General features: G+C 49.1%; 1 protein-coding gene and 1 long non-coding RNA gene across 2 annotated transcripts; one reads left to right on the top strand and one right to left on the bottom strand.

Moving 5' to 3' along the window:
• Positions 1-53,497: 53,497 nt before the first annotated feature.
• Positions 53,498-54,611, bottom strand: LOC122463908. Its single transcript, XR_006287647.1, has 2 exons — positions 53,690-54,611; positions 53,498-53,634 (listed from the first exon to the last, which is right to left on the bottom strand). It is a non-coding gene; the product is annotated as an uncharacterized LOC122463908 (long non-coding RNA).
• An 8,309-nt stretch (positions 54,612-62,920) lies between these two features.
• On the top strand, positions 62,921-142,325 carry GPATCH8 (G-patch domain containing 8). Its single transcript, XM_037887153.2, is given in 9 exon segments — positions 62,921-63,119; positions 92,515-92,589; positions 103,987-104,059; positions 117,833-117,900; positions 118,374-118,460; positions 126,015-126,158; positions 136,422-136,552; positions 137,054-137,707; positions 137,709-142,325. Coding segments are annotated over 9 exon segments (4,620 nt in total). The 5' UTR covers positions 62,921-62,948; the 3' UTR covers positions 140,926-142,325.
• The last annotated feature ends 1,358 nt before the right edge of the window (positions 142,326-143,683 follow it).

Raw genomic sequence — 143,683 nt, 5'->3', positions numbered from 1 at the left:
ATGGCCGAAGGGAAGCAGGGGCTGACTCAGCAGCCAGGCCGCGCTGAGCCCCTGCTATCTGTGGCAAAACCCAGCTCCCTGCAGTGACAGGAGCTCCCGTGGCCCAGGGCATTTCCCAAGCCGTGGGGCTTCTCCTCTGGCAACATATGAGGCAGGACCTGGGGCTTGCTTCTCATGACACTTGATTGGCGTCTGCAGAGAGCTTCGCCTTGCGAACCTTCAGTGAAGGGTTCACTCCCCTGCCAGGGAAATAGGATCTTGGGGGCTCAATTTGGGCAAGGCAAACCGAAAAGGTCCAACCCAGCTCACCCAGGGCCCCAGAGAGAAGGGACATGTGGAGGACAGCCGTATCACAGGCAGGTCAGCGAGGAGTTTGAGGGTGATGGGGGGTGACCCTTTCACTAGGATGCCGCAAACCTCCCCTGCTCCAGCAGGGACCAGGAGACCCGGGAAGGGTCCGCCTTGTGCTGGTAGCTCTCCTCCGAAAAGTCTAAACTCCTCCCCGGCCCCTTCACCCCCCAGTACGATCACTGAGGGGAGAATTTTCCAAACAGCTCCGTTCCCATTTCACTACGTAAATAGGAGGCCAGATTTCACCAAAGATCTCAGCCCGGCCAGGTGCAGGCTGGCAGCTGAGCTTTGTTTGCAAAAGCAGCCTTTATATCAGTTCCTGAATGGGCCTGAGCCCTGGGGAACCCGGCCCTGATGGCGGGCGCTGAGCCCTGGGGAACCCGGCCCCGATCGCGGGCGCTGAGCCCTGGGGAACCCGGCCCCGATGGCGGGCGCTGAGCCCTGGGGAACCCGGCCCCGATCGCGGGCGCTGAGCCCTGGGGAACCCGGCCCTGATCGCGGGCGCTGAGCCCTGGGGAACCTGGCCCTGATCGCGGGCGCTGAGCCCTGGGGAACCCGGCCCCGATGGCGGGCGCTGAGCCCTGGGGAACCCGGCCCCGATGGCGGGCGCTGAGCCCTGGGGAACCCGGCTCCAATCGCGGGCGCTGAGCCCTGTGGAAGCCGGCCACGATCGCGGGCGCTGAGCCCCGGGGAAGCCGGCCCCGATGGTGGGCGCTGAGCCCTGGGGAACCCGGCCCCGATCGCGGGCGCTGAGCCCTGGGGAACCCGGCCCCGATGGCGGGCGCTGAGCCCCGGGGAACCCGGCTCCGATCGCGGGCGCTGAGCCCTGGGGAACCCGGCCACGATCGCGGACGCTGAGCCCTGGGGAACCCGGCTCCGATGGCGGGCGCTGAGCCCTGGGGAACCCGGCCCCGATCGCGGGCGCTGAGCCCTGGGGAACCCGGCCCAGATCGCGGGTGCTGAGCCCTGGGGAACCCGGCCCCGATCGCGGGTGCTGAGCCCTGGGGAACCCGGCCGCGATCGCGGGAGCTGAGCCCTGGGGAACCCGGCCCTGATCGCGGGCGCTGAGCCCTGGGGAACCCAGCCCTGATCGCGGGCGCTGAGCCCTGGGGAATCTGGCCCCGATCATGGGCGCTGAGCCCTGGGGAACCAGGCCCCGATCGCGGGCGCTGAGCCCTGGGGAACCCGGCCCCGATGGCAGGCGCTGAGCCCTGGGGAACCCGGCCCCGATCGCGGGCGCTGAGCCCTGGGGAACCCGGCCCCGATCGCGGGCGCTGAGCCCTGGGGAACCCGGCCCCGATCGCGGGCGATGAGCCCTGGGGAACCCGGCCCCGATGGCGGGCGCTGAGCCCTGGGGAACCCGGCCCCGATGGCGGGCGCTGAGCCCTGGGGAACCCGGCCCCGATCGCGGGCGCTGAGCCCTGGGGAACCTGGCCCCGATCGCGGGCGCTGAGCCCTGGGGAACCCGGCCCCGATCGCGGGCGCTGAGCCCTGGGGAACCCGGCCCTGATCGCGGGCACTGAGCCCTGGGGAACCTGGCTCCGATCGCGGGCGCTGAGCCCTGGGGAACCCGGCCACGATCGCGGGCGCTGAGCCCTGGGGAACCCGGCCCCGAACGCGGGCGCTGAGCCCTGGGGAACCCGGCCCCGATCGCGGGCAATGAGCCCTGGGGAACCCGGCCCCGGTGGCTGGCGCTGAGCCCTGGGGAAGCCGGCCCCAATGGTGGGCGCTGAGCCCTGGGGAAGCCGGCCCCGATCGCGGGCGCTGAGCCCTGGGGAACCCGGCCCTGATCGCGGGCGCTGAGCCCTGGGGAACCCGGCCCCAATGGTGGGCGCTGAGCCCTGGGGAACCCGGCCACGATGGCGGGCGCTGAGCCCTGGGGAACCCGGCTCCGATCGCGGGCGCTGAGCCCTGGGGAACCCGGCCACGATCGCGGGCGCTGAGCCCTGGGGAACCCGGCCCCGATGGCGGGCGCTGAGCCCTGGGGAACCCGGCCCCGATCGTGGGCGCTGAGCCCTGGGGAACCCGGCCCCGATGGCGGGCGCTGAGCCCTGGGGAACCCGGCCCCGATCGCGGGCGCTGAGCCCTGGGGAACCCGGCCCCGATGGCGGGCGCTGAGCCCTGGGGAACCCGGCCCCGATCGCGGGCGCTGAGCCCTGGGGAACCCGGCCACGATCGCGGGCGCTGAGCCCTGGGGAACCCGGCCCCGATGGCGGGCGCTGAGCCCTGGGGAACCCGGCCCCGATGGCGGGCGCTGAGCCCTGGGGAACCCGGCCCCGATCGCGGGCGCTGAGCCCTGGGGAACCCGGCCCCGATGGCGGGCGCTGAGCCCTGGGGAACCCGGCCCCGATGGCGGGCGCTAAGCCCTGGGGAACCCGGCTCCAATCGCGGGCGCTGAGCCCTGGGGAACCCGGCCACGATCGCGGACGCTGAGCCCTGGGGAACCCGGCTCCGATGGCGGGCGCTGAGCCCTGGGGAACCCGGCTCCGATGGCGGGCGCTGAGCCCTGGGGAACCCGGCCCCGATGGCGGGCGCTGAGCCCTGGGGAACCCGGCCCCGATCGCGGGCGCTGAGCCCTGGGGAACCCGGCCCCGATCGCGGGCGCTGAGCCCTGGGGAACCCGGCCCCGATCGCGGGCGCTGAGCCCTGGGGAACCCGGCCCCGATGGTGGGCGCTGAGCCCTGGGGAACCTGGCTCTGATCGCGGGCACTGAGCCCTGGGGAAGCCGGCCCCGATCGCGGGCGCTGAGCCCTGGGGAACCCGGCCCCGGTGGCGGGCGCTGAGCCCTGGGGAACCCGGCCCTGATCGCGGGCGCTGAGCCCTGGGGAACCCGGCCACGATCGCGGACGCTGAGCCCTGGGGAACCCGGCTCCGATGGCGGGCGCTGAGCCCTGGGGAACCCGGCTCCGATGGCGGGCGCTGAGCCCTGGGGAACCCGGCCCCGATCGCGGGCGCTGAGCCCTGGGGAACCCGGCCCCGATCGCGGGCGCTGAGCCCTGGGGAACCCGGCCCCGATGGCGGGCGCTGAGCCCTGGGGAACCCGGCCCCGATCGCGGGCGCTGAGCCCTGGGGAACCCGGCCCCGATGGTGGGCGCTGAGCCCTGGGGAACCTGGCTCTGATCGCGGGCACTGAGCCCTGGGGAAGCCGGCCCCGATCGCGGGCGCTGAGCCCTGGGGAACCCGGCCCCGGTGGCGGGCGCTGAGCCCTGGGGAACCCGGCCCTGATCGCGGGCGCTGAGCCCTGGGGAACCCGGCCCTGATCGCGGGCGCTGAGCCCTGGGGAACCCGGCCCCGATGGCGGGTGCTGAGCCCTGGGGAAGCCGGCCCCGATGGTGGGCGCTGAGCCCTGGGGAACCTGGCCCCGATCGCAGGCGCTGAGCCCTGGGGAAGCCGGCCCCGATCGCGGGCGCTGAGCCGTGGGGAACCCGGCCACGATCGCGGGCGCTGAGCCCTGGGGAACCCGGCCCCGATGGCGGGCGCTGAGCCCTGGGGAACCCGGCCCCGATCGCGGGCGCTGAGCCCTGGGGAACCCGGCCCCGATCGCGGGCGCTGAGCCCTGGGGAACCCGGCCCCGATCGCGGGCGCTGAGCCCTGGGGAACCCGGCCCCCATGGTGGGCGCTGAGCCCTGGGGAACCCGGCCACGATTGCGGGCGCTGAGCCCTGGGGAACCAGGCCCCGATCGCGGGCGCTGAGCCCTGGGGAACCCGGCCACGATCGCGGGCGCTGAGCCCTGGGGAACCCGGCCCCGATGGCGGGCGCTGAGCCCTGGGGAACCCGGCCCCGATCGCGGGCGCTGAGCCCTGGGGAACCCGGCCCCGATCGCGGGCGATGAGCCCTGGGGAACCCGGCCCCGGTGGCGGGCGCTGAGCCCTGGGGAAGCCGGCCCCAATGGTGGGCGCTGAGCCCTGGGGAAGCCGGCCCCGATCGCGGGCGCTGAGCCCTGGGGAACCCGGCCCTGATCGCGGGCGCTGAGCCCTGGGGAACCCGGCCCCAATGGTGGGCGCTGAGCCCTGGGGAACCCGGCCACGATCGCGGGCGCTGAGCCCTGGGGAACCCGGCCCCGATGGCGGGCGCTGAGCCCTGGGGAACCCGGCCCCGATCGCGGGCGCTGAGCCCTGGGGAACCCGGCCCCGATCGCGGGCGCTGAGCCCTGGGGAACCCGGCCCCGATCGCGGGCGCTGAGCCCTGGGGAACCCGGCCCCGATCGCGGGCGCTGAGCCCTGGGGAACCCGGCCCAGATCGCGGGTGCTGAGCCCTGGGGAACCCGGCCCCGATCGCGGGTGCTGAGCCCTGGGGAACCCGGCCGCGATCGCGGGAGCTGAGCCCTGGGGAACCCGGCCCTGATCGCGGGCGCTGAGCCCTGGGGAACCCAGCCCTGATCGCGGGCGCTGAGCCCTGGGGAATCTGGCCCCGATCATGGGCGCTGAGCCCTGGGGAACCAGGCCCCGATCGCGGGCGCTGAGCCCTGGGGAACCCGGCCCCGATGGCAGGCGCTGAGCCCTGGGGAACCCGGCCCCGATCGCGGGCGCTGAGCCCTGGGGAACCCGGCCCCGATCGCGGGCGCTGAGCCCTGGGGAACCCGGCCCCGATCGCGGGCGCTGAGCCCTGGGGAACCCGGCCCCGATGGTGGGCGCTGAGCCCTGGGGAACCTGGCTCTGATTGCGGGCACTGAGCCCTGGGGAAGCCGGCCCCGATCGCGGGCGCTGAGCCCTGGGGAACCCGGCCCCGGTGGCGGGCGCTGAGCCCTGGGGAACCCGGCCCTGATCGCGGGCGCTGAGCCCTGGGGAACCCGGCCCCGATGGCGGGCGCTGAGCCCTGGGGAAGCCGGCCCCGATGGTGGGCGCTGAGCCCTGGGGAACCTGGCCCCGATCGCAGGCGCTGAGCCCTGGGGAAGCCGGCCCCGATCGCGGGCGCTGAGCCGTGGGGAACCCGGCCACGATCGCGGGCGCTGAGCCCTGGGGAACCGGGCCCCGATGGCGGGCGCTGAGCCCTGGGGAACCCGGCCCCGATCGCGGGCGCTGAGCCCTGGGGAACCCGGCCCCGATCGCGGGCGCTGAGCCCTGGGGAACCCGGCCCCGATCGCGGGCGCTGAGCCCTGGGGAACCCGGCCCCGATGGCGGGCGCTGAGCCCTGGGGAACCCGGCCCCGATCGCGGGCGATGAGCCCTGGGGAACCCGGCTCCGATCGCGGGCGCTGAGCCCTGGGGAACCCGGCCCCGATGGCGGGCGCTGAGCCCTGGGGAACCCGGCCCTGATCGCGGGCGCTGAGCCCTGGGGAACCCGGCCCCGATGGTGGGCGCTGAGCCCTGGGGAACCCGGCCACGATCGCGGGCGCTGAGCCCTGGGGAACCCGGCCCCGATGGCGGGCGCTGATCCCTGGGGAACCCGGCTCCGATCGCGGGCGCTGAGCCCTGGGGAACCCGGCCACGATCGCGGGCGCTGAGCCCTGGGGAACCCGGCCCCGATGGTGGGCGCTGAGCCCTGGGGAACCCGGCCACGATCGCGGGCGCTGAGCCCTGGGGAACCCGGCCCCGATGGCGGGCGCTGATCCCTGGGGAACCCGGCTCCGATCGCGGGCGCTGAGCCCTGGGGAACCCGGCCCCGATCGCGGGCGCTGAGCCCTGGGGAACCCGGCCCCGATCGTGGGCGCTGAGCCCTGGGGAACCCGGCCCCGATGGCGGGCGCTGAGCCCTGGGGAACCCGGCCCCGATCGCGGGCGCTGAGCCCTGGGGAACCCGGCCCCGATCGCGGGCGCTGAGCCCTGGGGAACCCGGCCCCGATGGCGGGCGCTGAGCCCTTGGGAACCCGGCCCTGATCGCGGGCGCTGAGCCCTGGGGAACCCGGACCTGATCGCGGGCGCTGAGCCCTGGGGAACCCGGCCCCGATGGCGGGCGCTGAGCCCTGGGGAACCCGGCTCCGATCGCGGGCGCTGAGCCCTGGGGAACCCGGCCACGATCGCGGGCGCTGAGCCCTGGGGAACCCGGCCCTGATCGCGGGCGCTGAGCCCTGGGGAACCCGGCCCCGATGGCGGGCGCTGAGCCCTGGGGAACCCGGCTCCGATGGCGGGCGCTGAGCCCTGGGGAACCCGGCCACGATCGCGGGCACTGAGCCCTGGGGAACCCGGCCCCGATCGCGGGTGTTGAGCCCAGGGGAACCTGGCCCTGATCGTGGGCGCTGAGCCCTAGGGAACCCAGCTGCAATTGCGGGCGCTGAGCCCTGAGGAACCTGGCCCCGATCGCGGGTGCTGAGCCCTGAGGAACCTGGTCCCAATTGCGGGCGCTGAGCCCTTGGGAATCCAGCCCCGATCGCGGGCGCTGAGCCCAGGGAATTTGGTCTCGATCGCGGGCGCTGAGCCCAGGGAATTTGGCCCAGATCACAGGCAGCGAGCCCAGGAAATTTGGTCTCGATCGCGGGCGCTGAGCCATGGGGAATTTGGCCCTGTGTATTGAATGGAGGGAGGCTCTAGACTGCCCCACCCGTCCATGCTAAGTGCAGACAGGAGTCCAGTTTGGAAGTTCAGCTCTGGATCTAACCCCCCTCCCTGAGCCTTGGGAGCATTTGGAGCTGGGGTTCTGCTTGTCCGCCCACATCTCCTCGTAACTGCAGCGCCATGGCTGAGTCAGCGGCGAGATTCATCTCCATGCAATTGGTTAATGAAAGTCACCGTCTCACCCCCTGCCCCAGTTGCCATCCTGGCTCAGCAGAACAGCTGAGGGGCCTCACATGACCCAGTGGGGGCTGCTGGACAGAAAGCAACTGACAATCCGGCCCTGTGCTGTGGGCAGGCAGCTGCGCTTGTCCGGCTGGGCCCTGGAATTCTCTCCCCCGCGGCCAGCCCTGGAGAGAGCCGGGGAACGGACATGTCTTTTTTGGGAGGGGGGTTCAGGCTGGGATGCCGGGAAATGGGGTGGGGGGGCCTGGAGAGCCTAATTAAAGGAGTTAGTCAGCTCTGCATCCTCCCTGCTGAGATCAGATTTGCTCAGCTGAGCCTTAAAGAGCCAAAACCTTTAATAACCCAACTGCGGGCATGTGACTCTGCTTTGTACCCTGGGCTAATGCTACTAAAACCAATCAAACCGGAGCAGCCCTGGGTGCATGAACGTGGGGCAGGCACTGGTGGGGCGGAACAGCCCTGGGGCAGGTGAACCTGGGGCTGGCGGGCTGGCATGGGGCAGGCGCTGGTGGGGCGGAACAGCCCTGGGGCAGGTGAACCTGGGGCTGGCGTGGGGCAGGCGCTGGTGGGGAGCTGAGGAGATTCAATTTCAGGGCAAGACCAAACTCTCATAGGGAATTCTTGGGCGAGTCGCAGTTGAAGGCCGGGGCCCAGGGAGCAGGCTGGCCCTCTCCTCCCAGCTTGGGGGCTTCGTCTAAAGAGCAACAAAGGAACCACAGCAGGGAGGAGATGGCTTAATAGGCCCCACTCAGAGAGGGGGAAGAGGGGCCACGGCCCAGGAAATACATCCAGGAACCCCTGGGCAGAGTCGGGAACAGCTGGCCAGGAATCCCTTCCCAGGCATTCCCTCGGACAGGCCCTGCCTGCTTTGGAAAGGATCCCACCCTGCGGAGGGAATGGGCCAGAAAGCAATTCCCCCTCCCACTCCCAAGGGTGGGGAATCCTGAACACGACTATAAAGACACCCTCAGAGCGTGGGGAGGCTGGCTGCGGGGCGGGGCAGGAGCGAAGCTGGTGCTGTCCAGGCAGCCAGGGTGACTGGTCCGCTGCTGTCAGAGAGCTGCCAGCCAGCTAACCTTGGCCTCGTCCCTCCAGCAGCGCCAGGAAGGTCAGTGTAAAGGGTGATTAATGCTCTCGCCAATGTCACGCTCTTCTGCCGTCAGCCTCCAAGCGCCTTACAGAGGTGGGGGAAGTACCATCACAGGGAAACTGAGACACAAAGAAGCTGGCAAGGATTTGCCCAAGGCCACAGGGAGAGTATGTGGCAGAGCCAGGAATGGAACCCAGGAGGTCTGACTTATCCCTGAATAGCAGAGCTGGGCAGTGGGCGAGAAAACTGGCGGGGCTCCGTTGGAAACCTGCCTGGCTTCTTGCCAGCCTCACCACATGGTACACCCCAGGGCTGTGGCTCCAGGACTTTTGGGCTCCCTGCCATGGAACTGGGTGCCTGGAAGCCCTGGCTCTGACTGGGGCTTGGCTCCTGGCTGAGCAGCAGGGAGCCCTGGGAACCCCAGCTCCCGAGCTCAGAGGCTCCCCACCAGCCGCTGTGAGTGATGGGGAGCTGGGAGCGAGGGCTGAGCTGGGAAAACCAGACTCAATTTTGTTTCAAAAATTTCAAAACAAAACATTTTGTTTGTGTCTAAATGAATTTTTCGGGACTTGCCTTCCATGGGACATTTTGACCCAAACCAGACTTCACTTTGTTCAGAATTGTGGGATTTTCTGGGAGCAGGAATTCCAGCTTTGGGTCGGCGCGCCCTCCCTGCCCGGAGCTGGTTCCCAGACCTCTTCTCCAAGCACTAGGCCATGCTGGCTTCTTGCTGGAGTCTACCTTGGGTAACTCCACTGACCCTAGCTGAGTAGCAAGGGGGTGTGTGTAGCGGGGTGGGGACGCCTGGGGGCAGAACCGAGTCAGCTAGGCCTTTCTCTGCTGCCCCTTGACCCGGCTGGGAGGCGTGGGAGGGTCCGTGGCTTCTCCCGCAGGCCAGGAGCCTGTACAGCCCTCTGCACAGACCTGGCCATGCTCTCCCTCTCTCCGGCTGATTCCCGGCGTGGGGGCCTCCTGCTCCTTCCGATGTGGCTGCTGGAGAGAGATGGGCCTTTTCCCCATGAGGCGGGAGCTCAGAGCCCTCTGCAAGGCCGCTGGCACCCTGGCCCATTGGTCTGCCGGGGCGGGATGGGGCTGTGAGTCAGGGTAACACTGAGCCAGCGGGGGAACTGGGGGGGGGGGGGCAGGCTGGGAGAGAGCACGCTGCTGCGTCCTGGCCCCCGTGAGCTTGACCCGTCAGCCCGAGGGGAGTCGGTCCTGGGATGGGCATGGAGTCCTGGCCCAGGACCTGCTCCCCCACAGCCCCACTTAGGCCTCACCTCTGCAGAGGGTCCAGGGAGAGGCCTGGGATGACTGTGGGGGGCGGAGGGAATAGGGGGATGCCTGGGATAATTGGGGAGCGGGGAGGCATGTGAAGCAGGGGCTGGAAGGGCAAGTCCTTCCCTGGCTCGGCTCTCCAGGCTGCGCTGGGCGTGCGGGAGGCCGGCACTGGTAGCTCCACACTGCAGCCAGGCTTTACTGCCTCTGTGGGGCTGGTGTGGGCGGAGGAGGGGCAGCACTGGGGGTGAGGGGGGCCGCCTGACCCGGAGTGGGGGAGCAGAGCTGCAGTAACGTTTTCAGTAACTGTGGCCGCTCCTTTCTCCCAGCCTCTCCGTGAAAGCAAAGTGGGGCCGGGCCAGGGAGGGGGACCCTGAGCAGCCAGGTAGGCCACCCCGGGCCCTGGGGGGTGCCTGATTTGCGAGGAGTGGGGAAAGGGAAGCTGGGGCTTGCAGGGATCCAGAGCGGAGGCAATCTGGGAGGGAATGGAAATGAAGTGACACCATGCGTGGCAGCGATGTCGTCATTCCAGCAAGTGGCGGCAGGTTTGCTGCGTGTGGATCCAGCACGCTGGAGCTGCAGGACAAGAAACGGACCAGAGCCGCGAGGGGCCGAGCCTGACTTATTGGCCTGTCCCCTTCCCATCTTTCCTGTCCCATATGGCAGAAAATTCCCCCACCCCACTCCAAGCTTGCAAGTGAAATTCCTGGGTGCTCGGTTTTATAAAGCACACAGAGAGACACAAATACCCCAGGGCAGATTAGAGGGAATGATTTATTGGCTGGAAAGGGCTCTGGGCACAATGTAATGCAACAGCTACTTTCCAGAAAACAACTGGACTTGTACCCCTGGACAATGCCCACCTGCCAGCTGAATGCCCGCATCATGCCCATTTTACAGACAGGGTAGCTAAACCACAGGGAGAGGGAGTGACAGCCAAGGTCACGCAGTGAGTTTGTGAGAGAGTTGGGAAGAGAACCCAGGAGACCTGGCTCTCCATCCCCTGCTCTCGCCACACTAGCCCCGCACAGATTTTTCATTAGTTCACTGCTGCTGCAGAGTCCCAGGGGAGTACAACTGCATCGCCCAATTGTGCACATCTAGGCCCTGCATAAACAGCTGCTTCTCTTTCTGCCCGGTGGCCTCCTCAGGCCACATCATGGTGTGTGGCTGTGTCAGGCCCTGGAGCGGTTGTGCCATGCTCCCCTGGACACAGTCTCACCGCAGGACACTACGACAAGCCAGACTGTGTAGACTGGCACCAGGGGACTGTTTAGGAACCCCAGCCAAATGCAGCTCAGAGGGGTCATAGCCTGGGAAGCAGTGGTATCTAGTGGCTTCAGCAGGAGGGACTGGGAGTCAGGACTCCTGGGTTCTATTTTTGGCTCTGCCACTGACTCCCTGTGTGACCTTGGGCAAGTCACAGCCCAACCTGTGCCTCAGTTTCCCCATCTGTAAAATGAACCTACCCAGCTCTATAATGTGCTTTGAGGCCTTCCCATTAACAGCTCTATCCATAAGTATTATCGACAGAGCCAGTGGCAACCCAGTGCCTATAGTTAAAGTGGCCCAACACTTCCTAGAGCAGGGGTGGGCAAACTTTTTGGCCTGACGGCCACATTGGGTAATAGAAATTGGATGGCGGGCCATGAATGCTCACAGAATTGGGGTTGGGGTGTGGGAGGCGGTGAGGGCTCTGGTTGGGGGTGCGGGCTCTGGGGTGGGGCTGGGGATGAGGAATTTGGGGTGTAGGAGGCTGCTCTGGGCTGGGACCGAGAGGTTCGGAGGGCGGAAGGGGGATCAGGGCTGGGGCAGGGGTGCAGGAAGGGGTGCAGGTTCCGGCTGGGGGTGCAGGCTCTGGGGTGGGGGGGGAATGAGAGGTTTGGGGTGCAGGAGGGTGCTGCATGCTGGGATTGAGGGGTTTGGAGAGTGGGAGGGGGAGCAGGGCTGGGGCAGGGGGTTGGGGCATGGGGAGAGGCTCAGAGGTGCAGGCTCCGAGTGGCGCTTACCTCAAGCAGCTCCCGGAAGCAGTGGCATGTCCCTTCTCCAGCTCTTACGCGTGGAGTGGCCCCCGACCCTCAGAGTGGGGCCATGCAGCTGCTTCTGGGAGCTGCGTGGTGTGGCCCCCGACCTGCTGCCCCAGCTGGAGCGCCGAAGCAGGGTCGAGCCGAGTGGTGTGGCCCCCAACCCGGCACCCTGGCTGGAGTACTAGAGCAGGGCAAGCCCCAGACCCCGCTCCACAGCGGGAGCTCACGGGCCAGCTTAAAAATGGAGCCAGCCTGCAGGCCATAGTTTACCCACCCCTGTCCTAGAGCCTATTTTTGGTTGCTTATAATTATGTTTAGGTTCAGCATTTCAGGCTGACATTTCCATGATGGCTGTTTGCTTTGGGAGGGAACTGGTAAAGGCCTGGGATGATGGGGGGGAGGAGAGGGGGGTTGGCTTTGGGGCATCTAGTAAAGTGTTCTTAAAACATTCCCAATTATCGGTCACATTTTTCTGTTTAAATCCTTCCTCCCAGTTGATTTGGATTAAAATCGTTTTCAGTTTTGTGAAATTGTCCATTTTAAAGCACCCAAGTCTATCTATCTATCTATCTATCTATCTATCCCCATACACCCCCTCCCATCTATCTATCTATCTATCTATCTATCCCCAGACCCCCCCCCCGTCTATCTCTCTCTCTCTCTCTCTCTCTATCTATCTATCTATCCCCATACACCCCCTCCCATCTATCTATCTATCTACATACATCCCTCCCATCTATCTATCTATCAATCATGCAAACAGAATAAAGTCCATCTATCTATATCTATATCAATCACTGGTCTGGACTTTATTCTGTTTGCACATTATAAAGGTGAGCAAGTCATGATCACTTGTACCTAAACTACCATTCATGTTTAGTCTGTGATAAATTGTACGTCACCTGTCCAGATGAGCGCTAATATGGAATTCCCCCATGTTGGCTGCAACACTTTCTGAGTTAGGAAATTGTCATCTATAATGTTTAGAAATGCCAAGCATGTTTTAGTGCTGGCAGCATGAGACCTCCGGCATGCGTCACTCAGATTGACGTCCCCCAGGATCACGCAGCTTTTGTTTCCTACGCATTGTAGATAGGTGCGCAAGGAGCTGGTCATTCTGTTCCCTGGTGTGATTTGGTGGGCTGAAGCAGACACTGCGGTCAGCTCGCCCCTTGACACAGGGCTGTTTACACCCCATAGCCCACGCACCACACCAAAATGCAGGGTGGACCAGTAGTTAGCACATATTGTAAGGACCCGTTCACGGTGGAGTGGCCCGTTAACACCACTGCAGGCATAGGACAAACAGCGGGTTAGTGGGTTACAGATTGTTGTAATAAGCCATAAAGCCGCTGTCTCCATTCAGTCCATGACTTTTGGTGATGAGCAGAGTTTTGAATTGAAGCTCCCAGGCTCATCTTTTGAAAATATTGTGCAGGTTTCCTTTGAGGATGAGGGCTGATAAGTCAGACACAGCGTGATCGCTTTGTGAAAAGTGTTCACCCACTGGTGACAGGGTGTTTGATCTTTAATCACTTTCCTGTGTGAGTTCATTCCAGAGCGTCGTGCTTGTCTGGTTTCACCCACATAGTTGTCATTGGGGCATTTAGCGCACTGGATGAGGTACAGCACATGTTGTGATAGATAGGTGTAGGATCCATGGATCTCGAAAGGTGGGAAGCGGCTGTTGATCACTGTAGCTGTGGAAATATGGCCACAGGTTTTCATCTGTTGTTCTGGCCAGGTCTGGAGCTGCTTTGAGTTGGTGCGTCCTGGTCTGTGGGAAGCTTGCTTCTGGTGATGAGCTTGGAGAGGTTGGGGAGTTGTTTGAAGGCCAGAAGTGGGGTTCAGGAAAGTTTTCTTTCAGGATAGGGTTCCCATTGAGTATTGTTTGATTATTATCAAGCAATACTCAATGGGAACCCTATCCTGAAAAAATATATAGAATATATATAGAATCATAGAATATCAGGGTTGGAAGGGACCTCAGGAGGTCATCTAGTCCAACCCCCTGCTCAAAGCGGGACCAATCCCCAACTAAATCATCCCAGCCAGGGCTTTGTCAAGCCTGACCTTAAAAACTTCTAAGGAAGGAGATTCCACCACCTCCCTAGGTAACGCATTCCAGTGCTTCACCACCCTCCTAGTGAAAAAGTTTTTCCTAATATCCAACTTAAACCTCCCCCACTGCAACTTGACACCATTGCTCCTTGTTCTGTCATCTGCTACCACTGAGAACAGTCTAGATCCATCCTCTTTGGAACCCCCTTTCAGGTAGTTGAAAGCAGCTATCAAATCCCCCCTCCTTCTTCTTTTCCGCAGACTAAACCATCCCACTACCCTCAGCCTCTCCTCATAAGTCATGTGTTCCAGACCCCTAATCATTTTTGTTGCCCTCCACTGGACTCTTTCCAATTTTTCCACATCCTCCTTGTAGTGTGGGGCCCAAAACTGGACACAGGACTCCAGATGAGGCCTCACCAATGTCGAATAGAGGGGAATGATCACGTCCCTCAATCTGCTGGCAATGCCCCTACTTATACAGCCCAAAATGCCATTGGCCTTCTTGGCAACAAGGGCACACTGCTGACTCATATCCAGCTTCTCGTCCACTGTCACCCCTAGGTCCTTTTCTGCAGAACTGCTGCCGAGCCATTCGGTCTCTAGTCCGTAGCGGTGCATTGGATTCTTCTGTCCTAAGTGCAGGATGCTGCACTTGTCCTTGTTGAACCTCATCAGATTTCTTTTGGCCCAATCCTCTAATTTGTCTAGGTCCCTCTGTATCCTATCCCTACCCTCCAGCGTATCTACCACTCCTCCCAGTTTAGTGTCATCTGCAAACTTGCTGAGGGTGCAATCCACCCCATCCTCCAGATCATTAATGAAGATATTGAACAAAACCGGCCCCAGGACCGACCCTTGGGGCACTCCACTTGATACCGGCTGCCAACTAGACATGGAGCCATTGATCACTACCCGTTGAGCCCGACTATCTAGGTAGCTTTCTATCCACCTTATAGTCCATTCATCCAGCCCATACTTCTTTAACTTGCTGTCAAGAATACTGTGGAAGACCGTGTCAAAAGCTTTGCTGAAGTCAAGGAACAACATGTCCACTGCTTTCCCTTCATCCACAGAGCCAGTTATCTTGTCATAGAAGGCAATTAGGTTAGTCAGGCATGACTTGCCCTTGGTGAATCCATGCTGACTGTTCCTGATCACTTTCCTCTCATCTAAGTGCTTCTGAATTGATTCCTTGAGGACCTGCTCCATGGTTTTTCCAGGGACTGAGGTGAGCTGACTGGCCTGTAGTTCCTAGGATCCTCCTCCTTCCCTTTTTTAAACGTGGGCACTACATTAGCCTTTTTCCAGTCGTCCGGGACCTCCCCCGATCGCCATGAGTTTTCAAAGATATGAGTGTGTGGTGGCAGGTGACAATTCGGGGTGTATGGTCGGGGCGGGGGGGGGGTTCCAAAAAAGACCCCCAATAAAGAAGTTGGTCCAATAAAAGACTTTCCCTCCCCCACCTTGTCTCTCAAAAATCCTGGGACCGACCCAGCTCCAACGGTACTGCATAGAACCACAGATGTTAACATTCCATTCATGGAATCGTCCCGCCAGGTTTCAGTGATACCAGCTACATTGAAGTTATGCTCATAAATGAGCAATTCCAGTTCCTCTTGTTTGTTATGCAGGCTCCTAGCATTGGTGTATGGGGAACTCAAGAATTTCTTCTCCTCGTGTCCTTTGGTTCCTCCACTAATTTTGTTCTCAACATCTCGATTTTGTGCTGAGTGCTCATATCTTCCCTCTTTTGCTATTAGTCTGATCCCCTCCTGACTACTCCAGCCAGCCTGTCCCCAGGAGACTAGTCCCCCGTCCACTGAGGTGGAGTCCATCCAAACTACACAGGTCGCTCTCCTCACAGAAGGTGGAACAATGTTCCACAAAAAAACCTTCACCACTTACCTAACCAGTGGCTCACTTCCAGAATCTTCTGCCTTTTGTCTTCCTTACCTCATGGGACAGAGAGGATCTCAGTGAAGGTCAGCTGGACAATCATCTTCTTCAGCCTGCTTTTGAGTTCTCTGAAGTCTTCTATTCTCTACGAGAAATCCCGCCACACAGCCTCATTAGTGCCAATATGAACCCTCGTCCAACCCAGCCTGTTAACTTCAGAAGCCTGTCCAATTTTAGAGTGAGGGCTTGCGTCTTGGCTCTGTTGCTCACGTGTCCCTTACAGAATGTCCTTTCGATTCTTCTGAGAATTGAATCCCCAACCAGGACGTCTGTCTTCCTTGCATGGCTGGAGAACTCTTTGTGGGCAAGACTGATTTTCGTAAAGGTTGGGCCAAGATGCCACCCACAGGTGCGTCCCATACATCTCTCCAGTCGCTGGGACCTGCTGGATCTGGAGAGAGATCTTCAATCGTTTCCACCCTGAGCACTGGTGAGACCATTACTGGAAATTGTCCCATTTGGGCATCTGTCTTTTAAAAAGGACATAATGAACTGGAAAGTGTTCAGAGAATTGCAACACAAATCATCTGAGGTCTGGACAAGTGAGAGACTAAAGAAGCTCAATCTGCTGCGTTTTTCCAAGTGATCACGCTTGCTAGACACCTACACAGGGAGATTTCTGACAGCCAAGGACTCTTCAGTCCAGCAGACAAAGGAGAACAAGGTCCAGTAGCTGGAAGCTGACGCTAGACAAGTTCAGCCTGGAAATAAGGCATCGAAACAACCGACCCAGGGATGTGGAGGTTCCCTGTCACCTGGCGATGACGTCTGTCTCAAAGGTACCTTCTGGCCAAGCTAGTGCATGAGTCAGATGCTGGAAGCACTCGGTGAGGCTCTCTGGCTTGTGCTAGACAGGAGATCAGACGGGCTGATTATGACGGTCCCGTCTGGCCTGGGTCGCTAGGAACGACTCTATCATTGATATTCCAGTAGCTTGGAGAGGCCCCAGCTGAGACCAGGACCCCATTGTGTACCCCATTGTGTACCCCATTGTGTACATATAGAGTGAGGCCTTTTCTGCACACAAAAATGGCACTGCTTGCACTATACCAGTCCGGTGAAAGCAGTACAATGCCCCCAGGGGAGGCCGTTAGATCCCTACCAAGGGGCCTTATTCGGGTACACGTGTCCCTGTAAGGAAGGAGAATAAGTTATTCTGGTCAAAGGCACCTTTATCCTGGTACAGCTGCAGCACGCGAGGTATGTACCCGGTAACTTGCTCAGGAAGAGAGACGATGTCCCCTGCCCCACCTCATTGTCCCAGTGGAGTCTGTGCATGGGCCAGGCCCAGGAGACTGGCCCTGCCCGGAGGCGCTCACGGCCTGACCAGACCACATCTGGCAGGTTCCTATGCCCCATGCGCCCTGGGAGCTCAGCTCGGGCATGGAGCCACAGACAGGAGAAGGGTACCCCTGACCAAGGGTACCCAGAGAGTCTGAGGCAGTGCTGGGAATTGAGCCCAGGGCCCACAGCCCTTTGTTTTACCCAAGGTCAAAGTGCTCAGAGGGACGGGTTGTGTGTAGACGAGGCTTTGGGGCAGGGACGGTCATTGTGTTCGATGGAAGGACAGGCCGGTGCTTCGCCTGGTAACCTGGGATTTGTCAGAGCTGGGCAGTCGCTGACCTAGGACCAGGCCTTTGGCTCCCTGGGTTCAGTTGCCAGTCTGTCCAGTGGGTATAAGCATCCTGCCCCGCCACGCGGGGGGGATTATAGACTGTGAGGGGCTCAGACACTACGATGACGGGGCCCAGGCCAGGACTGGGGCTTCTGGGCCTGACAAGAAGCACCCTGCCCTGAGCAGGGCTGCGCCAGGTGGTGCTTGGGAGCACTAAAGCTCCTGCCATCGCTACCCCCTTGGGGCTCAGCCTGTGCTACTGGGGGAGCGGGGGGAGCCAAGCATCCAGCTATTTACACGGCACCCAGCAGCCCCAGCTGAGGTCAGGACCCCACTGCACCGGGCACTGCACCCGCACATTGGGAGAGCCAGGCCCGGCAAGGTCAGGCAGAGGCCCAGGGCAGGAAGGGACTTGCCCAGGGTCACCTGACAGGTCAGTGGCAGAGCTGGGCCTAGAGCTCAGGTTTCCAGCCTCCCAGGCCAGGTCCATTAGACCAGGTCACCTCCCAGGCAAGGCTGGTCTCTGAGCTGCTGGTGGGTGATTTCAGAGGGGCCCTTTGGCGTCTGGGGCTGGATCCAGGAGGAGAGCAGCGTTTGCACATTCACATCAGCTGCAGCTGGTCTCCTCCAAGCCCCGGAGGCACCCTCCCCCCAGCCCCTCCCTCGGAGCGGGCCTGCTGGCTCTGGAATTACAAGCATCTGAACTGCAAACAGACCTCATCGGGATTAACGCCCAGAGCCTGCGCCTCCCCTCCCCTGGCTCCCTGCCCCTGGGCTCACTTAACATCCCCACACAAGAGGGGCCACTTCCTGGGGACAGACCTGTGCCAGGGGAGAGGGAAAGGGGAGCAGGGGGATTTGGGGACTGGATTGGGGGAAGGGAGCAACAGATCCAAGTTCCAGTGGCAGTTGTGAAGCGATTGGGTGTGGGGGGGAGAGAACAGAGCAGAGCAGGGGCTGGCATCCCATGACGCCAGCACCAGCCTGCACTGAAGGGGGGGATGCCCCTAGGACTGGGGGTCTGACAATGTCACTGGGGGGAGGGCTCAAATAACAGCCCGTTGTCCTTCTTAGCCACGGGCTCCAAGAGCTTTACAGATAACAACGGACCTGGCCTCACTACCCCAAAAGGACCCTCCGGGTCACCCCTGGGCTACAGAGAGGCAGAGGGACGGCCCAAGACCACCACTAGTGCTGAGACAAGAACCCAGGAGTTCTGGGCCGCCCGGTTCCTTGCTCTAACCCCCCCATCCAGAACGAGGAGTCCCCTCTCTGTCTGCTAGAACCATGAGACACCCCCCTGCCCTGAGCCAGGAATAGAACCCAGGAGTCCTGACTTCCAGCCTCCTGCTTTAATCATTAGACCCCACTCCCCTCGCAGAGCTGGGGAGAGAACCCAGGAGTCCAGACTCCCTGCGCCTTACTCTCACCACTGGCCCGGGAGATAATAACACTAATACAAGTGTTAATGGCTTGGAAGCCCAGCGCTTTACATTGGGACTGTATCTAAGGGTGGGGGCATGATGGGTCTCAGTCCAATGGCCAGGCCATGAAAACTCACCGCTGCTACTGGGACAATGGGCCCCTCCCCAGGGAGGCCTAAGACAGAACAGTTCACAGAGCCCAGCCCACCACAGACACCCACCAGCCAGCCAGGATGGGCCCTGGCACCTACCACCAAAGTTTCTCCTTGGGCGAGAGCTCTTAGCAGCCGCTTTCCCATGGTCCAGCGCCCTGTCTGGCCCCCTGCAGGGTGCACTCATCCCTGGGTAGTAGATGGACCCAGGTCTGTGCATGTGGGCCCCTCAGCCTGGCCCTTGTAACCCACAGCCGTGTTTGCAGGTATGCTCCTCACACGCCTTCTGGGGGCCTGCTCCAGTTCAGAAAGGGGACCTAGGCCCCGTGGAGGCAGCTCTGCGGAGAGCTCTGCTCCATGTGCTGCTGCGGGCACAAAAGCAAACGAGATGCATCAGGCATGGGCCGGAGACTAACCCAGAGGGTGTCAGAATGCCATTGCCGTAAGCAACGGCACAGCCCCGTCGGGGCCCTGTGCGGCCTGGGTCACCCCATCTCCAAGAGGAGACTGAGAATCAGCCACGGCCTGGGAAAACTCTCCTCTGCAGAGAGATGGGAACAACTGGGATTGTTACCTTAGAAATGAATACGACGGGATGTGATAAAATTCTATAAATAATGACCAATCTAGAGGAGGGAGATTGGGAGCCTCCGTTCCCCCTTCTCACAGCACAAGAACAAAGGGACATTCAGTGACATTAAAAGATGAGGCATTCGAAGCCAACAAAAGGAAATATTTGTTCACACATAGTGTGATTAGCCTGTGGAACTCGCTGCCACAGGAAGTGACTGAGGCCAAGAACATAGCAAGATTCGAAAAGGGACTGGGGATTTCTATGAATACGAGAATATCCGTGTTGGAAGAGATATTAGACCTCCTGCTTCATGGCTTGAACCGATCTCTTAAAACCAGGTTTACACCTATTGTGTGGCGCTCATTACCCCACAAATGCCCAGTGTGGATTCTTGCACCTTCCTCTGAAGTATCTAGTTCTGGCCTCTGTCAGAGGCAGGATCCTGGACTGGGAGGACCTCAGGTCTGATCTAGTTTGGCCATTCTTGTGTTCCTGTGTGGACATTAGAAGTAGAGGCCTATGGGGGACTATTTTTTTAATCATGCCCCCCCGCCCCTCCGCCGCAATACTAGGCTAACAACAAAGCCTCCAAACAGGTCAGTTAATTATTCAATATATAAACAGAATTCAGACCCAATTTTTACCACTAAAAGAATAAAACAAATCTTGCTTAAGCCATTTAAAAATATGCTTTAACTCCGGTTACAATAGACAGCAAATCTCTTGCAATCCCTGGCTTAAATGTACGTATTTAAACCTTTATCTAAAAAAAAAAGACAAACTCGCTTTACTTTGCTGAAATGCTACTGGGGACAAATGGATGCGAGATTTCGTGTTTTCCCGCCAATTCCCGCAGGCTGGGTTTTCTTCCCACCCAATCCCACCCCCAACCAATGACATTTCACTCACTTGCGCCGTTGTGGCAGCGGGTCCTGCAGGATCCAGTCCTGCTGCAGGGCTCTAAGTAGAAGTCCCTCAGGAAGAGCAGGAGTGTCCTTGGCCAAAAGTTCCCCTCCGCCCACTGTCCCACGGAGAGCTGTGTCGAACTCCCGGAGGTGGCTCCATTTCCTAGTAGTCAGTTTCTTAGGGCCATGCGCAGGGCCAGCTGGGGTCAGGGCCCCTTTGGGCTGGGGTCTGCACACCCCAGAATGAGCGCGCTGTCTGTGCAGACAGGGCAGGCAGGGGTGGGGGAAGGGGTAGGACTGCGCTTTGTTCGGAGCAGCGTCGGGGCGCGGTGTGTGGGGCATGCTGGGATCCTGGAGGTTTGCCCCCAATGCAGTCCCCTCCTGGAGTCCCTCCACCCCGAGCTGCCCCTTCAAAGGGCTGTGGCTCCATCAGCAGCCTCCACCCCCTGGGGGCTGTGTACGCGGTGCCCCGGGCAGCTGGAACAGATGGGTGTCTACCTTCCACTCGCTCCCCTTTGGGCCGGCGGATCTGAGAAGCAAGTCTGTGAACTGTGTGTGTCTCAGGCTGGTAAAACCATCCCCAGCCCAGCTCAGGGGGCTGAATCTGAATCGCCTGGCTGGAGGAACTCAACCCTGCCCCTCGTCTCCTCCCATTTCCCCTCCAGCAGGTTCTTTAACAAGACCCCTTGTGTCACAGCAACACTCCCGGGCTTGTATCTCCCCTGGGGTGGTGGAGAAGCCGTGTCACCCAGAGTCACGCTATCAGAGACCCAGGTGCTGAAGAAGGAAAACAGGCCAGCTCCTGCCTCCTGACCCAGGGATCAAAGGAAGAACAAGACAACCCCTTATCAGCCAAGGGAGATGCCCTGAACTTTCCTCCCTGCCGTGCCCCATCTGCTATGTTGTTTTGTGTCTCCACCAGCCACATCTCCTTCTCTCGCAGCTCCAGGGTGCTGTTGAAACCCTGCAGGCTTGGGCTCGCTTTGATCTCAGGGCTGTCTTCTTCCTGCAGCTGGAGCCTTGGGACTGGCTCCCCTCTGATGGTGCCCTGTCAGCAAGCCCCTAATTAATGTGGGAAGTGGGGAAGAGGTTTGGGTGAAATAGGAAGTGGGCAGAATCAGTGCCCACCCCCCCACCATCCTTCAAATCAGTGCTGAGCTCCCCAAAGTCTTAGTTAACACCCTCCCAGCATGGGTCCCCCAGGAGAATGGCTGTCTTCTAGGCAGGGCCTAATGTGCAGCTTGGCAGGGGGCTGCCCCAGAGCATCAGAGAACCCTTGGAAATGTGGGGTGCTGCTCTGAGCCAGGTTTCAGTGGGGCTCCAGGTTGTTAGATAATTGCCTCATTTTCAGCTTCTTTCAATGAAAATCTGGGCGGGGGGGGGGGGGTGAAGGGGGCACTTTGCTGACAGGGAGAGGGGTGAAAAGAAGAAAGCAGGCAAAGGGGCATAGGACTGGGGTGCAGAGGGAGGTGTTCCCAGGTTTCTGAGCTCACCTGTTCTGTCCATGTTCGCATATCACAGGCCTTTGTATATGCCCCGGACCTTCCATCCAGCAGCCTGAGAGCACATTACAGACATTAACACCCTGGTAGTGGGCAAGCATCATCCCTAGTTCATAGCTGGGGAAACTGAGGCACAGAGCGGGGCAGTGACTAGAATGCAGGACTCCCAGTTTGCAGGCAGTAGATCAAAAGCAGACTTTGACTCCCTCAGGGAACTGATGGGCAGGATCCCCTGGGAGAATAACATGAGGGGGAAAGGAGTCCAGGAGAGCTGGCTGTATTTTAAAGAATCCTTATTGAGGTTATAGGAACAAACCATCCCAATGTGTCGAAAGAATAGTAAATATGGCAGGCGACCAGCTTGGCTTAACAGTGAAATCCTTGCTGATCTTAAACACGAAAAAGAAGCTTACAAGAAGTGGAAGACTGGACAAATGAACAGGGAAGAGTATAAAAATATTGCTCGGGCATGCACTAGTGAAATCAGGAAGGCCAAATCACACCTGGAGTTGCAGCTAGCAAGAGATGTTAAGAGAAACAAGAAGGGTTTCTTCAGGTATGTTAGCAACAAGAAGAAAGTCAAGGAAAGTGTGGGCCCCTGACTGAATGAGGGAGGCAACCTAGTGACAGAGGATGTGGAAAAAGCTAATGTACTCAATGCTTTTTTTGCCTCTGTCTTCACGAACAAGGTCAGCTCCCAGACTGCTGCACTGGGCAGCACAGCATGGGGAGGAGGTGACCAGCCCTCTGTGGAGAAAGAAGTGGTTCGGGACTATTTAGAAAAGCTGGATGACCACAAGTCCATGGGGCCGGATGCGCTGCATCCGAGAGTGCTAAAGGAGTTGGCGGATGTGATTGCAGAGCCATTGGCCATTATCTTTGAAAACTAATGGCGATCGGGGGAGGTCCCGGACGACTGGAAAAAGGCTAAGGTAGTGCCCATCTTTAAAAAAGGGAAGAAGGAGGATCCTGGGAACTACAGGCCAGTCAGCCTCACCTCAGTCCCTGGAAAAATCATGGAGCAGGTCTTCAAGGAATCAATTCAGAAGCACTTAGAGGAGAGGAAAGTGATCAGGAACAGTCAGCATGGATTCACCAAGGGCAAGTCATGCCTGACTAGTCTAATTGCCTTCTATGACGAGATAACTGGCTCTGTTTCCCACAGTATTCTTGACAGCAAGTTAAAGAAGTATGGGCTGGATGAATGGACTATAAGGTGGATAGAAAGCTGGCTAGATCGTTGGGCTCAATGGGTAGTGATCAATGGCTCCATGTCTAGTTGGCAGCCAGTATCAAGTGGAGTGCCCCAAGGGTCGGTCCTGGGGCTGGTTTTGTTTAATATCTTCATTAATGATCTGGAGGATGGGGTGGATTGCACCCTCAGCAAGTTTGCAGATGACACAAAACTGGGAGGAGAGGTAGATATGCTGGAGGGTAGGGATAGGATACAGAGGGACCTAGACAAATTAGAGGATTGGGCCAAAAGAAATCTGATGAGGTTCAACAAGGACAAGTGCAGAGTCCTGCACTTAGGACAGAAGAATCCCATGCACAGCTACAGACTAGGGACCGAATGGCTCGGTGGCAGTTCTGCAGAAAAGGACCTAGAGGTTACAGTGGATGAGAAGCTGGATATGAGTCAACAGTGTGCCCTTGTTGCCAAGAAGGCCAATGGCATTTTGGGCTGTATAAGTAGGGGCATTGCCTGCAGATCGAGGGACGTGATCATTCCCCTCTATTCGACATTGGTGAGGCCTCATCTGGAGTACTGTGTCCAGTTTGGGGCCCTACACTACAAGAAGGATGTGGAAAAATTGGAAAACGTCCAGCGGAGGGCAACAAAAATGATTAGGGGTCTGGAGCATGTGACTTACGAGGAGAGGCTGAGGAAACTGGGATTATTTAGTCTGCGGAAGAGAAGAATGAGGGGGGATTTGATAGCTGCTTTCAACTACCTGAAAGGGGGTTCCAAAGAGGATGGATCTAGACTGTTCTCAGTGATAGCAGATGACAGAACAAGGAGTAATGGTTTCAAGTTGCAGTGGGGGAGGTTTACGTTGGATATTAGGAAAAACTTTTTCACTAGGAGGTTGGTGAAACATTGGAATGCGTTACCTAGGGAGGTGGTAGAATCTCCTTCCTTAGAAGTTTTTAAGGTCAGGCTTGACAGAGCCCTGGCTGGGATGATTTAGTTGGGGATTGGTCCCGCTTTGAGCAGGGGGTTGGACTAGATGACCTCCTGAGATCCCTTCCAACCCTGATATTCTATGATTCTATGATTAGTTTCAACTGTCCATGTTGGGGTGCCAGCTGCACTCTCACCTGCAGCAGAGACGCCCCCTCCTCAACTCTCTGGTGTGTGACAGCAGAGACCTCTATTTGCACCGGGATGCCCCAAGTCAGGGTGGGCAACACCTTTGTGATCAAAGGGCCCTGAGTTACCAGGGTCTGGACCAGACTCAGAGATTTGAACAGAGCTTTGATTCTGGCAGCCCCAGCACCTGGGGGTGGGTTAATAAGAATATCACCCACTTTGAGGGCTGGCCACAGTGCTGACAGCATGTCGGTGAGCAAAGCGAAGAGATGGTGACCCCTGCTGTTCCTGTGGGGCCTTTCATCCTGAAGGATCCCGCGCAGTCCGCAGCCGCGACAGAGGAGACTCACTGACATGAAGCTGCTTCTGGGGTGGGAGGCAGCGGCTGTCGAACCGCACACAGCAACGTCCGGTTAGGACAGGAAATGCAAAGGAATTCAAAGAATGTTATGTTTGCACAGCATCACCTGCCACCGCACCCATGGGCTGGAAGAACTGACACCCCCCACTGGGGCCAGGAGACCGGGCTTCACGTCCCCATTCTTGCTGACCTCTGCTCTGCCTGGAGAGGGGCTCACACCAAATCCAAACATCCCCACAGACTACATGCCAAAGGCCAACTTTGCAGCCAACATTGCAGGGTGGAGGCATGGAGGGGACACCTGGAGCTTGCACCTTGGACCTCCCTAAGCCCAGGGTGCGGAGGCTGGTTTGGGCCCAGCTTCAACTGGGTGCAGGTTTGGATCCCGAGTTCCAGTTCTGGCCCAGATTCTCTCCTGACCCCCCTGTAGGCCGGCCCCTGCTGGGGCTGGAGTTTGTTGTTCACCAGAGCTGCTGGCTGGGCTGTGGGGGAACCAGCAGATCCCAAGTCGCCTTGGCATGGTGCATCGAGGTCCCAGCCTCCGTGGCAGAATGTCCCGGAGCACAGCGCCAGGAGCTGGCCAGAAACACCCGGATGGGCACCTCAGATGCCGCCCTGCCCACTGCTCCCCAGGGCAGCCTGGAGGGCGGGTGCCTCCCATGCTGCGCCACCCTGGGGCAGGGGCCCTTTGCCAGGGCCATACAGGGAATGGACTGTGGGGCTGGGCCAGGGAGGGAAGTGCATGGGGAGCTGGTTGGTTCCCTGCATTTCTGATGCAGGCTCCTAGGAGGAGGGCACCACCCCTCGCCTTTGTCTCACACTTAAGAGCCTTTAATTAAAACCCATTACAAAAGCCCTGGCGGCTCTGTGTGGAGTGTGGAGGAGAATGGGGCTCATTGCTATGGAAATGAAGAGACATGCCGGGCCTGCTATGGATGCCAGCTCCCCATCCCCCATCCCCCGTGGCGACCCAGAGCCGCAGGGAACAGCTTCTGAGCCCCCTCCCCCACTGCTGCCCCCAAGGGACATGGGTACCACCCTCAGGCTAGCCCTGAACGCAGCGGGAGGGATGGTGTCTGGTGTGGGGAGTGCAGGAAATTGTTGTGTGTGGAGCATGTGTGAGAGAGAGTATGAAAGGTTCCAGTGTGTACGAGTGGGGCATGTGTGACACATGTGTTGGGGGTGTGTGTGTGTGTGCAGGCCCTCTTGTGTGTGTGTGTGTGTAATGGGGGGTGTGATGCGTGTGAGTGAATGAGACGTTTGAATGTGTGTGTGTGAGCATGTGTGTGAGTGGATGTGATGTTTGAATGGGCATGTGTGTGTGCATGTGAGCGTGTGTGTGTGTGCGTGTGCAGGCCCCCAGAAAAGGACCCCCCCCCGCCCCCCGTTGGGAGGCTCCTCACCAGGAATCGTTGTTTGCTGAAGCCTGGTTTCCACTTGACGGTTTTGCCAGCATCGCCTGTGAGTGGCAGAGTGTGAAAATTCCCCCAGCCGATACGGCTGTGACAGCTAAAGCCGCGGAGCAGACGCAGCTTCTGCCAGCACAGAGTCTCCTGTGGGGGGTGCAAGCTGCGTCCACACTGGGCGGGTTTGCCGGCAGAGCTCTGCGGCGCACACAGCCTGGGAGCCGGCTTGGTGCAGTCCCACTGGTGGGCGATGGTGCCCCGGTTGTTGCACAGTGGGATTGCCTGGAAAAGCCCCTGAGGGGCGCTCTCGCACGAGGCCATTACTGCCCTATGCTGTGTAAGGCTGGGCACCCCCAGCCCGTGTCCCAGACCTCGGGGTGCTGGCGGTTCAGAGCCCTCCGAGGTAGAAGGGAAGGCACCCGGGGAGAGGGATGGCACAGACACAACTGGAAAACCAACAGTCACTGGGGAGCAGCTTCTCTTTCTCCTGTCAGAGCCTCTGTGTCCCGCATGGGGGAGCTCAGCGAGCAGAGCAGTAGGACACCGTCGGGCGAGGAGCTCTTGGCTCAGCGTGGCCGGGAGCGCCTCCCTCCCGAAGCGGCCACGGCAGTGAGACGATAAATCCAAGTAGCCTCTGGTGAAGGGGCCCCCAGCTCCGCATTGCTGTTTTGCTTAGCTCCATCGGGGGGGGGGGGTGCTGTCTGAGGCCTGCCATGGAAGCTGTGGGGCGCATGGGGGGTAGGTCTTTGAACCAAGGGGTCCTGGCTGCCTAGCCAAGATGTAACAATGTTCTAAACATCTCCAAGCCCATGGTGCGGTACCGGATCCCCTGGCATCTCTGCCCATGTGCTCCAAAGAACCTAGTGGCTTCCTACGGGCTTGGTCTTTCCCAGGCCGAAGCAGAGTGGCCTCGCTCCATCTGGGGTATAGAGACGCGTGGGTGGGAAAGGGCCTGGCAAAGGACCCCGGGCAGGGACGCCGTCGGAGAGAGGTGGAGAGCAGGGAGCAGCGCCAGCAGGACCCTGGGGACCTGGTCCTTGCGGAGCAGGCACGAGGCCAGCCAGGCACTGAGCTCATGCACCCTCCCGGCAGAGGCAGCCGCTGTCAGCAAGATCAGCGTGAGCGACGAACGCTGGAGAGAGGCGAGTGCTTGGTGCCGGGCAGGGCCCCAGCCTTGCTGGGACACCGGGTAGGCCCCAGGAAGGTGAGGGCTCCCCATGGAGCAGGGGTGGCCAACCGGAGCCTGGGAAGGAGCCAGAATTTACCAATGGACATTGCCAAAGAGCCCCAGTGATACGTCAGCAGCTTCCCATCTGCTCCATCCCCCTCTCCAAGGGCCTCCCGATCAGCTGTTTCGTGGCGTGCAGCAGGCTCTGGGGGGGAGGAGGAGCGAGGTGGGGTGGGGGCATGGCCTGGGGCAGAGCAGGGGTGGAGCAGCGAGCACCCCCGGCACCTTGGAGAGTTGGCGCCTGTAGCTCCAGCCCCGGAGTCGGTGCCTAGACAAGGAGCCGCACAGTAACCTCGGAAGAGCCGCACGTGGCTCCGGAGCCCCAGGCTGGCCACCCTGCCATGGAGGAACCGCGTTCCCGGGCCCTTACGGCGCCTGACAGGGAGGGTGAGAGACGCTGGGTTTGCCCTCCAGGTGCCCGCGAGGAGCAGCTAGCGCGGCCGGGTGGCGCTTTAGGGAGGCGAAGGCTCCGAGCGGAGACCGTGCTCGAGGCCTGCAGGGCCCCAGCTGCACCGGGGAAGGTAATGCAGCAGCGTCCTTCGCCTCAGGGTCTCCTTCAACGGCCCCCTTCCCCCCCGCACCCCACTCACTCAGTGAAGACCCAGAGTTCAGAGGTGCATTCCTGTGAGTTCACCTCTCCCCTGGGGGTTGCGGGGGCAGGGAGGCCCCTTGCTCGCCCACAGTCAGCTGCTCGCCCCCCCGGTCAGCCGCTCGCCCCGCCGGTAACTCGCTCACCCCGCCGGTAACTCGCTCGCCCCGCCGGTAACTCGCTCACCACGTCATCAGCCGCTCACCCTGCCGGTAACTCGCTCGCCCCGCCGGTAACTCGCTCGCCCCGCCAGTAACTCGCTCGCCCCGCCGGTCAGCCACTCGCCACGTCATCAGCCGCTCACCCTGCCGGTAACTCGCTCGCCCCGCCGGTAACTCGCTCGCCCCGCTGGTAACTCGCTCGCCCCACCGGTAACTCGCTCGCCCCGCCGGTAACTCGCTCGCCCCGCCGGTAACTCGCTCACCACGTCATCAGCCGCTCGCCCCGCCGGTAACTCGCTCGCCCCGCTGGTAACTCGCTCGCCCCGCCGGTCAGCCACTCGCCACGTCATCAGCCGCTCGCCCCGCTGGTAACTCGCTCACCACGTCATCAGCCGCTCGCCCCGCTGGTAACTCGCTCGCCCCGCCGGTAACTCGCTCGCCCCGCCAGTAACTCGCTCACCACGTCATCAGCCGCTCCGCCACCCGCTCACTCACCATCTGCAGCTCACTCCATCGCAACCTCTGCAATGTCTCGAGGTCTCTCCGCTCCACTAGGCTTCGGCACCCCTGCCTCCTGATAACACACAGACTTGCAGTCCGACACCCGCAGCTCCGTCACCTAGGCAAGGGTCCATGCAAAAGTCAGCTCCTGACGCCTTGCCCCCCAGCCCATCAGCAGATGTCAGGGCAGCGCTCATTCAGCCCCTGCGCCCAGTGGCCGAGCGTGTCCTGCCCATGACGACGCATCGAATCGAAGTGCATTTCAAAATGTCCGGGTGCCCCGTGCGTTGCATGGGAGGAGACCATCGGGATGAGTTTGTATTAAGCTGAAATCGAAACGAATAGTAAACAGAAGGTTCCTCAGAGACACTCATCTTTTACAGCCATAGAAAGGCCCCATTCTGATCCTCCAGACTGACCCCCCACATCACACAGGCCAGAGACCCTCCCCCAGGGATTCCTGCATCTGGCCCAATCTTCCGGTGAGCTAGGGCCTTTCGGGGCGAGAGAGGGAACCAAGCCAGCCTGGAGTTAAGGACCCCAAGTGACGGAGAGTCCAGCAGGTCCCTCGATAAATTGTTCCGATGGTGAATTACCCTCCACACACTGGTTCCAAGCGCTGCTCCGGGGGTGGCTTGTGTAGCTTCTCTGGCCAACCTGGAGCTGGGTCTGTCAGTCTCCATAGAGAGCCCTTGGTGGGACGATGGGGGTGGCTGTGCTGGGGCTGAGAGGAGGATGAAGACGTCCATAATCGGCGGAGCGGAGCCAGTCCTTCCAGCACTTCATTGGGCTGGGACGGACACCGAGTGGTCACGGTGATGCTGGGCTTTGCTGGACGGCATGGAGCCCACGCTGGGCACCCAGTCCCGGGGATGGTGCATGGTTCCGGGACTCGGAGCTGCAAAGTGCCCTTACTTCTTGCAGTCCCAGCGTAGTGCAGCTGCTCCTGACTCAGAACTGTTACAAAGAAAACAGAACACAGCGATTCCTCTAGGTCCTACACGTAAACAAAGCTCTGCATTACCCGCCGCTCACTGTGCCCCAAGGCTTGTCCACAGCACTGTGAAGTGTCGCTGTGATTCTACAGCCCTCTCCACTGCTCTCCATGCCAGGCAGGGGCTGGGTCTACGGGACAGAGGGCAGGTGTGGCTCCCAGCTTCTCACACCCCTTTGCCCTCTGTGAGATCCAGATCGCCCCCAGTTCAGGGCTGCTCCATGGCAGGGGCTCGCAGGGTCTGTTCAGGTCCAGCCCATCTCTTCCCGTCTCACCTCTCACTTATATTAGCAGTAACCCCTGCCATGCCGGCTCCCAGCCAGGGCTGCCTCTTCAAGGCTTTCTCCCCGCATGCCCCTCCACTACAGGGGCCTTGTCCCCCTGCCTGGCCTGCCTCGCCACAGCACAGGGTGGGGCGGGGGTTCAGTGGAACCCCTCCCTGGGGGATGGTACCCCCAGCCGAAGCTCGGTGCCCTGGGCAGCTGGCTGTGCAGAAGCCCCAACCCCTGGGGGGCAGCTCAGAGCCTGGCATGGGCATCGTCACCAGCTTGGCTGGATTCTCTCCAGCCTGTCCAGAAAGCAGGTCCTGAGGGGAACAAACCAGCTTCCTCTGGCTGCCGGTTGTTTGTCCTTCCGTGCTGGGGTGAGTCTCCAGCCAGAAGGGGCTGGCGTCCGTGCTGCCCTCCCCAGGGGCCCAGGGTTTGTGTGAGAGGGAAGCTGGCTTAAGCACACCTTGACCTTCCTGGCAGGGGAGGGATCCCTCCAGCTTGTCTGACACGTCTCCTGCCAGGGCCGGCATTGAAAGCGCCGAGAGCTCGGCGTGCTGAGGAAGGGAATTGAAAGGGCGGCTTAGCGCCTCCCGCTGCGAGAGATGGATTAGGGGCCTCTGGGGAGGGATGGTGGGGCCAGCGAGAGAGGCAGCCGCAGCAGCCTGAGCAGGGCTGGCTCTCTGGGGTGCGGGGGGCCCAGCTGGGCACGGCCAGAGACTGCCGACCCCTCGGGCCCAGAACAGGCAGCCAGCAACGTGCTCTCCGGAGGGGAGCCAAATAACGATAGCAGGGGCAGCACCGGAGACGCGGGGTGGGCGGGTTCCTTGCCACTGAGCCAGGATCCAAATGCTGCATTTGGGGAAACCCGACCACAGCAGGCTTGTGCCGGCACTCGCAAGCAGAAGCACCCCAGGGACCCGAGCGGGGTCTGCAGCGGGCCCAGCCGAGGGCGAGGGAACAGCCGGGAGGAGGAGAGGCCCCGCGCTGTTTAAAGAGATTGCAAAAATCACTCCAGGCCTTTCCCCCTTTGCGTTTGCTGGCCCCCGGTCCCCAGCTGTCGCTGTCCCGAGGCCCTGTTAGTTCCAGTCCTGCCCAGAACCAGCCCTGACAAGACGGGGAGGTTTGGGGTGAGGCGGAGCTGCCACCTCTTGGGGCGCCAGGCAGCGTGGGGGTGGTTTGGGGGGCGTTCTCATGATGAGAACTGGGAAAATTCCCGCTGAGCTGCCAGTGTTTACTTGGGAAGGAACATCTCCAGGCGTCCCCTCCGCGCAGAGACCATTCCCTGGGGGCTGGGGACGAGGCTGAAGGAGAGTGGGGGGCTGGGAGGGTTCCCCCCGCTCCAGAAGGCTGCTGGCTCTGAGCCGCCCGGGGAGAGAGGGCAGAGCTGGTGCTGCCTGGAAGATGGGCTTCCAAGGTAAGCTCAGCTGGTAGAGTGGGGGGAATGGGGCTGGCGAACATGCCCTGCCCTCCAGATGCCCCGGGGATCTTTCACCCGCCCCTCGTTCGAGTTCACAAGAGAAGCTCTCTCTCTGGGGAGCTTCTATGGCTCCCGCACCCTGGATCCAGGCACCTCCCCGTGCCTAACACCCCCGCCCCAGAAGGCGGGCAGTGCTGCTAGCCTAGGGCCCGAGACACTAAGGCCTGGTCAGCTCTGGAAAGGGCCGAGACCCCCGCAGAGCCTTCCAGGGCAGACGCAGCTAGAGCAGTGAGTGCTTTCGCCGCAGAGCTTTCACCCAGTGCCATGGTGTCCACACTGGGGCTTGGGCTGGGGGGCTGGGGCGGGGGGGGGGGGGCGGGAGAGGTTCACACTCCTAACCAACAGCAACGCCAGCAAAGCCTTTCTGCGTGGAGCAGGCCCCAGCAATTTGCCCATCCGGCAGGCAGCAAATTGAACCCAGGGCTGCCACAGGCCAGCCTGGCACCCCAGCCACCGCCACCCTCCTGCACATCCCCCTGGAGCACGCCAAGCCTCATCCGGGGGCTCTCGGAATCTCTCAGCAGCCACACACAAGCAGCAAGAATGAGAAGAGCTGCCAGGGAATGAGGCCCGGCGCTGGGCAGGGCTGTGCTCCCCAGAGCAGTGAGCAGGGGCCCAGGGAGCACCGGGGGCCGTCATGCAGAGCTCTGAGCACTGCCGTCTGCCCTGCATCCGTGCGGGCGCACGGGGCTGTGCATAGGCTGCACCCTCTGCCCCGCTCCTGGCACTGCATAGAGCCCCTGGGCCCGGCGGGAGGTGGAGGGGACGGTCCCGTTCTGCCCACCAGGGTGACGCCAACAGCTCTTCACGCAGGGGCCCGCCTGGGGCCAACAGCCCAGATATCAGTGACCAAAGGGGCCCTGCCTGACAAGTGGCTGGCCGCAGGACTGGACTGGGCTTCCAGACCTCGCTCTGCTGAGCACAGACACCCTGCGACCTGGGGCAAGTCTGCTCCAGCTGGACCATCGGGTGGGGGAACCGGACGGCCCCAGGGAGCAGCAAGGTGCGATCAAGCCCTACGTTACCAGGGCCCCACCATTACCGAGTCAGGGCTGCTCGGCACGAGTGGGTGGGCGGGCAGGAGCTGTATCCACCTTGCTGACCAACTCGGCCAGAATAAATGGACCATGAGACAGCCTCCCGCCCCTGGTGCAAGGGGCTACAGCACCTCTGCCCTGGAGCCTGCCAGTGTTACAGCCACAAAGAGGGGCAGGGTGTGGGCGCCGGAGGGAGGCAGAATATCAGGTCAGCTCTGCCATGCCAGGCCTGGTCTACGTGACACAGCTGGTGCCGTCAGTGCCGGGGCTGCAGGAGCCTGGCGGCCTGACGCTACAGTCCTGGGCTGGGGTAGGGAGGTAGGTCAGGAGGGAGGCAGATGGGTGGGGAGAGAGGTGGGTCAGGAGGTAGATGAGCGGGTGGGTAAGTAGGTCAGGAGGTAGCTGGGTGGGGAGGTCGGTCGGGGGGCCCGGAGACGGGGTGGTCAGGAGGGCGCTGGGTGGGGAGGTCGGTCGGGGCGCCCGGAGACGGGGTGGTCAGGAGGGCGCTGGGTGGGGAGGTCGGTCGGGGGGCCCGGAGACGGGGTGGTCAGGAGGGCGCTGGGTGGGGAGGTCGGTCGGGGGGCCCGGAGACGGGGTGGTCAGGAGGGCGCTGGGTGGGGAGGTCGGTCGGGGCGCCCGGAGACGGGGTGGTCAGGAGGGCGCTGGGTGGGGAGGTCGGTCGGGGGGCCCGGAGACGGGGTGGTCAGGAGGGCGCTGGGTGGGGAGGTCGGTCGGGGGGCCCGGAGACGGGGTGGTCAGGAGGGCGCTGGGTGGGGAGGTCGGTCGGGGGGCCCGGAGACGGGGTGGTCAGGAGGGCGCTGGGTGGGGAGGTCGGTCGGGGGGCCCGGAGACGGGGTGATTCAGGAGGGCGCTGGGTGGGGAGGTCGGTCGGGGGGCCCGGAGACGGGGTGGTCAGGAGGGCGCTGGGTGGGGAGGTCGGTCGGGGGGCCCGGAGACGGGGTGGTCAGGAGGGCGCTGGGTGGGGAGGTCGGTCGGGGGGTTGGGAGATGGGAGGGAGCTGGTACCATGACATGCTCATTTGTCCTGCTAGATGAAAAGCTTTGATGGCACCACAGAGCCCGTCGGTGCCATCCCTGTGCCCCAGGAGGTCTCTGCAGGGTCAGGCAGGGGACCGGGGCCCGCTAACTTGACTGTGCTCGTCAGTGCGTGTACCCTGTCTCCCTGAGACCACGGGCGTGCAGAGAGCAAGGGAGTGGCATCTCGTGGTTAGGGCAGGGGACTGGGAGTCAGGACGCCTGGGTTCTATTCCCAGCTTGGGGAGGGGCTGGGGCTGGGAGTCAGACTCCGGGGTTCTAGTCCCAACTCTGGCACTGTCTGGGGTTCAGTGACATTGGGGTAAGTTAGTTAGCCTCTGTGCCTCAGTTTCTCCATCTGCACACAAGGTTTGTGGGGTAACACACTGACCCCTGCCCGGGGGTCGGCTCAAGGTGCTTGCCTGCCTGTGAAGTGTTGTGAACTCTCCGGGTAGGCAGCTGCAACTGCCATTAAGGGCCCCTCCCCGCCCTCCTCCAGCTGGACCATCGGCTCTGGGAACAGCTGTTGCCGATCTGGGACATTGAGGGACCCTGCCAGCAGTTGGTGTGGCCCAGTCCCTGCCCGCGAGGGTCAGAGCAGTGCTATGTGGGGCTGGGCGAGGGCATCCTGTTGACACTGCTGGAGCATCCCCCAACAGAGACAAGTCAGCCCAAGCCCTGGGGAGCAGGAGGGAGCGAGGGCACGGAGCACGGCATGGCGCCGGGAGACTTGAGCGCAGCTGGAGATGGACGGGGGTGGGGGCCAGGGGCAGGGGAGTAAGGCCACAGGCCAAATTCTGCGCTTGGCGACCCAGGCACGCAGAGGGGCTGGTCCCCTTGTTTCATCCCCACCCCCAGCATGGCGGGGTCAGTCCGGGTCCCCCTCCTCCACCAGGAGCATTGTCCCCCTCCTCCCCCCCGGGACGTCACTGAGGCCAGTCCCACCTCCTGCTGCCAGCTCAGGATCAGGCCCATCCCCCTCCCCAACTCAGCCCGGGTTCTTGGTCCTGGCATTTTCCTGCAGGAGGGGATGGGGTGGGTCGGGTTACAGGGCTGGGGGGAGGAAGGGGTCTCACACACACACACACACACACAGAGTCAGGAAAGCTCATGGATTGGACCTGCCCCCGCCCCTAGTGTGAGGCAGTGTCAGAGCTGGAGTCCTGAAAAGTGTCAAGGACTGTGGGGAGGGGGCTGGGGTGTGGGGAGGGGGCATGGGAGGCAAGGGAAGGGGGCATGGGGGGGAGGGGCAGTGGGCTATGGGGAGGAGGCATGGAGGGGAGGGGGAGGAGGCATGGAGGGGAGAGGCAGTGGGCTATGGGGAGGGGGCATGGGAGGCAAGGGGAGGAGGCATGGGGGAGGGGCAGTGGGCTATGGGGAGGGGGCATGGGAGGCAAGGGGAGAGGGCATGGGGGGAGGGGCAGTGGGCTACGGGGAGGGGGCATGGAGGGGAGGCGGTATGGGAGAGAGGGTGCGGGGGCACAGGGGCAGTGGGCTATGGGGAGGAGGCATGAGGGGGAGGCGTATGGGAGAGGGGGGTGCGGGGGCACAGAGGCAGGGGGCTATGGGGAGGAGGCATGGGGGAGAGGGAGGGGGCATGGGGGGAGGGGCAGTGGGCTATGGGGAGGAGGCATGAGGGGGAGGTGTATGGGAGAGGGGGGTGCGGGGGCACAGGGACAGGGGGCTATGAGGAGTGGGCATGGAGGGGCGCTACGGGACTGTAGGCAGGAGCATGGGGAGGGAGTAGCAAGATGGGGCCAAGGAGGAGTGGGGAGAGCACCTGGGAAGGGGAGGGGGAAGCATAGGGGAGGCCTTTAATTTGCAGCTTAGCTCAGCCCCCCCAGTCCCCACTTGTTGGCAGGAACGGCTCATGGCTCCCGGGCCCCCCCCTAGGCCCGCCCCACACAAAGGCACTTTCCATGTGAAGAGGGGCCTAGCAAGGCCTGACACCGGCCTCGCTCAAAGGCCCCTCAGCCCTGACAGCTGGGATCTGACTGCCCCCTTCGCTGGACAAAGGGGCCTCATTGACTTGCATTTAGCGATTCTTTGCATATCCCTAGAGCTTTGCCCCGCAAGCAGGGGCCTGTGCGGCCCTTCCCAATGGGCAGCTCGGCATTACCACCCCCAGGCCCCCCAGCAGGGGAGCAGCAGAGCCTGGGGCAGGGAGAGTACCCAGCACCGATGGGGGGAATGGCCCTTTCTTCGGAGTGACACCCCCACAGGCGGGGCACCTGGATTGCAGCTCTAGTGAGAGAGGCCTGCTCCAGCTAGGGCTAGACAGATGGGTGTGCACAGGGATAGATAGCTAGATAGGGGGGTGAGTGGGTGGGTGTGCACGGGGATAGATAGCTAGATAGGGGGGTGAGTGGGTGGGTGTGCATGGGGATAGATAGCTAGATAGGGGGGTGAGTGGGTGGGTGTGCACGGGGATAGATAGCTAGATAGTGGGGTGAGTGGGTGGGTGTGCACGGGGATAGATAGTGGGGTGAGTGGGTTGATGTGACGGGGATACATAGTCAGGGGGTGAGTGGGTGGGTGTGCACGGGGATACATAGCCAGATGGGGGGTTGGGGGCTTGGTGTGCACAGGGATAGGTCGATACCTCCAACCCCTTTGCTGCTCAGTCCTATCTCCCATAGACAGTGATACACCAAGTGCCCACAGGCCCACAGGGCAAACACGCCCAAGGGTGTGGACGGTCCCAGCGTGGTGAAGGGTGGTTTTGCTGTGCTGTGCAAAGGGGGGCAATAGTTGGGTACCCGTGTATCCCCCATACCCACCATGGGCAGCCTAGCCCAGAGGGAGCACTGGGGTTTGGAGCTGCCCTGAGCTCTGTCTCTAGTTATTTCCACCATGCTCCTCTCTGGGGTACCTGAGCCCCAGCTCCTGGGGTGGGGGCTGCCCCTTGCCCCCCGCTCTGACAAGCGAAGCGGGCTCACGCAGGGTCAGCCCTGCTGGGCAGCCGCAGTGCTACAGGGGGTGGTGCTGGGACTCGCGGGGGGCGGGCAGTGCTGACCTGGGGGTGCTGTACCATGCCATGCCCCTGGGGGTTGGCTTTGGGCTATGGCCTTCGGTGCCGGGCAGGGGTGGGGTGTCAGCACCATTGTCTGGACCAAGTTCCCGCTTGGCCTCCCCCAGTCCCAGCTGGCCAGGCCCCGAGCCCCTCTCTGCACAGGGTGCTGGGCAGAGGCTGCAGGCAGAGCCCCGCGCTGGGCATGGGGTGGGAGCCTCGGTGGAAAGCAGAGGCTCGCACAGCAAATCACCCTGCAGCTCTTCCTTTGCTTCAGCTGGGTAATTCGCAAACCTGAACTTGCTGGGGGAGGGGAGGGGATCTCCTGGGCCTGGGGGCCGGGAGGTGGAAGGCCAGTGAGTTGCAGGAGCTCTCTGCCATCAGGGTATGACGGGTAGCGACAGGCGTCTGCCCTGGGGGAGACAAAGGGGTGTTCCCAGCAAGGCGCCCTGGCTCCGGGGCAGGGCAGCTCAGCCCGCGGGACGACCTGTCGCTGCTCGGTGCTGGGCCCGTCACCCCCTCTCCAGCTGGGGAGACTGAGGCCCTGGGAGGGGGAGGCAGTCGCCTGGGTTCCCTTCTCAGCACTGCGGTAAGTCGCTGTGCGACCCTGATCAAGTCCCTTCGCTGTGCCTCAGAGCCTCCCACTGAGTCTCGCTCCAGGGTGGCTGCCCAGGGCCTGGAGATCCCTGCTGGAAAGGCCTGGACCGGCCCCATGTACGGAACCACAGGGACCCGAGTGTGCCGCGTCTGCACCTCTCTCCCCGGCCGAGGCAGCCGGCCTTCAACTGCTCAGCCACAGTCTGCTTTGGAAACTGCATCTCCCGGTCAGAGTGACTCTCCTTTGCTCCCAGCCTCCTGCTCCGAGGCAGCTGGTCCCCCTTCGTCACTGCTTGGCTGAGCCACCCTGATTTCCTTCTTGGAGCCTTTGCTCCCTGTGAGCCCGGCCAGCCCTTTGATCCAGGCTGTCCTGGCCTGATTCGAATCTCACGTGTACTGCTCTAACTGCCCTGATGCCAAAGCTGCCCCAACTGACTCACGGGGGCACTGACCCCGGGGCTCCCTGCTCATGAGCTGGGCCCAGAAAACCATCAAATCAGCTTGAAAATCTGCGAATGGATCATCCAAATAACACAACTTGGGGGTGCATTTGTTTTCCTCCTGGCCTTTGAGCCTTTCCGGTCCTGTTTCCAGCTCTTCTCAGAACCACAGGGGTTGAAGTTAAATGAAAGCCAAGATTGTCATAGAACAGAATCAGAATCATAGAACTGGAAGGGACCTCGAGAGGTCGTCTAGTCCAGTCCCCTGCACTCAAGGCAGGACTAAGGATTATCTAGAACATCCCTGACAGGTGTCTGTCCAACCCGCTCTTAAAAATCCCCAATGATGGAGATTCCACCACCTCCCTGGGCAATTTATTCCAGCGCATAACCACCCTGACAGTTAGGACGTTTTTCCTAATGTCCAACCTAAACTGCCCTGGCTGCAATTTAAGCCCATTGCTGCTTGTCCCAGCCTCAGAGGTTAAGAAGAACAATTTATCTCCCTCCTCCTTATAACAACCTTTTATGTACTTGAAAACCGTTCTCATGTCCCCTCTCAGTCTTCTCTTCTCCAGACTAAACAAACCCAGTTTTTTCAATCTTCCCTCATAGGTCATGTTTTCTAGACCTTGAATCAGTTTTGCTGCTCTTCTCTGGACTTTCTCCAATGTGTCCACATCTTTCCTGAAATGTGGCGCCCAGAACTGGACACAATACTCCAGTTGAGGCCTAATCAGCGTGGAGTAGAGCGGAAGAATTACTTCCCGTGTCTTGCTTACAACGCTCCTGCTAATACATCCCAGAATGATGTTCGCTTTTTCTGCAGCAGTGTTACACTGTTGACTCTTATTTAGCTTGTGATCAACTATGACCCAGATCCCTTTCCGCAGTACTCCCTCCTAGGCAGGCAGTTCTCATTTTGTGCAACTGATTGTTCCATCCTAAGTGGAGTACTTTGCATTTGTCCTTATTGAATTTCATCCTATTGACTTCAGACCATTTCTCCAGTTTGTCCAGATCATTCTGAATTTTAATCCTGTCCTCCAAAGCACTTGCAACCCCGCCCAGCTTGGTATCGTCCGCAAACTTTATAAATGTTCTCTCTATGGCATTATCTAAATCATTGATGAAGATATTGAACAGAATCAATCCCTGCGGGACCTCACTCGTTATCCCCTTCCAGCATGACTGTGAACCACCAATAAACATTCTCTGGGAACGATTTTCCAACCAGTTTTGCACCCATTTTATAGTGGCTCCATGTAGGTTGCATTTCCCTAGTTTGTTTATGAGCCGGTCATGCGAGACTGTATCAAAAGCCTTACTAAAGTCAAGATACCACGTCTACCACTTCGCCCCATCTACAAGGCTTGTTACCCTGTCAAATAAAGCATTCAGGTTGGTTTGACACGATTTGTTCTTGACAAATCCATGCTGACTGTTATTTATCACCTTATTAGCTTCTAGGTGTTTGCAAATTGATTGCTTGATTATTTGCTCCATTATCTTTCCCACACAATCCCCTGACTCCAGGAGCTGGGACTTTCACGCCAGCTCAGGTGAGACTCGGGATAAAATCAGGAGTGTTGGTGATGCTGTGGCGTGTACAACAGCAGCTGGGCGGAGCAGCAACCAGCTCCAGCCCCTGTCTGGCTCATGGCCAAGAGAGGGGAGAGCTCCCCTGGCTGGATCACCATGCCCAGCAGCTGGCTGGCTTAGATCCTTCATGGCCACGGTTCTTGTCTCATAAGCACAGCCGTAGTGAGTCAGACCAATGGTCCATCTAGCCCAATGGCCCGTCTGCTGACAGTGCTAGGGCCAGAGGCTTCAGGGAGAGTGAACAGAACAGGGCAGTTATTGAGCGCTCCAGGCCCTGTCGTCCAGTCCCAGCTTCTGGCAGCCAGAGGTTTAGGGTCCCCCACAGCATGGGGTGTGTCCAGAGCTACTGAAGGAGCCACCTAGCACATGGGGTGCTAAGCAGGGCTTGTGCAACCCTACCAACAGCACTGTCAATGCCTCTCAATCCCGACCCGCAGCCCCACTGCAGTCCTCGTCCAAGCCACCTGCTCTGCCATCCTTCGTCCGTCCAGACCCACAGCCCCACTGCTATCCCCATCCGGGCTGCTCGCTCTGCCAGCGCTCCTCAGTCCTGACCCGCAGCCCCCAGCTGGGGCCTCTTCCAAGGAGGGGTTTTGAAGCACGTCACCATGTTGGCCAGTCTGAAGCTGTGGGGCCAGATTAATTCTCAGCTGCATCTTGGCTGCAGCGCCGACCCACCATGAGCTGACCAGGGCCTCGGCTGATCCCTGGCACTTCTCGGTGGCACTTCTCGGTGGCAGAGTCCTGGAACTCGGCAGGGGGTGGGGGGAAGCTGCACGCTGCTCCCTCCTGCTTCTGGGCAGCACCAGCTGGATCCAGCAGCCCTGCAGCCCCTCGCCACGTGGGCACAAAGGTGCCATGCCTGGGCGGTGCCCAGCCTGCCTGGGGCCCGTCCAGCGTGGCCCAGCACTGCGAGGGCGAGTGGCCTGGTCTGGGCCGATCCACCGGTCTCTGAGCCGGGACTGCCCAGGGGAGCGGGCAGGGCACCGTCCAGGCATGCCCAGGATCACCCGCTGGCCACCGACCCCCAGGTAGGCTGTGAAGTCGGCAGGTGGGAGGGCCCAAGATGCACCAAGAGCCCCCTCTGGTGGTGAATGCGTCTCAGTGCTGGGAAAACAGAGCTGCTTCGGGTGGGGGGCAGCTGGTGCTGGGCGCCAGTGTAACGCAAGTGCTGCCCGGCAGGATTCCCGGTTCTGAGCATGCTCAGTAGCATCTGCCCTCGCCCTGCTTCGGGGTTACAATCTGCTCCCAGCTGCTCACAGGGCCGAGAGGGGCACATGGGAGGGGAGGGAGGGGCAGCGTCTCTGCAGGGAGCAGTCTGACTGCCCAGGAGGGGTAAGGGCTGGAGGCAGGGGAAGGATGGGGCTGAGGGGCAGGAGGTGAGGTTCTGAATGGGATCTTGCGCTGCCAGACGGTGGCAGAGGGGAAACCAGACCGGGGTGGGGGATAACGGTTACCACAGGTGGGGGAGCTACCAGCAGCGGCTGCAAAATAAATTTGTGGGGGACAGGACAGGACGGTGCAGCTGAGCACCCACTTACCAGGGGCACGGCCCATCCCAGTGCCTGGGCAAGGCAGCGCCTCCCTGCCTGGTGGGACCGTAGCTGCTAAAGGAGACTCGAGGCAGTGAAATATTTGACATCTGCCCCCGCCAACAACTGTCCTGGTCAGCGGTTCGCAGAATCGCTCATCAGGAGAGATGTCTGGAAACCTCACAGTGTCGTCTGATGGCCTGAGCCAGGCCCCTTTTCGCCAAGGCGCTGGAAGTGGAATTTCACTCCTTTAAATGGCTTACTTTTGAAAACGTTATTTGTATTACTCTGAGCCCGTCAGCCTTTCCCTGGGCTAGCAGCGTGCAGGGGACTGGGCGAGGTGACCTCTCAAAGTCCCTTCCAGTCCTACGAGTCGATGACTGTGCAGATGGAGGCTAGAGTGCTAGCTAGCTGATAGTTTTAATAGCAAGAGTCAGTTAAAATACGAATGGTTGCTCGTAGCTTCAACCCTCCCCTTTTAGTCTCCCAGGACACCACTTCCTGGCTGTCCTGCAACATTAGGTTTTAATTCTAAATTTTTGTTCTTTTTTCATTTATTTTTATGCACAAGTTTATTCTTTGGGCTCATGTGACCCCGAAGGCTGACCAGTTTCCTGGGTTGATGTCAAAAGGTCATCAGTTTCCTTTAATCCACCAATGGGGATTGCCTTTGTCAACTATTATTTTGCCGGCCCCCTTGTTCTTTTTCACATGTAACCATCTGTGAGTAGAACTTGATTCCCAAATGGTCACAACAGGACAGGTTTGTAAAGGCTGAAAGTACCTAGAGGCTTTTGAAAATCCCACTAGTCGCCTAAATTCCTTTAAATGTCTGGCCCTAAAGGCACTAGATTATCTTGTATTAAATCTGTCTCAAAGATACATTTCTACTGTAATTGTTACTAAATATTGCCTTAGATACACAACCCCAAGATAGGTTTCAGAGTAACAGCCGTGTTAGTCTGTATTCGCAAAAAGAACAGGAGGACTTGGGGCACCTTAGAGACTAACCAATTTATTTGAGCATAAGCTTTCGTGAGCTACAGCTCACTTCATAGATTCACTGCCACAAGGATTCAAAATTCTAGAGTTACGCACCCGAGAGTCCTAGAATCGAAAGGAAGGAAGGTTGGGTTCTTTTAATTTGCCTGTTTGTTTCTGAGCCGTTAGGGGGTGCTAGCATCACCCCTTTGCTGTTCCCTCTGCCAAGGACTCGCCTACCTGAAACAGCCCTAGCAGGTTCCTATAGGAATCCACACTGATTCGGACTTCCAGTAACACGGGATTCCCCCACCCGTCCCCCCGCTGCCCCGTAGCTGAAACCTTCTTAAAATCCTTATTTCTGTCAGCAATCCCCCATCGCGCAAGCACCGATGCGCGCACTTTACTCCTCTAGTACTTGATTTGTTGCGAACAAAAATGTTGATTTTTTCCCCACTGAACTGTTTATACTTCTAATTGCTCATTTTAATTTCATGGCCTTTTACGTAGGCTACATAGCTGGTTCTGAGACATTCTTCATCCTGACAAATTTACTCTTCTGTGCTGAAAAAATCAAGGATTTTTTAAATGAATGCTCCCGTTCCTCCCCTGCACTGTTTGGGCAGGGGGCAGGGGGCTGACCCCCCCGGTCTGCCTTTAATGGACAGCGCCTCATCTCCCCTCGGGTTTTGCAGTGGGATAGCTAATAGGTGCGGGAGCCGCTCAGCTCAGACTGGGCAGACCAAGCCGGGGAGCAGCCGGGTGCTGCAGCCAACTGCACAGAAGCCGCTGGGGCTCCAAGTGCTGGGATGGGGCCACGCAGTCATGCTGCCCCATGCTGCTCAGCCGCAGGGGCTGAGGACAGAGAGTGGCTGTCAATAAGGGAGCGAGCTGAGGAGATGCCAAGGGGGACCCCAAGATGGACCCATAGAGCAGATGGAGGAACAGAAGCTGGGGTAAGAAGTGGCCCAGGGAACAGGCATAAGGGTGCCCACCCCAGGCCATGAACTGGAACCACTATTTTGAAGGGTCCTGGGTTGGAACCCAGTGCAGCAGGGTGGGCCCAGGTTCCCCGACCCCCAGTTGCTGGCTCTCGCCATTGGGTGACACTGCCACAGGCTCTAGTCACTAGGCAAGGTGGCCATGGACTCTCGCTGTGTGGCAACATAGTCCAGAATGTCACCACTAGGCGGTACTGCTGGCCTTGCAAAGAAATGCACATTGGAAAACATAATCCCAACTATACGAATACAATTATGGGGTCTAAATTAGCTGTTACCACTCAAGAAAGAGACCTTGGAGTCCTTGTGGATAGTTCTCTGAAAACATCCACTCACTGTGCAGCGGCAGTCAAAAAAGCAAACAGAATGTTGGGAATCATTAAGAAAGGGATAGATAATAAGACAGAAAATATCATAATGCTTCTATATAAATCCATGGTACCCCCCATCTTAAGTAGTGAGTGCAAAAAAGATATATTGGAATTGAAAAAGGTTCAGAAAAGGGCAACAAAAAGTATTAGGGGTATGGAACGGCTGCTGTATGAGGAGAGATTAATAAGACTGGGACTTTTCAGCTTAGAAAAGAGACGTCTGATGAGGGTATGATAGAGGTTTATAAAATCATGACAGTGTGGAGAAAGTAGATAAGGAAGTGTTATTTACTCCTCCTCATTACACAAAAACGAGGGGTCATCAAATGAAATGAATAGGCAGCAGGTTTAAGACAAACAGAAGGAAGTATTTCTTCACACAACACAGAGTCAACCTGTGGAACTCCTTGACAGAGGATGTTGTGAAGGCCAAGACTATAACAGGGTTCAAAAAAGAACTAGATAAGTTCATGGAGGATAGGTCCATCAATGGCTACTAGCCAGGATGGGTAGGGATGGTGTCCCTAGCCTCTGTTTGCCAGAAGCTGGGAATGGGCAACAGGGGATGGATCACTTGATGATTTCCTGTTCTGTTCATTCCCTCTGGGGCACCTGGCGTTGGCCACTGTTGGAAGACAGGACACTGGGCTAGACGGACCTTTGGTCTGACCCAGTGTGGCTGTTCTTATGTTCTTGGACACAAACTCTCCTCCTCACAGCACCTTCCCTTTTGAAGGGTTTGTTTACAAGGTGTGACCCTGACAGCGTGAAGCTAATGCACGTAAGTTGCAGCACCTTAAATCCCTGTGTGGATGCTTTCGTTAGAATTAAAGTGGCCTTTGTTTTGACAACAGCCACCAGGGCAACCATAGTGCAGATCCCTTCCCCCAAACACTGTGGGGCATGCGTCTGCAGGGTCCTGGGTGTCCCCTATGGAGAGCAGCCTTTGCAGTATTTCACAGATGTCAATTTGGGCCTGACAAAATTTCAATACATGGGTTAAGGTTAAACTTTAAGGGGACCTTGTGTCTTCTCTCTGCCCTGTGCTGGTCAGGAGAATGGAGGCCTGAGAGTGGCATGGGAGATCCTGTGGAGCACGCAGCGGGTGATCGTAGCGCTGCACTCCTGTCCCATAAAAATTAACAACTGATCCATGTTTTGGCTTTAACGGTAAAGATGCCTCTTTGATCTCAGTCTCCACCTGCTCACTCACCATTTGGGATAGAAGCCTTATTTTTTCTTGTGGGCTCTCAGGCAAATGTAACGTACAAACCCAGCATCTGCTGAGTTTGCACCTTCCTTACCTTAGGGTGGTAATACTAACGAGTCTATGATAGCGATAGCCGCAACGGTGGGAGGACACAGTCAGAGGTGCAACAAAAATATTTGCAGCTCACTTAGCATGTTGGGAAATGGGGTCTCAGCAGAGTGCTGGCTGGTCAGCTGGCCAAGAAACAGCCAGAAATAGAGAGGGGCAGGTACTAGACATGCTCGCTGCTTGTTTCTGAAGCTGTACAGGGAGTTTTCATTGTAGCTGAGCCAATCAGAGCTCAAGGGGGGGTGGTATAAATATACCTGCTGAAGACAGGCCTGTGACTCCGAGGCTGATCAGTGCAGGAGCATGCACGTGTCTCTGTGAGGGCTGGGTTTGCTGACAACACTGACAGGAGGACGCTGACAGGAGGACGGAGATCTGAAGAAGCCGGCCATGTATGCTACATAGTGTGGACACATTATAGACTCACAAAAGTGTTGGGCTGGAAGGAACCTCAAGAGGTCACCAAGTCCAGCCCCTTGTGCTGAGCCAGGATCAAGTAAACCTCGACCCTCCCTGGCAAGTGTGTGTCCAACCTGTTCTTACACACCGCCAGTGATAGCGACGATATAACCGTCAGCGTCCCTCTAACTTTCCCCACCCAGGTGCAGAATGAATTCCGTTATGTGCACCAATATGGAGGGGATGTGAGACACATCACAAAATTCATGTGGTGGGAGTGGGGCCGAGGGGTTTGGAGTGTGGGAGGGGGTTCAGGACTGGGGCAGAGGGTTGGAGTGCAGGTGTGAGGGCTCCAGCTGGGGTTGTGGGCTCTGGGGTGGGGCCGGGGATGAGGGGTTTGGGATTCAGGCTGCCCCAGGGCTGTGCCAGGGAGCGAGGACTCCCCCCAGCTCCCCTGGCCATGGCAGGTCAGGGGCCAGGCTAGGTTCAGGCTGAGGGAGGGCTGTGGCAAGTCCACCAGGGCTGGGTTCCATGAGCGCCTGCGCCCCGCGTGGCCGCGCAGTTTACAGGGAATTTAGTTCAGGGTAGTTAATCTCTGGATCAGGAACAGTCAGCATGGATTCACCAAGGGCAAGTCATGCCTGACTAACCTGATTGCCTTCTATGACGAGATAACTGGCTCTGTGGATGAGGGAAAAGACGTGGACGTGATACATCTTGACTTTAGCAAAGCTTTTGACACGGTCTCCCACAGTATTTTTGCCAGCAAGTTAAAGAAGTATGGGCTGGATGAATGGACTATAAGGTGGATAGAAAGCTGGCTAGATTGTCGGGCTCAACGGGTAGTGATCAATGGCTCCATGTCTAGTTGGCAGCTGGTATCAAGCGGAGTGCCCCAAGGGTCAGTCCTGGGGCCGGTTTTGTTCAATATCTTCATTAATGATCTGGATGATGGGATTAATTGCACCCTCAGCAAGTTTGCAGATGACACTAAACTGGGAGGAGAGGTAGATACGCTGGAGGGTAGGAATAGGATACAAAGGGACCAAGACAAATTAGAGGATTGGGCCAAAAGAAATCTGATGTGGTTCAACAAGGACAAGTGCAGAGTCCTGCACTTAGGACGGAAGAATCCAATGCACTGCTACAGACTAGGGACCGAATGGCTAGGGAGCAGTTCTGCAGAAAAGGACCTAGGGGTGACAGTGGACGAGAAGCTGGATATGAGTCAGCAGTGTGCCCTTGTTGCCAAGAAGGCTAATGGCATTTTGGGCTGTATAAGGAGGAGCATTGCCAGCAGATTGAGGGACGTGATCGTTCCCCTCTATTCGGCATTGGTGAGGCCTCATTTGGAGTATTGTGTCCAGTTTTGGGCCCCACACTACAAGAAGGATGTGGAAAAATTGGAAAGCGTCCAGCGGAGGGCAACATAAATGATTAGGGGACTGGAACACATGACTTATGAGGAGAGGCTGAGGGAACTGGAATTATTTAGTCTGCAGAAGAGAAGAATATGGGGGGATTTGAAAGCTGCTTTCAACTACCTGAAAGGGGGTTCCAAAGAGGATGGCTCTAGACTGTTCTTAGTGGTAGCAGATGACAGAACAAGGAGTAATGGTCTCAAGTTGCAGTGGAGGAAGTTTAGGTAGCATATTAGGAAAAACTTTTTCACTAGGAGGGTGGTGAAACACTGGAATGCATTACCTAGGGAGGTGGTGGAATCTCCTTCCTTAGAACAGTGGTCTCCAAACTTTTTGGCTTGCGCACCCCCAGGGTGAAGACCAGAAGACCTGCCGCAGATGTGCCACTGACAGAAGAATACCAGAAGAGCAGCCGCAGGCGTGCTGCCAATGGAAGAAGACTGGAACACCTGCCACAGATGTGCTGTCGACGGAAGAAGAACGGAATATTTACTGCAGGTGGGCCACAGGAGAGGAACACCAGCCGTGGACGTGCAGAGCTGCCACTGAAGAAAAAAAACAGCGGAGTGCCGGCCGATGGCGCTCCTGGTGCTGCGCACCCCTGGGATCATCTTGTGCACCCCCTGGGGTGCGCACACTCCAGTTTGGAGACCACTGCCTTAGAGGTTTTTAAGGTCAGGCTTGACAAAGCCCTGGCTGGTATAATTTACTGGGAGATTGGTCCTGCTTTGAGCAGGGGGTTAGACTAGATGACCTTCTGAGGTCCCTTCCAACCCTGATATTCTATGATTCTATGAAAGCAACAGGCAATTTTCTGCACCAATCACAATCACCTCCTAGCATTACAAGCACTGCACTCCCGAGCAGAGCAACAAATATTCATAGAATCATAGAATCCATATTAGTGGATTTCAGCTTCAAATTGCTGCCTCAAGGCATCCTTATACACCCCTCTAATAGCCCTGGTCTCTGGCTGTTCAAATTCAGCCTCCAGGCGCTGAGCCTCAGCGGTCCAGCCCTGAGTGAAGCTTTCACCCTTCCCTTCACAAATATTATGGAGTGTTATTATATATAGTAATATATAATATTATGGAATATTATAGTACATGGCTATAAGCATAGCAATATTGTCATCGGCCAGGTCCAGCCTCCCATATAGGCAGCGCCAGGAGGCCTTTAAACGGCCAAAAGCACACTCCACAGTCATTCTGCACTTGCTCAGCCTGTTGTTGAACTGCTCCTTGCTGCTGTCAAGGTTTCCCGTGTATGGCTTCATAAGCCACGGCATTAAGGGGTAGGCAGGGTCTCCCAGGATCACAATGGGCATTTTGACTTCCCCTACTGTGATCTTGTGGTCCGGGAAGAAAGTCCCTGCTTGCAGCTTCCTGAACAGGCCAGTGTTCCGAAAGATGCGTGCGTCATGCACCATTCTGGACCAGCCTGCGTTAATGTCAATGAAACGCCCACGCTGATCCACAGGCGCCGGGAGAACTTTAGAGAAATACCCCTTGCGATTAATCTACTCGGTGGCTAGGTGGTCTGGTGCCAGGATTGGAATATGTGTGCCATCTATCACCCCTCCACAGTTAGGGAAGCCCATTTGTGCAAAGCCATCCACGATGTCACGCACGTTGCCCAGAGTCACAGTCTTTCAGAGCAGGATGCGATTAATGGCCCGGCACACTTCCGTCAACACGAGTCCAACGGGGGACTTCCCCACTCCGAACTGGTTAGCAACCGATCAGTAATGGTCTGGAGCAGCCAGCTTCCACAGTGCAATCACCACGCACTTCTCCAATGACAGGGCAGCTCTCATTCTCATGTCCTTGCGCCGCTAGGCTGGGCGAGCTCACCACACAGTCCCATGAAAGTGGCTTTCCTCATCTAAAAGTTCTGCAGCCACCGCTCATCATCCCAGACGTGCCTGACGATGTGATCCCACCGCTCAGGGCTCGTTTCCCGAGCTCAAAAGCCCAAGAGCGCGCTGTGCACAAACCGCTGAACGATGGCGCCGAATGCGGACGGAAGCACAGGGATTGCTGGGGTGTGAAGCAATGCATCATGGGGCATTGGGACAGGACCCAGGATGTCCTGCGACCCCCTCCGCCTTCCCACAACTCTTAGCGGCATAAGACGAAAAGGTGCTCTGTGGGACAGCTGCCCAGAGTGCACCACTCCGAATAGCGCCGCAAGTGTGAACACACTATTGCGCAGGGAGCTGCCAGTGTGAACACACCACAGCGGTTTCCTTTCAGCGCTCTCTGAGCAGCGCTGTCATTCTGCCAGGGGTGACAGTGGACAAGAAGCTGGATATGAGTCAGCAGTGTGCCCTTGTTGCCAAGAAGGCCAATGGCATTTTGGGGTGTATAAGTAGGGGCATTGCCAGCAGATCGAGGGACGTGATCGTTCCCCTCTATTCGACATTGGTGAGGCCTCATCTTGAGTACTGTGTCCAGTTTTGGGCCCCACACTACAAGAAGGATGTGGATAAATTGGAGAGAGTCCAGCGAAGGGCAACAAAAATGATTAGGGGACTGGAACACATGACTTATGAGGAGAGGCTGAGGGAACTGGGATTGTTTAGTCTGCAGAAGAGAAGAATGAGGGGGGATTTGATAGCTGCTTTCAACTACCTGAGAGGTGGTTCCAAAGAGGATGGTTCTAGACTAAATTCTCAGTGGTAGAAGATGACAGGACAAGGAGTAATGGTCTCTGTCACGGAGTGTGGGGGAGTCCAGGCCCTGCACCCCTCTTCCTGGGATTCACTGAGACTCTCAGCCAGCCAGTAAAACAGAAGGTTTATTGGACAACAGGAACACAGTCCAAAACAGAGCTTGTGGGTACACCCAGGACCCCTCAGTCAAGTCCTTCTGGGGGAGCAGGGAGCTTAGACCCCAGCCCTGGGGTTCCCTGTGTTCCTCCACCCAGCCCCAAACTGAAACTAAACCCACCCAGCAGGTTCCCTGCTGCAGCCTCCGTCCACATTCCTGGGCAGAGGTGTTACCTCCTCCTCCCCCTCCTGGCTCAGGTTACAGGCTCTCAGGTCTCCCGTCCCCAGGGCACATTCCCAGGTCAACACTCCCCCCTCCCTGCTGCGTCACATCGTCACATCATCAAGTTGCAGTGGGGGAGGTTTAGGTTGGATATTAGGAAAAACTTTTTCACTAGGAGGGTGGTGAAACATTGGAATGCGTTACCTAGGGAGGTGGTAGAATCTCCTTCCTTAGAAGTTTTTAAGGTCAGGCTTGACAAAGCTCTGGCTGGGATGATTTAATTGGGGATTGGTCCTGCTTTGAGCAGGGGGTTGGACTAGATGACCTCCTGAGGTCCCTTCCAACCCTGATATTCTATGATTCTATGATTCTATTATGAATCTCAAAAATCAGCAACCAGAAAAGATGTGAGGATCCTGAGTGACGCAGTGTGCCCTTTGGAAACTGGTATTTTGTGTGAGGTCTGGAATGATACACATCAGCCATTCAGCAGGTGCAGTCTAAGGTTGCAAAGTGCTCAGATTGACCTTTCCACTGCTGTTAACCTAATGAGGAGTCTTGAAACTGTTCTTCAACAAATGCGGGATAGTTTTGATGAGTATGATATTCAGGGGCTGCAAGGACTGTTAACCATGAGCATAAGTCAGCCTAACGCCGCAAAAGACAGAAGACGTGATGATGTAACTGCCCACTAACTGAGTGACAAAGAGGCCTTCAGAGTTAATACCTTCATCACAATCATCGACAAACTGAAGAGTTCATTAGAACATCGAATTGAGGCTTATGAAAATATTGACAAAACCTTTAGTGTACTGATACATTCTTTGCTTAACATTCATAGAATATCAGGGTTGGAAGGGACCTCAGGAGGTCCTCTAGTCCAACCCCCTGCTCAAAGCAGGGCCAATCCCCAATTTTTGCCCCAAATCCCTAAATGGCCCCCCTCAAGGATTGAACTCACAACCTTGGGTTTAGCAGGCCAATGCTCAAACCACTGAGCTATCCCTCCCTCTGATTTCAAGTTCTGAAGTCAGTGAAGGTATCTGTCATAAATATAAAGGGAAGGGTAAACACCTTTAAAATCCCTCCTGGCCAGAGGAAAAACCCTTTCACCTGTAAAGGGTTAAGAAGCTAAGATAACCTCGCTGGCACCTGACCAAAATGACCAATGAGGAGACAAGATACTTTCAAAAGTTGGAGGGGTGGGGGAAACAAAGGCTCTCTCTGTCTACGTGTGTGATGCATTTGCCGGGAACAGAAAGGAATGGAGTCTTAGAACTTAGTAAGTAATCTAGCTAGATATGCGTTAGATTCTGTTTGTTTAAATGGCTGAGAAAATAAGCTGTGCTGAATGGAATGGATATTCCTGTTTTTGTGTCTTTTTGTAACTTAAGGTTTTGCCTAGAGTGATTCTCTATGTTTTGAATCTAATTATCCTGTAAGGCATTTACCATCCTGCTTTTACAGAGGTGATTCTTTTACTTTTTCTTCTATTAAAATTCTTCATAGAATATTGGGGTTGGAAGGGACCTCAGCAGGTCATCCAGTCCAACCCCCTGCTCAAAGCAGGACCAATCCCCAATTTTTGCCCTGATCCCTAAATGGCCCCCTCAAGGATTGAACTCACAACCCTGGGTTTAGCAGGCCAATGCTCAAGCCACTGAGCTATCCCTGCCCCCCGAGAACCTGATTGCTTTTTTCATTGTTCTTAAGATCCAAGGGTTTGAGTCTGTGTTCACCTATGTAAATTGGTGAGGATTCTTATCAAGCCTTCCCCAGGAAAGGGGGTGTAGGGTTTGGGGAGGATTTGGGGGGGAAAGACGTTTCCAAGCGGGGCTCTTTTCCGGTTATATATCTGTTAGATGCTTGGTGCTGGCAGCAATAAAGTCCAAGAGAAAAAGGAAAATAGTTTGTACCTTGGGGAAGTTTTAACCTAAGCTGGTAAAAATAAGCTTAGGAGGTTTTCATGCAGATCCCCACATCTGTACCCTAGAGTTCAGAGTGGGGAAGGAACCTTGACAGTATCAAACGTCTGTGTCAGAAGTACCCAGACGATCTCCCAGTAGATTTTACTAAAGAATTTCTTCAATTTCTTGAGTTCACATCACGCTCAGATATACAGAGAAAAGACGACGAAAGCAATTCTATTTGGATGTACCGAGTTATCACTGAACCCAATGTGATCGAATGCTTCCCAAATGTTGAAACTGCCTTGCAGCTGCATTCGTCACTAATGATCATGATCTGTAGTGGAGAATGTTCCTTCTCTCTTCTAACAAGAGTCAAAAATGCCCTCAATCCACCATGACTCAAGAGCATCTCAGTGCTTTATCCCTCTTGAGCACTAAGAATGAAATCATTTGGTCTTCGAATTGCGATGACATCATTCATGACTTTGCCACAGCTAAAGCTAGGGAAAAAAATGTTTGAAGACTTGAGTGTAGTGAGAGAATAAATTTGTTAATTTTACATAAATAATATGTAAATATGTATGTAGAGAAATGTTTGATGATTTCACAATTTTTTTGCAATGTGTAATTCATACTTAGGACCTTCCCTCCCATTAGCCTTAGGCCCCTCATAACCTTAATCCAGCCCTGGGTGCAGATGCGAGGTGGAACCACCTGAATGATGCTGATCTCCGTTGCCATTGCTGGGGCTCACACATGAGCGGTGGGTGAGTCACATGCAGCGTGAGGTGGCTGCTCTTGACACTGGGGCCTGTTGATTCTCCCCAGGCAGCAGAGTCCCATACGGGCCTTGGAGGAATAACCCCCTGGCCCTGCCAAGAACCAGACTGATTTCTAGCCACCCCCAGTTCAAGCAGGGAACTCCCAACACAGCCCTGGTGAGGGGATGCAGAGAAGCAGGTGGGCTGGCACCCGATGCACTGAGCAGCGGCAAGGACCAGTGGCTCTTGCTCTGGATGAAGACTCAGAAGAACCAAGTTCCCTTCCACATTTTGCCCCTGACTCAGGACATGACCCTGGGCAAGTCCCTTCCCCCCTCCGAGCCTTGGGGCCCCCATCTGTAAAAGGGGATAATGATATTTACTCCCCTTTGTCAAGTGCTTAGAGATCCCCCCAGGCAGAGGACCAGCTCCCCAAGCTGTGTGTCTACCCTCAGACACAGGGCAACACAGGGATCCTGGGGGATGGGATCCTTTTCCCACGTGGCTGGGGAGGGAGAAGAGAGCAGTGCCTAGTGAGACCCAAGGAGCTGGGGGTCAGTTTCTGATCTGGGTCAGGGACTGGCTCCTCTTCTCACTGTTAGCAGAGGCCTGTCCTTTCTCTAGCACCTTACAGCCACGGGTCTTGTAGCACTTTACACGCATTTCTGGACCCGCACAGTCCAGTGTGGGCTAGGAGATCTCCCTCCCCAGACCAAGGGGCTGAAAGGTCACAGGCTAGATTTTCACAAGTCGTCCAAGGTTTCATTCGGAGCCAGCAAGGGCTGGGCTTCCTGAGGCTCTGAGCACCCCCGCGCCGGGCGCCTGTCCACATCAAAGTGGGGCTCAGCACTTCTGAAAATCAAGCGGTGCCCCCACAATGGATATGCCCCAAATCAGGGCTACTTGTGGCCCAAGTGACTCGCTCGGGTCACAGTATGACTCTGTGTCAGAGGTGTCAACGAAACCCAGTAACCTTGCAGGGGCGGCAGGTTTGCATAACTTTTGGTGGTGCGCAAAATTGGAGCAAGTCCTGCCCCCCCTCAACCTGCCTAAGGCTCTGGAAGAAGTTTGGGTGCGGGAGAGGGTTTGGGGTGCCGGGTGCAGGCTGTGGGTTGGGGTGCAGGCTCTGGGAGAGAGTGTGGGTGCGGGAGGGGTGTGGGCTCTGGGAGGGAGTTTGGGTGCTCAGTGCGGGAGGGGGTTTGGGTTCTGGGTGCAGGCTCTGGGAGGGGGTTTGGGTGCCGGGTGCAGGCTCTGGGTTGGGACAGATGGTTAGGGTGCAGGGCATGGGGCTGGGCTGGGGATGAGGAGTTTGGGGTGCAGCAGGCAGGCTCCCCTGGGGACTCCCCGAAGCCCTCTCCCTGCTGGCAGCAGCAGTGAGCTCTGGGGGAGAGGGGGACCCCTCCCCCGCACGACAGTCACCCAAGCCCCCCCCAGCCTGCTGCTTAGGAGGTCCAGCCAGTCTAAGCAGCCTGCCCTCAGTGCCACTCCCTTGTAGTCGGCTGCAGCAGCAGCTGACAAGCAAACACAGTACGGAGCTGCAGAGGGAAGCCACCCGCTACCCAGGGCAGGCAGGGCTGCTTGGGGGAGGTGCGTGGGGGCAGCAGGCGGGGCTGGGGGAGAGACCAGACCCCGAACATTGGTGGAGCCGGGCCCCTCGGGCCCTGAATTTGCTGGAGCCTGGGCACCAAAGGCCCATATAACTCGCTGCCCCTGACCTTGACTCCCCACTCTTGTTTTAACAATGCTCCCTCTCAAGGGACAGCAGCTGGCTTAATTTCAGGTCAGGGAGTTTGATAGATATTGGGGCACAATCCAGACAAGTGGGGGCTGTGTCACCCTTGACCTGCACCTTGGACACCTTACCATACCCTGCTGAAGTAGCTCTCACCTGGGCTTCTCACAAACAGCCTCCAGCATGCAAGCCACAGCCTGAGAGTCTGTGTGTAACTGCAGCCTGCCAGCCACTCTCGGGTTACACTCCGGTTCTCGCCAGCCTGGGTTATACTGCAGGGCGACCCTGACACACTCCCACCCCAGATCTTCCTCCAGAAAGGTATGTCCGGTCCTGCCCAGCCCTCTCCTGGACAATCCAAATATATGAAGTCCGTTATTCCTTTATGCCAATAATATGCCAGCTTACTATTTTTAGAGTTACCCAGACACTTCACTGAAGCACAATGGCTTACATAAACAGTAAAGCAAGTTTATTAACTACAAAGAGAGATTTTAAGTGAGTACAAGTAATGAGGCATAAAAGTCAGAAATGGTTAAAAGAAAAATAAAGATAAAACACTTCCTAGTATCTACTTAAGAAACTATCTTAGTTGCAAAGCCCTCTTTCTCATTACATGCTCCCACAGATTACTGACCAAACTTTCAGGTCAGGACCCTTCCCCCAGAATCCAACGGCTGTTTCCTTTTATCTTCTCAAGTGCGGAGAATGTGATGGGCAGGGAGAGAGAGAAGGCTGACTCGGGGTGTTTGCCCCTCCTTTTTATAGTTTCAGTACCGCTCTTGAAAAATATTTCCACCTGGATACCAGGAGACAGAGTCTGTGTGGTAAGATGTTCCCTGCTGGTTTTTCCCATCCGTTTGAGCTTCCTTTATTTCCCTTCCTGCTCGATAACTCCGCTTAGTACTTAAATGCAAACTAAGGCACATTGTTTTCTTTGTTTAGGACAGACCTGACTTCTGCCTGGGCAGGGCTGTGGGCTTGGCATATGGGTTAATAACACCATACAGGGGAACCTCATAACTTCCCATACAACGTTGCCACACATTTTATCAGGACAATGCTGACCAACAAATTAGGAGTTTCAAATGATCCCTGACAAGGCACACCTTGTACAAAGATTGTCACAGTCATGTGCAGGGTGTGGACACGGGTGTATTCCGTCAGCATTAAAGCTGCTTTCCAAGTGCCAAAGCTTCTCAGGTTTGCTGTCTACACTGATGAAAACCTGTCTGTCCACAGAGCACAAAACCGCAGGCAGCCCCTTGCTGGGCAATCACAGCCGAAGTGGAGTCAGCGAACGCTCTGCTGTGACTTGGTCACTTTCCCCATGGCCTCCAGCCCACACTGGGCATGGCGAGGGCTCGGACACCTCGCTGGATGTTGCTTGGGGCTGGAGCATCTCAGTTAAGAAGAACTTGGAAAATTATGAGTCCCTTTGTTTTGGAGGGGGGAAAATGTGGCATCCCAAAATCACCTTCTCCTTGAGGCTGCGGCTGTTTCAATGCATCCCCAGCAGCAAGCTGCTGCTGGGGGTGCCCTGAAGCAGCAGCAGCAGGATCCGCCCCCCCCATTCCCATCCTCCCCCCTCCCCCCCAGCCTGCTCCCTTCACTCCCAGGGCTCTCGGACTGGATGGGACTCCACCTGAGCTGCCTGGCCTGAGCAACACATCGCAGCTCCTCTTTCCACCCCCGAAGATGCCCTGACTCATGCTCTGCAAAGCAGGCAGGGGAAGCCCTGGCACTCCAGCAGCAGGGAAGGATAAGCAGCCCTATGTAGTGTGTGGGTGAGCTCAGCCTGCAGCCAGTCGCCCTGCTTCTTCCTCCCTCCCTCCCTGTGCACGCAGACATGGTAAGTGCTGCAGCCAGAGGGAGCCGCTGTCTCCTCACTGCTGGGCATCCAGCAGTGTTGGGTCTACAATGGTGCCAGTGGCTCCATGGAGCCAGGCCCATGCTCAGACGCGGCTCCGGCCTGCTCCACTTGCACTGGGTCCCAAGACCCCGCCAGCTCATTGGCTCCCCCCACCCATCACTTGCTCCTCAGGCCGAGGGCTCCTCTCCACCCCCTGGCCCCACACCCTGCTCTTCTCTGCCCCCTGGCAGGTCTACAGTGCACCTCTGGCTCCAGCTATGGTGCCCCGCCTGTCTCGTCAGAGCTGAGCTGCCTTGGACTGGTGCAGAAGCCTGGCCAGTCTCAGCCAGGTGAGGGGCAATGACAATGTTGGGGGCTTGGCTGGGCCCCTCCAGGCAAGTGGGTCCTGAGGGAGCCTGGCCAGGGCTGGCCGTGGCCTGGCTTGTCATGCCACTCCCGAGAGGCTGGAGTGATTCCCCGCCCCAGGACCAGCTCTGGCTGCGCTGCCGGCTCACCCCAGCAGACACAGTCACCTCCCAGCCGGGCTGGTGAGTGTAGGCAGGAGGTGGGGAGCAGGTCTCTGGGGGGTGCTGGGCTGTGAGGTGGCAGGGAAGATGTGTGTGTGTTGGGGCACTAGGGAATGGAGCTTCTGAGTCGGGGGGGACCTAACCACATCAGTCACACCATCAGGGACTCGTTCACTTGCACATCTACCAATGTGATATATGCCATCATGTGCCAGCAATGTCCCTCTGCCATGTACATTGGCCAAACCGGACAGTCTCTATGCAAAAGAATAAATGAACACAAATCTGACATCAGGAATTATAACATTCAAAAACCAGAAGGAGAACACTTCAGTCTCCCTGGATACTCAATAACAGAGCTAAAAGTGGCAATTCTTCAACAAAAAAACTTCAAAAACAGACTCCAACAGAACTGGAATTAATTTAAAAACTGAACACCATAAAATTAGGCCTGAATAAAGACTGGGAGTGGTTGGGTCGTTACAAAACTTAAACCTAATTTCCCCCATATTAATTTCCCCCTACTGTTAGTCACACCTTCTTGTCAACTGTTTGAAATGGGCCACTCTCATTACCACTACAAAGGTTATTCTTCTTCTCTTGGTATCCTACTGTTAATTGAATTGTCTCATTAGACCAGGGGTCGGCAACCGGTGGCACGCGAGCCGATTTTTACTGCCCCCGCTCAGCCCTCTGATGGCCTGGTGAACGGAACCCCAGACCGACGGCGGGCTGAGCCACTCAACCCACCTCCGGTCTGGGGTTCTGTCTGCTGGTGTAGTGTATTAAATGTCTCCGCATAGGGATGTGCTACTTGCGGATCACCAGGACTGGCAGCTGTAAGCAGTACCCCGTAAGTAGCACATTCCTACGGGAAGAAATTTAATACACTACACGGGGGTAGGAAAGGCTGTGCCTCCCCAAACAGCCGGCCCATTTCCTGCCCCCTGACTGCCCCCCAATAACCCCTGACCCATCCAACCCCCTCCCCCGGCTCCTTGTCTCCTCACCACCCCGTCCCGGGATCCTCCACCCCTAACCACCCCCCAGGACCCCACCCCTGCATCCAAGCCCCCTGCTCCCTGTCCCCTGACTGCCCCAACCCTTATCCACACCCCCGACCCCAACAGGCTACCTGAGACACCCACACCTATCCAACCCCCCCTGTTCCCCGTCTCCTTACCATGCTGCTCAGAGCATCAGGACTGGCACCCGTAAGTAGTACACCATGAGTAGCACATTCCTATGGGGAGCAATTTAATACACTACATCCAGCCCCGCTTAGCCTGCTGACGGTCTGGAGTTCTCAAAATATGTTCTCACACCCCTTATCAAAAATTACACTACAATTAGCTTAAAAACTTGAAAACTTTGTATATTACAGTAATCATTAAAAAATGTATAATGTTAATACAGAGGTTTGATGAAACAAAGTAGTTGTACTTATCTGCCTGTGCTTAATTTGTGTTTTTCGTGATTTACCTTCTAAAAAATCTCACATGTCTCGCACCCCCAGAAAGGGCATCTTGCACCTCCAGGGGGTGTGTGCACTCCAGGTTAAGAATCACTGCGCTAAACTGATAAGATCTGCATTTTAATTTAATTTTAAATGAAGCTTCTTAAACATTTTAAAAACCTTGTTTACTTTACATACAACAATAGTTTAGTTACATACTATAGAATTCTAGAGAGAGACCTTCTAAAAATGTTAAAATGTATGACTGGCATGTGAAACCTTAAATTAGAGTGAATAAATGAAGACTCGGCACACCACTTCTGAAAGGTTGCCAACCCCTGCGTTAGACTGACGTCACACTTGGTAAGGCAACTCCCATCTTTTCATGTATTTATACCTGCTCCTGTATTTTCCACTCCATGCATCTGATGAAGTGAGTTCTAGCCCACGAAAGCATATGCCCAAATAAATTTGTTAGTCTCTAAGGTGCCACAAGGACTCCTTTTCGTTTTTTCTGATACAGACTAACATGGCTACCACTCTGAAATCTGTTACATGTAGGGCATCCGCTCCCTACCCCTCCCACAACTCCTCGGGCCGTGCTGGTAGACTGTTGTTCTGCAACCCACCCGGAAATACAGAGGCCTGTTAAGAGAAGGCTGGTAACCACAGGTTGGGATTTAGCTGGCTGCTGCTCAGACAGGCTGCTATCACTGTAGTGGCTGCCCCAGGCAGAGCTGTGGTCCTGAGTCTGATACAGTCCAGTCTTTCCTCCCAGCTGGCTGCTCTACCAGCACCCAAAGACAGGGCTGAACTGTCCCCCTCTCCCCCACCAGAGCCTGCACAGTTTCAGTGTGGAGTCTGAAGAACCCGTACTGGGGAGGGGAAGAGTACTTTTCCCAAGGAGAATCACACTCACGGACAGAGGCAGGAAATGTTTGAGGGAGCTCCTTGTTAAAACTTCAGCAGCATGTCTGTCTTCTAGGCTTTGGGGCACTGAAGAAACAAAGACTAAATCAAAGAACATTAGTTAGGTTGCCACCTGTGCACCGAAGGCAGCAGTCCTGTGGGAAACCACAGTGACCATATAGTGAAAGCCTGTTCTGTAATGCAGATTCGTTATGTGCTGTGGGCCATAAATTTCAATGGGTGCTGGACAAGTGGCACAAGGAACTGGCCCTGTGGATTTCTTACAAAGGTAGCAGGTACTGACTCCGTAATAGCCTGTGCATGCCCTTCGTCAGCAAAGCCAGAGGGGGTGACCTGCAAGTGGGATTGAGGAAGCAGGATTTCTGTCAAGTCCCTCACCCAGTTTCTCTCTTTTGGGAGAAAGAGATGGAATCTGAGTGTCCTGCTGCAGACACAATGGGGAGCTTGCAGACACCTGGTAACTAACAGCCTGGTTAGTGAAATGGAGAAACAGAGATTTGATATCCAGAAGACTGTTCCATTTCCGTTGTACAGTGTTGGAGCTACACACAGTGCCCCGCACAACAGGCCCCAATCTCACCTAGCCCCTAGGCTCTGCTGTAGGAAACATAATAAATAAAATAAAAACTCAGAGATTCCTGGATTCCATTCACAGTATGGGAAGGGAGTGCCGCAAATAACACCGATTATCTTGTAAGATTCTATGACAATCTTGCTAAGCTGCCATGGAAGGCTCTGAGCCTGGATACAAACGCTTCCTACCCGCCCTGACCACGGTGGAAACGACATTAGAACAGACGGAAGATCAGAGACTGTTGTTTGCTCATTAGCAACGGGGGGCTGTCCCGGCCCGGCCGGGGAACACCGGGCACGGCGGCCCTTACGCGACCCAGGGGCGCGGCCGCGGAGCGGTCACGGCACCCAGCGGCCCGGCCCGCCTGAAGGGAGCGGGCCGGCGTCTCGCCCCGCGTCGCGGGGAAGGGCCCCCTCGGCTTCTAGCGACAAGGCGGCTGGTGGCCAAGGCCTGGGGTTAGGGCCGCGGAGACTGCGCACCCCCCCCGGGACCCCGCTGCGCGCGCACCCCCATCCCCCCCGGGACCCCGCTGCGCGCGCACCCCCATCCCCCCCGGGACCCCGCTGCGCGCGCACCCCCATCCCCCCCGGGACCCCGCTGCGCGCACCCCCCCCCCCCCGGGACCCCGCTGGCTAGGAGCCTGCCTTCAGCCGGACCCCCGGGCCCTTGGCTCTCAGCGGGAAGGGGCCTGAGGCCTGGGCTCCCCCCTACCACAGGGGGGCAGGGCTAGGCGCTGGACGCCTGGGTTCCTTTCTCCCACCCAATCCCCAGACAAACATGACCTTTGACCTCCCCCAGGAAAGCCGGCCAGCACAGGGGGGGGTCCAGAGGAGTCTGCGCAGGCGCACTCCCCAGCGAACGAGCCTCTCCCCACGCCCCGCAGAGCGGGGCCAACAGCCCACCCCCAACGGTTGAAATCCCAGCGGCCTATTGGGTCGAATAGTTATCAATCAAACAGCAGCGAAGCCCTATTGGCTAAAAACGTGACATGCCGGGCCGGGGCCGCAGCTTGAGTCGGTTCCTCCGGCCTCCGCGGGGGGCGCTGTTTTCCCGCCGACGAGACCCTTCGGCACAGCCGCCGGGCTAGCGGCATTTCTGCTCGTCCTACCCCCGCCCCGCGCAGGCGCAGGAGACCGCCTCTTCGACCGGCGCAGGGGAGGAGGTGCCGGAACCGCGACCTTCCTGCGGCGCGCGCGCAGTCGATGCACGTTAGCTCTGCGGTGAGGCAGCTGGCGCGCATGCGCCTGAGCGCGGCGCTACCGCGGGGGCCCGCGCTGCGGCCGGATTCCCGCCCCGGCGTGCGGCGCTTCCCACGCGCCTCGGCGGGGCGGCCCCGGGGCTGCGGTTCTCTCCCGCGGCCTCTCGCACGCGACTGGGTGCGGGGCCGGAGCCTCTCGGGGCTGGAAGGGCCCGCAGGAGGCGTCTCGTCCGACCCCCTGCTCAGAGCAGGACCAACCCCCATAGTTGCCCCAGACCCCTAAATGGCCCCCTCCAGGATCGAACTCACGGCCCTGGGTCCAGCAGCCGGCGCTCAGACCCCGGAGCTCCCCCCGCCCCCCCAGGCGTTCTTGATCTTGCCTTGGAAGCATTTGGTGCTGGCCGCTGTGAAGAGAGCGGACGCTGGAGTCAAGAGACCACAAGTCTGATCCTGTCTGGCTGGGCCCGTGCTCCGCCCTTAATCAGACCTAGGTCAGGGTTCTGTGTCCGCAAAGACCCTCTGAAATACAAAGGAATGCTAGGAAGAGGCTTGCACCTTTCAGCCCCAGTAGTTATTAATATATTCCCTAGGATTCACCGGTTATTGGTACTGCAGCTGAATATTTAATTCAGTGCTGTCATATAGATCATGTACACTGTTCCCTCTAAGCCGTGTGCGTGTGTGCGCGCACACAGATCCTAAACTCCGCGCACGTGGCAAAACACTGTGCACACAAAACTTTGCACAGAAGCACAACAATTTGCACAGAAGAAAATTTTTGCCCACACAGCCTGTCAAAAATTAGGGGGAACATTGATCATGTATGCAGTAGTTGCATGTACCTTAGAAAATAAACCTAACAGTATAATCCCCTGGTCCAAAGTTTGTGTTAACTGGAATCACAGTAGCAAGATCACATGGTTACCTTGGTGGTGTGGGTATCTTATCCATTTAAGTGCTGAGTTATCACAGAAGAAGTGTCTTATGATGGAGAGACTTGAATGAAGATAGGGTGGTAGGCTGATTACTTCTGGATAAACAGCAATTTAAGAACAAAAGAATGGCCACACTAGGTAAGAACAAAGGTCCATCTAGCCCAGTGTCCTCCCTTCTGACAGTGGCCAATGCCAGGTGCCCCAGAGGAAATGAACAGAACAGGGAATCAACAAGTGATCTATCCCCTGTTGCCCATTCCCAGCTTCTGGCAAACAGAGGCTAGGGACACCATCCCTGCCCATGCTGGCTAATAGCCGTTGATGGACCTATCCTCTATGAAGTTATCTAGTTCTTTTTTGAACCGTTATAGTCTTGGCCTTCAAAACATCCTCTGGCAAGGAGTTCCACTGGTTGACAGTGCATTGTGTGAAAATATACTTCCTTTTGTTTGTTTTAAACCTGCTGCCTATTAATTTAATTTGGTGACCCTTAATTCTTGTGTTATGAGAGAGTAAATAACACTTCTTTATTTACTTTCTCCTTATTTATTATCAGTCCTTACAGCATATACTGTACCATAAGGCAGGGCATTGTGCTGTACTGACAGAATAGTATAACGAAATCATAATACTTGTCATGTGGCCCAAAGATTCTGAGTTGTTCCCTCCTCAGCTGAACCTCAGGGCTACTGGTATCTTTCCTCAGCTCCAGAGGACCTTGACAATCTTGGCAGATGAGCCCAGATACAGCTTTATGCAGATGAGAGAGGACTGGAATTCCTTCCTCTGCACAGTACCTGCAGGTGGCTCCAAAGCTCCTAGGTCAGAAAGCTCTACCTAGCAAGAGTCTGTCTAGACTCAAAAATGGATGCAAAAAATAAAAAATTTTAATGTACCAAAGAACCCCCAAAACAAAGCCTCTTACTTTCAGTCTATCACAGGGGCGGGCAAACTTTTTGGCCCCAGGGCCACATCTGGGAATAGAAAATGTAAGGCGGGCCATGAATGCTCACAAAATTGGGGTTGGGGTATGGACTCCGGGGTGGGGCAGGAAATGAGTTCAGGGTGCAGGAGCGGGCTCCGGGCTGGAGCAGATGAGTGGGGTGCGGGGTGCGTGTGTGTGAGGGCTCTGTGGTGGGGCTGGGGATGAGGAGTTTGGGGTGTAGGAGGGTGCTTCGGGTTGGGATCGAGGGGTTCAGAGGGTGGGAGGGGGATCAGGGCAGGGGGTTGAGGTATGGGGAGAGGCTCAGGGGTGCAGGCTTTGGGCGGTGCTTATCTCAAGCAGCTCCCAAAGGCAGCAGCATGTTCCTCCTCCAGCTCCTACATAGAGGTGTGGCCAGGCGGCTCTGCACGCTGCCCCGTCCGCAGCCCATTGGAGCGCTTAGGAGCCGGAGGGGGGCCATGCCTCTGCTTCCAGGAGCTGCGTGGAGCGGCCCCCGACCCTGCTTCCCAGCTGGAGCGCTAGAGGGCGGCCAGGCCGCGGCTTCCAGGAGCCACGTGGAACGGCCCCTGACCCTGCTGGAGTGCCGGAGTGAGGCAAGCCCAAAACCTCGCTCCCCAGTGGGAGCTCAAGGGCTGGCTTAAAATGGCTGGTGGGCCATAGGCGGCCGGCGGGCTGTAGTCTGCCCACCCCTGGTCTATCAGCTGAAATTTGCGTTACTGTATTGGGGTGGCAGGTTCCACCCTCTTTTGTTAGAGCCCCTCCCCAGCCAGCTTTTGGAAGGTTTGGAGCATGTTGCCCCCCTCCTTTTCTCTCTCCTCAAGACAGTTTCTGTTCTTGAGTCAGCTTCACTATCTGCTTTCACCCTCAGCATTTTCTCTCCCATCTTACTTTTTTTTACACGACTCCTGATTGTGCGGCGCATAAAGCCATTAAGAGTTTATTTTTGCTATCTAGTTTCCTTGCTCCTTAAGCTTATTAGCATGCAGGCTGTGTCTGCGTTCTGGATTTCCAAAAGTTTCCCCACCGTTAGGGGCTCACCTGTGCTAATGCCGCTGTAGGCTGGCCACCGGGACCGTCAGCACTAGACAGGGTAGCAAAAAATGTCAGAGGGGCAGCGCTGGGGCGAGCACGAGCTCGTCCGCGCTTTGGGGCGGTGACTGTCTTTTTGTTCGGTTTGTACAGCACCGAGCGCAGTGGAGCCCTACTCCATGACTGGGGTGCTCAGCGCGACAGCAATACGGACGCTTTGTCGCCATAATGAATAATAGCAGCCCCACTGGCAACGACACTGGGAAGGCGGGGCCGGGACAAGCCCCACAAGGCCAAACTGCCCCACGGCTTCCACCTTCTCCCCCGTCAATTGCCCTCCAGCCTCCCCAGGCCCCTGCCTCCCCCCCGCCGCCGCCCCGCCCCAGACCCGCACTCATGCCCCCGCGGCAGGGCAGGAGAGGGCAAAGCCTTGGGGCAGCCGCTCAGCTCAGCGCGCATGCGCGCGGAGGCCTCAGGGCGCGCTCCCGCGCGGTGGTGTAGCGCGCTCCCGCCGGCGGCGCGCGGCGCTGGGAGCGAGGCCGAGGCGGGCGGAGGCGGCGGCTGCGGAGGAGACGGGCGGAAAATGGCGGACAGGTTCTCCCGCTTCAACGAGGACCGGGACTTCCAGGTAACGCCCGGCCGCCCGCCCCGGCCCCGCTCCCCTGCGCCCCCCGGCTGGCGCGAATTCGGGACGGAAGGTGGCGATCGCGGGGGAGCCCCTGCCTCTGCCCCCCCTCCCCACGGCCGAGCCCAACGGGGGGGGCTCCCGGCCTCTGCCCCCCCCCACGGCCGAGCCCAACGGGGGGGGGGCTCCCGGCCTCTGCCCCCCCCCCACGGCCGAGCCCAACGGGGGGGGCTCCCGGCCTCTGCCCCCCCCCCCACGGCCGAGCCCAACGGGGGGGGCTCCCGGCCTCTGCCCCCCCCCCACGGCCGAGCCCAACGGGGGGGGGGGGCGCTCCCGGCCTCTGCCCCCCCCCCCCCCCGGCCGAGCCCAACGGGGGGGGGGGGGGGGCCCCCGGCCTCTGCCCCCCCCCCCCCACGGCCGAGCCCAACGGGGGGGGGGGGCGCTCCCGGCCTCTGCCCCCCCCCCCCCCCGGCCGCGCCCAACGGGGGGGGGGGGGCGCTCCCGGCCTCTGCCCCCCCCCCCCACGGCCGAGCCCAACGGGGGGGGGGCGCTCCCGGATTCTGCCCCCCCCCCCACGGCCGAGCCCAACGGGGGGGGGGGCGCTCCCGGATTCTGCCCCCCCCCCACGGCCGAGCCCAACGCGGGGGGCGCTCCCGGATTCTGCCCCCCCCCACGGCCGAGCCCAACGGGGGGGGGGGGCGCTCCCGGATTCTGCCCCCCCCCCACGGCCGCGCCCAGCGGGGGGGGGGGCGCTCCCGGATTCTGCCCCCCCCCCACGGCCGAGCCCAACGGGGGGGGGGGCGCTCCCGGATTCTGCCCCCCCCCCCACGGCCGAGCCCAACGGGGGGGGGGGCGCTCCCGGATTCTGCCCCCCCCCCACGGCCGAGCCCAACGGGGGGGGGGGGGCGCTCCCGGATTCTGCCCCCCCCCACGGCCGAGCCCACCGGGGGGGGGGGGGCGCTCCCGGATTCTGCCCCCCCCCCACGGCCGAGCCCAACGGGGGGGGGGGCCGCTCCCGGATTCTGCCCCCCCCCCACGGCCGAGCCCAACGGGGGGGGGGGCGCTCCCGGATTCTGCCCCCCCCCCACGGCCGAGCCCAACGGGGGGGGGGGGCGCTCCCGGATTCTGCCCCCCCCCCCCACGGCCGAGCCCAACGGGGGGGGGGGCGCTCCCGGATTCTGCCCCCCCCCCCCCCCCACGGCCGAGCCCAACGGGGGGGGGGGCGCTCCCGGATTCTGCCCCCCCCCCCCCCCCCACGGCCGAGCCCAACGGGGGGGGGGGGCGCTCCCGGATTCTGCCCCCCCCCCCCCCCACGGCCGAGCCCAACGGGGGGGGCGGGCGCTCCCGGATTCTGCCCCCCCCCCCCCACGGCCGAGCCCAACGGGGGGGGGCGCTCCCGGATTCTGCCCCCCCCCCCCACGGCCGAGCCCAACGGGGGGGGGGCGCTCCCGGATTCTGCCCCCCCCCCCCCACGGCCGAGCCCAACGGGGGGGGGCGCTCCCGGATTCTGCCCCCCCCCCCCACGGCCGAGCCCAACGGGGGGGGGGCGCTCCCGGATTCTGGCCCCCCCCCCCCCACGGCCGAGCCCAACGGGGGGGGGGGCGCTCCCGGATTCTGGTCCCCCCCCCCACGGCCGAGCCCAAAGTGGGGGGCGGCATCTGCGCCCTTCTTCCTCCCCCCCTGCGACCGAGCCCAAAGTGGGGGAGGGGGGTGGCATCTGCGCCCTTCTTCCTTCCCCCCCCCCGCAGCTGAGCCCAAAGTGGGGGGGCCCCGCTGGGCTCTGTGCCCTTCTGCCCCCCTTCTTCCTCCGAGCGCAGTGCGGAGGTTGGGGGTTCTTTGGCCGCTGCAGCTTCCCCCCCCCGGAGCCCAGCGTGGGGTAGAATTCATCTTTTCTCCCTTTTCTGCAGAGAATCTATTTGGGGAAGGGGGGAGGCATGCACTGGTCTATTTCCCCTTCTCCTCCCCCAGAGAACCCAGTGTGAGGGGTTCGCTGGCCTCTGGGGTGTGTGTGGTTGTGGGGGGTCCACATTTCTCCCTTGCGTCCTCAAACTCATAGAGTTCACTAGTACGCTCTTCCTTGGCTCATTCTGGACCCTTTAGTATGTAGGTATCACCAGCCTTTGCTCCCTCCATCCCTTCCCTCTCTGGCCATGATATTGGAGGATGGGGATCATTGTCCACTGAAGTGGCTTGTGAGCTCCTGGGTCATCTTTCCAAATCCTGGTTTTCAGTCTGAAGAGACAATCCACCTGTCCAGCCAGCGATTCTGCCAGGATGTGGCTTGTGCCTGCAGCAGGCGCACTCGCTGCCTGGAGAGGGTCAGTGTTGATGTGGGGTAGGGAGGGGGTTAGAAATGGTGCTTCAGAAACATTATCTAATCTGTGTTTTTAATTATTTACTTGATGCTTTGTTTGGCTTTTTAGTACTTGATTTTTGTATTGGTTTAAATGTCTGCTGCTGCAGTGCCATGGTAGTGAGATGCTCTATTAATAAAAAGAAAAGGAGTATTTGTGGCACCTTAGGGACTAACAAATTTATTATTAAATAAATTTACTATTACTATTAATAACATTCGAACGAATGCTATACATTACGTAATCTGAGGACCGACACTGAAATTTCCGGAGAGAAACTATCACTGGGTATGCTTGTCTGTTGATTGAAGTTTCTGGAATGGGGTAAATAATTTAGTTGTTTTTTCTGGAAATGTTAAGCATTCATTATAAAACACTGTATATTAGTTGATATCTTTCTGAAATGAGCCTTAAAATCTGTCAACACTTGTTCTTTCAAATATCTTACTGTTGAGCAATGTCACTGGAAAATATTGAATAAGACTAACTAGAGTTTGCCTGTTCCCTGCATAAAATGAAACCCCTGAATCTCAAAGAAACTGCTGCATTACTGCTGCATATCCTGGCAACAGTAATTTGGGTCAGGGGATGAATACTGGCACTCATTTTTTTTCCCCATCAGACTGCAGGTCCTTTTTTAGAGTGGTATGAAAATAGCTGTGTTCAGGCAACCAGATTAAGCGGGATTTGGGATCTTTAAGTAACTGGGGCAGTAAATGGAAAATGCGGTTCAGCATAGATAACTGTTAAATAAGTCTGACAGTGGTAGAGCAAAAGCAAGTATACACAGGAACGTTTATGCAGCATATGGAGCATGAAAACAATGGTTGAAAATCCTTGCAGTCATGAGCCTTCTATAAAAAGGATACTAGAGAATTCAGCTCAAAATAAAATTACTGTGCTTTGTGCCCTAATGTAGAATATGGTCGTTCACTTTTGAATTCTCTTTCATTGGGTGGGGGGGAGAGCTTTTTGTGAAGAAGGTGTAAGCTGGGATTATTATAATTTTTAACGTTATACTTAAAGGTTAAAGAGGGGTGAGCTGCTTCTCATCGTAGAGGATGGCAAGGTGACCTAATGAAAGAAGTCAAATTATAAAGGGGTTTAATAAAGTGGAACAAGACTTCCTTCCATCTGCAAAGTTACATTTCTGAAGTTAAATTAGGAATGGGTACAATTTACATATTAGGAAATTAAAATTATTGAGGAATTAAGACAGAATTTTTAAACCAATATAGCAAATATATACTGAAACAATTTAAAGGTTGGTAAACATCCTTGTGAAAAGAAAACCTAAACATTGACAGTGAAGTTATTCAGATATTCAGTCATTTTAGTTTCTCCTTCAAAAACAACAGATTAGTGTGTGTTTAAATTGGCTTTCTTCTTTGATCATTTTGATTCTGTTATTCATGATGAATGCTACAGCAGATCAGGATTTCTAATGAGAGGCTGTTCAGTTTCCGGACTGGGTTACCTAACGTTCTTTGCTTCTCAACTTGTTTCCTGCTTTCATACAGAATGGTATTTATACTTCTATTTGGGGAAAGCAAAAAGAAACCTTCCCTGTTTCTCCAGCTGTCTTCAGCATGTGCTAAGGTTCCTAACCTGTGGGGAAAGAGCATTCTTTATTCTTGTATAAAAATTAATTGATTCATTCATTCCGTAAAATTAACATTTGCTGCCATGTGTTAAACTGAATTTTTTAATACTGTTTGAAAGTAAATGAATATGTATTTTAAAAAGAAATTGGCATTATTGTTTTGGAGGAAATGATAATTGGTATTCCCTAGCCGAAGCATAATGAAAGATTCTAGCTTATAATAAAACATATAATAATTATTCAGGGTGAATGACAATTAGAGAGCATATATTGATTAGCTTTTACGTATGAGGTCATCTTTATGTTGATTTAAGGTTCTTGAAATGATGTTTTGCACTTATATAATGCTGGCTTTCATCCAAGAAGCCTAAAGCCTGTTTATAAACAACAAATCAAAACCCACACAAATCTAGTTAATGCATTAAGATTATTCATTTAAAAACAACAAGGAAATACAACAGTAATTCAGTCATGCTATGTATCTGTATATAATTGTATGTTTTACTACATAAAACATGCTAAGCTATCTGTTTAGAAACAATAAGAATGGAAAATAAAATGTACAAACCTAGTTGACTTGACTTTGCTGTTGGGTTGTCAGCTCTTGCATTTTCTGACTTTTTGTGAATTTTAACCGTGCGCTTTAAATGCTCCACTGACATAGTTTTTTTGCATAATTTCCTTGTTTTCTTTCTCAATTTAAAAATTAAAAATACTTAATATTTAAACAATCCAATTAGACTTTCAAGTTCCTTTCTGGGGGGGATGGGTGGGGTGGATTTCAACCTTTGGTTGGAGGCAGATTTCTATTTATCTTTTGAAAACCATGTAGATCATGAAAAATATTGCAGAATTCAGCCAAAAAATTGTTCAGACCCTAAAATCATGGGTTCCAGAATTTTTTCTTTGCTTGCAGTTTTCTTGCTTTCCTGTTAAGGGAGAATTTTTGACTTCAGTGAGACGGTTTCCTTCATGAAAATTGTCTCAGCAAGTCCTGTTATTGCTTCATTTCTCTGTTCTTGTCATGCTGTGAAAATGTGTAGTAATGTCAAAAAGGAGGCAGATCTCCATTAACCCGTCTGCTAGAATCAGCTGATCATGCTCAGAAATCATTATTCAGACACAATTTTATTTTCCTATAAAACTAAGAAAAGATACTAGTCCTTAGTGAGGACTACATCTATGCCAAGTTTCTAGTTTTTGGTGCAGCCCTGCTTAAAAAATAAAGGGAGGTTAGCGTTATTGTTACAGTGTGGTAGGACTACTTTTCCTAGCCTCTCCCAAAAATTGCAAATTGATGGAGGAATTTTCGCTCATGCCTTTAAACTTTCCGTTGGAGGTGGTGGGTGGGTATCAGTTGACTTTGGGAAGAGACCTAGCATGGAATAATTCGGCTCTGAGTTAGAGGTTACAGAAAACTGAAAATATTAAAGTGGACGGCTATAAAGAAAACTATATTCGTGTGGGAAAATGAAGTGAAGTGTCTTGGCCAAGGTCACGCTGAATTGGTGGTAGAGTGGGGAATATTGCCCAGGAATCCTAATTCCTAGTAGTTTGTTCTAATCGCATCCCTCCTTAAGAATGTTTCATATTAAGACATTTAGTCTTGTTTACACTTCCTCAGTTGCACTCATCTTTAGCTTTCAAGATAACTGCATCTTATGAAAGCACGTTTCTACATTTTTTTTCTGAACTCTGATTCGGGACACTCCAGGTATAAGTTTGGGGTGTAGTAAACTCAGTAGAAGAGGAAGCAGTTCAATATTTTGAACCTTTTAATTGCAACATATACTGTGAAAAGTTACCTTGTAGTTGAGCAGATGTAAAAACACTCACCAGTCTGCACTTTCCTAATTTTTGATAAGCAATATTCAATAATGACCTTAGAATCAAAAAGAAAGTAACTTCTTTCCCTGATTGATTTAGTGTGGTAGCTAAATTAATTTGTTCTAAATATTCTCTTTAGAAGCCTACCTACATTGCTGTTTCCAATGGCTATTTAAAAAGTCTTTCTTTCACAGAGGTGTGCAGCAACAAGAACAGATTAGTTTCAGGATCTATGCATCTCTGTAGTGTACAAGTGGGTCTTAGTTAAAAACCTACAGTTTATTTTGTTGAGCACTGCATTGCCTGGCAATTTAGAAAGCAGATATCTGGATTTTTGCTGGGTGCCTTTGTGTGGATTGCTCTCTAACCAATTAATGTTAAACAAATATTTGAGTCTTGGGGCCAGATTCTCTACTAATGTCAGCAGGTGCAACACCATAGCCGTCAATACAGTTTATGAGCTAATACTAGCTGTCAGTTTGGCCGCTTGTCGTTACTACTCCTGTGGTGCCATAGTTGAGCTTGATAAAGGCAAGACCTTGCTCCAAAAATCAAACAATCTAAAATAGGCATTGAACAACATGGGGGATGATAAAAGTGAGAGAGGGGTCATGGAGGAGGCCCTGAGACTTCGCTGTGAGCAGCTTATTTGGGATCTTGGTGATAGTCTTAAAATGGAGCAGGCAGAAGCCACATTGCCGAACATATTGAAAAGAGTTGGGAGAGGAAGTGGAGGCAGTGGGGGTATGTAAGAGGAGATGGGTGAAGGGAACACTTAATGGTTGGACGAGGACGAGAGGGATACTCTGGAGTTAGTAAGGAGGCCAAAGGAAGATGGGTGTGTGGAAAGGAGCAGTATAGGAAAATTCTCTGTAAATGGTATCAGGTTTTTTTTTTCTTGGAAAGCAATTGGAGAGACTCTCCAGTTGGCATGGAAGTGGCGCATTAGTTCGACAATATGGGGTTGGAGTCAGTGAAGGATGGGTAGGCATAAGTCAAGAGAACTGCTTAGCATTTCACAATTGACAAAGGAACAAATGTAGAGGAAATCTGCATGGTCTTGCTTTCTTTGTAGATGCTCTGCAGAGGAAATGGATTACAGAGGAGGGTTGGAATTGGGGATTGTTAGATGCACAGAGTGAAAGAGAAGCAAAATTGTTGACTGAGGGTGGAAATCATAGCTAAACGTTGGAGGGAGGTCAGTTCAGGAAGGACTGGGCTGAGAGCAGGAGAGTAATAGGAGATAGTAATAGACTGAATGTTGTGGAAAGATAGTTTAATAGGGGGTGTGGAGAAGCAGGGTTGCTGAGAGAGATGGGTGCCAACTCAGAAACTGATAGATCAGAAGGACTATGGTGCTGGATGAAGATGAGGTTGAGTGACTGAAGTGATGGCTGCAGGAGTGGGCTGAGAGCTGATTGGGATGGAAGAAGTTTCCTGGAGGGAAGGAAAAGAAGGGTGGCCGCTGGTGTCAGGAAGAAAGAGCCGAGCATCAGTTGGAGGAATGAGAGAAGGGAGGAGGCATTGAGAGCTGCAGGAAAATAAGGCCTGAAATAGCTCCTGCATCCTACAGGGCAGGGGAATGAGAAGAGTAGCTGGCGAAGCTGTCAAGGGGACTGAAGGAATGGAAAATGTAGATTATAAATGTTAATGGCTTTATTGGAAATAGGGCAGAAATTCCAGAGAGAGTAGGAAATAGGCTGCGGGGGGGACAGGGGGACGACAGCACAGGAACAGTCTGGGATTCAGACTAAGAATGGAGACAGTGAGGTGAGTGTGTTCGCAGAGAGGCATCTGAGAGGTTTATCTATGTAATGTAACGTAAATAATTCCAAGGTGGCTGTATATTGATTACAAAAATGAGTAGTCTGGTGGCACCATAAAGGCTAACAGATTTATTTGGGCATAAGCTTTTGTGGGTAAAAAACCCCACTTCTTCGGATGCATGGAGTGAAAATTACAGATGCAGGCATAGATACACTGACACATGAAGAGAAGGGAGTTACCTTACAAGGGGAGAACCAGTGTTGACAAGGCCAATTCAGTCAGGGTGGATGTAGTCCACTCCCAGAGGGGCATTGCTGGCACATGATGGCATATATCACAGTAGTAGATGTGCAGGTAAATGAGCCCCTGATGGTGTGGCTGATGCTGGGTCCTCTGATGGTGTTGCTAGAGTAGATATTGGGACAGAGTAGGCAAAGGGGTTTGTTACAGGGATTAGTTCCTGGGTTAGTGTTTCTGTGGTGTGTAGTTGCTGGTGAGTATTTGCTTCAGATTGGGGGGCTGTCTGTAAGCGAGGACTGGCCTGCCTCCCAAGGTCCGTGAGAGTGAGGGATTGTTTTCCAGGATAGGTTGTAGATCATTGATGATGATCTGGAGAGGTTTTAGCTGGGGGCTGTACATAATGGCCAGTGGTGTTCTGTTGCTTTCCTTGTTGGGCCTGTCCTGTAGTACGTGACTTCTGGGTACCGGTCTTGCTCTGTCAATCTGTTTCTGAATGCTTGATAAAGATCCTGTAGGTGTTTGTCTCTGTCGGAGGGATTGGAGCAAATGTGGTTGTATCTTAGGGCTTGGCTGTAGAAAATGGATGGTGTGATGCGTCCTGGATGGAAGCTGGAGGCGTGTAGGTAAGTATAGCGGTCAGTAGGTTTCCGATATAGGGTGGTGGTTATGAGACCATCACTTATTTGCACTGTAGTGTCCAGGAAGTGAATCTCTTGTGTGGACTGGTCCAGGCTGAGGTTGATGGTGCGGTGGAAATTGTTGAAATCCAGGTAGAATTCTTCAAGGGCCTCCTTCCCGTGGGTCCATATGATGATGTCATCAGTGTAGCACAAGTAGAGGAGGGGCGCTAGGGGAGGAGAGCTGAGGAACCGTTCTAAGTTCGCCATAAAAATGTTGATATACTGTGGGGCCACGTGGGTACCCATAGCAGTGCTGCTGACTTGAAGGTATAAGTTGTCCCCAAATCTGAAATGGTTGTGGGTGAGAACAAAGTCACAAAGCTCATCCAACCAGATGTGCTGTGGCCTCATCAGGGATACTGTTCCTGACAGCTTGTAGTCCATCCTCGTGTGGAATATTGGTGTAAAGAATTTCTACATCCATGGTGGCCAGGATAGTGTTTTCAGGAAGATCACCAATTCATTGTAGTTTCCTCAGGAAGTTGGTGGTGTCTCAAAGATAGCTAGGAGAGCTGGTAGCTTAGGGTCTGAGGAGAGACTCCAAATAGCCAGATAATCCTGGTTTAAGAGTGCCAATGCCTGAGATGATGCGACATCCAGGATTTCCAGGTTTATGGATCTTGGGTAGCAGAATACCCCTGGTTGGGGCTCTAGGGGTGTGTCTGTGTAGATTTGTTCTTGTGCTATATTGATTGACTCTTGCATTTCAAAACACAATATTTCATAGTATATCATTTCTGTGTTTTGTAAAGTAGCCTGGAAATCTGTGCAAAAGGTACAGATCCACTATGAGAAATACAACCGTGTAATGTGTTCTGTGCCAGTGCCCTGCTCACAAAAAACAGGAAACGAAACTGAGGGGGTGGAGATTAAGGGTAATGGAGGCAAAATGTTACTAATTTCAGAAACAGGGAGATGGAACTCCAAGTTAAGTGACTTGGCCAAGGAGAGACAGTCAATCGGTGGAAGAGCTGAGAATAAAATTTAGGGATCCCGCTTCCCTTACTTTTATCCCTTAGACCACACTTCCTCCTGAAAGATGTCTACAAAGGGAATGGGATGGGAAGAGACCTTGGTTCGCAGCTCAGAGTGGAGATGGTGTGGGAGCGGAAAGAGAGGATACCCACTAGATTGTGCAAAAAAGCCTTCCAGACATAAAGCCGCTGTAAGAGTGTCAGTAAAGCAGGCTTCCCAAAACTAGGCGATGCAGAGGAAATGGTAAAAAGGATTTCCTTCTTCTCAGGGTGAAGCCCTTCATTGCCAGTGACAGCCTCTCCCACTGCCTTTTACAGGGGATAGAAATTGTCTAGTTGGGAGTGGGGGTTGGGGGTTACCCGTGTATGGGTACCCCCAGGCAGTGCAGCCTCCATCCTCCAAACCTCAACCGTGCAAATGCTACATCTTGGCACCTCTCAAGTGAAACATGTTTAAGCATGCTACTTCCTTGACCAGTGCAGCTAGGGCTTGCAAGTATGAATGTACAGTATGCATAGTAGTTACAGATTTGTACAGGAACATGTTATAGCATTTACATGCTAGAATGGGCTACCAAAGGGCAAAGAAGCCGTAATAGATCACTTTTCCCCCTATAACGGTTGTTCTCAAACTGGGGGGTCATGACCCCTCATGTGGTTACACGGGGATTGTGACCTGGCAGCTCTGTGGAGCTGACATCCCCTAGCCACCATTAAATTACCCCCCCCCCCCCCCCGCTATTTTTAAGGGGGGTCACACTCAGAGGCTTGCAGTCTGAAAGAGGTCACCAATACAAAAAGTTTGAAAACCACTGCCCTATAAGCCAAGAACATTTTGTGTAAAGTAGATTTGCTCTTTTTCCTCCCTAAAGCTTTTTTTCTTCTTCTCCCAGGGTATTTTAGACTGGGCCATTGACCAGTTGGGTTCTGTGGTTGTAGCAGAAAATCGCAATAAGATGTGCCTTTGCTATTTGGAATCACTGGCCCAGTCCAACGCTGAATTTTTAATTTCCCAAACCCCATGATTGTCTTAGCTGACTGGGCTTCCGCAAAGTGGAGATAAACTTGCAAACCATTGTATTTTGCAGTAACTATGCAGTTGTAGCTGTTGATTATGCTAACTTGTAGTACCTTAAAAGGATTTTATGACTGACAGCCATCTGAATACCCAACCCTGTTGCAGTAATTATATACCTGAAAAACAATTACTTGTACTTTTATTTGTATGTCACTCCAGTAGAAGATGGTACAGGGATTTAATTAATGGTTGTGAATCACTCTTTGGATGAAAGATACTATATACGTCCCAATACACTAGTAAGAGTTGTGGTTCCATATCACCAGAAATTACTCCGCATTGGAGCTTTAAATATGCACAGATTTTCAGTGAATTCCATTTTCCTGTGTTATCCTCCTTTTCACTCCCCAATGAAGCACAGGAATTGCAGGTTGTCATCCTGTGTGCTCCTTTACAGTAATTTCCTTTGCCCACAGGCATTGCCCTTACATCACTAGCCAGATAGACTGTACACAAGTTGTTCAACTTGTCTCCTTGCTTCTTCAAAGGAGGTAATCACATATGCCCTAGAACAGTGGTTCTCTCAAACTTATTTGATTGCTCCCTCCAGTACGTATAACACCACCAAGCTCTGAAAGCAGAGCGGAAAGTAGCAGCTCCTAGCTGGGTGATAGATAGATAGATCATCAATATCTCTTTTCATGGCAGACTTAGTGACCCATTGCCACCCTGTGGGGGGAGGAGAGCCCTGAGCCCAGGTGGCCTCCTGGTGAGGGAATTGGTGGGGGGGTATTAAACAGTCAGGAAACTTGGAACTGCAACTGTTTCTCATCCCATTATGTGGGGGAGATGATGGGAAAATCCCCATGTACAGGAATATGGTCTGTAGTCCACTTTCTAAAAGGCCAAAGGCCTCCACCTGTGCGTGCTGGGAAGGTTGGGTTGCGGGCTGCCTAAAGATTGTTGTCCCAGGACCCTTTGGGTGGGGGAAGAAACATCTTCTTTTATGTCTTGGCTAGTAAATAACTCAGGATAACTCATCACCATCTTTTCTTCTTTCCTCTTCCCAGCCTTTTCTTCCTTTTTCCCCTTTAACCTCTCTTCTCCCCTTCACTTACCCTCACTTAGGCATGGTCTGTGTGAGAAAGTTGCCGTGGATTAACTAAAGGTGTAATTTTAAACCAATGTATACACCTTTGCAGACACTTTTGTTTCAGTTTGAGTGATGGTTTTGTTTAAACTAATTCCTAATCAATTTAAGCTAAACCAAAATAATCCTTTTTTTAAAGTAAAATAAGTGTCCGGACAGGCTCTTGCATCAGTTTAAATAAATAGGTTTAAAATCGTATCCTTAGTTAAACCACTGCAACTCTTCTATGTAGATAAGCTCTAAGTCATGCAGACATCCCCCCCTTTCTCAGTCTCTCACTCAGATATTCCTGTCCCTGGGAGCTGCCAGGCTTCAGAATCATCTACTGCACTGACTCTACTTGTGAGTAGAGACTATGTATTCAAAAAAGATGAGGCAATCTAGCATAGGAGTCAGAGTAGCAGCCATGTTAGTCTGTATTCGCAAAAAGAAAAGGAGGACTTGTGGCACCTCAGAGACTAACAAATTTATTTGAGCATAAGCTTTCGTGAGCTACAGCTCACTTCATCGGATCCATAGGAGTGTCTCCTCTAACCCCAGTTTTGACCAGACCAATGCTGCCCCTTCTCGGTAACGGTTGTTGGCTGTGTTGAAGAGCTAAAGACCAGCTTGCACTCCAGGGTGGTTTGCTTTAATTCAACAAGCTGGAAACCTTTGATTTAAATAATTGGTTTTAATCTTAGAGAGACAAGATGGATGAAGTAGTATCTTTTATTGGATCAACTTCTGTTGATGAGAAAGACGAGCTTTTGAGCCAAACAGAGCTCCTCTTCAGGTCTGGAAAAAGTATTGTCACAGCAAAATGCAAGGTGGAACAGTCTGTCTGTCTCTCACCAACAGAAGTTGGTCAAATGAACGATATTACCTCACCCACCTTGTGTGTCTAATGTCCTGGGACCAACACGACTACAACTATACTGCCTACAATTTTAATCTTGTCACATTTGTACTTTTTTAGTTATTTTCCTAAAGAAAAATAAATTCTCATTGTTTGGAAACATTAAAACATGTTGATTTGTAAGTACATGTAGATTTTACACTAAATTTGGTACATTTTGCAAACCGGGAAGATACACTAATTCTGTACACGCTTATTTAAGCCATTATATAGCTTAATGCATGTACTTTTATTCAGATTTTTAAATTATACAGTTTGTTAGAAAATGGTGAATGCACGTTTATTTACTAGATTAATTTTGTACTTGCTGATGTCAGATGCATTTGGATGGAAATTATAATTCAATTAAAAATGCACAAACAGCATTTTTAAAATTGTTTTTATTGGTTAAATAAAACTACTGTATGTGCTGAATGCATACCAAAAAAAAAAAAAAAAGTTTATCAAAGCATGTTTTGCATTTAAAACTAACAGATCTATTAAACAAAGGAAGCACTAAGTTGATTGGGTTTGGTCAACTTGTTCCTCATAATTGTAGTCTTCCGCTACTGGTACTATTTCATTCTAATTACAATCTGATCTTATAGTTGGAAGGTTGAGCAGGGTAAGGATATTGGGTGATAACTCTTTGTGGAGTTAGGACTTTTTTGTAGTGCATCTACTTTGGTCTGTCTACACAGCCTGGGTATCTGCATTTTCTCATGCAGGAATTGAAGTCAAGCGGCCATCTCTGTGTTCTCATCCCAAAGTGTAGTAATAATTCGTTAGATATACCAGCTGCCTTTCCACATTTCAGGTGTTTCATGGGTGTTGACAGCTCCTGCATGTTAGCTGCTAATTGTGGATTTTGCAGTTTCTGAAGAGCGACAAAAGTTTTTGCTGAACATGTTTCATTCTGTGCTCTGCTTTGTGGGATGATTTACCATGTAGAATGAGTTGGTATGCAGCTTGGTTCGGAGAGACTGCGGCAATGTGGTTTGATGGTTGTCCATCCAAATTCAGCTTCTGAATGCTGGCCCTTTTTTGCTACTATGGCACGGTTTTCTTGTTTTCTGTCAGCCCTCCCCTGTGGTCATGCTGCTCCCTTCCAGACTCTCTCATAAGCATTTCCCTGAGCATGTTGGTGGACTGAACGTATCCAGATCAGACAGTTCTGAGTATCTCTTCTATTGTTGGCTTATCTGTTTTGAAAGCTTAGGTATGTATAGTGTCTGCCATCCGCTAGGGATGTGCTTTTGGGCAGTCTTCCACACCAGAGGGACAAATTCTCCACAGTGCTCATGTGTCAAAATAATGTTAAGATGGATTCACCCAATTCAAAGGTAAAACCTTCCCATCCCATCCTTTTTGAAGCTGAATCTCGGCCTTTATTTTCCTGGGTTGTTCTGCAGCCTCTACTGTCACTTGCAGTGGTCTATGCTGTGATCTGGGGATCACTGCTGTGACCTTCCTTCTGAAGTTGCCTGCATTTTCAGAGGTGACGACGGGCTAGGTCAGGATTGTCAAGTATGAGAGAGGTAGCCATGCTAGGGCATGGCTACACTTGCAAGTTAGAGCGCATTAAAACAGCCCCAAGCGCCCTAACTCATGACGATTCCACACTGGCAAGGCACGTAGAGCACCCAGACTCCATAGCTGGAGCGCTCCTGGTAATCCACTTCCACGAAAAGCAGAAAGCTTGCTGCTCGCTGGCTGGAGCACCACAGCATCAGTGTGGACCCCCTGGTCTATTAATGCGCTCTGATCGGCCTCCAGAAGTGTCCCACGATGCCTGTTCTAGCCACTCTTGTCATCGCTGTGAACTCTACTGCCCTGTCTTCGGATGACCAACAGTCAGACCTTCCTTTTAAATTCTCTGGGAATTTTGAAAATCCCTTTCCTGTTTGGTCAGCAAGGCTTGGAGTGCTCTCAGTGAATCTTTGGGATCCCAGTTCGAGACACGATGAACCTGATTCCCAGGCGTGACACCCGCGCAAAGCTCCAGCCTAGGTCAAAGAGAGATGCAAGTGTTGAAGTAAAGCAGCAGTCCCTTAATGAAAATCAAAAAGCACAGGAGTGGCGGGAGAATGAAAGGAGGGTCTGCCAGCAGAATGCGGATTGCCGGCCCCAGAGCGGCTGCTAAGTATTATGGACCGCCAAGCGGACTCGATACAGGGGTTCGTAGCAATGCAGGCGGAGCACTTCCCCACACCCCCCCCGACCCCCCTGCAGCCCTTGTCCCAGAACTCTTTCCCTTGTGCCCCCATGTCACCTCCAACCCACTTTCCCCAACATCCGGGTTCTTATCGCTACCAGCTGCCTCCCAACACCTGTAGCTTCACCACCCAGCCCTGCAAACTGCCCACTGCACTCAACCCCCGTCACCATGCATTTTAGCCAGCCAGAATTGCAGCACTCATTGCACAGCACTACAGGCAGGAAGGCTGAGTATGATAACAGGACATACACAAATCTGTGATTGTACCATTCCCCACCCCACCCCCTTGCCCTCTCTTGTTTCCCAAGCAGTTGTGTTTCTTTTCAATAAATGGATTTTTTTGGCTTTGAAAACACTCTCTTTACTATTGCATTAAGTAAATGATACCTTAGCCCAGGAAAGCAACAAGCACCACAAGTCAGTGGAGCAAACACAGATTCCTACTAACACTGGAACCACTGCACTTCACTCCCATGCAGGGCACCAAACATTACTGGTGGTTTTCAGCCTCAAATTGCTCCCTCAAGGCATCCCTAATCCTTGCAGCCCCATGCTGGGCCCCTCTAATAGCCCTGCTCTCTGATTGTTCAAATTCAGCCTCCAGGTGTGGAACCTCCAAGGTCGATGCCTGAGTGAATCTTTCACCCTTCCCTTCACAAATGTTATGGGGGGTATAGCACGCAGATATAACCGTGGGGATGTTGTCATCGGCCAGGTCCAGCTTCCCATACAGAGAGCGCCAGCGACCCTTTAAACGGCCAAAAGCACACTCCACAGTCATTCTGCACCAACTCAGCCTGTTGTTGAACCACTCCTTGCTGCTGTCAAGGCTCTCTGTGTAGGGTTTCATGAGCTACGGCATTAAAGGATAAGCAGGGTCTCCAAGGATCACAATGGGCATTTCGACTTCCGCTACGGTGATCTTCTGGTATGGGAAGAAAGTCCCGGCTTGCAGCTTCCTGAACAGGCCTGTGTTCAGAAAGATGTTTGTATCATGTCAATGAAACGCCCATGGTGATCTACAAGCTCCTGGAGAACGGTAGAGAAATATCCCTTCAGATTAACATACTTTGAGGCTAGGTGGGCTGGTGCCAGAATTGGAATATGCGTCCCATCTATTGCCCCTCCGCAGTTAGGGAAACCCATTTGTGCAAAGCCAGACACAATATCATGCACATTATCCAGAGTCATGGTTCTTCTGAGCAGGATGCGATTAATGGCCCTGCAAACTTGCATCAACACGATTCCAACTGTCAGCTTTCCCACTCCAAAATGCTTAGCAACTGATCGGTAGCTGTCTGGAGTTGCCAGCTTCCAGATTGCAATAGCCACCCGCTTCTCCACCGGCAGGGCAGCTCTCAATCTCGTGTTTTTGCACCGCAGGTTGGGGGCGAGCTCCTCACACAGCCCCATGAAAGTGGCTTTTCTCATCCGAAAGTTCTGCAGCCACTGCTCATCATCCCAGACTTGCATGACGATGTGATCCCACCGCTCAGTGCTTGTTTTCTGAGCCCAAAAGCGGCGTTCCACTGTGGTGAGCATGTCCATGAATGCCACAAGCAATCTTGTGTCACATGCGTTTTGCGAGTCGACGTAGTCTGACTCCTCACTGTCAGTTTGTAACTAAGGAGTAACTTGACTGCCATTCGTGACGTGCTGGCGAGACCTATCAGCATATTCCTCAGCAGTTCAGGATCCATTCCCGCAGACCGAAAGGGAAGACAGCGCGTGTAGTACAAAAAGCGTTGAAAGATGGCGCCAAATATGGATAGAAGCCCAGGGATTGCTGGGATGTGAAGCGATGCATCATGGGGCATTGGGACAGGACCCAGAATCCCTGCAGCCCCTGCCTCCTTCCCACAAGCCACAGCGCCAGAATGGGAAGAGGTGCTCTGTGGGATAGCTGCCCATAATGCACCACTCCCAATGCCACTGCGAGTGCCGCAAGTGTGGCCGCACCAGTGTGCTTGCAGCTGATAGTGTGAACACACTGCAGCGCTTTCCGTTCTGCGCTCTCCGAGGGCTGGTTTAACTCATAGCGGTCTACATCTACACATGTAGCCGTGCCCATAGTCTGTATCCACAAAAACAGTGAGGAGTCTGGTGGCACCTTAAAGACTAACAGATTTATTTGGGCATACGCTTTCGTGGGTTAAAAAACCCTCACTTCAGATGCATGGAGTGAAAATTAGATACAGGCATAGATATACTGACACATGAAGAGAAGGGAGTTACCTTACAAGTGGAGAACCAGTGCCGAGAAGGTCAATTCAGTCAGGGTGGATGTGATCCACTCCCAATAATAGATGAGGAGGTGTCAATATCATCCTCTCACCTCATTTTTATTTGTAGATTAAAAGAGGAAAATGAGCATTCTTACTTTTTCAACTCCCAATCAGCATTTCATTGAACTAGCTGAATCTACTGAAATTAATTTAATTTGAAGTATGTTTATTTTGAAAAAAAGAAAAATATATTCAATTTAAATAAAATCAGGTTTAAGTTTAAAAAAAAAAAAGGTTTAAAAATACTTTTAAAACCTTTTTAAAAAGTCAATTTTTATCTGCCATGCTGCACACTCCAGTTGCAAATACTACTCTAGAGGGCGTTTTGTGCCAAAAAATTAAAAGTTCTGTGCCAAAAAAATGAAACTTCTGTGTACAATATTTTAAAATTCTACAAATTTTGTGTCAAATAAATTTGGAGGCTCCAGCTTGGCATTGAGGAGCACAGGCCACTTGCTGCACAGAAGTGGGAGATCACTGTACAGCTCCCTCCCTGGGACCCGGACTCAGCGGTGAGGCTGCACCCAACCCTGACACAGTGCAAGGACCGGGCCTGCCCCAGAAACACCCCAGGGTACTGGCCCTCCATGCCTGGTCCACCAGGTGTGGGCAGGCAGGCTCAGTAAGGCAGGATCCAAGTGTGGAGGGGCTTAGTGTGGGGGAATCCAGGTGTGGGTTGAAAGGGTTCTGTGTGGGACAATCTGGGTATGGGCGGCTCAGTTGGGGATCTGGGTGCAGAGGGGATCTGGATGCACAGGGGCTTGTTGGCGGGGTTCTGGGTGCAATGGTAATGGGATTCTGCAGGGGGGTCCAGGTGAAGGTGGTTGGGGCTCAGCAGGGGGAAGTGGTCTGGTTGTGGGAGGTATAGAGCTCGGTGGGGGGTCTGGGTGGGGGGCTCAGTGGTGGGGTCCAGATCCTGGGGGCTCAAAGTGGTGGGGATCCACGTGCAACTGGTTGGGGCTTAGTGGGGTAGGGATCCGGGTACGGGTGGCTTGTCGAGGTGGTCCAGGTGCAGGGGGAGTGGGGCTTATCGGGGGGGGGGTTCTGAGTGCAGGGGGTGAGGCTCAGCAAGAGGGTCTGGGTATGAGGGGTTCTGGATGCATGGGGGTTGGGTGGATGGGGGAGCAGCACCCTGTACAGGGATCCCTCCCCCTGCAGCTGAGGAACGGTGGGCGCAGGAAGCGGTGGGGGGGTGGTGGTTGTAGAGTTTCCCTCAGCCAGGGTAGAAATTGGGGGGTGGGTCTGACCCGACCTCGGATGCCGTGCAGGGGCGACGTAAGTCTCATCCTCCCCAGCCGAGCCTGCACTAGCAGCTGAGCCTGGCGCAGGGTAGGAGCCACCAGCTGTGTCTTCTCCAGTCCCGCTTCCTGCCCAACAGTGATTTACCTCTCTGCCGGCTGCCCTCTGAGCACTTAAAGCCTGCTGTTGGGTTGAGTCGCATGACCGCTCTTGTGGCTTCCTTTTGCTTCTCCATCAGAAAGTCATTTTTCTGCAGGGAATCAAAGAAATCTGCAGGGGACATAAATTTTACACATGCGCAGTGGCGCAGAATTCCTCCAGGAGTAAAATACTCTCTTGCAATTGGCAAGTGAAGGGAGGAAATTTGTCAAGATATGGCATTATCACCATTTTACACTAAGGTAGTTGAGGCATAGAGAGGCAAATAAACTTGCTCAAGGTCCTGGCTTCCTTGCTTAGACCCCACTGTATTTCTCAACTACTCTGTAAGTTGCTTTTTTCATCGGGCTGTTTTGTACCTGAATATTTGTACTAATGCATTTTTCTAGCTTAAGGGTCTCAATTTAAGATATGACTCTGTTTTGATGGTGTTGATTTCTCTTGGTGTTTAATGACTTAAATATCAATTCATTTCCTGTCAGTCATTTTTTTACTTCAGGTTGTTTTGTAATTTCAACAGTGTCATCTTAAATAGGTAATTGCAAGGCGCTCCTAAAAAAGGGGTGGGGGGGCATTTTAAATTCATACTGAATCTTAAGTAATTTGATCGCTTTTGTTGTATTAAAATTATCTCACATTTTAAGCATTCTCAAAATGTAATTATGGTGTATTCACTTATCTAAAACTCAAAGGCTTGCTGCAGCTTTCACAAAAACCTGACTGCATGTATTTTCAAAATTATTTTTGTACATAAGTATGCATTGTCGATACTTGTACTCTGCTTATTTACAACAGAAACAAAGCAATGTATTGTAATAATGCCCTAGATGGCATAAGAAAACTAGCTGTTGCCTTCTGCATTTTTTTTTTTTCTTGTTAGAAAAGTACAAGCTAAGCCATCTGGTACATTCACATGATTTCAGGAGACTCGTGGAAAGGGAGATGTCCAATACTATGTGAGGCTTTAACAAAATATTTCCAGGTCCCAGTGGAATCTTTGCAGAGCTGCCTTTATATTATGTTTTTCTATATCACAATAGAAGTTACTTGACTTCTAAAAATCCTGAGAGTAGTTCTAGTGCGGGCAATGGATGGGATACATTTGCCATCATAGATTGAGTTAAATTTTTGCTTTTAAAGAGTAATATCTATTATTCTGACTAGATAATGAGTGTTCTAGAAAACCTACTTCCAAACCTTGTTTTCGTTGTGAATTATTTCACACACGTCTCTAGACGTGATATTTCTCTAACACCGACACCACTTCTTACATCAGTTAGGTATTGGAGGTCTCCTGTCTGCCTGTTGACTCAACATGATCTTATTGGGCTTGTAGGAGCTGCATAAAGCTCTGTTAGTCTTGAATTTGCAGGCAGTCATTTTAAACAGGAAGCTTGCACTAAACAAGTAATATGGACGTTGTGATGAAATTGTAAAACCAGTAGTTTTTGGTTCTGGTGTGTCTGTGTCATAAAGAGCTGACTAATTATGATTCACTAGTTTTAGCCATCTTCCATATGTATAAATATTCCAAAAACTACTTTGAAGAGGGCTTCACGTATGATAGAGCTCATAGAGATGTCCACAGTGAATATAACTTAATGCTTTCCATTATAAGCCCCTGTTTTCCGTTGCTTACATCCTTGCCAGTCTTTAAGCAGAAATTTTTTATACTTACTCTCTGCTTTAGGATGATTTTTTTTTATAAAAGGTTTTGCCCCCTTGTAACTCCTCTCTCCTGGATGCAGATCCTGTCTCTCTTCCCTAGGATCAGAAGAGAATTACTTGTGTATCATACATCAAAAGTACATACAGTTGTTCTGAGGTCCAGAAGGAAGTGAGAGGTAGACCAGTTGAAAATATCTGGGTAATGATAAAAGGGATAAAAAAGGGGTTATATGTGATGGCCAGTGGTGTTCTGTTGCTTTCCTTGTTGGGCCTGTCCTGTAGTACGTGACTTCTGGGTACCTGTCTCGCTCTGTCAGTTTGTTTCCTCATTTCCCCAGATGGGTATTGTAGTTTTAAGAATGCTTGATTTAGATCTTGTAGGTGTTTGCTGGCACATGATGGCATATATCATGTTAGTAGATGTGCAGGTGAGTGATACAACCGCATTTGTTCCAGTCCCTCAGGCAGAGACAAACACCTACAAGATCTTTTGTCAAGCATTCTTAAAACTACAATATCCAGCTACAGTAATATACTACATAACCTTTATTTATTAACAATCATCAAAAACAACGCGCACACACACGTACAGTGCTCACCACTCCCAATAAGACAGCTGAACTTTTCTTGATGGCCAGTCAGGATCAGGTCCGTCTGGGGGACTCCCGTTTCTGCACGGTGTCATTGGCAGAGTGTTGAGGTCTGGCAGCTGTGATCATTGGGGCTGTGTCCGGGAGTTGGTTCCTAAAGAACTTCCTTTTGGACCCCAGTTTATATTGTGAAATTTGAGTCCTTTTTACCTATACCGTAACCAATCATTGTACTAAAATTTTACTAACCAATCCTAACAATAGTGTAAAAAAATTCTTTAACCAATCCTACCCCACCACCTGCAGGGACGCAGAGCTGGGTAGGAAGCCCCTGCCAGCCTCGCCAACCCTCCCAGCACCAGCAGGGGTCCCACTCCAAGGCCATACACCACAACCCGCTCCTCTCCCCCTCCCCCAAGTGCCCGCAGCACCCACCCTGAGCACCCACAGCCCTCTGCCCAAGTTTTAGTCATGGGGGTATTTTTAGTAAAAGTCATGGACAGGTCACTGGCCTGTGAATTTTTGTTTATTGCCCATGACCGGTCCATGACTTTTACTAAAAATACTCATGACTAAAACTTAGCCTTACTGATGAGTGCCATTTTTGGCTGAGGCCCTGAAAGGAGCTGTTAATGTTGACATTAGACACTGAGACTGTAATAGAAGACAATTGTCAGATTTGTGTCGGAGTAGCAGCCGTGTTAGTCTGTATCTGCAAAAAGAAAAGGAGTACTTGTGGCACCTTAGAGACTAACAAATTTATTTGAGCATAAGCTTTCGTGAGCTACAGCTCACTTCATCCGATGCTCCAGTGAAGTGCTCCTTTTCTTTTTGTCAGATTTGGTCTCTCACGTGGTTAATTGCAATAGGAGATTAACAGGGGTCATGATGTGAATGTATCCGACACACCCCCCATTTTGCAACATTATTTAATTGGATTTTTTCAGAGGCAATAAATAGGCGTGGTTAAGGACATGGCTACACTTGCAGATGTAGAATCATAGAATATCAGGGTTGGAAGGGACCACAGGAGGTTCCAGTCCAACCCCCTGCTCAAAGCAGGACCAATCCCCAACTAAATCATCCCAGCCAGGGCTTGGTCAAGCCTGACCTTAAAAACGTCTAAGGAAGGAGATTCCATGTAGAGATGTAGAGCGCTTTGAGTTAAACCAGCCTTTGGAGAGCGCAGTAGGGAAAGCGCTGCAGTCTGCCCACACTGACAGCTTCAAGCGCACAGGCGTGGCCACATTTGTGGCACTTGCAGCAGCATTGGGAGCGGTGCATTGTGGGCAGCTATCCCAGCATGCAAGTGATTGCAATGTGCTTTTCAAATGGGGTGGGTGGGGTGGAGTGACAGGGAATGTGTTTTGTATGTATGTGGTGGGAGAGCATGTCAGCATGCTGTCTTGTAAGTTCAGACAGCAGCAGGACCCCCCCCCCCCACCTCTCTCTCTCACACGGCATTTCACACTAATAACTTGCTTTGTCTTGGAGCAGATAAGCAGCGGGCTGTCAGAAATGGACCTTTCAAAGGGCATATCCGCATTCCTTGCAGCGATTCAAAAACAATGACAAGAGTGGCCACTTGACTTAAGGGGATTATGGGATGTTTCTGGAGGCTGATCACAGCGCAGTAATGCAACACCTCGTTCACACTGGCATCGCAGCGCTCCAGCGGGGGCGCAGCAAACGTTATTCCACTCGCCGAGGTGGAGAACCAGCAGCGCTGTAGCTGCGGAGTCAGAGCGCTCTACGTGCCTTGCCAGTGTGGACGGGTAGTGAGCTAGTGTGCCCGGGGCTCCTTTATTGCGCTGTAACTCGCAAGTGTAGCCAAGCCCTAAGTGTTAGGTGGAGTAACAAGTCTGGCTGAAAACTCTGTGTGAATATTAGCCTTTTGGTGGTTGCTGATTTATCATTTTGGCATCCAAAAACATGTGGTAGGAATGCGTCCATGGCAGTTTGAGGTTTATTTCTGTTGGACTAATCGATAGTTAACCTCCATTTAAAATGTTCGCTGGGATACATTAATTTTACTAAGTTTTTTTGGATTCTGTTTTTTAAAATAGAAACCTTTTCTTTTGCAGTGTTCTTTTTCTGCTCTCCAGCCACAGAGATTCTGTAGTAGGTTTATAGAGTGCCAATCATATGTTCATCTCCCGGGCAATTTAGAAAATAGTGATGATGAGCCTGGTGAGGCTTTCTTTTTCCCCCCCTTCCTTCAAGGAAAGGTTTTTTTTCTGCTGATTACTGTGCAGGCAAGCCATTGCAATTTATAGAACATAAGGAAAGGGATTGGTAATAAGCTGGAAAATATCAAACACTGTAGCGCCCACACCTTGAATGCTGTGTACAGTTCTGGTCTTCCCATCTCAGCAAAGATATTCCAGTTGGAAAGAGTACACAGAAGGGCAACAATTAGGGGTATAAGTGAGAAATCCATAACAAAAAGGAATGATGATGCAGGCTGTGAAAGCAAAACATCAAATTCCTTTTGTCAGATTTAAATTTCCCCATTTAGCTGGCATTTAGTCATCATTCAGCTCCAGAGCTCACATTTACCTGAGTGTTCTGACTGATGAGGAAATGAGGTTGAAGTTGCAAGGATGCTAGCTCTGAAGTGACTGGAGGGAGAATACCTGGGGAAAAATGTTGGTCACACTACAACACAAGTCACATGGATGTTGACTTCAGGTAGGGTGAAGAGACTCCGAAGTTAAGGCCCCAGTTCAGCAAGGTACCTTGTGCACGAGCCTAGGAGAGTGGGTAAAAATATCTGATTTTTAAATTTACATTAAATATTAGCAAAAAGAAAAGGAGTACTTGTGGCACCTTAGAGTCTAACCAATTTATTTGAGCATAAGCTTTTGTGAGCTACAGCTCACTTCATCGAAAGCTTATGCTCAAATAAATTGGTTAGTCTCTAAGGTGCCACAAATACTCCTTTTCTTTTTGCGAATACAGACTAATGCTGCTGTTACTCTGAAACCTGTCATTAAATATTAGTTGTTTTTAATGAACCTATTTAAAATTAAATGTGAAATTATGACAGCCTATGTTAAGGCCTAATATTTAAGTGAAATAAGAATAATATTTAGTACCTGTTTTGTTGCCAAGTTTTAAAGAGAGTCAACCACTGAACTGCTGGAAGTCACTGGCTAAGCACCTGGAACCAGAGTTTGAAGTGCTAAACTAGCTTTTGACAGCAGTGGCCTCTTCTGCAGGTGCAGAGAACGTATTTTCTTCTTTTCAGTGTATTCAGCTAGTTCATTTCAATGGCTCGTTCATTCAGAGTTAAGAAACCAACTGGAGATGAAAAAGCAATAGTTTGTTTTCCACTTCCAATCTATGCAGAAAACTTAGGTGTGGGAGGGTGAGATCAACCACTTTTTACACCTTGAAGGACATGGTGACCAAAACCAACTGGTTCAGTTCACTGACTGTAGACAATGCTGCCTTAATTTTAGAAGTAAAATGTGTTTTGATGAACTTTTTATAAGCTTTTTTTCTTATGTTCTAGCACATTTAAGGTAGGTTTATTTCACTAATAAAGTTTTTTAAATGCTGTTTTTGTGCATTTTTAATTGAAATTGAATTTCCATCCAAATTAAGCTTGATGCAAATCACAAGTAAAAAAATTTTAAAAATCTAGTAAATAAGATTTAACATAAACAAGAATCTGAATAAGTGTCAGGCTGTGTAACCATTAATAGAGTATATAGACATAGTATATCCTTTTAATTATCAAAAAGAAGCACGAGTGTAAAGCCTATATTTAGTTGCAAATCAGCATGTTTTAATGGTTACCAACAATGAATTAGAATGAACATCTCTTTGAGAAAATAACTATAAACTTCTGAAATACCTTGTTTAAAATCAAGGTTTCCTCCTGCTGATTTAAGTTATGATTGAAATCGGTGATTTAAATCCATTCACCTTGGTGCCTAGTCCCACAAAAGTCAGTAGGACTACTTGTGCTAAAACTAAGTATGTGCCTAAATACCTTGGTGAACCAGGACCTAAAGCAGTAATGGATGTAAAGGAGATTCCTACACCTGAGCCATTCTTTTTAGGTGACAGATCTGAGGAACAGTCACAGATTGAGAAGGTTTTGGAACAAATTGATCAATTAAGCAGTAATAAGTCACCAGGACAGATGGTATTCACCCAAGAGTCCTGAAGGAATTTGTATGAAATTGCAGAACTCCTAACTGGTGTGAAGAAAAGGAGTACTTGTGGCACCTTAGAGACTAACAAATATATTTGAGCATAAGCTTTCGTGAGCTACAGCTCACTTCATCAGATGCATTCAGTGGTATGTAACCTGTCCCTTAAATCAGTCTTTATACCAGTTCAATGGAGGGTAGTTAATGTAATGCCTGTTTTTTAAAAAGGCTCCAAGGGCAATCCTGGCAATTGCAGGCCAGTAAGTCTAACATCTGTACCATGCAAATTGGTTGAAACGACAGTAAAGAACAGAAATATCAGATGCTTGAATGATGTGAGGACACTTGAATGATGTGATGAACCTTTGAAGAGGACACACTGAGGAAGAGTCAGCACGGCTTTCGTAAAGGGAAATAATGCCTCACCAATCTATTAGAGTTCTTTGAGAGAGTCAAACGTGAATAAGAGTGATCCAGTGGATATTGGAGCAGTGTACTTGGACTTTCAAAAAGCTATTGACAAGATCACACACCAAAGGCTCTTAAGCAAAGCATGCAGTCATGGCCGATCCTATCATGGATCTGTAACTGCTTAAAATATAGGAAACAAAGGATAGGAATGAATGGTCAGTTTTCACAACAAAGAGAGGTCAATAGCAGGGTCCCTTAAGGATCTGTACTGGGACCAGTGCTGTTCAACATAAGAGTGGCCATACTGGGTCAGACCAAAGGTCCATCCAGCCCAGTATCCTGTCTACCGACAGTGGCCAATACCAGGTGCCCCAGAGAGAGTGAACCTAATAGGTAATGATCCAGTGATCTCTCTCCTGCCATCCATCTCCACCCTCTGACAAACAGAGGCTAGGGACACCATTCCTTACCCATCCTGGCTAATAGCCATTAATGGGCTTAACCTCCATGAATTTATCCAGTTCTCTTTTAAACCCTGCTATAGTCCTAGCCTTCACAACCTCCTCAGGCAAGGAGTTCCACAGGTTGACTGTGCACTGAGTGAAGAAGAACGTCCTTTTGTTTGTTTTAAACCTGCTGCCCATTAATTTCATTTGGTGGCCCCTAGTTCTTATATTATGGGAACAAGTAAATAACTTTTCCTTATTCACTTTCTCCACACCCCTCATGAGTTATATACCTCTATCATATCCCCCCTTCGTCTCCTCTTTTCCAAGCTGAAAAGTCCTAGCCTCTTTAATCTCTCCTCATATGGGACCCATTCCAAACCCCTAATAATTTTTGTTGCCCTTTTCTGAACCTTTTCTAATGCCAGTACATCTGTTTTGAGTTGAGGAGTCCACATCTGTATGCAGTATTCAAGATGTGAGTGTACCATGGATTTATACAAGGGCAATAAGATATTCTCCGTCTTATTCTCTATCCCTTTTTTAATGATTCTCAACATTCTGTTGGGTTTTTTGACTGCCGCTGCACACTGTGGACATCTTCAGAGAACTATCCATGATGTTGCCAATATTTTTCTCCTGATTAGTTGTAGCTAAATTAGCCTCCATCATATTGTATGCATAGTTGGGGTTATTTTTTCCAATGTGCATTACTTTACATTTATCCACATTAAATTTCATTTGTCATTTTGTTGCCCAATCACTTAGTTTTGTGAGATTTTTTTGAAGTTCTTCACAGTCTGCTTTGGTCTAAACTATGTTGAGCAGTTTAGTATCATCTGCAAACTTTGCCGCCTCACTGTTTACCCCTTTCTCCAGATCATTTATAAAGAAGTTGAATAGGAATGGTCCTAGGACTGACCCTTGGGGAACACCACTAGTTACCCCTCTCCATTCTGAAAATTTACCATTTATTCCTACCCTTTGTTCCCTGTCTTTTAACCAGTTCTCAATCCATGAAAGGATCTTCCCTCTTATCTCATGACAACATCGTTATAAATGATCTGAAAAAGGGGGTAAGCAACATGGGGCAAAGTTTGCAGACAATGAAAAATTACTAAGATAGTTGAGTGTCAGAGTAGCAGCCCTGTTAGTCTGTATCTGCAAAAAGAAAAGGAGTACTTGTGGCACCTTAGAGACTGTCTCTAAGGTGACACAAGTACTCCTTAAGATAATTAAGTCCAAAAATGGCAGATGAAATTCATCTGTTGATAAATGCAAAGTGTTGTACAACACAATCCCAACTACAAAAAAAAAAAATGATGAGGTCTAACTGATCGCCATATTTGGGGTCAGGAGAGAATTTCCCCCCAGGGCAGATTGGCAGAGACCCTGGGAGTTTTTCACTTTCTTCTGCAGCATAGGCATGGTCACTCGCAAGTTTAAACTAGAGTAAATGGAGGGTTCTCTGTAACTTGGAGTCTTTAAATCATGATTTGAGGACTTCAGTAACTCAGTCAGAGGTTAGGGGCATTATGCAGGAGTGAGTGGGTGAGGTTCTATGCCCCCAGTGTGCAGGAGGTCCCTTCTGGCCTTAAAGTCTATGTCTATGAAAATGCCAGACAGGAGAAGGGATAAGAAAGAGTTGGATGGTAGGACATTTCATCAGATGGGTTCAGGAATATTTGACTCAAGGTGTGGAATCTTAAGCTGTTGTAGTTTATGGGAATTTTGTTATTGCTTTATTGGGGTCATGATGTCACTCTAGATTTTCAGATTAATGTTATAAGAGGAAGTTTGGGATTAGGACTTGGTTGCTATGAGTGGAATAACATTGCTTTTTATATACAGCCTTTATTTTGTGATTTAGAGCTCATTTACAGTGACACTTTAATAAGAGGTAATTAATTGGCACTATGAAATAGGAAGAGCATCCTTTGTGATACAGCTTGAGTCCACACAAGATATGGAAAGAATTCAGATAAAATTTGGTCAGTTTAATGTTTCCTTTTTACCAGGTTGCCATAAATGTCAGTTATGTTTCAGAGTAGCAGCCGTGTTAGTCTGTATTCGCAAAAAGAACAGGAGGACTTGTGGCACCTTAGAGACTAACAAATTTATTTGAGCATAAGCTTTCGTGAGCTACAGCTCACTTCATCGGATGCGTTCAGTGGAAAATACAGGGGGGAGATTTATACACACAGAGAACATGAAACAATGGGTGTAAATTATTGTTTATGGTATAATTAAATGTGTGTACTTCCATTAAAGATTTAATGTTACGATATTTGATGTCTGTGACTGATTCTAGACACAATAAAAACATCAGTTTAATGTGGCACATTGAAGGGTTTTGGACATAAAAATCAGATTAAGAAGTTGATCCTCCCCCCCACCCCCCCAAAATAAACCAAAGTCAATAGAAAGGGTATTCCACCAACTCCAGGGGTGTGGAGGGAAAGAGATGAACAGTGCTGCTTCTACTCTTGCCAACTCTGAGCTCCAAAAGCACTGTAACATTTCAGGCAATGAGTATTTAGTTGTCTAGGAGTTCAAGAAGACCCTGTCCATTAAAAGCTTCAGATATTAATGGGTAACAGTCATCTTAAAAATTACACTTCAGTTTGATTTAACTTTTTTTATAATTAATAGGTAACAGCTGGGGTTATTGCAACTGACATTCGACTAGTATTTTTCTTTTTCATCTTATTTGAGTAGTGTATTTGCAAACACTCTCTGCATAGTCAGTGTTTCCCATGTTCTTATGGGCCTTTCACACAGCTGCAGGTAGAAGGACATTTTTAACTATAGGAAAATATAGTTGAAAGGCCTCAAATTGGCAGGGAAGTTGTTTTGAAATTGGCTAGATTTCAAATTGGCCATGTCCCTTTATAACCAAAACGTTACACTTTATCCATGTCTTGGCAGGCAACGCAGAGGAGGAAATGGTAGGTAGGCAGAGAAGCCCTTCTGCCAACCCCTGGCAATTGAGCTGTCATTCTGATTAATCTGCAGGCAACAAATCAGCCTCTTTGGTAGCCCTTAAGGTACATTGTACCAGTGCGACTCTGTCAAAAAGGGCAGCTATCATGGTGGTTGGATGCACAAGAGAAGAGATGTGGCTTTAATCTGATGACTTGCTTTAGAGAACAAAATCTTGCAGCCTTTTGACTATGACCAATGTCAGGTTTCTGAAGTAACTCCCCATCAAATACTGGAGATGGTTTTCTGCTTCTATTTTCTATTTGAAACAATGTGTATAATTTTGTTTTTGCTGAGATCCAATTTCAAGCAGTTTAGACTCATCCAGTCGCAGATTTCAGTGATGCATTCCATCTGTGGCCTATGTGGACTGTATCTGTTGTATGTAAGAGTCATTTTAATTTTACTGTGATTTTTATCCTACGTTATTTCTTCCAACCCAGTGTTTCTTAGGATCAGCATTTTCACTTACTTTACTAAAAGTAGCATGTGGTGTCAGTTTAAATAGTTATCTGGCATTCTGAAACCTTCCTAGTTTATGAAGGTCATCAGTCCAGCATAGCTGGGATTACATCGGACTGTCATTTTTACGTCCTAATTATTTGAGTCTTATTTAATCAGTTGATTTCTTTTGCTGTCTAGTATGAGTTTGGGGCTCAATTTATATTATGAGAGTGGGAATTGCATAGTTTTGGGAAATGTCTTGATTACCATAGAGAAATAACAAAAAATATTCTTCTTTTGCAGGGTAATCACTTTGATCAATATGAAGAAGGACACTTGGAGATTGAACAGGCATCTCTAGACAAGCCAATAGAATCGGTAAGATACACATATCATCACCGTCGGCCCACCAGCATATTAGACAGTGATCGGATGGGAGTTGATGTGAATGCAGTTAAATTTGACAGGACCAGGCACTAGTGTGTAAATAGCAGTTCAGGGATATTCTTTTCTAAGATGCTTGCATGTCCTGCATTAATGTTAAGTGGGCCTGGGCTTCAGTCTTTAAATAGTACTTTTTATAATCTAGGTTACTGTAAAAATAGTTCAGCTTGATATTTGAGAAACTATTTGAAATAATACATTATTTATGGCAAGTTAGTTTGCTAAATATTAAATTTTGTTGAGAAGTTAGTTTATTTTTGTGAACCTAATGAAACAGGAGTAAAATGTATTTTGATCCTTTTAGCTTACATTTCCTGAATAGTCAGATGACCAACTAGCGTGTATAACAATTTAATAAATGTTAGAACTACCATTAGCAGTGAAGAGAACTGAATTTTAATTGATATGCTTCAATAATGATAAAATCTGCCCAAAAAACTATTTCACATAAAACAACATTCCTGTGTAGTTTTTAAAAATGTTATTTTACTTTGTTGAATTAGGTATGGCAATTAATAATATCAAACTGTAGAATGGGGAAAGGTTCAATTTTTGGGTAGCTTTTCTTTTAAGCTTCTGAATCTTTTAACTTTGCACAGTATCACTTGCTAGTCTCAGATGTACAGTAACATTTCTTCTTACGCTGCCTAAATTTCTCCTGGAGGTTTAGCATTTAACATTAGTGCTTAGATGCAAATTCATCTATAGTCTTAGTGGCATGAAACCTGTGATTCGGGTGGGGGAGGAAAAAGGGAAGCTTACTGGTGATCTGATTTAGGCTCAATTTTTATTAAAGATTAGCACTTTTCAGATAGCTTTTTCCCTGAAGAAACTAAAATTGACTCTGAAGTTTCATCCCTTTAGTGTGCATTTTTTAAACTGTAGTGTTAGCAAAGGATCAATATATATTTGCATCCTATGTAGGTTGGTGTTGTGTGTGTCTGTGTGCGTGTTTAGATGTTTACAGAAATTTACACAACTTGGGGTGTTCGACATTTTTCTTCCGCAGCAGTTGGCCCATATTAGCTAAGCAGCCATGATCTGGTTTGTATTGCACGGTCTGCCTTTTTTAATTTCTTTAGGGTTTCCTTTTCCCCCTTCTTATTTCTGTTCTTCTGGTCCAGTGAACACTGCATACAGTACCTATTGTCTTAATGTGCTGGCATGATGCTAGATTTAGGCATGGCAGTAATTGGTGACGCATGAGATAATGCTGCAGAGGGGGGAATTTGCATTTGATGTTCTGCTGAATAGTTCAATCTTGTGTTGTGACATGAGAATCTTTACTGACATGCCAAGCCTACTTCCCTATGTAAATGTCATGAGAAACAGCTAGAATTGGCATCTATTCCATACCACATTGGGGATTATCATTAGACAGATTATTCAAACGTTACCTACAGGCTAGACCAAGATCTTATTTTTACAAGTGTTTGTTTTTTCCAGAATAGAGGAACAAAGCATGTGGGTGACAAATTAAAATACTGCATGTATGTTTAAAATTTAAATCTCTTCTGGCCATTATTATGGAATAGTCAGATATACAAAATTATACAGAAAATGTAAGTACATCATATGCCCAATCGTACACAATGCCTAGGATGATAGTCACTGGGTGACCAGTGCATATGATATTTGGCTGCAGTTTGAGGAGTTTCAACAGCAGCAGATACCTTTGGTTAAATTACAGCACAAGTATTTATTATTCTTACATACATTGTAGTGCAAATATAGGGACGTTATCAAATCTAAATACTTTAACTTGGGCAGGTTTTTATTTTAATATATAAAATGTACACAATTCGAAGTCTCATGACCAATAGTAAAAAACCGCATTTAGTGGAGAAGACAAGAAGATGGTCTGCCTATTTGGTGGGGGGGACCAAAAAAATTCAAAATAATTCCTACCCTACCACCCAATTGGTTAAATTTTTTTCTTCTGTCTGTAGAAAGATAGGCTTTAAAAAAAAAAAAAAACCCAAAAAAAAACAACCCACATTTGGGAATTCGGGAATTGAATTATGTTGCATCAAAGAGAGAGAAATATATTCTGTAGAGGACAGACTGCTAAAAAAATTCTATTTTATGATCTGTTGGGTCAGGTGTCTGTTTATAATAAAATATTTATCTCCCCAAAAAAATTTAGTGACCAGTTGTCTGCTGTATGGTCATAGTATATATCAGAGGACTGGCTAGTAATTATTTTTGGGGAGAAAAGCTTTTTAAAAAATACATTTTTCTATGGAAACAAGAATTTTTTTTAAAAAAGGGGGTAACCAACCTCATTTTAGATTAGGAACCAAATTTTACTTTTGAAAAAGATGGATCATCTTTCTGTTCTCTCCACTAAATATGTTTGTGTTTAAAATAATCTACAGCTATTAAGATTAATATAATTTGTTACATAAACTGAAATTATTAAAAATTGATTAAACTCCCAAATTGTTTAACTGAGTATATTTGTAATCTTTACAATTGCAAAATTACAAATACATTTTAAGTAAATGGGAGTGGGATTTTAACCTGCTAAAACCAGAGTTTAGGGTTCTGTGTTCCTCCTGCAAGAGTTGGATCTCATACCTAAAGCAGCGTGGGGCATCAGATTTCTTTCTCTGCTTTGGGTGTGTGTTATATTATTTGGCTCTTCCAGAAGAGAGAGTAACAACCATGAACTTAGATCATGAGAGGTAAGTAAAAGGAAATAATTTTAAATATTTAGTTTTAAAATGTGCTGTATTTGCAATTTTGAAGTTTACCAATTTGTTGTATTAATGATTTATGATCTTAAAAAATTCTGTTAGTGTTTCAACTCACCTTTTTGAAAAGAAATGTAGCGGTAGCCGCACTAAGAACCCATTCCTGCACCATTGAAGTCAATGCAAGTTTTGCCATTCGTTACAATGGAAGCTGGACCTGAGCCTCTAAGCGTCTTTATCAGTAAAGAAAAAAAGAAAACCTGTTTTTAGCAGTGAATGTTAAAGTGTTTTTCAGTTAAATTTTAGGGTTAATATAGAGAATTTACAGAATTAAAGTATATCCTATTAAAAATAAGTGGGTTTCTTTAAAAGATTTTCAAATCTTCTAGGAGTCTGAAGACTATTTGAAGCCTAGTAATTGTAGAGCACTTTTGGAAATGCCTAGGGGAAATGGCTTTGCTTGGAGCATACATTTTGGAGTATCACTGCTGAATTTAGATCCATCTCTGCAGCATTATCTGTTGAGAGATGCTGACTGTACTGCTACAGCATGCAACTCAAAGGTGGCTGAAATCTCATAGGTTTGGGAGTCTACAGATCATTACACTGTTTAACTGTTTTGAATGACTGTACTGTGTATTTTAAAAAAGCAGTCTGCAGCAGCTAGTGTCCATGGAAATCCTACGTTGTACTGCTAGTATAGGCCAAAGATGTCTCGGAACTAAGGCATGATGAGAATATAATTCAGGTGTTCCTTCTTCGGAGAAGTAGGATTAGAGCAAGTGGAAAGCAGGATTAGAGGAAGCTAGTGGCTTGGAAGTCAGAGGTAGAACAATAAAGGTAAAGCCTTAAGAGGACTTACATTTCCAAAATTTTACAAGTTAGTGAAATGATACCAAGATTTATTTTTCCTTCAAACCAAAACAGGAAAATATATTTATAATATTTAATTATTTGAAAGGTTTTTTATTAGAAGAGATTCTTTAAAGAGAAACAAATTTTTGTTGGGCTAAATGAGAACCAACTAGTCTACATTTCATAAAAGGCAGAAAATATTCAATATAGATTTATGCAGACGTGCAAGTCATTGGTCATATTTACAAATGAGATGGCTATGGAATTGGAATCAGGCTTTTTTTTAAATTTAAAAAAAAAGCAACAATGAATTTGTTCTTTAAGGCGGCAGATCCTACTTCTTACAAGTAAAGACTGTTGTCCTGCTTTAAAAGGTTCTGGGCTCTCTCAGCTCCTCCTCCTGAAGTAAATGGGAATTGTTGGCACTCAGAACCGTTTGTTTTGAAACAAGCAGTCTGATTTTCAGCTATGTAATGAGCTGCGCTAATTCGATTTGAAACATTGTAGGAAAGTGCACTGTTTCTAGGTTATGGACTGACCAGTTACCAAGTACTGCTGCTGATTTACTAGAATCCTTGTTGTCCTTAATGTTTTACTAAGGAAACTTGTAGACAGTTCTAGTTTTTTGTCATGCTAATACGACTTCAGGAGTTCAGTATTAGTCTTAGCCTGGTCTACACTATATAGCTAGTTTAACATAAGCAGCTTATGTTGCCCTAATTATGTCCATGTACACACTATAGCCTTGTCCTGCTGATGTAAGTGCCCTACTACACCAACATAACTCCACGAGAGGTAGGGCTTATGTCATAGAATCATAGAATATCAGAGTTGGAAGGGACCTCAGGAGGTCATCTAGTCCAACCCCCTGCTCAAAGCAGGACCAATCCCTAATTTTTGCCCCAGATCCCTAAATGTCGATATAGTTAGGGCAAGGCAGTGTCTGTGTAGACACTGCTTTACTTACATCTGCTGTTGACTGTCTTGTTAATTTCAGGGCTCCATATTGCAGCTGTGAAATTGACAAGAAAGCCCAGCTGGGAGTGGGGGGGAAGCTGGGCTCCCAGCAGGAAACTACACAGAGCTGAGAGTGGCTGTAAGTCAACCTAACATAGGTCGACGTAAGTCTGTAGTGTAGACATGCCCTACACAAAAATCCACTGTCCTCTCCCACTACACACAGTATGCAGAATGTCAGAGTTAAATCAAGTTGTCATTGTCACAGGTTGGAAGTGAGACTGCACATCATTCACTTACTCTTAAGCTTCTTGTTAGTTTGTCCTTGTCAGAACTAATGAATATCCTTTTCCTATATAGTTCTGCGCAGTTGCCTGAGGAGGCTCTTTAAAACTCTGCTGGGGTTCAGATTCCAGGTGTTACTTGCTGAAGATGACAGTTCAGTCCTCTCCTCTAGAAGTCTACAATAGCTTCTGAAGTTGCCTTTTGTCACATGGCATAGTTGTGCAGATCTGTGGACTCCACTAGTTCCAAAGTATAACCTGATAAGGCTGCTGATTTGACATTTAGCAGTAGCCGTATGTGGACAGTGCTATAAATAATATGCGTCTTGAAGCTGAATGGTGTAGCATTACTGTTTGTCTTTTCTCTCTAGTTTTCGTTGTCATCTGTAGTGAGCTATAGGTTTTGTGTTGGGAATCTTTACAACCTCTTGTTTGCATGGGTTCACCCAGTGGCATCCAGTCCTTGCTTATAGGTAACTTGATACACAGTCAGCACAGCTTACAATCCACTCAAGAGATGTATGGTTCTTGTTTATGCTGAAATCAGATTAATAGTATGAAAGGAATGTCTCTGGGGCGGGGTGGGGGGGACTTTGGGAGGAGAGGAGGTGTTAGGCAAAATTAGCCTTTGGCATATTTGTAATAGTTGAACAGTTCAACATCTTCTTGTTGTAATTGTTAGTTACGATATTCCTCACACAATGCCATCAAAACCCTTTGTGTCATTTCCCTTGTGTACATGTCAGTTTACATCTGCCAGGGCCATTGCTGGAGACTCTTACTGCAGGAAGCATGATCAAGTATCATTGGTACATGTGAAAAGTAATTAAATAAGGCCGTCTTGTCTAGTGTTTACAGTACAAGACTGCGTTGGGAAGCCTGGGTTCTGTTCTGTGGGCTCTCAAGGACTAGTTGTGTCCTCTTGGACATGTCACTTGAGATAAAATTTTCAAAAAGTGGCTTAGCCAATTGACAAGTCCCACTGACTTTCAGTGAGACTTAGGCTTCTAAATCATGTAAACCAATTTGAAAATGTTATGCTTAATCTGTGTCCCAGAGTTCTCCATCTGAAAAATGTGAATGATCTCTCTTTTGTTAGAGCTTTCTGATCTTGGCATGAAATGTGCTGTATAAGAGTCAAAGTTATGTTAAAATAGTAGTAAAGCACATGAAAAGATACTGTAACCCATTCACTAATCTGTTACAGTTATGTGACCACATCATTGGTTAAGAGGACAAATAGCATGGCTCTTGCATACATAGCTGGCTAGTCCTGCTAAACTGTCTTGATTGCCTGTGGGTTTTACTGTATCATTTTAGTCAAAAGCATATTGAGTGATTTTGTTCACTTGGCTGACTTGACAGCTTTTAATGTGACTCTCACTTCTGAGCTCCTTGTAGCATAGCTAGTGAGTTATAAAAGTAATGTCTGCATATGCTCTGAGGAATGAGTTGTTTCCTTGGACTGGCCAATGGCATGTTTGGGAACTGGCACAGATGCTTAGAAAAGTACAGAAAGGAGAACTACTACAAAATGGGGTTGATTTATTCAAAGGGAATATCAGTTTTTGACACCAAGAGGAGGATCTCTGTAAGTAAAAGGGATTTTCCTCTAGAGATGAACAAAGTTAATATATTATTCCAGAAAAAGATCACAAGCCAGCAGCCTAGCTGCAATGCTTTGTGCTGCTGAATGAGAGGTTCTGATTTGATTAATATTGCGTCTCACTCTAGAGGCCAATAGGAGCCAATAGCACTGCAAAGCTACACTAGCTCCATTCCCATTTGTGACCCAAGCAATTCAACCTCTAATTTTAAGGGCAGCATTTAAACTGTGAAGAGCGTTCGTGCCAGTCTTCCTTAGCCAGAGGTCTGTCACAGTGATGTAGAATGAAGGGACAGATGGAAAATGGGAGGGGATCATTAATCTCTTAAATTCCAGCGGGGCCTACACACTGAATACCTGACCCTTCAGAATGTTATCTTCACAATAGCAACAGAAAATATGCCATTTCAGCTGCCTGTTTTTAACTATCCAGCAGTTTCACTGCCTAGTCGATGCCAAAAATTGTGTTTAACTAATTTTACATCAGAAGCTATATATACATGCAATGCTATTGGGAGAAAATGCCACCTTTTTCCTGGGAACTGACATGCAGTAAGATATAGGTTTGTTGCAAGTTGAAAAACGTGACCATCCTCTTGAGTGGGTTTGTAAAAGTGGTGCTAATGTGTATAACTCTTCTGAATTTTTCTTTTTTCCCCCTTTAACATTTGTTTACCTCTTCACTGTGTCAGTCACAACACCACTCTTGAATCTCCCCGCTGGTCTTGACTTGTTAAATTTATTTTATGCTTTCACTCTTCTTTAATAAATACATTACTTGCAAGCAGTGAATTGAAAACAAAGCAAAAGAAAAACTACCATTAGTGATTGGACAGTTTCTTACTTTGTGTTACATTTAACTGTTCTTTTGACAGCCCAGTTTTTAAAGCCAGGTTCGTATGGAAATGCTTTCACTCCACTTGCACTGCTTTTGGAAATAGCAAACTGCTTCATCTGTCTGTTTATTTTAGTGCATTCATGACACAACTCAGTCAGCACAATGTCTCATCTCCACTTAACAAACGATTGTACGGTAGTTCTTGTCCTTCTTTAAAAATGCAGCCATTTTTGTCAGCATCAGCTTTTTAAATTTGATTCCCATAATCCTTTGTCAGATTCAGTTAATATGTTCATGTAGAAGGAACAATTACAATGTAATAGCCATAAAATTGGGGATCTGTGGCCCCATTTTACAAGAGGAACATGCAGTTGTTGTCATTGTGGCATAAATGGTCTGCAGCAGTTACTCTCACAGGTAAGTTCTTGTAAACCTTAAAGTCTAAAACGCTCTTCCATGGTATTCATAGTTGGAAACCATATTTGTTGTTCGTTTTTCTCTCTCACTCATATTGATTTAAATATTTATATCTTGGCATATTCTTACTCCTCCTCGTTTTTCAATGTAGAACTAACTACTGCTTCATAGAGAGACCCCATAGTGTGGGAAGGACATTGTTGTACACTCGTCTTGAAAAAGTTAGTGAGACTAAAATGTCTTTTCTTTTGCTCTGCAGGTAAAAAAAAAAAAAAAAAAAAAGGGCTCTAGTCACTAGAATTTTTCGGGGGAGTGGGGTGGAGGGGGGAATAGCATCCAGGCACACTGTAAATCTCAAACTCTTGTGCTCTTTAGGTCTGATACACCAGTGGCATTCACATTATTCAGTCATTTACACCAATGAGTGTGTAAAACACTGCTGTTCTGACTTCTGGGTTTTTGTTTAATACTTCATTACTGAATTAAACTAAAATTGTAGCATTTTTATTAGCTGGCTTTTGGATACAATGCATCATTGTGTCACAACCAGACAACTCATTACAATTCAGGATATTCTGTAATATCCTGAGTTCTAATGGGTTGCATAACTAGAAGAATTTATGACAACGAACTGTATGTTGAGTTTAAAGACATTTTTTAAAAAAGGCTCTTTAGGCAATCCTGGAAATTACAGGCCAGTAAATCTAATTTCAGTACAGGCAAATTGATTGAAATTATAGTGAACAGAATTATCAGATAAAAAGAACAGGAGTACTTGTGGCACCTTAGAGACTAATTTGTTAGTCTCTAAGGTGCCACAAGTACTCCTGTTCTTTTTGTGGATACAGACTAACACGACTGCTACTCTGAAACCAGAATTATCAGATGAACATGATACATTGAGGAAGAGTCAACATGGCTTTTGTAAAGGGAAATCATACCTCTCCAATCTGTTAGAATTCTTTGAGGGTGACAACAATCATGTGGACAAGGGTGATCCAGTAGATATAGTGTAGTTGGACTTTCAGAAAGCCTTTGATAACGCTGCTCACTGAAGGCTCTTAAGCAAAGTAAGCAGTCATGGGATAAGAGGGAAGGTCCCCTCGTGGATCAGTAACTGGTTTAAAAGATAGGAAACAAAGGGTAGGAATGAGAGGTCACTAGGGTCCTCCAAGGATCTGTACTAGGACCAGTGCTGTTCAGTTTATTCATAGATAATCTGGAACAGGGGTAAACGGTTAGGTGGCAAAGTTTGTAGACAACACAAAATTACTTAAGACACAGTAAAAGCTGTATTATCCAGCACTTTACCAACCAGAAAGCTCTATAAAGTGGCATTTCTGATCTTCAATAGGGTCCGGTTGGCACGGGGCTGGCAGGCTCCCTACCTGACTCTGTGTCACTCTCTGAAAGCGGCGACATGTCCCTGCTGCTCCTAGGCGGAGGAACGGCCATGGGGGCTCAGTGCACTGTTCCTGTCCTGAGTGCTGGGTCCGCAGTTCCCATTGGCCCTGGCCAACTGTGGCCAATGGAAACTGCGGGGGTGGCGCCTGCAGGTGGAAGCAGCGCGGAAAGCCGCCTGGCCACACCTCTGCCGAGCAGCAGCAGGAACATAATCGCTGCTTCTGGGGAGCCGCTCGAGGTGAGTGCCACCCGGATCCGCCACCCCGAAACCCCTTCCGCGCCCCTGCCCCGAGCCACCTCCTGCACCCAAACTTCTTCCCTCTTAATTAACCGGAATTTTTGACTTACTGGCACTCACCATTCCCCAGCGTGCCGGATAACAAAGCTTTTACTGTAGTTAAGCCCAAACCTGACTGCAAAGGAGATCTCACTAAACAGGTGACTGGGCAAGAAAATGGTACATGAAATTAAATGTTGATAAATGCAAAGTGATGCACATTGGAAAACATAATCCCAACTCTGCATACAAAACGATGGGGTCTAAATTAGCTCTTACCACTCAAGAAAGAGATCTTGGAGTCATTGTGGATAGAGCTCTAAAAACATCTGCTCAATGTGCTGTGACAATCAAAAAAGCTAACATGTTAGAAACCGTTAGGAAAGGGATAGTTAGATGAAAAAATATCATAATGCCACTATATAAACCCTTGGTGCACCCACACCTTGAATACTGCTTGCAGTTCTGGTCGCCCCATCTTGAAAAAGATGTATTAAAATTGGCAAAAGTTCAGAGAGAGGCAATGGAATGATTAGGGGTATGGCACAGCTTCCATATGAGGAGAGATTTAAAAGACTGGCACTGCTCCGTTAGAAAAGAGATGACTAGGGGGGATATGCTAGAGGTCTGTAAAATCATGTAAAGGGGTAAATATTACTTTCTCCACACTATTCATCACACATGAAGCAGGGGTCACCCAATGAAATTAATAGCAGATTTAAAACAAACATCAGGAAGTATTTCTTCACACAACAGATAGTCAACCTGTGGAACTCTCTGCCAGGGGATGTTGTGAAGGCCTAAAGTATAATTGGGTTCGAAAAAGAATTAGATAAGTTCGTGTAGGCTCTTAGCCAAGATAGTCACTGACTCAACCCTGTGCTCTTGGGTGTCTCTAAATCTCTGACTTCCAGGAGCTGCCCCTGATGACTGGGGATGGATCACTCAATAAATTGCCTGTTTGGTTCATTCCCTCTGAAGTGTCTGGCACTGGCCATTGTCAGAGACAGATTGCTGGGCTAGACAGACCATTGGTTTGACCCAGTATGGCTATTCTTATGTTCGTTCTTGTATTTCGTTTTCTGTGACGGATTCTTTTGCAAAATGTAATGAACCCTTTTTCTTTAGTCCCAGTCAAAAGCTGACATTTATTGCTGCACCAATACCTTTCAACTTACTTTATCAGGAAATAGCTCTTTTTCTTTAGGAAGATGAGACATTATGCTTATTGTTTCCCCTACATGCACTAATGGTTCCTTGCTGTTAACTTATTGCTAGGCCTGTTTCATTCTAACATCTTAGTATTTTTGTTAGAGTATATGTGAAATGCATCACCCAGTCTGTGCTTGAGCTCATTTTATTTGATTTGATTGATTTTTTTTTTTGTTTCACTAACCTCACTGTTTTTATCAGTTTAATATTGGCTGCATGCTAGTTTATATATATACATATATATAAAAAAACCCAATCAAGTCTAGCCTGGATTTTGCTATGATTGTGTTTTGGTTTCTAGTGGTGGGGCAGTCTTGCACTTACAACTTACTCAGTATTCTAAAAGCCTGACACAAAAACAAAATGACTAAACACAATGTAGATTTTCTTTACAAAAACAATCTTAAAGTGGTGCTGTCTAGGTGATGGATATGATTGTATAAATAACTTGATTTTATGCTTTTTAGTGTCAATTTTTTTTTATTGGTACAATTTATTTTCTCCCATATTGCTTTTTTTATTTTAAATGTTATGCACAAAAGTTGCCCAGAACACCATCAGAAAGTGACCCTCCCCAAGACCCCGTCCCCCTTGAAAAATGATAGCCAGCAATTTTTTGACATTTGTCTTCCCTTTTATTGGGCATCTATTGCCTTTTCAGTAGCATTTTTTTGCATGCACATATGTAGAAAATCTCTTGCTCGTCTCATGTTTAAATGTCAATGGGAAGGGAAGAATATATTATTGGAATATTTTTGGTTTGTTTTCTCTGTTCTGTCTGTCAGGATAATATTGGACACCGCTTACTCCAGAAACATGGGTGGAAGCTGGGCCAGGGATTGGGAAAATCACTTCAGGGTAAGTTCAAAAGTTTGTATTTGAGAAACAGATTCAACACCAGATTCATTTTTTAAATTAATTATTTCTGCTGTTTTTCTAGTTTAGATTTCCCCCAAATGCTAATGTATCCAAACAAATGCACTGTTTAATTTTCATGTTTAGCAAATTGCAAGTGGAAGCTGCTGCCTCCCTTAACTATACAGGTGTGTGTGATGTAGGTTTGTGAATGACTTTGTTTTTGGAGGGAGAGGAATTAACTGCCTACCTAGTAACAGGTAGTTTGTGCAGCTTCTAAAATTACGTTAATATTAGTCAGACTGGAACATGCAGATGTTCGGTGTTAAGGGGAACTGGCAAATAAAAATAGATGTGATGACTTCTATGAACATTCAGTGGTGTCAGAAGCCATTAGAAGGCGAGTAAAAGGGCCCACTGAAGACTGAAGTGGTGGCAGAGGTAAAAAGTGGTATGAGAGCATTGGGAGACCGTTTTAGAGAGTAGGATGTGGCAGTATAAGCAAAATAAATATTCAAATATTCAGTCATCTGCTCTGAAAGCCTACCAACCTCTCTGCAAGAATCCTATTCGACTTTGACCCACTGAAAGCAGGATGAGAAATATCTACCAGAAGACCTAAAACACAATGGCTGGATTGTGTCAACAGACACCTGTCTCTCACAGGCATCCTACCCTGTGACACATTAGGTTTGGCTCAGGACAGCACGTGGTGAAAGTGCATAACACCTTTAGTGATCTCTACATTGTCTAAGCAACACATAAGATCAACTAATCAACCTAACCATATTGCCAGGCTAGCCTTGCATGTGTTATCAGCTGGGATGGCTTTGTGCATCTCGCCATATGATTAACTTCTGCAGATTGCAAAGTTGATACTTATCAACATGCTTTTTCATTTTTATGTAGTTTTTAAAAGTCTGATTCTAGGCATAGGAGCAAGGGCTTCCCCTGACTTCCAGTTAACCAAGTAAGGAATAGGTGTATGTCACAATATCCCTGCCAATCATTAAATGGTATACCTCCTCAAATAGAGTCAGAACATTATTTTCACCCTCCCCTTTCTCCTAAGTTTCTTTAAGAACAGTTTTCTATGCTGTGTGTCTAAGGTATGTTGGCTTTGTCTGTGTTTGTAACATGGTTCAAAACCAGCAAGTTGCAAGTGCATAATTCTGCATCTTCTCTGCATGGATAGTAGCTGCGAGTTTCCAAATTCACACTTGGCAATGGCCAGTGGCAGAATTAACTATAGCTGTTGTAGTACTGATTCTTCCATATGGTAGCTCATTCTCCACAAAGTTCCTAAAACAGGACAACACTTTGCGTAGTGGAGTTGTTATGACTGTTACAAGGTATCAGCGCCTTGGTAACTGTTTTTGTAATGCTGATAGGAAATCCAGCATTGCTTGCATAAGGAAACATGTCTATCTGATATCCCTATTAAGTGACTGTTCACATGGTTAGTGTTCAAAGAGCACTGTCCTAAAAGGACTTTCATAGGGTTAAAATATAGCTTTTCTTAACTTATGTATTTAAAATACTAGATTTAAAATCGAAGAACATACTTAGATATATCAAATATCTGCTATGATAAGGGCTGCCACCTGTGAATCTACTAACATTATGAAGCTGACTGTTTAACATTTGTTTGGTTCACAGCATACATACACAAATTCAGCAGGGGCATTTGTCCCCTCAGCCCTATATCTCTCTCATGTTGACGCATTTTTGGCAAACAGGTTTCATTATTATACACAGTAAAGGCATGTTAGCCAAACCAATAGCCAACAAACATTAAAAAAAAAAAAAAAAAACCTGACCGAATAGAGCTCATCAGTTGTCTAGCAACACCTTCAGCACTGACAGTAAAGAGTGTCTTCTGGAGGTATTTTGCTCCAGAGATTGTATAAGGGTGATTTTGTCAGGAGCAACATTGTGGCAATTGCAAACCATTTCTCTTTTTTTCTGGGAGAGGAGAGTGGGGGGAATGCGTGTGGAAGAGATGATTCAGGGACTTGGGCTAGTTGAAAAAGTTAGATCACCAGTGGCATAGGCACTGACTCCATAGGTTCTCTCTCTCTCAAGCCCCACAGGAGAAAAAAGGGGATGCTCAGCACCCACCAGTCGCAGCTGTTTGGCTGCTGGTGGGAGCACTTGCGGAAGCGCAGAGAGCCTTGGGGAAGGGGCGGAGTGGGGGCAGGAAGAGGCAGAATGAGGGTGGGGTCTCGGGGTGGAGCACCCACCAAGAAAAATAAAACTCAGCACCTGTGACCAATTGATACCTAGTCAGTAAATTCAGTATAGGAACAACTCTCCATAAAGATACAGCATAGGAATGTGAGGGGGCTCCCGCTAATGTTCATTTTGAGGCATTGGAAACGTGCTAAGTGAGATTGAATAGGAGAGGACTAAGCACAGATTGAGGATTCTGAATGAACCAGAAGAGGACTGTGAGGAGGCTAAGTTGAATCTAGAGGGGGAAGAACAGGTTTTCCCCGTGGTAGTCAGTGCTGTGAAGCTGACTAACCATAACGCAAAGACAAGGAGGTTAGAACAGTGTGCTGCCTGCCTCCCAGAAGTTGAGAATCTGTTCTGTTAGAAGCTAAATAGGATCACAAAAGCAGCTTGAGAGAAAACACTCAATTCAGATGTTGCAAAAGAGGTTGAGAACCAGTGGGCAAAATATTGGCTGAAATGTTGTGAACAATGTGGAAAATGTAGGTAATAAGTGGATGGCTCAAGTGATCTGTTTTTGTAATATAAATGATGATTCTACAGGAGTATTTACTGACTCTGCCTTGAACACTTGCCTCAGGTTCACACTTGAATAACTTTGCCATTGTCCAGTTGCTTTTGTGAGCAAAGTGTCGTAATTATAACTATCCTTCAACATTTCTTTAGTAGATTCACGTATTTTAAGTATTATTAGCAGCACGTGCGTTTTCTTAACTCCTTTCTATGCAGAACACAGAAATTAATGTCTTAAAGAAGTCATGTTAAACTTCCCTTTACCAGAAATTGCCTGCATTTACACACACTGTTGCAGTTTGAGTAGTTAGTATACGTGAAGCTTGTAGTCGTGTTGATTTAAAGTGCTCCCACTGGATTATAGATACCAGATTTAGTTGTTGACTTTCATATATTTTGTCCAAGAGAGTATTAATCTGGTGTCTCTGAGAGATACATGAATCAGAATTTAGTATCTTGGTACACTAACCAATAGCTAACTGATAACTTTGTCAGTGTAATGGTTGTTTTAGTGTAAGTTAATATTTCTCTGCTGAATCAAATCATTTTGGTTCTGTTTGTTTGGTCAAGAAGGGAGCTTTGTCAGTAAAAATCTGGGGCTCTGGAGTGTTTGTTTATGTTTGCTCCTCAAATCGTCTGGTGTGAAGCCTAGGCAACTCCTTTGTGCTCTTTTACTGTTGCCATAGAAATATTTAGCTACATTCTGTTCCATATAGTCTCTTATACTGTGCTCATCACCATAGTATCCGAGTGCCTTCCACTAGTGCATAAAGTGACATAACATCTGTCATGTTTTGTGTGTTCTCTCATCTCTTCTCCTGGAGGAGACATGTGCCATAGAGTCTTGTTTTGGTAGGATGTCGTTTCAAATATATATGTTGCTGTGTATTAGAAAAGCAATGCTGAGGAAATGTCATGCATGGGGAGCAGAAGGAGGCAAAGTTTGTGATGGTCCTTAGTTCCTATGAGGGGTGTTCATTTCACAGTCTTGGATCAGCCCCCACGAAAGTGCCATCTCCCACACAGATGAGCTTTATCCTTCTTCTTGTAGAGAGTTCCATTGGGCAAGAGAAGCAAAATTATCAACAGAAGTCTTCATGTAGACTGGGGAGTGCCTTGAAAATAAGAACCAAGACCTTGAACTTGATTTGATATTCCGTGGGAAGTCATTGTAGAAAGTGGAGAATGGGGTTAATATGCAGGTGTTTTATTTAAAGGTGGTATAGCAACACCTAGTGATGTCTCTATTCTCATATCCGTTACACAGGGGACTGAAATATATGGTGGTTATAATAGATGGGGGATGCATTGAGGAAAGTGGCAGCCTTATAACTTTGGGGTTCTTTGCTTAAGTCAGTTCGCTATTCAATTATAGAAGGAACTAGTAGTATTTAGGTTTTCTAATACTTTCTTATAAAATGGAGATCTTGGGGGCAGGGAGTGCCAGCACCTTTGCATGCAACAGGGAGACAGTCGTTGGCCCTGAGAAATGCCTTTTCTCTTTCACGGCATTTAGTTGAGGTGCTGTGGAAGATCATCATTTTCTTTTTTCAGAGTAGCAGCCGTGTTAGTCTGTATCAGCATGAAGAAAAGGAGTACTTGTGGCACCTTAGAGACTTGACTTAAATTTATTTGAGCATAAGCTTTCGTGGACTACAGCCCACTTCATTGGATGCCTAGAATGGAAGATATAGTAAGAAGAAATTTATACGTACAGAGAACGTAAAAAGGTGGAAGTAGCCATACCAACTGTAAGAGGCTAATTAATTAAGAGGAGCTATTATCAGCAGGGGAAAAAACTTTTGAAGTGGTAATCAGGATGGCCCATTTCGGACAGTTGACACGAAGGTGTGAAGATACTTAACATGGGGAAATAGATTCAATTAGTGTATGACCGAGCCATTCCCGGTCTCTGTTCAAACCTAACTTAATGGTAGACCATTGGTACACTAATTGAATCTATTTCCCCATGTTAAGTATCCTCACACCTTCGTGTCAACTGTCAGAAATGGGAGATCTTGATTACCACTCCAAAAGTTTTTTCCCCTGCTGATAATAGCTCCTCTTAATTAATTAGCCTCTTACAGTTGGTATGGCTACTTCCATCTTTTTATGTTCTCTGTATGTATAAATTTCTTCTTACTATATGTTCCATTCTAGGCATCCGATGAAGTGGGCTGTCGCCCACCAAAGCTTATGCTCAAATAAATAAATGTGTTAGTCTCTAAGGTGCCACAAGTCCTCCTGTTCGTTTTCTTTTTGTTGCTTATGTTATCAGCAACATTTTGACAACATGTCAAAATCACTGAATGTGAATATTCTGAAAGGTCAGCCACACCTGCCTCCACAGCATCAGCAATGCACACTGCGCTGGGAATCCCAGGAGCAGACAGCCTCTCTGTGATTGGGGGGAAAGAGCCACCATGCTGGGCTCTTTTGGATAGCCCACCCTTCCAGACCTAGCATATGCGCCTCGTAACCAATCCTCCTCTTTGGGTGCACCACGTGAGGCCATGAGCTCCTTTCCCAAAGGCCCACTCCTCTCCCCAGGATAAATTGCCTTTACCTGCTGCCCAGCTAATATTCGGGTAACCCAAGCTGTGCTGAAAGTTTGTGGTTCAAACCTTAGTGATGTTGCATGGGATGGGGAGGTGTTACAGCAACACTTAGTGTTTTTAGCTTTTTCCTTTTATAAAACCTAGTGAATTACACTTACACACATACACACACACCCCTCCCCTGTTAAAAGAATGTTATTTGGATTTCAAAGTCAAACACTTGAAAGTTAGAAAATGTCAGGATTTAGGTTGTGTATGCAACCTTACTTCTGCCTCTTGTGCATATGCATTATGATAGTTTTTATTTACATGATCACTACTAAGTCAGTACAAAAACTGTGTATAGACAAGGACTGTTTTTTGTACAGGACCCTTTCCTCATTCAGAGCACAGGGTATATGTTATTAAACTAGGGGTGGGCAAACTGCAGCCCATGGGCCATATTCGGCCCACCAGCCGATTTAATCGGGCCCTCGAGCTCCCGCTGGGGAACAGGGCCTGGGGCTTGCTGGGCTCCAGCTGGGGAGTGGGGTCGGGGACTGCTCTGAGTGCATGTGCCGCGGCTCTGCATGTCTCCTGGAAACAGCGGCTTGTCCCCCCTCTGTGTGCCGCTCCTGCAGCTCCCATTGGCTGCAGTTTCCGGCTAATGGGAGCTGCGGGGGTGGTGCGTCAGGTGGGGTGGCGCGCAGAGGAGTCAAAGGGGGGGACATGCCACTGCTTCCAGGAGCTGCTTGAGGTAAGCACCACCCGGAGCCTGCACCCCTGAGTCCCTCCCACCCCCCAGCCCTGATTCCCCTCTGAACCCCTCAGTCCCAGCCTGGAGCAGCACCTTCCTACACACCAAATCCCTCATCCCTAGCTCCACCCCAGAGCCTGCACTTCCAGCCAAAGACCTCAGCCCAAGCCCGGAGCCCCCTCTTGCACCTTGAACTCCTCATTTCTGGGCCCACCCCAGAGCCTGCACCCCCTGCCTGAGCCCTCACCCCCTCCCGCACCCCAACCCCAATTTCATGAGCATTCATGGCCCGCCGTACAATTTCCATACCGAGATGTGGCCCTGGGGCCAAAAAGTTTGCCCACCCCTGTGCTAAAGGAAAGAATTGCAGTTGTCGATAGATTTCAGCTTTTTGAAGGATTCCTGCCTTATTGACATGAGAAGTTCAAAGGTGTGAAGGGAGCAAGGCAGGGGACTGCACGAAGAAAGGATGGTCTTGTGGTTAAGATAGGTGAGTGTTTCACAGGAGAACCCAGTTCTCTCCCTGCCTCTAATGGCCATCTTGTGGTATGCTACTGAACAAGCCACTAAAACCAAATTTTGGCAGGTGGCCACTAATTGTGTGTACCTCATTTTCTGGGTACCCACCTTTGAGGCACCTGGGGACTGATATGCAGAAGTTCTGAGCACTCAAGCAGCTGAAGTTAATGGAAGCTGTGGATGCTCAGCACCTCTGGCAGTAAAGTAGCGTGGTCTGGAGCCATGAGAGTCTGGAGGTCCTGAATTCTAGTCCTGGCTCTGTCGCTGACTCACTGAGTGGTGTCAGGAAAGTATTTGTCTCAGTTTGCCCAGCTGTAAAATGGAGGTAGAAATGCTGTCATCTCACAATGGGAAAAAGTTTGTGAGGCCCTCAAATACAGTGATGAGCTCCCGAGAAAAAGACCATGAGGCAATGAATTTAGCTCCAGTGTAGAATAAATAAAGCAGCATTACGAATGATGAGGATAAAAATATTGAACTGCTGCCATATTCCCAGAGCGCTGCCTATCTTGGGCACTAAGTGAGGCAGACATCCTATAGAAAAAACCAGTATTGTAATGAAGGACTGTATCAAACGGCATATCACCAGGGGCAGAATGCAGGTTGCATGGGCAGCCTAACTTCTGACATACTCTGATTTCCAGGTCCATGACATTGCAACCTCAATGCTTTTAATAGATTCCTGCTTAAACTTAGGAAGTAAAGAAACGGGAAAACACACTTTAAAACATTTCCATTACAATAGCTGTTTCCATTACTGTGTCAAAATACATGAGTTATGACAGGGCCCAAAGGGAGATTTGACTTGATGCATCAGGTCTGAGCCTCCTTATGAGAGCAAAACTGTTGCCACTCTTGTTTATAATGGACAAGATCCTTCCCTTAATGATGGAGTATGGTTTTGTGGATCCCTTGAACACAATATAATAAATTGATCCCTTATTCTTTCAGTGACATGAGTACATCATAATGGAGAGAAATGATCTTCTCTTGATCTAATATCAGACTTCGGTGTGTTTTGGGCCTGATATGCTGCCAGAACTATTCATAGTACAATAAAATTGTGCAAATGGCCATTTCTGGTTTTCATAGAATCATAGAATATCAGGGTTGGAAGGGACCCCAGAAGGTCATCTAGTCCAACCCCCTGCTCGAAGCAGGACCAATTCCCAGTTAAATCATCCCAGCCAGGGCTTTGTCAGATGAACTGCCCTCCAACCCCATGAAGTAGTCTCAAACCCACAGAACCATTGCTTGGCTCTGTCTACTTACCAAGCACCAACACCGTGCTCACTGTTGTACAGGACACAAAGGAAGACCCTGCTGCTTCCCTGAAGAACATATATTCTATATAAGCAAAGGAATGCTCAATACAATCCAAATAGACATGCGTACATACTATGGTATGCCTCCCAGGTTATGCCCTTCATTGCAGGGCTTCATGATTTGGACAGGATATCCAGAGCTCATGCTTGGGCTAGATCACATCTGGACGCCTTATTAAAAAAGGCTTGCCTTTCTTTTAATCTGCTTTGTGTTGCAATGACCATACCAAGAGTTAAAGAAGTAAATGATGCTCTTCTGAGCTCAACAGTACTGCTTCTGGTTGGGCAGTAAGAGGAGTTGTTGAACCTCTGAAGGGTTGCCCTCCAACAAGAATTGACTATGTCACCCCCCTGTTAGTCCCTTCCTGGCGTGCAAAATGAGAGAATTGGAATCTCCCACTTGGCAGCACATTTGTGATCATATAGGTATTGTAGACATAGAAGTCCTAAGTGCTGGCAAAATTTTCATTTTAGAGTAAAACAGTAGTTCTCAAACTTTTGTATTGGTGATCCCTTTCACATAGCAAGCCTCTGAATGCGACCCCCGCCTTATAAATTAAAAACACTTTTTAATATATTTAGCACCATTATAAATGTTGGATGCAAAGCGGGGTTCGGGGTGGAGGCTGACAGCTCGCGACCCCCCCATGTAATAACTTTGCCACCCCCTGAGGGGTCCCAACCCCCAGTTTGAGAATCCCTGTACTAAAAAAATAAAAATAAAATCAGTCTTCAACTATGAAAATAAAATCCTCCTTTACTCCTTCAGATCCTTTTTTAGAGGCAGTATGGTATAGTAGTTAAAGGTCTAACCACCACAGGATAAGTACTACTAGTGTTCATGTGTCACTGAGACAGCCAGTTTGACTTTCAGAGCCCACACTGAGTTTGTGGAATGAGTAGTTAAAATAACTATTTACTTGTGGGTTGTGCAAATTCAATCAAATTAATTGACACAGTAAACATAGAACCTAATGATGCCATTATCAAGCGCACTTAACTTTTCAAAGCTACCATTAGACAGCTTTGCTTCTTAGCTTTCACCCTGTTTCCAAATTTTAGTACTTTTTAAGCACATCCAATTTAGAACCCCCTGAAAAACACATCCAGTTTCATTTTCATTAGTGTTATGAGAATAACAATAAAAGCAAAACGTCCTCTGCACTCAGTGTGGTCGTCTTCTGTTATATAGCATATCTACAAGTTGGCTATTTTTTAAAATTCTATGTGAATTAGACCTAAGCACTAATGCACTTTGTGGCAGAAATCCCAGACTCTTGGTATCAAATGGTTAACAGACATCAAGTCTACTTTCGAGTGGCATATAGCGATCAGGACCAGGCCAGTACCCTTTTGCTGGATGTTCATACCAGGCATTAAAGGTTTTATAGTGAGGAGAACATGTTTGATTAAGTGGCATGAAAATCCGACCATGAATAGCTCTCCTGCTATTTTCATGTCTGCGAGCTGGAACACCCTGATTTTTATATTAAGCCTCATTTGTTTTAAACTGAGGCATCACACGTTGCATATTACCAGAAAAATTATTTACAAGACCTGGTGGGATCCAAGTTCCCATGGGGTGTATCTCTTTTTCTGAACTTCTAGTAGGTTAATACCCGTCACAACAGTATTGAGGGGGTATTGTTATCCATTAGCTATAATGCCTCTCATTTATATGTTAGAAATAAATCTGCACTAATATTAGGAACATGGGAATTGCCAGGCTGGATCAGTCTTGAGGTAATCTAGCTGAGTATCCTGTCTCCAAGGGCCAGCACCAGATGCTTCAGAGGAAGGTGCAAGAACCGTCCAGTATCAGATGTGGGGGTAATCTCCCAACAATAGGTCTCATTTTGGTCTCTGTTAGTTGAGATGAGCTTAAATGCTGAAGCATGAGGTTTAATATTCATTCCAAAATTTGTGTAGAACAAAAGTTGTGCTAGTAAACAGTATCAAATAGTTTGCCAGTGACTTTATCACACACTCCTTTAAGAAATGTGTGTTATAAAAATAACTGAATTCAGAGGAACTGACACCTACTGAGATTCTGCAAGGTGTCTTCCTTCAGTCCATTTCCTCCCCTTCCCCCACGCTCGTTGGATTATCTTTCAGACATTTGCAGATCACTGAGCAGATCCAGTGCTTCAGTGTGGAATGTAACTTGCAGGACAGATTTAAAGGCTGAACAATTTTCAGAGATCTGGAGAGAAGTCTTGCTTTTTTTTTTTTTTGGTCGTGGTGCGGAATAAATATTTGGTATACCTAATGAGTTCTGAAATGCTACTTCAATTCTTGAAGCAAAGAAATAATTAAACGTCTTGCATTTACTTTAATTTCAGAGATTGACCTTCCTAGAGTATAACTCCGATGACATGAGCTGTAGCTCACGAAAGCTTATGCTCAAATAAATTGGTTAGTCTCTTAAACATGCTGTTTGCTTTTCCTTTCCCCCACTGGGGAGTCTGCAGTAAACCTATGCCAGGGCATTCCTACTAGGTCAAAACATCCCCCCCCGCCCCTCGTGGCTTTGGTCACATCATCCTTGCTATGAATCTTGTCTGAAAAGAAAAGGGATTGTGACTTTGCTCTAGAGATAGTACGACTTGTCTGATTTGTTTGGAGAAAAAATAAGATTGTCATCTGTGTGATTCACCTTTTGAAAGTGGACTAGTTGTTGGTGCCAATCCTATATAGCCATATGACCATTTGAGTTCCTGCCCTTCCTTGAAACCTCAAGAACAATCCCTTTAGAGGGGTAGAAACTAAACACAGCTCTAACGAGATTCACTTAAAATCTGAGAGAACCCAAATCTACGGCTACTTGTGAAATGCTTAAGATCACATTGTGGTGTGAACTAACCAAGATCTGCTTATTTTTCTTGCACTGGTCGTCAGAGATCCCTCACTTTTTCCCTTTGTTCTCTACCCCTACCCCACTAGGCTTCACATTGCAGTCAGCGGGGTTAATGTGTGTTTGTTCCCAAGCTAGTCGTTACATTTCTCTGGAGTCAGCCAAAGTGGCTTACTAGCATGAAACTGAAAAAAGGAGGAGTCCTTGTGGCATCTTAGAGACTAACAAATCAAATAAATGTGTTCATCTCTAAGGTGCCACAAGGACTCCTGGTTGGTTTTGCTGATACAGACTAACACGGCTACAGCTTTCCCCTCTGAAAGCTGTTAGGATGAAACTGGAGTCTCCCAGTTGCTGTGGGCTCAGAGCTGGGGACCCAAATTCTGGTCTTCTGCCTGGCAGCACGTTGCATGCACCCCACACCATTGGGCATGCCTTCATTATTTTGGTGACAGAAGCAGTCACCGCTCTACATAGTTGCAATTTGTGCTTGAGCTACTAGAACCTGGTGCCTGCTCGGCCAGCTGCCAGGGGCGGCCAGCTCTCACTCCTGATGAAATAATGATGGTTATAATTAAACTCAGGCAGCACTTTGAGTAGTTAAAAAGTAACATTTCCCTTCTCTTGTATGAACACGCCATACCTGTGTGGAATGCCTCGTTGATTTCTTGCCCTTTAAAATATTTTTAATTACCTCAAGATCTTGATTTTTAAAATCTACATATTTGAATTTGAAAAAATGCAGCATCTCTTAAAACTGATTAATCACCAGGAGCTAAACGTCTTCCAACACTTGCTAAATCCTAAGCGAGAGCAGTTGTGAAAGCAAACAGTAGCTGCTCAAAACTGACCCCCTCCTATCTCCCCCATTCCACAGGACGAAGTGTGGCAGTGGGGATGGAGGGGTGAGGAAGAAGCCTTTAACCCATCCTGTCTGCCTACTGCCAACGGCCTATTTTCTGCCCCTAAAGGTTTCTGCCTAACAAATGGTGTTTCTTTTTTACAGCATTTTGATCCTGGACTTGTTGTGGTGATGGTAAACTTAGCAGTGGTAATTTTTTATTTTCAGACTGAATTACTCCTTTTGTCATCAGTGCACCAATATGTTAGGCTTACTTTCTCTGTTGTAGCCTTCATCCTTCTGCTTGGTCTTTCATTTCCTTTCCTTTCTTTATGCACACTTGTCTGATCCTTGTTCATTAAAGGGTATTGCTAAGAAGGGATGTTTCTGTTTGTGTTAGAACTGCCAAAAATCAGTTTAAACATAAAATTCTAATACTGTCCAAACTTGATTTTCCCCAACATGATGGGCACTAGCACTTGCTACTGCAATTTATGAATTTTAAAAACTTTGACTGCCTTAGAAGGCAAAAGTACTGACTCATTGTTTGTATACAGGGGTTTACCAAGGTAATGAGCTTGCATATAAAGATTATGATTCTTGCAGAAACAAAACAAAAACTGGAAAACAAAACAAAATAAATTCTTTTTGCACTTGTTCTCAATCATTCTATTGGGTCTACCTTTTACCAGTAAATCCCTGGCTGAGACGTTATGAAAGTGATATTGCACCTAGGAAGTCATTTTTATAACCTGTCTTTAATTTGGTCCTTTTGCTAAAGATTGCAGTCACTGCTTACTTATTATACCATTGGGCGTAAGAGAAACTTAATCCGGGTGAAAATTTTACTGTTAATACCTACGTGAAAGCTAAATAGCTAAAAGCTGTTTTGGGTTGGCTGAGCTGGCTTAATAAATATTTTTATCTTTGGACTTGTTACGTGCCCAACTAAACGATCTCTGGGCATATGTACAAAAATATAAAAATGCAGTTGTTATAAATATAAAACTAAATACATGTCTGAAGTGGAAATTAATCGTACTTATTTCCTAGTTTAATTATTAAAAATACACCTGTTTTTAACAATCCTTAGGATCTCCTTGATGTCCCTGTGGAGTTGGAGGTCCATGGATTAATAGTTTTTGAAGGAGCTAGAAAGAGTTTCCCTTGGAGAACAGAGAAACTTGATGTAAATCAGAGGCTTTTCTGACGTGGTTTAAGAACTAAGCCTTTTTTGTGCATGTGGATTGAAATAGTGTCTTAATTTTGGCATGATTAAAACTAGATCTTTTAGCCCAAAGGTATAATATATGTGTATATGTGTGTATAACAAAACAATTGTTTACACCAACCCAAGAATAATAATAAGGGAAGTAAACATTCTGTTTTTTTACTCAAGGTATGCACCGGATAAGGTAAGTACTTCTCAGTGGGCTTACATCACAACAAACAGTGCAAGTTGTGATGTAAAAAAGCTGTGGTAGTAAAGTGCTTGTCTGCCCCATTTTGCTTTGTTTGGCTGGTTATGAGTGGATTAAAGATATGTAAAAATCTCCAGCATAGTTTGATTAGTTCAAAGTCAATTTTCTTCGCAACTAGTCCTTTTCACAGCTTACAGGTTACACAGTAAGTAATAGAGCAGTTCTTGGTGGGAACATTAGGAAGCAAGTTGTGATTAAATACCTGTTCTGGAACTAGTGCTCATTTTTTCATGAGAGAATTCTGGCCTACCCATGGCATCAGTTCATTTTTTTTTATTTAATAAGATAAACTAATGGGAAACTAATGAGTTGTACAATAAAACATGTTTGGTACTTGTTTTTCCACCAGAAAAGGGGTCAGAAGATCAGGGTTATGATCAAATAGTGTGAGGGTAATGAGAAAAGATCCTTTTAATCTCCTGGTGCCAGGACTTGGCAATGTTGAACATTAACCAGTTATGCAAAATGTACTTGTGGTTAATGTTCTGAGATTATAAGCACCAAAGGTCTAATGAGTACAGTTAACCTTAACAGGTTTGGAGCTGAGAGAAGCAGGTTTGGATGTAAGCTGTGAGAATGGCTTGTGTTTGGTTCACTGTAGCTTTCTGGTCTCTGCACTCAAAGGCAAGATCTCTAACCACCCAAACCTAATGTGTAAAGTGAGCTGTTGGAGCAGACTTGGCCTCTCACCTTGTTTGTGTGTTTCTGTTACAGGTAGAACAGATCCCATCCCTATCGTCGTCAAGTATGATGTCATGGGCATGGGCCGGATGGAAATGGAGGTAAGTTGATCCTGATCCATCTTATTCTAAAATGCATTGCTTAATTTACATTGGGTCCAAAAGTGTAATCGGATAATGATGTAAAAGTAAGAACTTTGAGCAGCAAAGCTGGAGAAAAACTTTGCCTTAAATCTGAACTATAGGAAAAGCTTTTCTCCTCAAAACACATACTTCAGTTACCCATGGTTTACTGACTTTTGAGGCCTGGACTCTTTTCTTTAATTCCTTGGCTGTGTGAGTTGGGTTTCCATAAAGCTGAGCCCATTATTGGCAATGGATGTGCCTGCTGGGAACCAGCAGCATGGAAGGGTTCATGAACTATTTTGTAGGCAATGGGATGGCAAAGCAAGGAAAGTTAAGCACTATACTCACAAACATTCCGTTTTTAAACACTTGAATAAATGACATTTTCTTGGCTGTTTGGGTACCACCAAGAATTTACGGGAGTAATTGCATGTGTTCTTGTTGCTAAGCTTGATTATGCCGAAGATGCCACTGAACGGAGGCGTGTACTGGAGGTGGAGAAAGAAGACACCGAAGAGCTGAGGCAGAAGTATAAGGTACTTAAATGAACACATTGATGCCTGAGTTTCTATGGGCTGAATGGGAGAGACTTAGTTCTGCTAGGACAGAGCAGTCTGGTCATTCAACTCCAGTACTGATGACACTAGTTAGTTACTCCTTGGTTCTATAAAATCATGTGCTTTGCTTCTATCTTTTTTGTTTAATATGAATGCTGAATGCAGCATTGCCAGTTGAAGGTCCCCTGTTTAGTCACAGAACAGCTACTGCATGGGCAACAGCTATGCAAGTTTCTACAGCACTGCCCCCTTCCTTTTTACCGTCCAGGTCAGGGATGAGGCACAGTGGAAGTGTCGGTCTCTGTGGCCTATTTAATAGCCCTTAGCTTTCTGCTGAACCTGCCCACGGAGGGCTAATTCGTGCAAAATCAACAGGTGGAGTTCATATTAACGTCACTCAACTGGAAAATGGAGTAGACCTCTTTGTATTGCCTCCGATTCCCTCAATAAATGGAATATCACTGTAATGTTGAATAAATGCTGGTTTTATTAGAAGGCAGCAACACTGCTCTGGTGTAGAAAAAATTGATTGACTGCATCTACTTAGCAGAATTTTTATATGCTGCCAATATATACAGCATTATCGTGTCAGTTCTGAAGCAAGAATTTTTCCTGTTATATAGTCTGCAAAAGCCTGTGTTTAGCAAGCCAATGCGTTGCTGTGTTTTTTAATAATAAAATTAGGCTACCCTACTGGCACTGAACATGCTCCATTGCAGTGTATCTGGGTTCAGGACCAACAACTGACTTTCCTGTTTTGAGGCCAATGGAGAGTGTGTTGTCTCCAGGGTATTGGCTGGTAAGCAGAAGAAGGGATATGGAACAGTGGATTTCCTGTGAAACACATTAAATCTTGGGAAAACTTGCTCATTCAGCTGTCCGGGGGCATCTGAGCTGATAAGGATGAAGAAAAATAGCAAGATACAAGATTTAAGGCATCCATTTTACCAAAAGTTTCGTGCTTTTGGGAGTGGTGGACAGAGTTCCAACTGCATTAAAGTAAAACAAAGCCATGTCAATTATAAAATACTTGCCACTTCATTGGTGAGATAGGTGGCACTGAAAGCAGTTTATTCAACAGTAATAGCGGTATGCTCCCTCTTACTTTGTTTTTCTTTATTAAGACCGTAACTTGCCTGTTACATGAACTTCTGTGATATTTGCCGTTTATTTTTATAATGATCATGTTAATTATTTCTGAAAATTACCCCTTAGTTCTGAACTGAAGTGCAGTTAATCAGGTCTTTTGTCATATTTAAAAGGATAGTATGTTTTTAAATGGTCATTTGCAGATTATAGTAAACAGTACATTTCCATATGTCCCTTTGGCACATTTCTACTTTAATACAGTCAAAATGTGTCTTTCGTTTTGGTGTGGCATACTGTCCGACAAACCATTCACACACTGCAGAAGGAGTGAGGCTTTAGTTCTGACATTAGCTGTTAGAAAGCAATGTGTGACTAAAAGCTGGAATTTGTTTTCCTTGGTGGTGGTTTCCCTGCAATATACCCCAAGCTGTGCTGCCAAGGATCTGTATGCAACAACAGCTGAAGGCTATAATTTATATCTGCATTACATATTGGTGGGCAGGAAGCCCTTCTATTCTTTTGTGAATTGTGTAATGTCTTGTCTTATTCTGCATTGCTGTTTTTATAGCAGAGTTCTTAGAGTTTTTGCGATTACCTTTTCAAATGCAATTGAATGTGTGTATTGTTTTTACAATTGAATATGTATTGCCTTTGTAACTCTTTTTTAAATCTATCTTTTTGCCAGCATTCAGAGCACGTTCTTTAAGAAACTGTTATTGAGAGCACTGACACGTTTCTCCCAACACAGATTTGTTTTATTAGCATGCTTTATCACTAGGCTATTGCATTTCTGTATTAATCTATGGAAGTCTCCCCGAGCACAATTATTTCACTGCTTTAGAGCAAGCCATTATGTAATTGCCAACTGTGGCCACATTATTATTAGCCATTCACGGGGTCTCAAAGGAATTTCAGATAGCTCTCCAACCAAAAGTGAAGCAAGAAACTGTTGTTTAATTTCCTTCCCTGGTGTAGATTCTAAACAGGACTATTTGAAGAGTTATATTGTTCGGCCACGGGATGTTCTTTAAACTTTTTAAAGGTTCAGGGGAGGAAATGTGCACATGGTTTCAGAAGCAGAACTTTAAATGCCATTGTTCTCCAAATCTCGTGTTGTTTTGCTTTCCTTTTCTAGCGTCTTCATACTGAACATTTCTAGACTCAAGCCCTTACTTTTTTCATATCAGTGTCCTTAGATAGTAAACACATTCTTCATATTGAAGCTGTGACTTAGAATAGATTTTTACCTAAATGTTCAAAATCCCTTTAAAAAAAATTGTAATACCTTGTAACAATAAGGTCTTAGTGAGGATTTTTTCCCATGTGCTCTAAGAAATATTTGAACTTAATCTTGCATTTTAGAAATATATCAACCTGTATAACGCTCACCTTTAACAGTTTAAAAAACATAATTCACACATGAGGAGTCAAGACATTAAAAAGCAACTAATTCCTCTTGGAGAAATTCCTAGCCAGGGTATTTGGAAGCATTTTTGCATGTACGCTGGTGGTTTTTCTATTTCCTGTGTTTTCTGTTCTTTAAGGATAGTAGCATGAGGATTCAGAGCTCATCTGCACCAGGTATTTATTCTCTGTAAAGAGTCATAAGCTTGTTTTTAGTGACATCACAACTGTTTTGTGGTAGAAAGAGTTGAGGTTACAAATTTAAATTGTAACTTCAGAGGAGCAGCAAGCAGCTGGTGCAGATGAACTCCAAGGGTTCTCGTCTCGAATAAATAAATGCATAATTATAGCATTGCATTAGACTTACTGTAGTTCAGAATGTAGGCTTTGTTTAGAAACCCCTTCTCAGCCTTGAAGTTACAGTTTTAACAAATAGTCCTTTCAAGCTGAAAGCCGTGCTTTGAGCATATAAAGTGGTTTAAAAATGCTAACTACTCTGAAAAATCTGGCCCTGTGCATCTTAAAATGGGCACCCAAATCTTTTATGTATAAGCTGGATAAGTAAAACTGAATGTGTGCGCGCATAAGCACATTGTGGATGATGTTTGTAGCTCAGGGTTGAAGGAATGCAAGAATCTATCCACCGACCTGTACTTGATATAAAGAATATCTGGCTTTCTGGTTCTTAGAGCTAATGGAGAATCTGTGTCAGCTTAGTAAGTGAAGCTACTGTTTTGTGATGCAGCGTTCCTGGTTCAAGTTCATAAATAAATATCAAATGAGGACAAGCCTTCATTTGAATTTTACTGGGTTGCATCCCTCAGTCATGGGTCATTTTCTTGACTGGATACACTTATTCGTATAGTACTCTTGCATATAATAATCTTAATATTTCTCACAGATTTTGTGAGAGGATAAAATAATGGAACAACTGGGAAAGGTTGGTGACCACTGCTCACCATGGACTGAACCCAGCATAAATTTTACATGATGTTTTGCACTATGTAAGCCCTAGAAGGCCACATGCATTGCAGGTGCATTGGCAGTAATTTCAGTGGAGCTGTGCCTGCTTATTCCAGTGGTGAATTTGGCCCACTGTTTCTAATTAAAACTGATACTTCTGATCCCTTAGATGGTAGTTGCTATCTTGCTGAAAAGTGGATTGTTACCAGGAGTCCTTTGTGAAATCCAATGTCAGTTTGAGTACCAGTCTCTCTTGCGCCAGTGTTAGTTTAAGACATAAGAACCTTCACTATATAGTAATTAATGAAAGTGAACGTATACATTAGTTATCATTCAGAACATGATTAAAGTAAAACTAATTGACAGTCTAGCATACTGCTCCCCAACAGATTGTTATACTAATTTACATTAGTGTAAATTTAATGTATTTAAGATACATTATTTTTAAACAGTTAAAAGTAGGATTTCAGTTTTGGAACTGCTAGCAAACCCTAATCTCTGTGGTACTACGGGTTCCTTCTGTATAACAGAAAATCAACCTGAATTTCTTTTTATGCTGGTCAACTTTTTGCAGGTGCCATTTCCAAGGTGCTACAATGCACTTGCACTCTTCAGAGTGCTTATGGTTTGTTTTACCCCAGAGTTTAGTAGTCACCAGGAATATATCAGATATAATAATGTTGCCGTTGCATGCTTTATCCTGTAACACAAGGGAAATTTATTCTTCAATATATGTTTGTACAAAAGTTTCCAATCAGCCTTGTTTGAAATAAACTAAGGCTGTCAAGCAATTAAAAAAATTAATCGCTATTAATCGCACTGTTAAACTATAATAGAATACCATTTATTTAAATAGTTTCGGATGTTTTCTACTTTTTTCAAATATATTGATTTCAGTTACAACACAGAATAGAAAGTGTACAGTGCTCACTTTATATTTTTGATTACAAGTGTTTGCAGTGTGAAAAAAACAAAAGAAATAGTATTTTTCAGTTCACCTAATACAGGTACTGTAGTGCAATCTCTTTATCATGAAAGTCGAACTTACAAATGTAGAATTATGTACAAAAAAACTGCATTCAAAAATAAAACAGTCTAATATTTTAGAGCCTGCGAGTCCACTCAATCCTATTTCTTGTTCAGCCAATTGCTCAGACAAACAAGTTTATTTACGTTTTCAGGAGATATGGTAAACAAGAAGTGGGCAGCATGTCACCTGAAAGTGAGAACAGGTGTTCACATGGCACTGTTGTAGCTGCCGTTGCAAGATATTTACAGGCCAGATTTGCAAAAGATTCATATGTCCCTTCATGTTTCAACCACCATTCCAGGGGATATGCGTCCATGCTGATGACGAGTTCTGCTCGATAGCCATCCAAAGCAGTGCGAACCGACACATGTTCATTTTCATGATTTGAGTCAGATGCCACCCGCAGAAGGTTGATTTTCTTTTTTGGTGCTTCAGGTTCTGTAGTTTCTGCATCAGAGTGTTGCTCCTTTAAGACTTCTGAAAGCATGCTCCACATCTCTTCCCTCTCAGATTTTGGAAGGCACTTCAGATTCTTAAACCTTGGGTTGAGAACTATAGCTATCTTTAGAAATCTCACATTGATACCTTCTTTGCGTTTTGTGAAATCTGCGGTGAAAGTGTTCTTAAAATGAACAGCGTGCTGGGTCATCATCTGAGACTGCTATAACGTGAAGTATATGGCATAATGTGGATATAACCGAGCAGGGGACGTACAATTCTCCACCAAGGAGTTCAGTCACAAATTTAATTAATGCATTATTTTTTTAATGAGTGTCATCAGCGTAGTGATGGAATGGTGGCCAAAGCATGAAGGGGAATATGAATGTTTAGCACAGGGGTCGGCAACCTGCGGCATGCGAGCTGATTTTTAGTGGCACTCTGCTGCCAGCCGGGGTCCCAGCCGCCGGCCCCACTCAGCCCACTGCCAGTCTGGGGTTCCAGCCACCAGCCCCTGGCATGCAAAACCTAAAATTACAGTAAATAAATGAAAACTTGGCACACCACTTCTCAAAGGTTGCCTGGTTTAGCATATCTGGCATGTAAATACCTTGCAATGCTGGCTACAAAAGTGCCATGCAAATGCCTGTTCTCGCTTTCTGGTGACATTGTAAATAAGAAGAGGGCAGCATTATCTCCTGTTAATGTAAACAAACTTGTTTGTCTTAGCGATTGGCTGAGCAAGAAGGACAATTGAGTGGACTTGGAGGCTCTAAAGTTGTACATTGTTTTGTTTTTGAGTGCAGTTATGTAACAAAAAAAATCTAGCTTTGTAAGTTGCACTTTCATGACAGAAATTGCACTCCAGTACTTGTATGAGGTGAATTGAAAAATACTGTTTTTTATCATTTTTACAGTGTGAATATTTGTAATCAAAAATAATATATGCTTTGATTTCAGTTACAACGCAGAATACAATGTGTATGAAAATGTAAAAAACCATCCAAAATATGTAATCCCTTTCAGTTGGTGGTCTGGTTTTAACAGTGCAATTAAAACCACAACTAATTTTTTTAATCGCGATTAATTATTTTTAGTTAATCACATGAGTTAACTGCGATTTAATCGACAGCCCTAAAATAAACACTTTCTTCTCAGCTCCTGAAGGGCAAAACTCCTTAAAATCATCCTTGGGTTTAGTATTGCTATTAACGTACCAATTGTAATAATTTGGTTTGTGAAGTAGGATGGGTAGGCCCAGGGTTTTAAGTAGTAACAGACTGGCCTTTCATTTCCAATAGCAGGTCCAGCTCAGAACTACGTTTCAGAATAATTACAACAGCCAATTTGGCTAATCATCGAGTAACTGGTGTCCAGATCACTGATGTATAGTAGGAAAGCCGCTTTATAGGCTGAACCCAGCAGACCTGGTTGGAGCACCGTGGAGTTAAACCGTGGTCTTTGTGCCATGAGATTAATTGGCTGGATTAGGATTTGTACTGTGAGAGGAGAGAATGGAACAATGGGACCCAGAGCCTTTTGGCATTATCACAGTACAAAAAATAACCGTCCTTTCTAAGGCGTGGTAACAGTTCACTTAAAATTATATCAACCACAAAAAATCTCCACCACCGTTGGGATGTTAAATTCATGTGCATTTGATGGTAGACTGATTTTGCTGGCACGATTGCTGTGCATACATCTTCGCTTTAAAAATTCAGTTTCCCCATTATTTCTGGTAAACTGCAACTACCTGTGCACCTTCTCATGCAGCCATCACCCTATTGGGGCACAACTTCACTTGTTTTAACTAAATCTAGTGGGCATCATCATTCCTGGTATAGTTTAATAGAATTTGGTAGAAATACACCAGGTATGAACTTGATCTGCAGGTGTTACTGCATTGCTGTTCTTAGTTTGTGCTTGTACTCATCCTTGTTGAATTACATACCACTTAAGATTAGATAGAAAAGCTCCAGGTATCCCTCAAAACGGAGAGAATGTCAGTACTTGTAGATGGAGTTTTCTGTTCCACAGCAGCGAGATTGATCTTTGGGTGGGTTAAGGAAGTTCAGTCGGCATTTTGGTCTTAGCTTTATGTGAAGTAGCAGCTGCCAGTTTTAAAATTATTTTATTAATTGGCTTGAAAATTTGAATTGCTTTTTTCTCATGTGAGCTCAGCTCATCTGATGCACTTCATTTGTAGCCATAAGGTGGGTTTATTAAATAGTCGTACTAAACATTTTGTCAGTCTCCAGCTACAGAACCACACATTCTAGATTGTAAATTCTCAGTGAAGGTGCTGTTCTGTACGGTTGTGACCACTTAACAAATACATTAGTTATAAGAATGCTGTTTTCTGATGTAGAACATGTAAAGGCCAGGTTTAAAAAAAAGAAATTATAATTAAAGTTCTCACAACACTCACATATATTTTAGTTTGTAGGAGAACATGGGTGTATCATTAAGTTGCTCTAAAACAATGTTTATATTTTAACCAGTGTCATGTTAAGGTTTCCATACGAAGGCTTTTTTCCTTAATGGAATTGTTCAGTTTCACTGATTATTTTACAGGAACTTAACTATACTGACTTTCATTAATATTGCAGGATTATGTCGACAAAGAAAAGGCAATTGCCAAGGCCCTGGAAGATCTCCGAGCAAACTTTTACTGTGAACTCTGTGACAAGCAGTATCAAAAACATCAAGAGTTTGACAACCACATAAACTCTTATGACCATGCTCATAAACAGGTAAACAGCTGCTGTCACTGCAGATAAGCACCATGATATTCTCATTACAGAGCCCTTGCGTGTTAATATCTTGAATGTCCCTATATCCCCAGGAGAAGCCTCTTGCTGCTCTTGGTTGAGATGCGTTCCATTGTCAGCAATGGAATATGCATTGACAGTAATGTATCTGCTGGCATCAAGGGGTAAGCTTTGAACTAACCATGTTCAGGAGCAGGCTGCAGTCAGACTGAAAAGGAGATTAGGTGTGTATGGATGGTTCCCACTTAATTCATCAATGCTTTGAAATGAGCAGTGCGGCATCTGAGGCCCAAGTAATAGGCCCTATGGTGAATTCCAATAACTGGGATATCTGGCTTCACATACTAGACTGCAAATGGAACAGAGAATTGTGAATCTGGCCAACATAATAGATTTTATTAAAAGAGTGGCCGTTGCAGCAAGAAAAAAGTCATTAGGAATAATATCCGAGTCCTGTAACTCCACTGAGTTGGCCAGTTCTAAAAAATTCTCTGTTGAAACAGACTGAATTTCAAAAGGTGGCCTGTGTTGTGATATCTATAGACATCTTGCTTTATGTTCATTATTAAAAGTTCAGGCCTCCGACTTAGTCTGTTCAGACACTTTAGACCAGTTGTTTTCAAACTTTTTGTATTGGTGACCCCTTTCACACAACAAGCCTCTGAGTGTGGACCCCCCCCACATTAAAAATGGGAGGGGTAATTTAATTTAATGGGGTCTGGGAGCTGATAGCTTGCAACCCCCATGTAATCACCTTGTGACCCACTGAGGGGTCATGACCTCCAGTTTGAGAACCCCTGCTTTAGACCGATTGAGTTTTAGGCATTATATAACTTTCTGTTTTAAATGTGTCTCTATAGCTAAACCAGGTGGGTGAGGTAATATCTTGAATTGGACCAACTTCTGTTGGTGAAAGAGATGCTGAAGAAGAGCTCTGTGTAGCTCGAAAGCCTGTCTCACCAACAGAAGTTGGTCCAATAAAGCTATTATCTCACCCACCTTCTCTCTCCAATATACTGGGACCAACACGGCTACAACAGCTCTGTCTATAGATATCACTTCTCAGAGAGAAGGGATTTTGGTCTTTAATATTAAATCTAATAGAACCTCATTAATTTGTGCTGATGACTGGGAGAAGTATTGTGCATTACTGACTTTTGTAAAACAGGAAGTGAGCAACAAATCCAATTTTAAAACCAAGGACAATGCATCACAAAATATACCTTGTTCATTTAAGTGTAGAATTTGATACTAAATAAATTCAGTATTTTTTAAAAGTAATAGTCTTAATAATATGAGACCTCACTATAGCACTCCTCAATTCTCCAAAAACAATAGTGCAGTGAATTATGAGGTTTACAGACTAGCAAAGTACAAATTAGTGAGTGTCTATGGAATTATGAAAAACAGTTATACAATGGCTATTTAGACTAAGTTGATGGACACATTAGACTGCTAATGATGGAGTTGTTTCAACCTTCTGATCTAATATGGTTTGGACTTTTCATCGGTTTGGCTGAAACTTGAGTGCATGGCAACAGGGAGGGCCTGTTTAATACCATACCTTTCAGTATGATGATATATTAATGGCAGCTCTTGATAAGTGTATCTGAGCAATTAACAACAATGCTCAGTGGTTTGAGCATTGGCCTACTAAACCCAGGGTTGTGAGTTCAATCCTTGAGGGGGCCATTTAGGGATCTGGGCCAAAAATTGGGGACTGGTCCTGCTCTGAGCAGGGGGTTAGACTAGATGACCTCCTGAGGTCCCTTCCAACCCTGATATTCTATGATCCTGTGATCTACAGGAGAGTGACTGAATTGATAGTGTATGTTTTAGCCACTGCTTAGAGAGGCTTATAAAGGAAAAACTGACCTGCAGAGCACGGGCCAACCTCATGCTGGTGGAAGAACTGTCCACCACTAGTTCCCGAGAACAGGGTGGCGGAAGTAAAAGCTGCTTGGGGAAAACTTTATGCTGGCACAGTCTTCTCATCCGTACAAATAGATTTCTGCTTTTGGTGAAAAACTGGTGGTGGCCGTCTGGATACCACCCCTGGGTAATTGCAGCTGTTACACCAGTATTGAATGAGTCCTGGAGCTCATGAGCCGCCAGATTTTTTTTATGGGAAATCATCCAATAAACAGTTCAGGAAGTCGTCTATAAAAAGTTAAAGGCAGAAGAAATCAAGCTGCATTTAGGAGTTTGGCCTGTGCAGTGTTAAGGTGCAGGTGGTCTTGCTAAGAAGATCTGAGTTTAGCAGCAAATCTGAAACTGCCTGGGAATAAGTGAAATAGAATCTTGCAGTAGAGAACTGTATCTTAGTATGTCCCATTGCCTTTACTAATTACAATTGAAGGTAGGGTCACTTCTGAGGGACAGATTTATCCTTTTTATGAGGATAGCTTTTAAAATACTAGTCTGTAGTTTCAATGCCAGACAATAAAAGGTATATTGACTGTTCAGATTTCCTAGAATCATCTTTGATCAGTGAAGGAAGCAGTGATGTGAAGAAGACAAAAGCAAATATTCTTCTTGAGCATTGACTTATGCAAGTAGTTTTTAAGGTTAGTTAATTAGCCGAAAAGGAGGACTAGTGTGCTAAAGTAAACCAAGTGCAAGTTGTTCTGCATAACCTTTAGTTGAAGTTGAAAATTTTTAAAAAGCTCTCCCATTTTCTAGAATATTTTTCCTTAGTTGTGCAGCCTCTTCATGGAAAAGGCAGCAGTAATGGTTACCTTCCAAAGAAATAATGAAGGTGGATTAGAGAGGACATTTTAGAAGTGAGATTGACTTTTTATTATCTAATTCTATACAGTAGAGAGATTCCAACAGGAAAAGAGAAGATACAGTTAAGGTGAATCACCTTCTGCCTATTGCCAGAATGTGTCGGGGACTGAGATTAAATAAAGCACTTGCAGACTTGATTTCCTGATTCATACTTGCTTTGGATCATTTTTCTTCTCAACTAAAACTTGAGTATGACGTAGGCTGGGAACTTGTATTTCCCATTTGGCTTTATTGCTGGGGAATACAAGACCCCACAACATCCTTAGTGATAAATATACCAAACCTCTGTAGTCACTGGAGTTTGGTGTGCTTGGCAATAGTGATCCGATACAGATGTGTGAGAGGGAGAAATTCTTAAGACAATAACTTCAGTTTACATTTTCCATAGCATATTACTTGTCAAGAGTAAATTTCCTTTGAGAATAGTCTTTGCTTTTAAATACTTTAAAATGGCAGTTTGCTTATTTCTAAAACTGCTCAGTGGACATTACTTTATCCCTATTAAATAGATCTTCCATCCCTACATCTCCTTCTATCCCCAAGATATAAAGACACTGTCTTGTATTCCAGGAAGGAACTCAGGATTATTGCGAATCAGGGACAATAGGTAAGTGTATGGATCCCTGCCCAGTAAATTTTGGACCTGCCACCAAGTTGTCGACATTAAAAGTATAAAGGGAAAGTCCTGGTTATGTTGGTTTGTTAATGGAGGGATATATTTGAGTTCTCCAGCCACTCAACCAAATTCAAAACACCAGGAATTCTCTTTCTGGAATTTTTCAGATTTTGAATTGTGCATTAAATTGTGAAATACATATTCTTGTGACTGCCAAGACCCATTGGCTGGTTTAATTCTCGAAGTTTTTAACCAGAATATCTGGGAAATAACAATTTTTTGTCCTTAAAAATAAGGTTAACATTTGAAAATAAGAAGATGTAATGGATGTTTTAAAGAGTATAACCCCATCCTCAGAGTAGTAAATTCCTCTGAGGAAAAACTTGAGGACTACTTATGGCAACTGATATTCATGCAGAAGGGGAAAAATGACTCAAATTAATTAAGCCTTTTTGAGAACATTGAAAGAGCAGTTAAAAAGGGTTAATTTTGGTTTGTGCCATGGAAAGCTACTGTAATTTTTAATGGAGATTTCTAAATGAGGGGAGAGCTGTTGGGTTTGACAACCAGACGTTAACCGTTGTGTGAACTGTCCCACCTCTGAAGCTGCAAAAATCCCGATGACAGCCTTTTATTAAAGGTTCAAATTCAAAAAGAAAGTGTAGATAAAGGGAAGACTTTGGTAGCTAGCAGCTGATTTAGTGATATAGAAAAGAACCGCTCCGCACAGTTAATCCCTCAACTCAAATGCATGCCATTAGGCATGTAGGGAGCGCACCAAAGCCCTTGTGTTTTATGGGGGTGGCAGATTTCTCCCTTTCTTTGTGGTGCTACATCAGTCACCTTTGAATTAAACCAGCTCTATGTGGCTTGGAATGATACATGTAGCTTTCCAACCTCGGCACTCAAATATTCTATATTTACATTAAGAAGCAAAAATGGCCATTGTTCTCCTTTCGTAGGGCCCTATCCCTATTTTAATAAGTCATACAGTATTGATGACCATCAAATCAGACAGGGATCCTCCATCTTCTGAATTGTGTATTATCATACACTACAGCTTTGCAAAACTCCTGAGCCTGTAACCGTCATACTCTTAAATCTTACAGCTTCTGGCTTTTTTTTTTTTTTAAAAATCATCCTCTCATTTGACCCCAGGAAGTTTTAAGTTCTGTAACATAGCATTGATCAAATGTTTTCTGAACTTTCCTATCTATATCCATTGCTACTGTGCCAAGAAGGGGAGAAGCACCATTGCACCGCCCAGCAGAAAGGAAAGTGCTCCATGTGTAGTACCCTAAAAGCACAGGATAGTTGAGTTTTCCGTGGCAAGTCTTGTCTTCAAATGGGAGGGCCCCAGAATGTTCACACGTGTGAGGATTGCAGATTTACTTTAAATAGAATGCAACTCATGCAACAGTATGATCCGACTAGAGAATCCATCCCTTCCAGGCTACTGTCCTCATCTCTCTGCCAACTTTTATTAAATAAAATTAGAGTACTTTTTAATATATAACAGCAGATACTGGTTTTCTGAACCTTTTACATGAGTTTGTCCTGTATTATATAAGCTGCTGGGAGAGAACTATATGGTCCATCATTCATTGTGCATACGTTCAGAGATTCTGTATTTCATTTCATAAAAATGAATATAACTTTGCACTTGTCTTGCTACATGAGTGTAAAAAACAAGTGTTTTTGCACCAACTTGTGTGTTGGACACGGACATGGTGTGACGGAAGTGGATTCTCATTTCATCTTTGTCTCACTGAAAGCTATTGCCCTTCGCTGATATTCTTAGCATTCACAAAGCAACAAATTCCAGATGTGGCGTAGACTAAGATATAGTTCTGTAGTATGCCCAGAGCAGTGGGGATCCAGTTCTGTTAAATAATTTCCCATGTTATATATGGAATAAGGCAGACACAAGGGGAAGAGCATCTTCCAAAATGTGCCTTTCTTCATAAAAACTCCTACATCCTCATATTTCAGTTGGTTCTAAGATACTTGTTTCATTTTTAGAGCAGACTATTACTGCTTTAGTGTTGCCAGAGTCTCTACTTTATAGCATACAACACCGAGCAGCTTCAGGGTATTCTCTTCACGCTGTGAACTCCTCTGTACTTGAGTTCTGTCTGAAGGCAGATACATGCTAAAGACCATGAGTAAACTTTTCTCCTTTCTCCCCACAACTGAGATCTATGCATGATTTTGTTTCAGATTAGCTTTCTCCTTCTGTCCAAAGAGTTCTGAGCTGAAAATACATACTCAGCAGACTCAGCTGTCTTGTATCCTAATAAAATAGGTACCAGATTAAATGGTGTAAAGTGAACTTCAGCCTGGAATGCTTTGGTTACTTAATGGGTCAGAATTCTGGCTTCACTGTTCGTTCTTACATGCTCTACTGAGCAGCTGTTTGCCTTGACTGAGTCTTCCTTATGTGTCTGTGATGGGCATATCTCCAGAGTCTTGTATGTAGCATAAATTTTAAAATCATCCGGGAATGTAGTCTGTTTGAGCTCGAGAAGTCTGTGGGCATATTTTGTAGGAGGGTTGTAAGTTAGTTGCTTTAAATGCCGGCAGCTCATGGCATCATAAGACACACTCCTTTACTTCTTTCTGTGCACCAGATTACTATGGTAACTAGAGAGCTCTAGAAACCCTGTTCTGCAAGCTCCTGAAATCATTGGGAATTTTGCCTTCCATGGGCACAGGATCAAGATCTAAGTCTCTCATGAAAATATTCACACTCTCCGTCCAAGCTGAGGTTGGTGGCTGCGGATGAAAACACCACCAATCCCATGGGATGAAGCATTTCAGAGTGTTTTGTGATGTTCTCCTCAGTGCAATCTGAGTGCCTTATCCAGCTTAAGTGTCTAAATTCTGGTAAAATTTATTTAAAGGCTTGGAGACTTGTGTGTTTCTTGATTGGCCAGTTTGTGCGATTTTGTGAAAGTGGTCTCTCAGTATAACCATTACTGCATTTTGATTAATAAAGTGGTGAATAATACTCTTGGTTTTCTGGTAACTTTCGTTCTGAAGTAGGTCACTAAATGTATTGCTACTTGGAAAGCATTTCTGCTTCCTGGGAAAACCAGTTCCTCAAGCCATGCCCTTTTTTTCAGGAAAAAATATTTCCTGATTTCTAAATCCTCTTGCAGCATGAAATTGTAATTTGGTTTAGTAAAGCTCATAACAGAAAAGCTTCTTATTAGTCAGTATTTAAGAAAGGAGTGATGTTCTTGTTGATGAGTTTAGGGACCTTAGAATTAGCTGATGAGCATTTGTTTAGGGATTTTAGATGGAAAAATGATTGCTTTAATACAAGGCAGATTATTTATTGAATAGCTTTCTGTGAAAGTTGCGGCCTTGTATGTTGAAAAATGTAAATTGGCGTCCCATAATCGCGGATTCTGCTAGATTTAGGCCTTGATGGTTTTGGTTGTGTCGATCCCAGTTGTGTTTGGATCGGTGGGTGGTTTTATTAGTATTGTAATTTCATTGACTGGTCATCCATTGATGTGTTCATATGTGCTCCTTCGTTCAGTTCTGGGCTTGGAAAGGAGGGGCTAATTGTTCTTTCCATGGCAGGACTTTGTATAAGACCACTCCACAAGTTGCTCTGCACTTACCAAACTGCCTATGAACAAGGACTTTTGGATCTTGTGTCCATAATAATCTGTTTTTATAGGTTTGCAAACTGATCTTTTGTTTTTCCATGGTTGTTAACACGTTTCACTTACAAGTAAATTAGCCAGATTTCTTGGCATTTGGCTACTTCCAAACTTTGTTTTTGCTTGAAAAAGCATCTTTCATAGAGCCAGAGAGACTAACTACATAATATTCCTCATTTTGCATCTCATTTGGTACAACCCTGAAGAATGATGGTGCAGTGCTGTGTGGGAGAGTTTAAAATGCTAAAGCTAGCAGTTAGATCATCCTTACATCCAGTGAATAAAGTTAATGTGCACTGTTGCTGAATTAAATTGAAGATTAACCTGACCATTGTCTGTTGGTATTAAAGGAATTATGCCACGTGTCCTGTAGTGCAGTATTCACAGGTCATAGTTATCAAGAACATACTGTAAATGAATTTCCCATTGCACTATTATTTACTTAGACTTTCTTACTGATTGAGAATAGTTGACAATACACGGAAGTTTTTATATTGATAGCTAGAGTGTCTGGAATACACTATGGATTGGGGCATGTTATGCAGAGTTTATGTAAAATCAGATAATTGTTTTTCTGGAGGTGGGGGATAGCACAGATTTTTGTGGATACAGCCTAACACGGCTGCTACTCTGAAACCACAGATTTTAGGACACTGTTGGTTTGGCTCTTGAAAACCGTGTAATTACTGTTGTCCTACCCAAATCACAGGTAAAGATTCAGCTCAGCTATCTCATTCCCTTCCTTTACATAGTCGGCAGCATATTTGTATAGTATAGTGATACTGCACTTCCTAGTGCTTTGCATTGTATTTCTCACTTCAAAATCAAAAGTGGTGTTGTGGGGGGGGGCGGGGGGGGAGGGGAGGGGAGAGCAGAGTTGAAGGAAGCATTAATTGTCTGGTTAAACTGTGTGTGTAATGAAAACAAGATTACACTGTGGGCAACACCACCATATTTAAGCCTGCAACTCTAGTGAGCCTGCATTACGTTCCAAAGGTGGGTGTTTAAAGCCACATCTGAAGGATGGCAGTGGGTTTCTGGGAGTTCTGCGTTTGCACCCTGCATTTACTCATACAAAGTGAAAAGTTGTAATTCATTTTTATTGTAAATAGCTGGGTCCTTTTTTCCCCCAAATGGTTGAAAAATCCAGAAACTTGGCATCGAACCCCAGTTAAATTGTTTTGCCAGCTGTTGGTGACTTTTAACTTCCTGGAGCATTTAGATAAGCAGTTTTAATCAGCATGAAAAAGCTGATACCATTGCTTAGCCTGTTCTTCCTCTCGAAAGAAATTTACTATTCATTATTTAACATATTACCCTTTTCCGCCCTCCCCCAGACCCTAAGCCCTTTTCATCCTGGTCGAAGTAGCAGTTATTCCAGGTGGGATCATTGCTGTGTGTGTATGTGTGTGTACGTGCATTCCCTTCCTCTTACTCCTGAAACTGAACCTTTTAGCTTTGGTGGATCAGCTCCTTAGTCAATATAATAGTTTGCAGATATACTGAGAGCTTGTGTAGTAATGCTTGCTTTTATTTTTTCTCTTTTCCACTCTTGTTATATTTTTACTTTCTTTTTTTCTTTGTGATGTGACATTTCAGCTGATGTGTTGAAAGCAAATCCTTCTAATTTTGGAGTCCAGATCACAAGAGTGAGTTTCCTTCTACTAGTGTCTGTAGCTGTATTTCTTTTTTTCTTATTTTGTGTGTGTACGCGTGTCCTCCCTTCTGTTTTTGATAAAGCTCAATCACATTTAGTAAATATTAGGTAAGAGAATCCCCCCGTCTTGTCAAATCTTCATCTTTTTCACAAAGCAATGTTCACTTTACATTGGGTAAAATCAGTTCCTCAAACTTGATCCGTTTGATGGATTTTCAGATCCTAGCATGTGAAGAATATCTCTCTGCAGTTCTGTTCTAATCAAGAGTCAGCCTTCAGTAAAGGTTATATTTTGAAGTAAACAATTGTTAAATTATAGGCCAAGGTTTTTCAAAAGTGACTACTGATTTTTGAATTCCCCAATTTTTAGGAGCTCAACGTAACGCACCTTACAGGGATCTGTTTTTCAGAGGGAGAGTGCTCAGTACTTTCTGAAAATCAGGCCCTTTTAAAGTGTCTCAAATTGGGTACCAAAAAACAGGCAGCCAAAAACACTAGTCCCTTTTGAAAATCTTAGCCAGAGCTACTTGTTGGTTTTCTCTGTGGATCAGGACAGCACTCTTAAACTAATTGTGTATTTTTGCAAGCTAATCAGTGGAAAAAGAGTTTTTTCCCTAAGGTTTAAGACTGAGATTTTTCAAAGCTGCCCAGTGGATTTGGACACTCAGCCCATTAAAGTTAATGGGCTTTGGGGATCACGCTCTCCTAGGGGCTTTGAAAATTGCTTCCTAGGTTAACTACTTGGACCTAGCTCCGTTTCACCATTCTACCCCAAGCTTCCAGTCCGTGCCTCTCTAGCATCCAGTGCCACTTCTGATTCTCTTTCAATGGACTTACTGAGAAACTGGCAAAGCCATGCTGCATTCTTGCTAATATTGGAAGTTTTTCCACGCTGTCCAAACACTACATACAGGAAAATGAGTTACTGCTCTTGGTAGAAGGTGTATTCCATTTTATTGATTAAACGATCACTTTCATAATGAGTTCAGTTCTAGTGTCTCTTTCCCCCCACCCCCCAACTGTAATTTGTACATTGCTTTTCGAGATATGTACCTGGATAATTTTTCTGCACTAGCTAATCCCTTTTCGTTCTTTGGCGCATACTATCAAGACTTCTGTCAAGTATATTTGCACCCTGCAAGAACAGCAGAGTAAGGTCATTTTTTTTTTTTCCTTCCAGAATTTGCTTGTTGCTTTGAAATCAGCTTTATTGTACATGCTAAGGAAAATGTATAAACGCTGATTGGAACTGCAGACATTAGATGTGAAGTAGTAGCCAAAAGTGATCAACAGTTGTCTTTCCATTTAACTACTGGGAGGATGGCAATGTGTTCTGTTTGGCTTGTTGGACTGAGATGCTGTCACTCCATCTTAGCTCAGTAAATTTTTACTGGTTGGTGGTGGGGTGGGATGACAACACACTTTCCAGTGTTACAGCAGAGAAACACTTTAATGCACTAATTCACTTGCCATTTTCATCTGATCTCTCTTACCGTCTCTTGCCACAGAGGCTGAAGGATCTCAAGCAAAGGGAATTTGCTCGCAATGTCTCTTCAAGATCGCGTAAAGATGAGAAGAAGCAAGAGAGAGCCCTCCGGCGTCTACACGAACTGGCTGAGCAGAGAAAGCAAGCTGAATGGTGAGTGGTTGAGATCTACGTCCACAGCTAGACAGCACTGAAATGGGTTTCGCCTGAAATAAAAAGGTTACAAAAACTGCTGCTTGTAACCTGTACATCGTTCTTGCTGCTGTGCATCTGAGCCCAGTGTGAAGTGATGCATTTGCAAATAGCAAGGCTTGGACCTCAGCCTTTTTTCCATTGACCTTCAGATGAGTAAATTAATCACTATGCAAAACAGTTGTATTTGTCTTTCATACTAGCTGTAACCCACAGCTCTTCATAGTGCTAAAGAATGCAAGACATTGCGCAGTATTGGGTAAAAATGACCCTAAAAAGGGTGTAAAGCCATTGTTTTAATATATTTACCGTATATTTACTTATGCTAAGAACAGGCCTAGGGGGCATTAGAAATTAAGCATTGGCAGGAGAAAGATGATTTAAATCGAGGTATGACACCACCTATAATCTTATGTGAATCTCTCTAATCAGCCTTCCCCTCTATTTTAAAACATTCCATAGCGCTCCTGGAAGTGGGCCCATGTTCAAAACGACCACTGTGGCTGTAGATGAAGAAGGTGGTGATGATGATAATGATTCAGCAGCTTACAGCAGTTCTTCCATGCAAACAACTTCTAGCCAGGCCACAGAAATAACCATGGACAAGGGGGTCATTCTGAACACTGGACAAGTCAGCAGCACTGTTCTGTCAGGCCAAATGCCAATCCAGGCAACACAGGCAATCAGTTTTGGCCTTAAGAATAATTTGGGAACTCCACTGCAGAAGATAGGAGTGTCGTTCTCATTTGCCAAGAAGGCTCCAGTAAAGCTTGAGTCTATAGCGTCTGTTTTCAAGGACCATGTGGAGGAATCTAATCCTGCAGATGGAACAAAAACTGAGGAGAGAGCCTCCTCTGATCAAGGGACTTTGCAGAAGACTGGTGAGGCCGAGCCCACAAATAGTCCTGACAACAGAGTTGAAGATGATGACCAGCATGAAAAAGACAATGGATCTCTTGCCACTACATTGTCTAAGTTAAAAAAGATGAGAAGAGAAGATGGACCAGTGCCGCTAGAGCCAGAATATTATCATTATATTCCCCCAGCCCATTGTAAAGTAAAACCTAACTTTCAGTTCCTGCTTTTCATGAAGTCCACAGAGCAAATGGAAGCAGAAATGCAAGCAAAAAAACAGTGCATGAAAGTAAAAGAGTAATTCTCCAAAACCCAAAGCTGGCAAGCTCACAGAAAAGACAGCTGAGTGCACTGTGCAGCAGAAGGAGCCAAGTACAACTGAACTTACAGATCAGAGAAGCAAAACAGAAGCAAAAGAAATTCCAGAAAATGCAAATGTACAAGAAAGCAAGCAGTCTACAGAAAGCAATCCCCCAGAACAAGACATTACTAAAGAAGCTATTCAGCCTGTCCCTGGTCGTAAAGAAGTCATCGAGGGACCGAAGCATCCAATGGGACCCTTTTTCCCAGTTTTGAGTAAAGATGAAAGCACTACTTTGCAGTGGCCTTCAGAACTTCTGATATTCACCAGGGCAGAGCCATCTGTTTCATACAGTTGTAATCCCTTGTATTTTGATTTTAAGCTGTCACGCAACAAAGATGCTAAAGCGAAAGGAGCAGAAAAACCGAAAGACACATTAGGTCTTTCTAAGGAAAATATACAGTCCACAGAATTTAGTGACATAAGCAAAAGTAAGGAAAGAGGAAGCACAGCTAACAGTTCTGCTGCAAAACCAGAAAATAAACTGGTCTCTGTCTGTGGTACCCAGAGCAAGCAGGAGTCCAGCTTGGCAAGCATTAGCAAAGTGGAAGAAATAGATGACAGTAGTAAAATTCTAACCAATAAAAAAGACAAGGCTGGGAAATCCCACAAACATAAAAAGAAAAAGAAGCACAAAAAGTCCAGCAAGCACAAACGTAAACACAAGGAAGAAGCTGAAGAGAAAAGCCGAAAAACTGACATGAGGGAGGAGAAACCCAAGAAACGGAAAAAACACAAACACAAAAAAAGCAAATCGTCTCTTCCTTTTGAATCTGAGCGGGTGCTGAAACCTGACATGCCCGACGAGGGGGGCCATCTGCAGAAGAAAAAACACTGCTTTCAGGACCCTCAGCGGAAACCACTCTCTGCCGAAGAGGGGACTAGTGGCAAAAAAGAGGACAGTGGTAACTCTTCCCAAGAGCACAGCAGCAAAAAACACAAGACTGACCTGCAGCAATCATCTTCTGCCTCAAAGAGGCGGTGTTCTGCTCCTTCTCTTGGCAGGTCCAGCCATAGGAGCCGACAGAGTAGTGGGGACTATGACAGTGATGAAGGCTCTCACCGAAAAGACTTCCGACAGAAATCAGTGTCACAGTACAGTGATGACTATGACTCTGGTAGCGACCACTCCAGAAGCCGTTCCAGATCAGGGCGAAGACATTCTTCTCGCAGGTCCTCTCGAAGGTCATACTCAACGAGTTCTGATGGCTCTTCAGACCACAGTAGGTATAGTCGCAGGAGAAGCTATTCAGATGATAGCTATAGTGACTACAGTGACAGATCAAGGTGTCATTCAAAGAGGTCTCATGACTCAGAGGATTCTGACTACAACAGCTCAAAACGCAGATCAAAAAGGCACAAGTACTCCTCCTCAGAAGATGACTACAGTCTAAGTAGAAGCAGGTCTAGAAGTCGGAGCAGGAGCCGAACCCACACTAGGGGAAGGTCGAGAACAAGAAGTCGGGGTAGAACCCGGAGCAGCAGTTGCAGCCGCAGTCGAAGCAAGAGGAGAAGTCGAAGCATAACTGGCCGCAGTTGGAAACGGAGCCGGAGCTACAGCAGAGATCGCAGCCGGAGCACAAGAAGCCATTCACAGAGATCTCTTTCAAGAAAGGGCTCTCGGGATCATGAGAGCCCTGAAGACAGGAGATCTGGGCGAAGAGACTTCATCAGATCCAAAATATATCGCTCGCAGTCTCCGCACTATTTCAGAGCAGGCCGAAGTGAAGGGGCTTTGAAAAAAGAGAGCAGAGGAGATGAAACAAAGGGAACTAGCTCTCTCCCCCAAAATAGTTGTAGTTCTGGCTTGGGGAAAGCTCCTGAAAGTGACTGTGGTCCAGAAGAAAAGAATTCAGTCACAGCAAAACTGCTGCTAGAAAAGATTCAGTCCAGGAAGGTTGAAAAGAAGCCCAGTGCTAATGATGAAATGCTAACAGGGGCAAACAAGGTTGGGATAAAACTTAAAGATCCTCCACAGGGGTACTTTGGCCCTAAGCTTCCTCCCTCATTAGGCAACAAACCAGTTCTCCCTTTAATTGGGAAGCTCCCTACGATCCGAAAACCAAATGCCAAGAGGTATGAAGAGTTGGGAGTAGAGAGGGGTGAGGAACAGGAGCTGTCGGAGGCTGAGGAAGTTCCCCAGGGGAGCGGGGAGAGTCAGTTGGCAGGCCAGCCTCTGCTGGAGGAGGAGGTGGTGATGTTGCTGCAGGACAAACCCCTGGAAGAACAGAAACCTGCTGAACCTGCTGCGGAAACACCACCAATTCCTCTTGAACCGCAGGCACTTCCCGAATGCTACAGTTCTGGAGAGCTCGTTTTGCCGCACAACTATCTCTCTGATCCCAATGATGGTGATGTATTAGAACCCGTGGAGAGTAGGAACCCGCCTGTCCCTGTAGAAACCAGCATGATGCCTTTAGTTCCAGATGTTGAACACTTTCCTGGTTACGTGACTCAGAGTGGGGAGCCAAGCATCGACGGAGAGCCAGAAGGAGCAGAAGATTCCTCCCTGGCACCACTTGAGAGCCAACCAATCACTTTCACGCCTGAAGAAATGGAGAAGTACAGTAAGCTTCAGCAAGCAGCTCAGCAGCACATTCAGCAACAGCTTTTAGCAAAGCAAGTCAAAACCTTTCCTGCTTCAGCAGCGCTGGCCCCAGCAGCACCTGCTCTGCAACCTATCCACATTCAGCAGCCAGCAGCTGCAGCTGCGACATCCATCACCACTGTGCAGCATGCCATTCTGCAGCATCACGCCGCTGCGGCTGCTGCAGCCATCGGAATTCACCCCCACCCTCACCCCCAGCCTCTTGCTCAGGTTCATCATATACCCCAGCCCCACTTGACACCCATTTCATTGTCCCATTTAACCCACTCTATTCTTCCAGGGCACCCTGCTACATTTCTAGCCAGCCATCCCATACATATCATTCCTGCGTCTGCTCTCCATCCAGGTCCCTTTACCTTTCACCCCGTTCACCATGCTGCTCTTTATCCCACACTTCTTGCCCCTCGACCTGCTGCTGCTGCAGCTGCTACAGCTTTACATCTGCACCCCTTGCTCCACCCCATTTTCTCAGGTCAGGACTTGCAGCACCCTCCCAGCCATGGCACCTGAAGAGACGGTAACTCCGCCTCGGAGCGGAGACGTGCACATTTCGAAAAGTCGGGTGACGGTGATCCAGCAGACAGGTGAGGCCTGAGAATTTCCTTTCACTCCTAACAGCCATGGAAGTGGGGTCTGGCTTGAAGGCCATACAGATGGTGCAGCGGTTCCGTTTTGTGCGTGTTGTGTGCATTTGTTTACTATTAGGGATTTTCTCACGTTTCCCCATCTGAGAGAACATATTCATGTAGCACCATCATGGCCCAGATGAATCATCTCAAATTCAGACAGACAAGATGCTTTGTGAAGGGCTTTTTTTCCTGTATTCTTACATCTTTATTCATCTTCCTTCTGCTCTCTTGTACATTACACAGTGTTTCATACTCTGGCTAATGGCTCTCTCTCTCTCTCTCAAATCCTTGTAATGAGGTCATCTAATTAAAATGGTCTACATGATTGAATCCTGGTTGTAATCAGTGATGCTGCATGCATAAAACATATAATAACTGACAGCTGTGTCCCGCCAAGGGGACTTTGCTGGAAGGGCATAGCCACTCTTGGTTTTGCTGGGGCAGTGACCAGTTAGCAGACATTGCAGAAGAGTTCTTGGTACCTGATGTCACATACCCCACTGTCTGATGTAAGCAGTGAAGGTGGAAATAAGATTTAATTTTAAAGCTTTACTGAACAAAAGAGCTAACTGTGTTCAAAGCTTGGGCACTTCTCCATCATGCGTTAACATTCTGCTCCCAGGTGAGGATTGTGTGGTGAAGCCTTTTGTGTGAAACAGAGAGGTGTTCTTCGATTGCTGGCTTGTGACTTTGGTCTAGGCTTTGACCACTGTACTATTGAGAGAGATCTTTCATACTCCGATCTCCCGAAGTGTTGTAAAAAGGAGGCATTTGAGAATGAAAGGAAAATCCCTTCCTGAGTTGAAGCAATACGGAGGACTGGAACCCAATAACAATCTGGAGAAATTAACCAGAATATGTAAAGTGTATTCTTTCCTCTGTAATATTGATGTTTGTTTATTAATTTATAGGATTTTTTTAAATGTAAAGACTTGCACTGAACTCTGTAAACGTAAAAATGCTGCTTTTTGTAGCTCATATAAGAAAGGTTACACACTTGTAGTATACTGCAATGATATTTTTTACAGCCAGTTCTTTTAGTGGTACTTGTTCTGGTGGCTTTTGTGTAAATATGTTTGCTGTAGTTGAAATAAAACACTTGTAAAGGTTAAACTAATTGTTTCAGCTAGATATAAAATGACTAAGCATGTATATTTTATCAAACTCATGTATTTTTGGAGTTTTTATGTACTATAAAATGTAAAAAAAAAAAAAAACTTCATTTAGCATTTTGCAGAAGAAAAATGTGAGATTTGGAATAAATGCGGTGCATTGAAGACACTGATGACTCTAACAGCTAATGAATTGTATCACGTTGGAAGGTGACGACTGCTGGATTTGTAAAATGCTGTACAGATGGAAGCAACATAGGCATATACTGCATGCTTGTGGTCTGGAGCTAAGCTGCCAGCTTCATAGGAACCTGACCCTGATGGCAGATTCAGGAGTGTCAGGAAATTGGGCTAAGTCACATACAGAACAAAATGCCCATGTTCATTCCTGGGTTTGAACCACTGACTTGCAGATGTCACCCTAGCTACTCGTCAGGCACAAGTCCACTATTCCAATGATAAAAGAACCGTTGGCTTTAAAATGTGCCTTTTTATTTTGAGAGCGAGGTTTTTTGGCTGATCACTAATTAATTCAGACTCCTTCCACCGGTGACATTTTTCTGAAGGGATTTGTTCACATATCAGCCCCATAACTTTAGAGAATACTAACTCTGGAAGTTCTGTCCCTCCACTGAATAGCTGTTCCCATTGCATCAGCCCTAAAACAGGAGCTCCTCTCCTGCTTGGTTTGGAGGAGTTAAAGTCCAGTCTCTGGTTTAGTGCATTTTTCAAATGTGTGAGAGTATGGAGCCCTGCACAGTTTACAGTAACTCCCTTGTGGTCTAGATTGGAAACATGGCCAGATTCCATGCTCTGTGCTGTCAGACCCAGGCCAAGACAGGCCTGCTCTGAGATGAAGCAATGGGCATGGCTACAAGCATAACTAGCATTCCTGTTCTTCCCTTTCCTCCCCACACCCCCTGAACACTGCACAACTGAGAAATCTGGGGTGAAAATTCAAAGGGTTTGAAGTCCTGAGATTCCTCGCTATTTAAAATAGAGAAATTTGCATTTTGAACAAATAGCACTGAAAAAAAATCACCTGTTAGAATAAAGGGACTCAATTTATTGTAAATATTTAACAGATATGGACGGAATTAATGTTTCAGTGCGGAGCTTCATGAGCTTTGAGATTCAGTGTGTGTGTTCTGGCACCCGGCACTGCAGTGGGGGGAAGGGGTTGACTTCCAGAATAGTGCTAAAAATTAACCTAACCAGCATAAACAGACTGTATTTAACTTTGTCACACACACACACACACATATATATGTGTGTGTGTGTGTGTGTCTGTATGTTGTAAAATGAGGGAAAAGAAACTTTCTAATAAACCAATGATTTGTGGAAAAATGGTGTAGTTCTTCCCAAAAACACAAGACAAGCTCTTGCAACGGGTGGTTAATCTTAGTAGGGCATAGCACATTCATTGTTTTTCCTAAAGGAAAGATCCTCTCAGGCCAAGCAGAATTGACTCTTCAACAAGGAAATTTTTTAAGTTTTGTAGATTTTTAGTTAATTGGAAACTTTAGT

Source organism: Chelonia mydas, chromosome 27, assembly GCF_015237465.2.
Source record: "Chelonia mydas isolate rCheMyd1 chromosome 27, rCheMyd1.pri.v2, whole genome shotgun sequence".
Lineage (NCBI taxonomy): Eukaryota > Metazoa > Chordata > Testudines > Cheloniidae > Chelonia > Chelonia mydas.
Note: the sequence above shows the minus strand (reverse complement) of the source record. Positions and strands in the feature narration are given on the sequence as shown.